The following is a 122,826-nucleotide window of genomic DNA, read 5'->3' as shown; positions in this document are numbered from 1 at the left end:
AATATCTTAATTTGTGTTCCGAAGATGAACAAAGGTCTGAGCATGAGTAATTAATGACAGAAATTTCATTTTTGGGTAAACTAACCCTTTAGCCCAGAACACACCAAGCCAACGGTCGGCTGTCAGGCAGTTTTTGTTCGTCGGCCGACTAAGTTTTCTCAGTGTGTTCTGCACCGTCAGCTGAAGTTGGTCCTCGTCTGCTTTTTTTCAGCCGATTCGACATGTTGAATCGGCGTTGGAGCTCGTCGGTCAGTCGGGTCATCTGATTATTCTGATTGGCTGTTCAGCTACTGCCACCTGCTGGTACGGAAAGGCATTTCTTCTTACACAGGCGCAGAACGGATGTGCTACTTGGCCGTCGGCTGTCAAGCGTCGGTTTGGTGTGTCAGGGCAACTTTGGACCCAGACGCTGCTGACATGAGCCAACCCCGCAGTCTGCTTTTCGTCGCCACTAGTTTGTTGGCTTGGTGTGTTCCGGGCTTTAATAAAACTGGCATTCTGCCATTTTACCCGAAGTCTCAACACAAATTCTACATGTTCATGTTTACGCATCTGTTATGCTCATCTAGTTGTAACGGAGTTTGGAAAATGTCCCTGTCTTCTGGTCCCAAGATCTGGTTTACATCTTCATGCCTCTTGCCTGTCTCAGTATCTTCTATCCCTGCTGAAAGCAAAACAAAACAAAACAGTTAAAACCAGCCTAAGCTGGTTAGCTGGTCTTAGCTGGTCTTCCAGCCTGGCTATAGCTGGTTTAGCAGGCTGGTTTTAGAGGGGTTTTGGCCACTTTTTTAGGTGGTCAGGATGGGAGACCTGCTGACCAACCAGCTTAACACCAGCTTTGTCAGGCTGAGAGACCAGGTTAAACCAGCTAAGACCAGCCAATCAGCTTTGGCTGGTTTTAGCTTTTTTTCCAGCAGGGATGGGGAAAGCAGTTTATTTATTTATTTATTTATTTAGTCATGCATAGGCATCAACTGAAACATGATTGGCTAGTTGGATTTTAACGATTTAACAATATAAACATGGTTTAATTTTTTACCTTTTGCATAGAAATGTTACAGTTTACATGTCATTTACAAACATTTTTACTTCTGTAATCTGTATTCTTGAGTGAAACAAGATTTTCAATGAAAAAATGTATTACAATACTTTTATCCATAGGAAATTGGGATAAATGGGAAATGTATCAAGCAACTGGCAGCTGTGCTAAACTTACTGTTTAAAAATTACAATTACTGTTTTCTGTTGTAATATATTTTAAAATGTAATTTATTCCTGTGATCAAAGCTGAATTTGAGTATTCAGTGTCACATGATCCTTCAGAAATCATTCTAATATGCTGATTTGCTGCTCAAAAAACATTTCTGATTATTTTCAATGTTGAAAACAGTTTTGCTGCTTAATATTTTTGTGGAAACTGTGATACATTTTATTCAGGATTCTTTGAATAGAAAGTTTAAAGAGCAGCATTTATAGGAAATAGAAATCATTTATAACATTATAAATGTTTTTACTGTCACTTTTGATCAATTTAATGAATCCTTACTGAATATTAATTTTTCAAAAAACTTTTGAAGGGTATTATGCATAGTTGATTTGATGTTTTGTGCAATGCCACATATCCAGGCATATACTTTCATATAGTTTCTGATTTTTAGTCCATCATCTTTATGTTTCTGTTCATGCAATATCTCTGCAGCGCACTTGGATTAAAATTGTAGGATTATTAAATATTCTCTTTGCTTTTCTGTCTCTGTAGAATCTTATATCACACTTGAACTTGTACGTATAGGCGTATGTTCTCGCTCCAGGGAGAGGAGAGTATGGGTAATATATGCTGAGTGTGTAGGCATCTCAACACCTCAAAGCAGTAGGAGGGAAGAACAGGAGGGGAAAGAGAGAGAGAGAGAGAGAGAGAGAGAGAACGTGTATGAGTTCGTGGAAAGGCTATTTAAGGGCAGTCCTTGCAATTCACAGTGCTCTGACTGAAGTCTCTCATATTAGAGAGGTGTAGTGCTTTCATCCTCTCTCTCCTTCTCGCTCAGAGGCTCGGTGGGCAGAAGGGTGTGTGGAATACATCACCGACGCTCTCAGATCTTCCAGCACGTGGAGACAGACGGAAGCTGGAGGTCTGGAACGCTGGATTCACGTCTTCTGCACCTGATTTGCTCAGTGGAAGCTTGATTCATCACCACAGGTATCTTTATCTTCTTCATCTGATGTGGTTTAACTTATCTTATGGATGCAGTGCTTTAGTCTTTTTTTGGATGTTGAGCTTTTTTAACTTTCCATTCACTCTGCTACTGACCCAGAGGTTGCTCAGAGGTTTCTCTTTCATTGCTCAAGAGGTTGTTGAGTTCTTAATTATGCTTCTTTTTATGTAAACTTGATGTTTCTCTTTAAAATGCTTGTAAAATGGTTATAAATGAGTACACTGTTAGATTGACGTTCATATTGAAATAAACATACTGACTTTTGATTTGACTTTGGATCTCTGAAACTAAATGGTTGAGCAAAAGGAGACTCCTGCTTCTCTTATAATCTCATTACTGTCTTGGAGAATCAATTGAGACATTAAAGAGTTCTCATTTCTATTTTATTTCCATATGCACTCTAAAATGCTGGGTTAAAAACAATTTATAATTGCTTATAAAGCAATTTAATAAATGATTATTGTTTAATTATTATTCATTAAATGTTAATTTCCAACATACTTTGGGTTCATTTTAAGCAAGCAGTACAGTCATTTTTAAACAATTGTTGAGTTAAATAAAACTACCCAGCAGGTTGGTCAAACATTTAACCCAGTCACTGGGTTTGTCCATTTTCAAGCCAATTTGGGTTGTTTTTAACCCAGCATTTTTTTAAATGTGTGTTTGAACCTAAAGCAAAATTTTAATTCTCAGAGTTCTTTTGAAGTATCAACTTTGTCTCAGATGTTTCTCTTAAAAATTCTCCTAAAAATAGAAACGAATGAGTCATGCAGAGTTCATACTGAGATTGAGATTTTGATTGCAGACTTTCTTGACTTACTGAGCACAGTATGAGACATTAAGATTTTTGAAACTATAGGAGACGCAGGAGACTCGTTTTGCTCTCCAACTAATCTCATTACTGTCATGGAGAAACAACTGAGACATTAAAGAGATCTCATTTTTATTTTCTTTCATGTTGGAACCTAAAGGAAAATTGTATTTCTCAGAAGAGATTCAGTTGAGTTCTTGGTTATTTTGAAGTATCAGCTCAGATGTTTCTCCTAAAATTCCCAGTAAAATTAGATACAAATGAGTCTTTTGTTATCATTCAGAGAAACAAACTGACTTTTGATTGCAGATGTTGATTTCTTGACAAGACTGAGCACAGTATGAGACATTAAGATCTCTTCTGAAGCTAGGAGATACATGAGATTAATGGGTTCTTTTTCTCAGGAGAAGCAGGAGACTCCTTTTGCTCTCCATTTAAACGTATTGCTGTCTAGGAGAAACAACTGAGACATTAAAGAGACTTCCATTTTTATTTTTATTTTTCATGTGTTGGAACTTTTTTTTTTCTAGAGGTTGTTTTTTCACAGCTGTGGAGATTCAGTTGAGTTCTTGGTTATTTGAAGTATCAACATTGTCTCAGATGTTTCTCCTCAATTTTATTTTTATTTTTTTTTATTTTTTTTTTGGAGAAATAAAAATGAGACCCAAATTAGACAAATTTTATATGCAGTAGAATTTTTGTGCTTTAAAATGGTAATTTTGGAGTTCATATTGAGATTATGATATTTTATTTTGACAAATCCGAATATACATTCCTGGCCCTATTGAAAATGTCTCATCAGTGCACATTATTTTAAAAAATCTGTGTGCATGTATGTAAGGTATGAATTATTTTTTTTGTATGTATTTTTTAATAATATGCATTCTCACCCCTCCCTTCATGTCTCTTTATCAAAAATAAAGCGAAGATGACAAATGAACGACAAGGAAGCACAAAAAATGAACATACAGTACACAAGAGTATATATATATGCAAGAGTTTGTTGTTAGTTGCCAGCAGCACAGCAGCTCCAGACATGACACTCAAAACCAATGTTGCTCACGTATGGAGCAGAAAAAACACAACCTCGGCGTCCGTTTTCAGGCCTTCCCGCTTAAGTCTCTCCAGCGCTGTGAAGCTTTTCTAACATTAATGTGAGTCCTAAAACTCGTGCCTGATCTTAGCCTTCATTTTCCAGTGATATTCTTCTCTTTTGTAATGTCTCTCAGCCATCTCTCTTTCTACAGTCTTTCTTCAAATCTCCCTCTAGCTCACTCTCTCTCCTTCCCCCTCATGAGTGGACACGCCCCCTACTGCTGATTGGCTACAAGTGTGTTGTGGTGCTCGGTCTGATCCACTTTCAAAAAATTGCTTACTGCACCTTTATATTTGGCATGAAACTGAAGTTGCAATAGTATTTTCCCTATTGTGATGTATATCTGAGTGAAATAGCTTCTCAACAAGAAAAAAAAAAAATTGTAGGGAGGGACTTGATTTTGTCCATCAGGGATTGATTGGATGGTTGTGGTTTGCTATTGGTCGATCTCATGTGAGTGACAGGTTGCCCCGCCCTTGTGCCAGTAAACACACCATTAGAGAAGAGATGTCGCTGCAAGAGGGAGGGGAAATTATTTTGATTATGAGGGCGCATGAATTGTACATGATGTACATGGCTAAATCATTTATAACAAATACTGTAATATTCCATAAATAACAATAATTGTCTATTTTGATTTCATGGTGACTTTAAGGCATCGTCTTCCTGCAGTGAGCATGAACATGTATGTTTTTATGTAAGGGATTCTGACAGACTGATGAAAGGCTGAAACCAGTGTGCTTGTCTTACTTTGATATCACCTGGCAAAAGGCACATATCCATCTGTCAGTCTGCGCATTTCTATATGACTTGAGTGCTCATCATGAAAATGACGTCCTCCTATGGAAACAGGAGAATGATCTGTGGTGCAGTTGAGAAGCAGCTGGTGTGTGTGTGTGTGTGTGTTTGTAAGGGAAAGACTCCAGACATTGTGGTTTTTGAGGTTTGGGTGCGTAAACAAACCATTACTATTTAATGTGTAGCTCTTACTTTAACAAATGCTTGAAATGCTATTTAAAATTGAAAGTTATTCTTCTGAGACTAAAATTTCTGACTTTAACTCTGCCTAGAGCTTTGACTCTACAACCTCCAAATTTGGGACAGACCTTCAGACTGTTCTAACCTAGTGTTCTCTGTCTTTTCTAACTGATCCGACTTATGGTTTTCCTAAAAATGAAGATTAAAAATCATAAATATCCCATAGACTTACATTAACGGAATGTTAAAAATGAGCCAAGACTGTTCAAACTCCAGCTGACAAAATTCAAGTTTAAACATCCATCCATCCATCCCATTCAAACTTTAACTTAACTCAGCTTTAAACTTCAACTCTGGTCAGGCTTTCTCAGGCCAACTTCAAAGTTTGTCTCGACAAATTTTTTATCTAATTGTTATAGCTCATACTTCCAGATTTTGCAAAGCTAGTGTGTAATTCATCCTGGACCATTTGTGAGTGATTCTTCAAATCATGTGGCTTGTTGATGAGAGGTCTCAGTGATTTTTGCTCAACAGACAATAAAATGAGCAAAAAATGAGTGCTGTTCCAAAAACCTAGTGAGCTGTCTACATTTTAAAGCATAGTGCGCTACCATCATGAAGACCATTTCAAAAGTTATAGCAACATTATGCTCCCTCTAATATACCTTCTTTTATGCAATTTAAAAGGCGGCATTACATTCTCCCCAGATTGCTCTGCAATAACTAAATCCCTTTCATTGCTGAAAAGTATCAACAAATTGTCAAAGTAAAAATCGACTATTTTAACAGTTTTATGCTTATTCAAGTTTTGCTTTGTGTCAAACTCCATTAAATCCAATTGTGAGTCGTTTGTCCCATGCCGAACTCTACTTGAATGACACACAGACTGCCAACAGTATGTAGAGTGGTTAATAATCAGTTATTTATAGGGATTTAGAAAGTAATTGCCTCTGTAGGCAGTGAACCCATTGTAGAAAAAGAAGTGCGCTTGGCTTAATTGTATTGAATGTACACCTGTAGTGTACTTCGAATCTTATATGTGTATTTAAAAAAAACTGTACGTGCAGATAATATAATATTAAGTAAATGAAGGGCCACTTAAGAGAGCACACTTTGATGGCTGTTTCTTAACACACTTAAATACAATTTTAAAAAGTGCACTTTGAAAATAATGGTAAGTTAAAAGTTTTACTTTAAAGTATACATTTTAAATCATGTTTTAATATATTTTTTGTTTACTTTAAAGAGGTACACTTATTTTGATGTGTTGACTAACATGTAAATCATCATTTTAACTGTAGTGTGTTACTCTTTATTATATTTAATATATTTTAAATGTAAGTCCTACTTAAGTGGGTCAAAAAAGCATTCTTAAGTTCAGCTAATTGCATTTAATATAAATTTAAACTATAATACATTTTAATTTAATTGCAAATAACATGCAATTAAGTGTCTGAAAGCATTACATTCAGTTCGCACTTAAGTCTATTCCTTAATAATATTAGTACTCTTAAAAGTATGCTGAAGTTACTTTCACAAGGGACAGCAAGGCAGCTCACTAGGTTTTGAAACAGAGCCTTTATCATTTGTGTGACACAGCACAAGCTTTTATATGAGGAAAATGTACACTATTTTTGGAAAGCAGAATGTAGAGACATTTTTGATGACACTCGGTGGCCCCATAAATGACAGCACGTGGTGTTTTAACTTCTACTGCGCTATTAACAGAAAGTGTGGCCTTTTTGTGGTGTGATCACCTTAGTATGATAATGCAGAGTGAATTGTTGCAATTCATTTGGTTGTTCTAAAGCTCATGCTAAAAACCAGATGGCCTTTTTTCACCCTGTCAGTTTTATCGGCATGTTTATGGAAGCACATCAGGTGAGCGCAGTGGGACGTTTTAGGTGAGCGTTTGAGGTTTAAGACCTGAGGAAAGAGTCAAGCCCCCTTCTCCATCCAGCTGAAATGAAAGGGCATAAATTGTCAGAGGTCAGCGGCAGACGGGGGTTTATGATGCCTCTGCTATGTGCGGTTCCTCCTGTGAAGGTGTGGAAGGAATGATGGGAGCAGAGAGAAAGAGAGAGTGAAAGAGGTCTGGGTCTGTCAGGACAGCTGGAGTGAGACCAACCTATGGCCTCAGGGCTTCACTTAAGTAAGAGAAAAACAACACTGTTTGAGTGAAATTTGAGATTTTTAGGGATGCATGATATATCGGCCACCATATCGGTATCGGCCGATATATGATCGTTTTTAATGTTATCGTTATCGGCCTGATAATATCATATGTAGATATATTAAAGCAATAAATAATGGATTATTTCCTTCAGCTGAGACACTTCAGATGCACACTGTCCACCATTATGGTTTTGAATTGCTTGAAATGTGATTGAAATCACTTCAAAAAGTGCAATATACAGCAAAAGTCTGTCATATAGCTTACATAATATTATAATGAGAACATTATAATTGTGTGCTTGGGACATGGCTTTTAATGGTGAGACTTTTGTTTTTGTAATCAGGCTCTCAAAAATTATATACAAATTCAGATTTAGATTTATCGGCCAATATATCGGTTATCAGCTTTCAAATATAAAGAATTATGGGTTATCGTATCGGCCAAAATTTTCACATCGGTGCATCCCTAGAGATTTTATTTTGGTGGGCCAATCTAGCATAGCACTTACTGCATACTGCCAAAGCGAAGATGTTTTAACTTTTTGCAGTTCGATCAAATAATAAGTCAAGACAGAAGTGTTGAAAATTGTGGTTAATAATCTGGTTGATTTGTCATACATTGCATTGTGTAATACAGTGTTCTGTACAGTGTGCTCATGTTGTATACCACACATTTCGGAAAAGCAGTAGGTCATGTGGTTATTCCATACATATTTTCCACCGGATATATGCTGCACACTGCTAAAACAGTGTTAAGTAAGTGTGCTGTTCTGAACATTGAAGATGTCAACAAGTTTTTCCTTTTGATGTTAGCATGAAAACCAAAGAAATCTAAACCATGTCCAAATTTTAATTTTAGTCAAGTATATCCAGGTGTTCTTGAATAAAATTAACATCAACGGGGATCCGGACTGGACAGCTGCGCTGCAAACCAGTTATGTGGTGTGTTCTAGGGTCTGTGTTCCCATGAGCAGTCTTTGATATAAGCGCCTACTTCCCATAAATCTCAGGGAGTCTAGACAGACAGGTCTGGGTTGCATGTGGACCTGTCGTGCACATGGCCTGGTGCTGATGGATCACTTCCAGGTTCTTTTTTTTAATGAGAACCACTCATTTGATTTGGTAAGCGGCCACTAAAAATGAGTGAATTCATGTCTGGTGTATCCGTTACACCATGAAACTTCTCACTTACTTAAAGGGAAAGTGTCACGTAGGGGCATTTCTCTGATGGTATCCTCATCACAGTCAATGTTCTGGAAGTATTCAGCAGTTCAGTGAAATTGGAGAGTTCTGGAGGTCGCCTTAATGAGGAAAGCATTGATTCGCAGGACAATAAAGTATCTTTCCATCTAAAATTATTCTGATATAACAGAGCTTGTCACATGCCTGTATCACAGTATCAGTTCCATATATATATAATATATATATATATATTGTATATATGCTTCAGTTGTGATTTTCCTTGTTTTGCCTTTCGGAGTATGAAATGCATTATGGCTTTAGACAGCTTTTCTGGTACAAAATGAATTAAAGTGTAACTGTATTTTGTCATGCATTTGGCGTCACATAATTCATTCAGCCCACAAAATTTGTTACGCTTTGCAACCCATACAAAAGAGCTCAGCAGTAACCTCTCACTCCCATGAAGCACTGGAAATGATTTGAGTCTCCCTTTTCTCTCAAACTGTGCAAGTATTTGTCTAAAATATGTTTTTATTCTCTTGATCAGTCACTACAATCAGTAGTTTTATATTGTACTAAAAAAATGGATTACATAATTTACAATGCTTCATGGGATGAGTTGTTCATTCACTCTTAAAGAATTTAATTTTGATTTTAGGTCTCTCCTGTGCAATTGTTTTGTGCATTTGTTTATTATTTATTTGTTTGTTTGTTTGTTTATTTATAGTTTATTCACGCTTAAAAGAATTTAAGAACACTTCTACATTTGTCTCTTTTTTTATTTTCAATTTTTTTTTTAATTTCTTTCTTTTGCTTCAAATCAACATTAGTAGTCATTAATTATGGTGTGGTTCATGGCTATTTTGTTGTGTGTTTCTTTTTTTTAAAAAAAACAGTTTTTTAAAATTTTAATTGACAACTATTTCGAGAACTAAGGTTAATAAAAAAGTAAATAGATAAATAAAAATTGACAGTCATTCTTGCATTCTATTTAAAAGCTGATGATTATCTCATGAATTAAAGGTGACCTTTTACAAGATCTAATATAAATTGGCCTTTTAAAGATGAAAGTCTCTGGTGTCCCCAGAATGTGTCTGTGTAGTTTCAGCTCAAAATACCCCACAGATCATTTATTGTAGCTTGTCAAATTTGCCCCTATTTGGGTGTGAGCAAAAACACACCATTTTTGTGTGTGTCCCTTTAAATGCAAATGAGCTGCTGCTCCCGGCCCCCTTTCCAGAAGAGGGCGGAGCTTTAACAGCTCGCGCTTCGGTTGCTCAACAACAACAAAGCTGGAGAATCTCACGCAGCCAAAATAAGGATTGTCAGTAACGGTGTTCAGCCTTACATTGTTAAAACCGGAGTCGACACTGATGGAGAGACTCAGGAAGAAGTTACAACTTTTAGAATGAAACTGGACGTTTCTGAATGGTTAGTGGATAAATTTATGTAGTTGCTGTGGAGTTGATTCAACTCATTGACTAGCATGTGCCGTCATGTTACTCTTTTGTGCAAATCCAGCATTGAATTGACCCTCGTTTGTGAAGCAGTCCGGCGTAAAATGACGGCATGTCAACAACACTCTACTACAACAACTCTTCCTCTTCTCTAAAGCAGCCCAACATGGCCTCACCCCCTTTGTTTTGTGTTCTTGGGGATGGGGTATATGTAAATTTTAGGGTTAGTGATGTCACTAACCCAAGAAAAAGCCATTTGTTGTAGTCCTTAAACAGCAAATTCTTTAAAAGAAAATACCTCCCTTTGCATTGAACTTTGAGCGTCGGAACTTTGCAGATGTTGTTTATGCTCAAACAGCAACACACTAACTAAAATTAAAAAAGTGAAATCATAATTAACCACCCCTTTAAAAAGCCTCTAGATGTGGTTGCACAATCCCCTATCCTAATGATTTAAATGACTTTTGGATTGTAAGATGTTTTATTGCAGCATGATGTCAATCACAACAATACTTTGATGCTTTACTTTCTAGAAAGTAATTAGTACACAGAAAGATTCTAAATCTGTTTCCCTCAGCAAGCAAAACAGCATGTGGCATTGTGCTCGGCGTAGACATCAGTCAAAGTCTTGTAATCGCCCACTGGCAGTGGACTAAACATGTTAGAGTGTTCACATATACAGCATGCAGTCTGCTCTGTACTTCTCCTGAAGTGTAGATTGATACGTCCTGCTATAGGGTTACAGTGGATGGTTTATCTTTAAGCTCTAGACTTCCACCAAATTGTATATTTGTTAGGGGTGGAATCTACTGAACGCCGAAAAACCTTTGACGTCCGGAGCTCTTCCAGTCTAAACTCGTATGACACACACAGGCACAGAGTCTTCGCTGTGGACCAGGCAAAACAGATGGCTGAATACACAGGCCAACATTCCTAGTCCCTGTTTTCCAGGTGGGAAAGTTCCCTTTCTGTTGCCAGTACAGGGAAAACTAATAAAGATACAGTAATTCTGGATTATAACTTAAAGAAAGCACTAATTTGTGTTCCAGAAGGAGGATTTCCCTTTATAGTATTCTTAAATACATATTTATTTCTTAGTGTACAGCTTAGTTTGTGTGTATGTATGTATGTATGTATGTGTATGTGTGTGTGTATATATATATATATATATATATATATATATTAGGCCTACATATAAGCAGAGTAGTACATACCTATAAATCAAAATTATGGAGATACTAAGTCATAATTATGAATAAAAAATTGAAAAAAATGTCCACTTTTTCTTATATTTGTTTATAATTTATCCTCTTTTATATGTTTGATAAAAGCATATCATAATTATGATATAGAAATAATAAGATACTAGGTCATAATTATAAAAAAGGCATAAAAAGTTTATGAGAATTCATAATTATGACAGAAAGTTGAAATCGACAAACAGTCAACTTTTTGTCAATTTCAACTTTATTATTTCATAATTATATTAAAGTTAAAATTATGAGATACTACATACTATAAATCAAAATTATGAGATACTAAGTCATAATTATGAATAAAATATATAATATATAATTGACTCATTTATGCCTAATGTTTTATGAGCTAGTAAATCAAATACTTTTTAAATGGAAAATAATTCTTTTGAACTTTTTGGAAAAACAGATTACATAACATGCTGTAGTTTTCTGCTTGCTGTCAAGTTTTTTTTTAATTGCACTTTGGATATACTGCAGTATAAATGGTACTGCAGAATCTCAACAGATTTCCGTGGCATGGTACATACATCATACCGCCCAGCCGTAGTTGCAAGTAACAAAGCAAATGTTTAGTGAGTTGTAGCCAGATTAGCATTAGCCACACAAGGTGTTTTCCAGAAACTCCCACCAGATGTAGGAGAAAAGCCTGTGAAATTCAAGCTCAGGTTTGTATGTTTACATCCTGGTGTTTTAAAGACCATAGGAGAACACTTAATAGATCTACACTGAATTCAAACCTTTGTTCCTGAACCTACCGTAGCGACCCAATCGCTGGCCTTTATTTTAACTTTATTGTGTGCATGCCGTGTATACGATCTCATAAACTCGTGTGCTGATTTGTAGATCCTTTGCATTAGTCTTAAGTGTCGTTTTGAACTGACCTTTAAGTGCTGTGGGGTCACGAGGTCAGCCCTTGTTAGGGTTTGGAAAAATGTAAAAAACCTGGGAGTGTAGAGTGGACACTTCAAAGAGTGAAGATGAGATGATGTTGTGGTTAAGGGTCTTGGCTGGGATCCCAAAGGTCACAGGTTGGAAGACGCATAAACTGGACGGTTTCCATGTCACCTCTGTAACCTGAAGGAAAAGCACTTAAGAGCTAGCAGGCTGCTCACAGCGGACTAACCATGCAGTTGGTTGATTGTAATTTAACATATTTAAATCCATCCTAAATACCAAGAAACTTAGGATACATACTCAGCTTGAATTCACTCACTGGTGATTAATCTCATTCACATAACATTTATTACATAACATAACACGTTATGTGTTTTTGTGTTTTCTTTTAATAGCGTGCATTTCACGGAGGAATCTTTACTTAATTTTATTTATAAAATTTATAATCATGAATAATAACATGCAAATAACATGAAATCTTCAATATTATTAACTAAAGGCTTATCAGGCATAACATTATGACCACCTTCCTAATATTGTGTTGGTCCCCCTTTTGCTGCCAAAACAGCCCTGACCCGTCGAGGCATGGACTCCACTAGACCCCTGAAGGTGTGCTGTGGTATCTGACACCAAGATGTTAGCAGCAGATCCTTTAATGGTGGAGCCTCCATGGATCGGACTTGTTTGTTCAGCACATCCCACAGATGCTCGATTCGATTGAGATCTGGGGAATTTGGAGGCCAAGTCAACACCTCAAACTCGTTGTTGTGCTCCTCAAACCATTCCTGAACCATTTTTGCTTTGTGGTAGGGCGCATTATCCTGCTGAAAGAGGCCACAGCCACCAGGGAATACCGTTTCCATGAAAGGGTGTACATGGTCTGCAACAATACTTAGGTAGGTGGTACGAGTCACATCCACATGGATGGCAGGACCCAAGGTTTCCCAGCAGAACATTGCCCAAAGCATCACACTGCCTCCGCCGGCTTGCCTTCTTCCCATTTTGCATCCTGGTGCCATGTGTCCCCCAGGTAAGCGACACACACGCACCCGGCCATCCACGTGATGTAAAAGAAAACGTGATTGATCAGACCAGGCCACCTTCTTCCATTGCTCCGTGGTCCAGTTCTGATGCTCACGTGTCCACTATTGGTGCTTTCGGCGGTGGACAGGGGTCAGCATGGGCACCCTGACTGGTCTGCGGTTATGCAGCCCCATACGCAACAAACTGTGATGCACTGTGTATTCTGACACCTTTCTATCAGAACCAGCATTAACTTATTGAGCAATTTGAGCTACAGCAGCTCGTCTGTTGAATCGGACCACACGGTCCAGCCTTCGCTCCCCATGTGCATCAGTGAGCCTTGGCCGCCCATGACCCTGTCGCCGGTTCACCACCGTTCCTTCCTTGGACCACTTTTGATAGATACTGACCACTGCAGACCGGGAACACCCGACAAGAGCTGCAGTTTTGGAGATGCTCTGACCCAGTCGTCTAGCCATCACAATTTGGTCCTTGTCAAACTCGCTCAAATCCTTACGCTTGCCCATTTTTCCTGCTTCTAACACATCAACTTTGAGGATAAAATGTTCACTTGCTGCCTAATATATCCACCCACTAACAGGTGCCGTGATGAAGAGATAATTCTTCTAAAACTTCACCTGTCAGTGGTCATAATGTTATGCCTGATCAGTGTATATATATATTTATAATAGAACACCTAGAAACCATATGTTCTAACAATAATTCTGATCATCTTAACAACCACATATCAATGCCACTGGAACCACCTAGAACACTTCAAGTTTTATTTACACTTTGTTTCTCTCTTAATCTCACATTTTTGTTGCATCAGACTCTAAATGCTCTCTGTGGCATTTTAATATCTGGCTGTACTTTCTGTAATAAACTTTTAATGTGTTTTAAAGGCTGTTAGCTCTCTGAGAATGTGATGACTGTGCTTCTGAAATATTAGATTGTGTTCTTTTTATTTAAGCATTTTTATGAAGTTTGCAAAATCTTTAGAGAAAAACCAGAAAAGCTCAAAATGTCACATGAAAAGGGATTCGTAAAAGGATGGGATGACTATTCTCATGCTATCGACTGAATCTTCTGTATATAATATACGTACATCTTCTATATATAATATACATTTATTTATTTACTTTAACGCCACTGAGTGATGCTGCTAACAAATTAGTGTTTTGAATTGATTATAGTAACGAATTAATATAACTCTAACCAAAATGATTGACAGGCAGAGAGCCTTTCTGATTGGCTTGTTTTCTAACGGTTCCACTGACTCTGTTTACAGAGTGTACTTGTGTCACAGGCACAGGTGTGAGATCACATGACACCTATTTCACTGATATCTGTCAGGTAGTATGTGTGGTATTCCAAAACAAGTCACTTACAGCACCTTTATATCAGAAACGCTAGTAAAACATTTCTGTCTTAATGCCATAGGTGTGGCTAGAACCTGCTCTATTTGATTCAGCCCTACTAGCAACAGTAAGTGTGTCCATCATTGAAATGAGCAGGTCTGGCCAAGTTACTTTTATTAACATAATTACAGGCCTGGACTCAAAGGATCTCATTAAAGGGTTCTCAAATTATGCACATGCAAAAAAATGCATCTCTTTTATGCCTTAACTTGTAGCACAAAGCTTGTCATTGAACTGCTCAGTGGAAATAAATGGCTTTGCAATTAGTTTGGATGTGGCGCTCACACAGTAGAGACAGGAAGTCCCTCTCGCTGCGGTGGTGTATGTGTCTGATATCTCTTTTGAATCACACTGAGGTCCTGCAGTCAAGTTTTCCTCTCTGACATCGCACACGCTCAGACATCTGAGACATGTGGAGGCTGCACGGACATCCAGAACGAGATTCAGATGAGTGTTCCCACGCTGCGGAGGAGACTTAGACTCTGGCTCCATTCCACCATCCACAAATTATACAGCTCCCATGTCCAGATATGAAGTCATCCCAGCTCAAGAGTGCAGACGGGAAAGGCAGATTTTACTAATATGCTCAAAGACAAAAAAAAGACTATATTTTAAGGAATCTGGCAGAAAAAGAAAAAAAAAATGATTCAGCAATAAGGGTATCAATAGTGATGAGCGATGGACCTCATAGTCCTGTAAGATAGTGGCAATAAATTTAGTTCAATAACTGGTGCAGACTTTAAATCGGCTTTGATTCAATACATGCATTGAATATACAGTATTATATCAATATTTTATTACAGACAAGTCACTTTACCCCTCACATAATGCATTTTTATTAGTTTCTTTTTTAGTTTTTGTATTTATTTATTTATTTTCAGTATCAGTTTTAGTTATTTTAGTAGTTAAATGAAATTAATAGAATAGAATGTTTCCCTGGAAACAAAATACTAAAACTTTAAAATGAAAACAAAATAAATGTAAAATATAGTAGTATTTTAATGATACTAAAATAACACTCTACAGAATTGATAGTGTTTTGAAAGGGTTTTCCAGAAACTTTTCTGCCTTTTCTAGTATTGTAATGTCATTTTTCATTTTTTATCATATGTTTTGTGTCTTTGCTTTTTCAGAGACAGCGCCACTTTGTCCAGACTCACCAGGCAGGCTTTCTTGCCAAGACAAGCATCCATTAGTGCAGAAACATGTGGTCAGGACACCTGACTGTCAGCTGTTTGGTTTTGGCCACCCTGATGACTCTAAATCAAGCCGGCCTTGTAAAGAAGATGATCAGGCACCGACGGGAAGCTCTGACAATTCCCGGCATACACAACGTTACCCTTCCAAATTCTTCCCGACCGGTAGTTTTCAACCATGTTTACAACATCAAAGTTCCGGGCAGCTCTCTGTGCTCAGAGGATCTGGAGTCTTCTGGTGGTTCAGTTCTTGAGGAGAAGGCTGCACCATCTGTCTCAAAAATAACAGACCACACATTGGACAGCAGTAATCAGATCGTCTTCACTCATCGCATCAACATTCCCAAGCAGGCCTGTGCCTGTACAGATGGACTGTCGGATCTGAAGGAGCTGCTGAATCGATTGGAGACGTTGGAGAGCGAGTTGTCCACACTCAGACAGCAATGCAGCACAGAATCCACCTGCTGCAGCGCACAGGTCACAGGTACACAGGACAGAGAGATTCACTTCTTTACTGAGGGTCAAACGTTTCACAGTGTTTAAGGATTAGTTCACTTCAGAATGGAAATTTCCTGATCATTTACTCACCCCCATGTCATTCAAGATGTATGTCTTTTTTTCTTCAGTCGAAAAGAAATTAAGGTTTTTGAGGAAAACATTCCAGGATTTTTCTCCATATAGTGGACTTCACTGGGGTTCAACGGGTTGAAGGTCCAAATGTCAGTTTCAGTGCAGCTTCAAAGGGGTCTACACGATCCCAGACGAAGAATAAGAGTCTTATCTAGTGAAACGATCGGTCATTTTCTAAAAAAAAAAATATATATATACTTTTTAACCACAAATACTCACCTGCGTCATGCATGACCTTTCCAATGTGATTGTGTATGTATATGTGTATATATATATATAATTTTTTTTTTTTTTTTTTTTGAAAATGGCTGATTTTTTAGAAAATGGCCGAATTAGACTGTGACAGTGGCAAGGAACCCAAACTCCATCAGGTGACAGAATGGAGAAAAAAACCTTGGGAGAAACCAGGCTCAGTCGGGGGGTCAGTTCTTTTCTGGCCAGTGAACGAACACGGTGTGATTATGATTCAGGCAGCATCAGAAATCAGATTGTGGATCTGTAGCATTTAAGTGTTTTTGCAATTTTATTTAAGCTCAGAGACAGAACTAATATAAATCATAAAGAAAATATTTATTCATTTGTTTGTTTGTTTATTTTCCTCACAGAACATAGAATATAATTTCATTATTAAATTAAAATTAAAAAAATATTTTTAAAAATAGCAATTATTATTATAATATTTATTTACTGATTTATTAAACCTCAAGGACAGAATTAATATAAATCATGAAGAAAATTGTTTTATTTATCTAATTATTTATTTAACTTCAGAGACAAAGTTAATTTAAATCATAAAAAAATATTTTCCTTCCTTCCACCTCAGAGACAGAATATAAAGCATAAAGAAAATGTTTGTTTGTTTATTTGTTTGTTTATTTTCCTCATAGAACATAGAATATAATTTAAATATTAAATTAAAAATTATAATTAAAAAATATTTTTAAATAACAATTATTACTATAATATTTATTTAACCTAAAGTTATTTATTTAACCTTATTTATATAAATCATAAAGAAAAATATTTTATTTATCTAATTATTTAACTTCAGAAAAAATAATCTTTCTTTCTTTCTTTCTTTCTCCCTCCTTTGGACTGTAGTAATCAGATCTATCCTCATAAACAGAATTAATTTAAACCTTAAAATAATTGTTTGTGTGTGTGTTTATTTTTTTTATTGCTCAGAGAGACAGAATATAATTTAATTATTAAATTAAAAATAACCAAATTAAAAAAGACAATAAAGCATAAAGAAAAATGTTTATTCATTCTCAGAAACAGAATTAATTTATATCATAAATAAAAATAATCAGTGCTGTAATCTATAAAGCGCTGCCGAATGTTAATGTCTTCATGTGACAATCATGTAACACTTAAACTGTTTGCACTGTACTTTGGCAAACCTGTACAACTTGTAAATAGGAAGTCATGATGCTTTTAAAGTCTATTAATGTTTTCATGCCTCTTCCTTAGCAAATGCTATTTGATTAGCTTGGCAAATGTGATATTTCCATAATGGAAAATTGCATGTATTCCTGTAGCTCAACCAGTACAGCATGGCGCCAGCAACGCTAAGGTCATGGGTTCTATTCACAGGGAATGCATGAACTTATAAAATGTATAACTTGCAATGTAAGTTGTTTTGGATACAAGCACAAATGTAAATACACATATCTCCTGATTGTTTAGGTGTTGTAGGAACGAAGCCGTACTGCAGCGGCCATGGAAACTACAGCACGGAAACCTGCGGCTGTATTTGTGACCCCGGATGGAAGGGCCCCAACTGTACCCTTCCCGACTGTCCCGGGGACTGCAGCGACCAGGGCCGCTGCGTTAACGGAAAGTGCGAGTGTTTTGAAGGCTTCACGGGTGAGGACTGCAGCTTGAAAACCTGTCTGGTTGACTGCGGTGAGAACGGCCGTTGCGTTGATGGAGTGTGTGTTTGCAATGAAGGCTTCTCTGGGGAAGATTGCATGGAGTCGGATTGCCCTAACAATTGTTTGGGACGCGGCCGCTGCGTTGATAGTGAGTGCGTCTGCGTCGAACCCTGGACTGGCTTCGACTGCTCCGAGCTAATCTGCCCGAATGATTGCTACGACCGCGGACGATGCGACAATGGGACCTGTTACTGTGACATAGGCTTCACCGGAGAGGACTGCGGGGCGCTCGTTTGTCTGAACGACTGCTCAGGACGAGGTTTCTGCATTGATGGCCGCTGCGTATGCAACGCCGGCTACTCTGGCGAGGACTGTTCCAGCTTGACCTGTCCGAACGACTGCAACGAAAGGGGACGCTGCTTTAATGGAGTGTGCATTTGCGACATGGGCTTCCACGGAGAGGACTGCGGGAAGCTCTCGTGCCCGAACAACTGTAACGACCGAGGTCGCTGCATTGACGGCCGTTGCGAATGCGACGTCGGCTTCCAAGGCCACGATTGCTCAGAGCTCAGATGCCCCAATAATTGCAATAATCGGGGGCGTTGTGTTAACGGGCAGTGCGTTTGCGAAGAGGGTTTCAGCGGCGAGGACTGCAGCATCAAAACCTGCCCATCGGACTGTTACGGCCGAGGTCAGTGCGTGGACGGGAAGTGCATTTGTTTTGCAGACTTCACCGGCGAAGACTGCAGTGAATTGAGCTGCCCGAACAACTGCCTGAACCGCGGACGCTGCGTCGCAGGGCAGTGCGTTTGCGACGAAGGCTTCACCGGAGAGGACTGCAGTCAGAAGAAGTGTCCCAATGACTGTCTCGGCCGAGGACGCTGCGTGGAGGGCCAGTGTGTTTGCCAGGAGGGTTTTGAAGGCCAGGACTGCTCCGTTCCCACCTGCCCAGGAAACTGCAACAACCACGGGCGCTGCATCAACGGAAAATGTGTGTGCGATGAGGGATTCGTTGGAGATGCCTGTAGAGAAAGAAGCTGTCCGAACGAATGCAATGGAGCAGGCCAGTGTGTGGACGGCGGCTGCGTTTGTGATGAAGGCTACATTGGCGAGGATTGCTCAGAAGGTAATTGTTATAGTAGCAGGTATTAGGGATGCACCAATATGAAAATTTTGGACGATAACGATAACCAATAATGTTTTATTTTTGAAAGCTGATAACCGATATATTGGCTGATAAATCTAAGTCAAAATTTTTATATATTTTTTGAGATCCTGATTACTATTAATCCATTATTTATCAGCTTTAATATATCGGACAAATTTTCTTATCAGGCCGATAACGATAACATTAAAACTGAGCACATATTGGCCGATACCGATATGGTGGCCGATATATCGTGCATCCCTAGCAGATATTCTATTATAGTTTTTATTTTGCATTCTTTTTAATTTTTATATTTTTTCATTTTAAAGTTTAATTACATTATCAGCAGCTGGAGCGAACTTTTCTTGAGAGTTCGCTTTGGCGAGCCGTTTCGAACCAGTGTTGCCAAGTCCGTGGTTTTCCAGCAGAATTGGGCTACTTTAGCACAGTTGCCGCGGGTTGTTTTTCATGTCCGCATTTTAAAGTGACCCCAAATAACATGATATTTAGCTCCTGGGATGCGAATTTTACCAGGGGAACCCCTCCAAAAATGTGACTGGGCTAGTTTTGAGTAGCAGTTGGTGGGTTTTGTTGTGAAAACCTGGCAACCCTGTTTCAAACTCCCTAAACGAACTTTGGCCAAACATTTTGGCCTGATTTTATTTGAAATTGTCACATCAGTTCATTCTTCGATTTCATTTGAAGTATATTAGGGTCTTTAGTCATTATCAGGGTTATTATAGTTAACTAAAACTAAAACATTAAAAAAACGTTTCTTGAAATAAAATAAATTTTAACTGGAATAAAATAAAATATAAAATAACATTTTTTTATTTAAACTAGTTGCTAAAGCAACGATTCCCATTTTTCACAGTTTTTTTTTCACAATATTACTGATTTACTGTATTTTTGATCAAATAAATCCTGCCTTGGTGAGCATAGAAGACTTCTTTCAAAAACATTAAGAAATCTTACTTGCTTCAAACTTTTGAACATTAGTGTATAGTGAAAAATAGCTCTTCTGAACCTATACAAAACATTTGTGACAAACAGGCCATAATGTGAAACAATATTTGCTGGAAAATTGAATTAAAAAAGTGTTGAATCCTATTAGGCTTGAAGGTGATGGTCGCATGAGACCCACTTGTGTTTTAGGCCATGTTAGATTTGAGTAGTGTGGTATGATTTACATGCAATATTTGAATGTACAGAAACAAGTGTCAAGAACTAGGGTGGAGGGAAGATTTTCTGCAAACAACGATTTAAATTAAATATACATACCTCTTCCTAACATCTCTGTAGTCATGTGTGTTTGGAACAATATGTGGGCAGGAATAAATAACAAAATGAAGGTCAAACTGTATACATAACACACGATTTTTAGATCCAACTTATTGCACAGAAGAGTGCTGAACATGTTAGATTTTTATACTTTGAAAGCAAACTCGTTTCTTGACTAATACCATATGTGTGCCTGTGAAATCCATTAGATTTATATAGAGGAACATTTTGTGGAGGTCAAAAAAACTGCCATTAATAAGAAACAAAAGTAATTTACTCAGTGTAGCTTAATTGAAACCTCTCCATAGTTTGATTGGATGTTTCCCAGTCACCACAGTGGAGCCATGGACAATTTTCCTACCACTTGGCACTAAAGGTCATTCAGTCTCTCAACATCTGTGACATAAATGAGCCTTAATATCTTTCCCAGTCTCACCACCGGAAGACCTGACCGTCACAGATGTGACCACGGAGAAGGTGAACCTCACATGGAAGAATGAGATGCTGGTGACGGAGTTTTTAGTCACGTACATCCCGACGTCACCAGGCGGCCTGCAGTTAGACTTCCGAGTGCCTGGAGATCGGACGTCTGCTACCGTCTCTGAGCTGGAGCCTGGAATCGAGTACCTGATCAATGTTTATGCCGTCCTCAACAACAAGAGGAGCGTTCCAGTCAGTGCCAGAGTGGCCACATGTACGTCCACACACCCTGGTCAACATTACACACACATGCAATCACTATACAAACCTGGACACTTTGTGCTGAAACATATATTTATTTACATATATTTGGAATGTGCCTAGATAGGTAATACGCTGACTCCACAGAAGAAATTAATGCCTACTTCATCATTGCAACATTAGCCCCGCCCACTGGCGTGTTAGTAAGATGACGAGGAGAGAAGAGCAATACAGGACTAAAAATAACATTACCTTTCAAAGGATCCTAATGCTAAGAATATGGTTATTTATTTTCAACAATGTGAATGTCTCAGTTGAGCTTTATTTATTTGTATTCGGTACATTTCACTGTGGATTCTTTGGTAAATCAATCGCATTTCGGCGCAGGCTTTGCAAACAGACTTTTATGATATGGACTCGACAGCAATGCAACAACATGTAAGTAATGTGTTAAAGGGTTAGTTCACCCAAAAATGAAAATTCTGTCATTAATTACTCACCCTCATGTTGTTCCACACCCGTAAGACCTTCGTTCATCTTCGGAACACAAATTAAGATATTTTTGATAAAATCTGATGACTCAGTGAGGCTTCCATTGACAGCAAGATAAGTAACACTTTCAGTGCCCAGAAAGCTACTAAAGACGCATTTAAAACAGTTCATGTGACTACAGTGGTTCAACCTTAATGACAAGAATACTTTTGTGCGGCAAAAAAACAAAATAATGACTTTATTCAACAATATCTAGTGATGGACGATTTCAAAACACTGCTTCATGAAGCTTCGAAGCTTTACGAATCTTTTGTTTCGAATCAGTGGTTCGTACCACGTATCAAACTGCCAAAGTCACGTGATTTCAGTAAACGAGGCTTCATTACGTCATAAATGTTTCGAAATGTCAATGGTTCACCACTGGGGGGTATGACTTTGGCAGTTTGATACACGCTCCGAACCACTGATTCGAAACAAAAGATTCGTAAAGCTTCAAAGTTTCAAGAAGCAGTGTTTTGAAATCGCCCATCACTAGATATTGTTAAATAAAGTTGCTATTTTGTTTTTTGGTGCACAAAAAGTATTCTTGTTGCTTCATAACATTAAGGTTGAACCACTGTAGTCACATGGACTGTTTTAAATATGTTTTTAGTAGCTTTCTGGGCATCTGAAAGTGTTAATTATCTTGCTGGCAATGGAGGCCTCACTGAGCCATCGGATTTTATCAAAAATATCTTATTTTGTGTTCCGAAGATGAACGAAGGTCTTACGGGTGTGGAACGACATGAGGGTGAGTAATTAATGACAGAATTTTCTTTTTTTGGGTGAACTAACCCTTTAATTCTAATGCCTGATCTGATATGTAATGAATCATGTACAGTCAGATGTTCTTTGTCTGTGTCAGTAAATCAAACCAGTGACTAAACGATCAACTTCACATTGTTTCTCTTAGTAGGATGAAAATAGTTTGTTATTTAAATGGTGATTATATTATATATAGAAAGCGATCAAAGAACGCTCCCTTTATAATCGCTGGAACTGTCAATCAAACAGCGCGAGTTTATCAGTGACTGAGCTCTGGACTCATGTCAAAACTCCAGTTTTATTCAACGAATCACTTAGTTACATTGCTTTTGCACTATTAGTTATGATGAAAGCATTCGTTAGTGTGCAGAAATTTAGTTGCAGTGACGAGATCACTGCTTTCATGCGCTCAACAACATGTCTGTGATCAGCTACAATTTTCATCACTGCAGCCTTTCATGCCACCATCTAAATATAATGCCATAGATCTAAATGTAATGCTATAATCAACACTTTTCACGGTTAGTTATTACTATACATTTGCACAGGTGAACCTCTTAAATCCAGGCACTGAACATTGCTAATAAACTTTAATAAATGTCATAATGATCTGCTAAGAAACCTGTGCTCTTTCCCTACAGATCTACCACAGCCTGAGGGCCTGAAGTTTAAATCCATCACTGATACGTCTGTGGAGGTTTTGTGGGACCAGCTGAACTTTTCATTCGACGGCTGGGAGCTCATCTTTCGTAACACGGTAAGTGTCAATTGGAAACTATGTTGAAGGCTATTTTCTAGGCAAAAACGTGAAAACGTGAAACATGTTAATCATTTTAATAACCTACAGTTAAACTAATAGTAAAATTTTATCTCTTTACCAGCTGGAAGAACATAACATGTCAACCTTTAGGTCAACAGATTTACTGCAGTAAGGTGTTCACACAGCAGCTTATTCCTAGGTGCCAGGGTTATATGGTCATGTGGCTTGTTTCAGAGTCTCTCTCTCTTGTATTTAAAACAGAGTAATGGCCAAGTTAATCACTGTTCATTAGTAATGATGTGAAGGGGCATTTTCTCCATTTGAGTCAGAGCTACAGGCGGTCATGAGCTCATACACTCATTTAAGGAACCATTAAAAAGGACCATCCTTGAACCATAAAGTCTCCATTAAGACTCACTTTAATGGTGCTCCAGAAATACCAGATGTTTGAACTTGGTCCTCACTTTCAGTTCTGTTGTTTCATGCCACCAGCATTTAGGAAACTAACAGCTTTTAAATGCATGACACATTTATCATGACTGCCAATAATTGGGGTACAAATATAGACAGAAATTACTTTAGTACATGTCTAGCTTTGAGGTCATCAAGTTCAGTGGTTTTCAACATATTTGAATCCAAGGCCCTACAATGCCAACAACAATTTTTTTTTTTACTCACAATATCTTCTACAATATCTACCTGAGAGGCGAAATTGCATGACACAAAATTCAGATTTAAGAGAAAATGTATCTCATACTTTGTCATATTGCCAGAATTGTTTCATGTGCTTCAAAAAAGATTAAAGAAATAGAAATAATGAAACTATTATTAAATGTGAGAAAAGAAAGCTTTTTTTTTTTTTTTTTTGGCCTGAAAGATTTTTCTTCATTATTATTTTTTTAGTATTATTATTATTTATTTATTTATTTATTTATTTCACCCTTCAAAATTATACTACCTAATATATCCAGGTTGTTGAGGGGTTGAATTAAAACAAGAAACCATTTTTAGTTCCTGTTTTTTCTTATTTTCAATCATTTTAAGTTTTCTTTTAGCCCCTTAGAAGATTTCTGAGGCCCCCACTGATCTGGATTGTAGCATTTCCTAAATATATTACAGACCAAATGAAGCTAAATGCATGTTCTTCTGTCTTCTCCATAACAGAAGGAAGAAAACGGGAAGATCGTGAACAATCTGACACCTTCCGAGACCATCTTTGAGCAACCAGGACTCGGGCCGGGACAGGAATATGAAGTCACTTTGTCCGTCATAAAGAACAACACCAGAGGACCCGAAACAAGCTCGACTGTAGTTACAAGTAACGCACATTCTCACCTTCAAACCTCTTGTTTATTGTCTGTGTCATGATCCCATTTCAATATCACAGTAAATGTTGGAGGCGTCGCTTTTGATCCATGCTGTAATTGACTGGAGAGCTTGGCTTAATCTACATCTGGGAAACGGCTCTAAAGTGTCGGAGGTCAAAGGTGAAACTAGCTCAGCAGTAAAGAATTTGAAGGCCTGCTGTTTGGAAAGGCCAAGAAGAATAGGGGCCATCATTTAACCTCTTGAAACATCCGCGTGGGCTGGCCAGCAGAGCTTTAACAGCCCAATTCAGTGCTCGACCGTGAGAAATTTGGAAGATCCATGTGCCTGCCTTGACATTTACAGCCTTTGCACACATGCGATCCACAATAATAGCCAATAAGGCCTCTGATTTCTGACAGTAGTTAGGGTATTTTCCAGTTTTACTGCCTGTAAAAGTGCTCAAATTATCTAAATCTGAAGATATCTATCATATCCATTTAGGGTGAAATGTGCTTCTCACTGCACATTTAATTCATGAAAGTATTTTGTAGGCATTGACAAGTTTATAGTTTAGTTTATTAATTTGAATAAACCCTTAACACAACATATTAAACTGCAGTGTGCAGGTTGTCCTGCAGCATTTGAAATCCAGATATAAATGATTCCTCAAATCGTGTGTCTTGTTGTGGAGAGATGTATATTCAAAAGTGGATATATAGGGTGAATTCAGGTTAATTGGGAAGCTTTTTCCAAGTCATCTCAATGGCAAAAAGTGTATATGATGTAACGCTAGCCAAATTATGACAGAAAAAGTGGATGCTGCGTTAATCACGTCAAATATTTTTTGACAGCCCTAGTAAAAATAGACTTGTTGATGGTATTGTTATAATTACTGAATAAATATTATTTTAAGTGAATATAATTGTAAGTATAACCACATATCCATCCTTTTGCTGTAGGAATCGATTCTCCAGGACAGATTGATGTTAGCGATGTGACAGACAGGTCAGCAGTGATCTCCTGGTCCAGGCCCGTGGCTCAGGTGGATGGGTTCAGGGTGTCATATGGGCCAAGCACAGACCCGTTAGTCCATCGTGATGTCGACCTCTCGGCCAAAGACACGCAGTACAGCCTGGAAGACCTGAAACCTGACACTGAATACAGAGTGTCTCTCAGTTCTAGAAGGGGAGATGTGACCAGCGAGCCCATCTTTAAAAGCTTCACCACAGGTATGAGCACTCTACCAACTAAATATGTATCTTATCAGGAGTTTGTCACAAAGATGGACACCTAACTCAGCTAAACCAGTGTTTTAATGATGCTGTGTGTCCCAGGCCTGGATGCCCCCAGTGACCTTAAAGTTGTTGATCAGACTGACAACAGCATCACAGTGGAATGGAAAAACAGCCGCTCATCCATCGACGAATACCGTATCAAATACGGCCCAATCGCAGGAGGTGCTCATGGTGAAGACATGTTCCCTAGAAGAGCAGGAGACAAGACATGGGCCACAATTACAGGGTAAAAACAATACTGCTGTTACTGAAAACTGCATTTTATTTACTTGCATTGCAAAAAGAAATGTTGGTCATTTTCCAGTGCAAATATCTAAACATTCATAAATCAAGATACATTTACTTGAGAAGCAAAATAACTGAAGATATTAACTCTTGTTTTCTAAAAAATAATAATAATAATAATAATAATTAGTGAGTTTATACTTAATCCACCTGTGAATGGAGTAAGAAAAATAAACTTGGACCTTATTGCATATGCATTTGTAGGAGTTTCCCTTTCAGACCCAAAATTAATGGGAGGAGAGTATCTAAATCAAGGTGATTTACTAAGGTTTGCACTAGTCAATTTACTGGTATTTACCTCCCCCCCCCCAAAAAAAAAAAACGTCTTAAACCAGACGCTAATTTGCACTGCTCTTGGTAGATTGTGTTGGTCATTATGGAAATGATCCGGCTGAGTCTGTGTTTTTTTAATTTGAGCTTCGTCAGTAGATCACGAGCAGAACTTTCCACTCCCATCTGTGCTTTTTTGGAATTGCGCTCTCACTCTAATTTGCCCTGTTTAGTAAATCTGGCCCATAATATCTTAAGCCATTTTCCTTCTGTTTATTTAAGAGTTTTTAGATATTTGCAATGGAAAACAAGATAAAAATACTAAGCAAGCAAATCATTTTTAGCAGTGTGTTGAAAACTTGTGGTTACAGAAAATTGTGGTTACAGAAATGCATAAATGGGGCAACACAAACATTAAAATACATGATTTGAAAGTAATGCCACAAGACTTAAAGGGATAGTTCACCCAAAAATGAAAATTATCCCATGATTTACTCACCCTCAAGCCACCCTAGGTGTATATGACTATCTTCTTTCAGACGAACACAATCGGAATTAAATTAAAAAAATGTCCAGTTGTATCCAATATTTCAACTTCTGCCGTGATTTTTGCACAATATGCTCAAAGATAAATGAGAAAGATCATCCCAAAAAAGAATAAATTAAAACTTTTTATTAATCTAAAAACAATTAAAATTGTTTCATTTCTGCTTTTAAACCCTTCAGAAAGCCCTGTAGATGTGCATTTTAAGTCCATTACTGTAAACAAGATTTTGGTTTGCCACAGATGCAATTTGTATCGAACCTGGAACGCTCCTTGAAGTGCACTTTGTTCACTGATGTGCATACTACTAAGTGCTTAAACATAGCGCATTGTATAAAATCAAAAGGATTATTTAAAGAAACTCACATACAGAAGTGAAAATGGTCACATAGAGGTGTCATAACACAGAATTTTCCCTTCGTTCCCTGCTTGAAAATGCATCAGTTTAGTGTTTCATCTTCTGGATTAATGGATTTTGTGTTCCGTAGGCCTGAAGCCTGGAACGGAGTACGGCATTGGAGTCACAGCCGTTCAGAATGAAAGAGAGAGTGAGCCGGCCACCACCAATGCACTGACAGGTGAGATCATTTCACTTTATATGAGCTACAAACACTACCGTGCAAAGGTTTGGGATCAATATTAATTGTTTTCATTTATTTGAAAGAGATTGATACTTTTATTGGATGCATATAGGATGTTATAAGGATGCATTAAATTGATCAAAAGTGACAGTAAAGACAAACATGTATAATGTTACAAAAGATTTATATTTCAAATAAATGCTGTTCTTTTGAACTTTTAAAATCCTGATTTAAAAAAAAAAAAAAAAGTATTACAATTTCCACAGAAATATAAAGCAGCACAACTGTTTTCTTGAGCAGCAAATCAGCATATTAGAATGATTTCTGAAGGATCATGTGACACTGAAGACTGGAGTAATGACACTGAAAATTCAGCTTTGATCACAGGAATAAATTACATTTTACAATATATTCAAACCGAAAACAGTTACTTTAAATATTAATAATATTTCACAATTATTGACTGTATTCCAAATAAATGCAGCCTTGCTGAACATAAGAATCTTCTTTCAAAAAGGGTAATGTACATTACACTTTGTTTAAATATATGCTCTTTATAAAGATGCCTACCAAGAGTTATACCAAAAACAATAACTTGAATATAATTGTACCCAGAAATTTAAATATTGTCCTCATCTACTCATCCTCATGTCTTTCCAAACCAGTATGACTTTCATCCACGGATCATGTTTACACTACTCTGTTTTTGTATAAAATATTTTACGACCGCCTGACTCTCTGCCATCAGATATGTATTCTATCACACTGTGTGACATTTTTATGACTTTTTTGGAGCCTAAGATTAAAAATATTCACCAACAATTACTTGCAAGTAACTCAGGTTATGATTTCTGTTATCCAGTCTTCCCCTGTTTTCTCTACTTTTTCTTTACCAACTGCTGTGGAGATACTGTGTCTTATCCGGGAATCTAGATCTACTACCTGTTGGCTTGACCCTTTACCAATGCACTTAGTTAAAGCCTGTTTACCATCTTTATCTTCATTAATTACTAAAATTATTCACTCTTCACTAATTTCTGGTTCTGTACCCTCCTCTCTTAAATCTGCTATTATTACTCCTATTCTTAAGAAACCAGGGGCTGATCCATCTAATCCAGATAATTACCGTCCGATTTCTAATTTGCCATTCATCTCTAAAATCCTGGAAAAGTGTGTTGCAACACAGGTCCATGATCATCTCTCTGATAATACTTGTCCTTCTTGACCCGAGTGCGGCCTTTGATACCATCTCGCACAAGATACTCCTTGACAGGTTAGTTTCTATTGGGATCACTGGCACCCCCCTGTCCTGGTTTATATCATATCTCTCTGGTCGCACTCAGTTTGTCCAACTTAAAACATTTTCAATCAAAATCGTCTACAGTTACTACTGGTGTTCCTCAGGGTTCTGTTTTGGGCCCTGCTTCTATTTATTATCTACTTACTCCCTCTTGGTCACATTTTCAGGAAATATGGTATTCAGTTTCACTGCTATGCAGATGACACCCAGCTCTACCTGTCTTCCAAACCCCTGGCTCTTTTCCTCCACCTTCTTTGTCCAGCTGTTTAGCTGAAATTAAAGACTGGCTTTCAGCTAACTTCATTATTATTATTATTATTATGAATGTAGTGACCAAAAACATCATCAAAGTCAACTACTTTTATGGTGTTTTTTCCTGGCTCACATTCATTTTATGGAATATAAACAAAGATTCTTCTAAAAAACCTCCTAAAACAAAAATACACACAGGTTTGGAATGACATGAGAGTGAGTAGATGATGATCTCTTCAATCTTCTTGAATCCATTCTCTTTAATGACGACAGCAGCACAGTTTCCTGGCATGGACCAGTCTTTTGTGCTGTAATTTTGAACCTTCCACCCACATAGATCTGGATCCACCACGAGACCTGGAAGTGCGAGACTCCACTGAAACCACGCTGGAACTGGTCTGGAAGAGGCCCAGGGCCAAGATCTCCACCTACAGGCTAGAGTTTGTCTCTGCCGATGGCCGACGGGAGGAAATCGAGCTGCCTGCTACTGCAACCACCTACACTCTGAACGGCTTGACTCCTGGCATGCTCTACACCGTCACCCTCGTGGTAGAACGTGGACGGAGGAGAAGTGCTCCAGCCACTGTAACTGCATCCACAGGTGAGGGCTTCCTTACTTTTTGTTTGCTTTTGCAACATGATAATGTCATTGTTCTGTTTGCAGGTGTTTGATGAGATTGCTGTGAAAATTATCATGACTAACTTTTATATGCATGTTTTTTTCCCTAAATATTTGTTTAAAATCATCATTTTTAGGCATGAAACATACTGTACCTTCTTGCTACATTAAATTTGTGCAGCGTTCGAAAATGCAATTCATACCGCAGTGCAAATATCTTGTATTCTCAACATTGCAAGGGTTGCTTTAGCATGCATTAATGTTTTTCTTTGCTGTCAGTTGTCTGTACTTTGTAGGCGAGTTATCTAAAGTTGGCATGTTTATCCACCTTATTTTTAATGTAAGAGTGGGTGCCAGCTACTTCCAGTTATTTTGGCTGTACAAAACATCCTGCTTGATATTGCAAACTGATATTATTTAAATTGTTAATGTAGCAGACGCTTTTATCCAAAGCAACTTACAAATGAGGAATACAAGCAATTTATCTTATTTAACTGTAACCCATAATGAATCAAAACACACATTCAAGTCAAGTCACCTTTATTTCTATAGTGCTCACACAATTAGGGCCCTATGAAATCCGTTTTATTTTTTCCCAAATTCTGTTTAATTTTTTCCAAATTCAGTTTTTTCTGTTTTAATTTTTCTCCACTCGTTGACGATCACACTCTGACGTGATTGGTTACAAGGTAGCTTGTGACGTCAGAGAAAATACTCAGCAATGGTGTTGACTTATGCTTTAAGACAAACCATGTGCAAATTCATATTAAAAACACCACATAGACATATAAACAACATTAAAAACTTGATTTTCACCACAGGGGGACTTTAAGTTAAACCGAACTTTTATTTTGACAGGTTGCCGTGAAGACTTTCTGTGTGTTTATGATATGACGATAGTTTTTCTCAAATGAAACGGTAAAATGCTCATGAAGTGACTCTGGAGAGGCTGAAAACACCGCGGGCATCACGCATGCTTCAGTGTGTGTGGTAAATGAAACCGTGCGTCTGCGCCATTCATTCACACAAAGACATGCAAAAAATGCAGGATTCATTTTTAAATCAGCTTTTTGTGGTTTAATATTAACAGACACTAGTCTATATCACGATTTGATTTAAATGTACTGACCTACTTTTTATTTATTCATCAAAAATTTGATAAATTCTGTGACGCGTTATACAGTAAATTCTGTTTTTATGACTGGATTCCATCCGCGTTTTCTGAATCGCAGAAATCATAGGGCCCTACAGATTGTTTCAAAGCAGCCTCACAATGATAAACTGAAAAATAATGATTCAGGGATGCAAACAGAATTTAGTTCTGCTGTAAAGCAGCGCAAAAAAGATAATCGTGTCATTATTCAGCTCAAGTCAGTTCATTGTTGATTCAGTTCAGTTCAATAACTAAGTTCATCAATTATGAAATTTCAATTCACCTATAAGCAGCTCTACTGAAGACAATAGTGTTGTAATTCACTTTGAGCCAATTCAATGTGGATTCAATTCACAGAAAATAGTGTACTTCTGCATTGAAAAATAAGGTGGATAGAATCATAACACACATGACGGAAACTTTATCATCATCACCAGTGCAGAGCAGCAGATCTGCATACTTGTAGTGCATTGTTCAAGTATTCACGTCTGCGCTTGTGCACTTGCGTGAAGAATGTTTCTGGTCTTAACTAGTGACACTGTGTCCAAACCAGCTGCGACACCATAAAGCAACAAGTTACAGAATCATGTAAATCTCAGTGTTTGAATATGCTCAAACTGAAATTTCATTGGTCAAAAATCTCTCTCCACACAGCTGTATATTAAACATAAAATATGGTCCGATTATTTGCGGATGTGTGGCATCATGCAGCATTTTCACTTTCAGGAAACGTACTGTGTTGCACCTGGTAAGGGAACAGTGTGAGGGCTTTTTGCTGAAAAACAAGTTGACATTAATTTGATGCATCTGTCTAGATGATATTCTATCATATTTGGTCTTGAATGAAGGGATTTGCACGTGTTATCATGCTGTTCTCATGAGGTTTCATCCGTTGTTGCCCAGTTTCAAATGTTTTTGTCTTTTTCTTGTAGCATCTTTCACTTTTTATCTAGCAAACACATTTCCCGAGCTCGGTTCAGCCAAAGGCACCGACGACAATGTCATTAGCTTTGTGCCTCTCGACAACTCAGAGAGCCCGTTCTCTGGGAGCGGATACGAGGATTCGACCGGCACCTTGACCGTGTCTAATGTCACATCCGATGGATTTGATCTTACGTGGGAGTCAAATATACACATTGGCTATGATAGTTACACTGTAGAACTTAAAGATTTCTCAGGGAAATGGAACAAAGAGGTTCATCTCCATGGGGAGGTGAATGGCACTAAAATCCGTGGTCTAAGGGCTTCCACTGAATACCAAGTAAGGCTTTATGGAATATCCGATAACCAAAGATCTTCACTACTAGAAGCAGTTGCAGTTACAGGTATAAACTATGGTTTTCTTTGGGTTTCAAGTCATCTGTTTGATTTCGTGCCACTGCAACTTTAAGAAATGTTTGGTTTCATAGGTTTAAGGATGGAATGACGCATTTTGCATGACATACAATATGCAACTGCTCCCATACGCCAAATGGTAGAGCAAAAAAACATGCATGATGATGATGCATCAGGATATGGATGCTTATTTGGGCTGGGTGATACAGAAAACAAAAAACAAAAAGTGTACTTTTTATATTTTTCAGACTTGTACGCTATTCAGTATTTAACTCGATATTTAATTTTAAACATTTTGGGTTTTTTTTTTTAAATAAGAGGAGGCGTCATTTTAACAATCATTGAAGCCAATTCAATTTGTTTAATGCAATAAATATTTTTAATTAATTTATTTTTGCTAAATGTTCACAAGGAAAAATGCCACATTTATTTATTATTTATTTGATATTTATTTTAAATAATATTTATTTATTCACATTTTTAAATGAACAAAACATTTACATAAAAATATCATGTAGAGACTTCCATGAGCAAATATTGATTCAGGCATAAAACTATCTTATTTTTTGTTTTTCATATATATATATATATATATATATATATATATATATATATATATATATATATATATATATATATATATATATATATTGCAAATATTCAGTGTATCACCTAGCCCTAGTTTGTATATGACAAGAATATCTACAAAAGTTCTTTCAGTGCAGAAAATAGTTAATGCTCATAACAAACTAAACAGTGTGGTGAAAATGCATGACAAGACCGATTAGTACAGAATATTGTTTGTGATTGTTGTGCTCACCGAATTGACTTCATGCATGCCGTTTCTTCAAAACATCTTGAGGTCTGCATGGATTGTCCATCAGTCTGAAGTGTCCCATGTACTTCCACTCTGGTGGACTACTTGGAAACTTCAGCGATTAATGGCTCATCATAGCCATTAATGCCAGATGTTTTCAGATATACGCATGCACATTTCAATAACTCAAGACTGGTAACATCATTTGCATGTGAATTTGCAAGTTTTATTGCATGCAGTGTCTCAAATCATCAAATCATCTCACATCGAGAAAGTGAGGGGGGAATTCCCTAAGAAGTCATCTGTAGGTTTATTTCTTAAATAGTGCTATTGCTGTACATTATGTATCTGCCTATGTATATATAGATTGTGTGTGTGTGTATATAATATATATATATATATATATATAAATTTATTTATTTATTTATTTATTTTTTTTTTTTTAATTTTTAAGAACCACTTGAGGATAAACAGGATATTAATGGTAGTTTACAGTGAATATAGTCGTATTTCAATTGTGCACTTAGTCAATGACTTGTTAACCTCTTGTTTTCACAGGTAAAACACTTCTAATTCTGTCTCGTCTTTAATCTCTGACTTTAAATGCACTGAATGTACTTTCCTCTAGCACCAAAGTCTACCTCTCCTGATGTTGTTGCTTTGACCGTCAAAACTGTTTCGACAATGCTACCAAGCCTCTATAAGGAGGTTCAGCCATCAGTCTCTACCTCCACTTTTTTAACAGAAGATTTTAAAGCTGAAGCCTCAGGTGATGAATTTGAGCGCCCAAGTCAAGGGCCTCCAAGTGAACTAAAAGTCACAAATGTAAGCAGAAATAGTTTGAGGCTATCATGGTCAGCTCCAGATGGAGCCTTCGATAGCTTCATCGTTAAGCTGAACTCATCGTCGAATAAGTCTAAAGACCACATTATTGACGTATCTGGAGAAGCCAGGCAGGTCCATGTAGATGGGCTGACCGCTGACATGCATTATGAGATTACTTTGTATGGAATGAAGGAGAGCAAAAAATCTCAACCAGTCAATGTTCACGTCAAGACAGGTACATAGACAGCAGCTTCAGAAACTACAGTCATCTGTCATCCGCCATAATGCCAACATTCACAATATTACAAATGTCATTCATTTATCTTGGGAGCATTTCTGCAGGCGTAATAAAGAATTGTGTTTTTGCACTAGTGTTTAGTTCAAACCCAAGTCCTTTTGACATCACAGTTAGGTTTATTTGGTTGATTTAAAAGATTTCCGGTCCACACCCAGGAACCACAGCCAAGTTTCGATTAAAAAAAAAAAATGGCTCTGGGATTTGGTTTATGTGGACTCAACTTTTTATATATATTTTGTTCATGATATAATAACCCTGCATTAAATTGATCAAAAGTGACAGTAACAACATTTATAATTTTACAAACTATTTCTATTTCAAATAAATGCTGTTCTTTTTGAACTTTCTCAGAGAATCTTGGGGGGAAAAGTACCACTCTTTCCACAAAAATTTTAAGTAGCACAGCTGTTTTTAACATTGATAATAATAAGAAATGTTTCTTGAGCAGCGTATTAGAATGATTTCTGAAGGATCATGTGACACTGAAGACTGGAGCAATGATGCTGAAAATTCAGCTTTGATCACAGAAATAAATTACATTTTAAAATATATTCACAAACAAACCATTATTTTAAATTGTAATAATATTTCACAATTTATTACTGTTTTTACTGTATTTTTGATTAAATAAATGCAGCCTTGATGTGTAAGAGACTCAAAAACATTTTAAAAAATCTTACCGACCCAAACGTTTATTGATAAACATTTCAGATAATACCCAAGATGTGATCCTATTACCTCTAGTGCCACAAAACACTTGCAGAATTGTTCCTGTGCTTTTCATGAGAAACATCCCCTTGGGATTAAGGCATGAACCAATTCTAAACGTTTTTATGTTTTATCTGATCACTCTGACCATTATTTCTCAACGTGAATGAACACCATCTCTGTGCCTCATGTCTTTATTCATATCATTTCATTCCATCTATTAACTGTTTTATCTGTATCTGTCATTGTGTCTATGCCAGTGGCACTGGCAAGTTGAGCTCATTTCATTATGCAAATGTAATTAATTTCAGTGACAATAACTCAATGTCTGATTTCTTTGTCTGTCAGAGGAGCAGAAGCCGCAGATTGGCAGTCTGAGTGTGTCTGATGTATCTTGGGATAGTTTCAATGTGTCCTGGACCGTTGAGGATGGCCCTGCCTTTGACAGTTTTGTGATTGAAGTTGCAAATTCAGCAGGTGGTCCTGAAAGACAGAACCTTTCGGTATCTGGTGATGCACGTAGTTTATGGATGTCTGGGCTGAGCCCTGACACGTCCTATACAATTACACTATACGGAGTGCATCAGGGCTCGATCCTGGGGTCGATCTACATTGAAGAAGCTACAGGTACCCATGCTTACCTGGATATCCCTTGTGAAAAAGAAGTACACTTTAGCATATGTTTTTTTTTTAAAAGAGTGCTTATCACGGAAATAATACTTAAAAATAACATACTTAAGTGTGAACTGAATATAATGTTTTCAGACTCTTAATTGCATGGTATTTATGATTAAATGAAAATGTATTATAGTTTAAATTTACATTAAATGCTAATTTTTGACTCGCTTAAGTACATTTATAATTACATTATTATTAATTATTTCTATTGTCTTTGAAATACGCAAAATGTACTAACAAGCATTTATGGTAAACTAAAATCTATATTTGTATAAATCTATATCTATATTTGTATATAAATAAATGTAAAAATAAATAAAATAATATATTGAACTAATATATATATATATATATATATATATATATATATATATATATATATATATATATATATATATTAATTTAGTAATTTTATTACATATATTAACTTTTAACTGTAATATCAAATAAGTAAAACTTTTCATCTGACTTACAAAGTGCACTTTTTAAGTGTACTTAATTATGTTAAGAAACTGAAAAGTGAATATGTACTCTCTTTAAGTACACTTATTTCATTAATATTATATTAATTATAATAAATATTATTAAATTGATATTTCATTAATATATTTCGTAAATATATTATCTGCAAGTTTTTTTTTTTTTGGTTTTTTTTTTTTAAAATATAGGCTACTTTTAAGATTCGAAACACTACAAGTGCACATTCAATACAATTAAGTGCACTTCTTTTTCACAAGGGATGGAAAATAGACTATCTATTATGCCTTTTTTTTCTTAATCTTTTCTCTCTTTCTGACCTTTTTAATTCTAGTTGGGAGCTGTGGTGTCAAGCAGGTTGCTTCTATGCTTTAACATTTCCTTTTAATTTTTCATGAAACCTAAGAATCTTTGTTGCATGTGGCCGACGAGAATGATGACCGAACACATAACGGCGTCTCTCAAATGTCCACAATAATGTGTTGATTGTGAAAATACTTCATTTAACAAAGCTAACTAATTGTCGCCTCTACTGTTGCAGCCACTGTGTCGGTCTTGCAAAGTTGATTGTGTGGGGGCGAAGGATATGTCATGTTGTCATATGTCATCCATACATTTCCTTCCACTGAAATCAAATCTTTGTGTTCAGCAGTAATCATTATATATCATCCATTTCATCCATCTACCCCAAATGCATGGCACCACCCATCTCATATATTTACTGCATTGTGGTGAGTTTTGATGTGCTGCAGTGATTGCAACATATTTAATGTTCTTACATATTATATAATTTCATTCACTTTATTGTGATCCCATCACACCTGCATCATTTCGCACACCGTTTGATTTTATATAGAAGCAGTGTACATTTGAATAAGTGAGTAAGGTCCATTTTAATTTTATGTTTATTTTGAGGTCTATGTCAGCTCCACGGTTCCCGATCTTTTTTATCATCTGAACCCCTGTGATGTAAAGTTTTTACTTAAAATACCCCCTGAGATTTTAAGTTAATCTTTCAATAATTTAACAACAAATTCACATTTTTTCTGATAAAACAAATAAAATATTTCTCATTTTTTAGTATGTTTTATTTTGATTTTTAAATAATTTCTTTTTACATTTTATGATTTAATTAATTAGTAGCTTTCAATTAAAACACCCTGTCCTATGTTAATGGCTATCTATTCATCATAGTATGATTTAACAAACAATATTTTTAATAAATTATAATAATATATTTTTTATTGAATATACTCCTTTAAATAATTACAGTAGCCTTACATAAACCAAAAGAGCTACTAGCCATCACCGTTATATAATTCGAAATAATTTAGATGCTGCTCATCCATCTTTTTACATGCTGTTTCTTCTAACATGTTTACTAATTTTTTTTTTTTTTTTTTTTTAACTCCGTTATTTATATGTTTTTACCCGTTCACAGGAAATACTGCTGTGATATTCAAACATACTGCTTTCTAGACACCATCTGAACATTAACTTTTGGAGCATTGTTTGGATTGGGAATAATCAATGATTGGCATGGGAATAATTTAGAATAGAAACCAATCTTTATACATCCTTTGTGTTGATTGCTTCATATGCACTAACACAATATTCTTGTATATAACAATAACCTGTTTTGACACTACAGTGAACAAATACAAAAAAAAAAAAAAAAAAAAAAAAGCCCCAGTTTTATTCATATCTAAACGTACATTCTTGGACATTCTTTTCATTTTCATTTTTATTTTTTATTTTAATATTCTGCTTTTATTTTCTGCTCAGTTTTTCTGTTTTCATAGTGAGGCCTGTTTGACATCATGCATCTGCAGTGTGTAAGCGAAGTGTGTGTATTTACAGAAAATTATGTGATTTCCATGATACTATACTGAGTATTTGGCTTAATATTTATATTTTAATTATATTTATTATGAAAACCATAACCTGTATGCATGCAAAAATAAATATGCGCTATTTGCATGCTGCAGACACAGGATGTGTAAAACAGTTCTAATCTGGCAAGCACAAATAACACTAGTCAGTATTCATAACAGTTCATATCAGTTCTTACAGTAAATAGCAAATAATGTCCACAATTAATCTGTCAGAAGTTCCTCAGCTAAATAAATTATACATGCAAATTATGCGTATTGTACAGCAAGGACGTAACCCATAGACAAGAACACAGCAAGATCACAGAAGACAAGTGCGACGCGTTAGTTTTAATGGTGAAAGAGTGCATGGTAAGGTGTAAGTACCTAAACATTTAATATTTGAAAACTGTTTAATGATAGAAATGTTCAATGACTGACAGAAATATCATGTAAACTATTCAACCATTTTGAATTGAAAATATGCTATCATTTACATGATTCATGTAATTCATAACTGAATGTGACGAAGTAAAAAAAAGTTTGCGACATATTAGCTACGGTGTATGCACCAAAAGCGAAGCGAATATTCGCATCGCGTTACTCGATCTAGATTATTCACGAGATTACTTGTTTTTCGCGTCACTTGCGCGATGAGGAGTGTCTTCACGCACAACATTTATTTCTGCCATTTTTTCCTTCATCAACCCTGATGGAGATAACTGCCAGTGCTAACCAGTTCATAGTAATGTAAAACTCTTCGCTCATTAGCTTGCGTGACAACGTGTCATGCGAATTTCCCGCTCTAGTTTAAAGTTTTTCAACTAGCGCGGAAGACGCGTTCACGGCAATCGCGTCACCCAATTCGCGTCATTCGCGTCACCCGCCGCAAATTCACATCTACTTTGTATGCAACACTCGCGCAAATAATTCAGTTTGCTTTTGGTGTGCACACACACCATAAGAGTGAATGTGTGCATATTTTAAAATAAATTATTTGCGAATAGTTTAAATTGAGTAGGCTAATTCACAACTAACAGGTCACTAACTTCTTTTACCATTTAATGAAGTATATAAATAAAAAGACAAGTAAATAAAAAGGCAAAAAGACCCCTACCCAAATACTCAAAACATGGTTACGGCCTTGTTGTACAGTAAGTGCAACTATACATTACCTCTGTTCCAATAACCGTTTCTCCCTTTAGATAGCGCTCCAGTGGTTGGCAATCTGTATGTGTCTAATATTACATCAGAGAGCTTCTCCATTTCATGGAATGACACGAGAGGAGATATTGAGGGGTTTATCCTGGAGATTATAGACTCTAGCTGGCAGCGGGAGCCAGTTGAATATAACCTATCACACAGTACACAGTCATATGAAATCACTGGGCTACGGCCGACTACTGACTATATAGCTTACCTCACTGGAGTAATAAAGGGAAGGAGAACAGACTCCGTCAGTGCTGTCGCCTCCACAGGTAACTGGAATTCTCTCTTTTCCTTGCTGTTTTCCCCCGTTTGTTCATATTGGAAATGATAAATCAGGAGTAGTTCAGCCAAAAGTTCACATTTATGTACTCATGTCATTCCAAACCTGTTTTTTTCTTCTTCTTCTTCTTCTTCATATGTTGTAGATCTCTCTAAATTTGATGCATCTAACTCTTCTGAAGTCATGTTATAGCTTTTTGTGAGGAACATGCCAATTGAAGATGTAAATCAATGAAAGTTTTAGCATCTGCCTATGCACATGGAAATCTGAATCTGGTGCCTCAAGATGATTTGCATCAGGTTCGACTTGCATTAAATACTGTACGCAAGCACGCATGTGACTACATTAAAGGCCCGTTCACAATAAGAATGATAACTATAAAGATAACAATAAAGATATAGTATTAAAAAATAAGTCTAAATATAAAAGAATATCACTATCCACACCACAGCTATAATGATAACGATATAGAGAAATGATATAGTTGGGATCACTTTCAGAATGATTTTTTTTTTTCAGCTGTTGAACGATAAAACACTGACAGCCAATCAAAATCCATTCTAATTTAAAGGTCTCACGCATTTAAAATGGCAGACGACATTGCTGAGAAGTAAATCACCAAGGTCCAGAAAAAGCCACTACTGTTTGACAAGTCAAACCCCCTTTTCAAGGATACTTTAAAGAAAATGGATATGGGAAACAATCGGTCATACCCTCGGAATAAATGGTGAGAAGTATTAATGGAGATATCATTATGCCAGGCTAGCAAACAGTGTAACATAAAATTATCTCAGGTATCCAGCACTAGTTTTGACAACATTGTCTTGCTTCCTTTGAAGTTGCAGTGAAAAAGACTAAGCGTTGTCTTTATTCCACCATATTGACTTTGTCAGCTAAATTCACTGTTAGATTAGATCGATTACACTAGCTATTCACTCAAAACATAGCATGCTGAGGACATCTGCTGGTTAAAGCCATGTAAATGCAACAAGAACAGCAAAAACATGTTGTAAACACTTTGAAACCTGCAGCGCGTGAGCTTAGAATAAACAGACCGTTACCATTTGTTGGTGTGGGCGCAAATATAGTTATCATTATAGTTATCTTTATAATTATTGTTCTTGGTGTGAACGGACTTCAAGGGTACGTTTACGCGACGACAATGTATTAACAATGGAAAAGTTTTTTCTTTGTGTTTTTCGCATACAGGCGACAACGTTGTCAAAACAATCCCTGTACACACGGATCTGCGAAAAAGACTAAAAACGCTGTATTCTGCTGCCAGGCCAGTAGATGGCGATGTCACTTTGTAAAGAAAAACTACACGCCTATAGACTGAACACGTAATACGTATGCGCATGATGTCACTGTTTTCACAAATTCGTGTTTTTGACGATAACGGCATCGTATTCAAAAACTTGCTCTTTGAAACCTGTTTTCAAAAGTTTGCATTTTCAGGCCCCCAAAACACTGATGTTGTGTAAATGAAAGACTAAAACACATAAGTTTTCCGTTTTTAGTTGAAAATGGTGTTGCGTAAACGGCCCCCTTTTTTAGTCTGTTACTCACATAAACCTGCTGTTTGACTTCTAAAGACATGGAATATAGTGCACAAGTTGTACTTTCCCAGCTAACAAAAATATGTTATAAGAACGTTTTGCCAACATTCATGTTAAGTTATGAAAACATAATTTCTGAATGTTCTCAACGGTCCAAAATTTATTTATTTATTTTTTTAAATGTTTTAAAATCTTTTTTCTTGGTTATGGGAACATTAAGGAAACATTCCATTTTATCATTTTGCAGACATTATGGGAACGTTACTTTTGAATGTTTTCTAAACATTCTGAAACAAGTAGTAACATTTAAAAAACGTTAGACAAATGTCCAATTAAAACATTCCATGACCGGAATACTGTGATTGGGCTAAAGTTTTAAGAACATTAGGCTATTAAAGACGAGATTACATTCTAGTAATATTACTAGAAGAATGTTTGTTCATAAATTTGAGAGAACCTTGTTAGAACATTAGCCAAAGTGCTGAGACTGTTCCCTGTTAGCTGGGTTCACAGTCATTTTCGGCAAGTTAGCACTATGCACAACGACCGACTTTGTTCAAAATATCTCCTTTTGTCTTCCATGGAAGAAAGCAAGCATACAGATTTGAAGCAAAATGAGGATGAGTAAATAATTTTTGGCTGAACTATCCTTTTAACCAAGGCTGTTTTGTCAGTTAGGTGCAAAGTTAGCATGGACAGATCTCTAAAACTATTGGCAGCAGAGGAAGAGAAACTAAACAAAACGCCATGGCTGGCTTTTTCCCCCTGTAGCGGCCGAGCCTGACTTGTCTGGGCTAGTTGTTTCAAACATTACCTCAGACACAGTGTCGCTCTCCTGGCGGACGGGAGAGAAGGCGTTTGATAATTTTATAGTCGAGGTGAGAGAGTCTGCTTTGCCCACGCAGGCGACGGGGCGCACCTTGCCCGCAGGTGCCCGCTCCACGGTGCTGACCGGCCTCAGAGGAGACACGCGATATCAAATCAAGCTGTATGCCACCTTCGGTGGCGCCAACACAGCTGCCCTGACAACTGTAGTAACCACAGGTACAGCAGCGCATGCTTTGGAGCTCTCAGAATACATGATTTAAACATTTATAATGAGTTCTGATAAATTGGTTTGTTATGGAAGCCCATTTCTGCCATGGAATAAAACAATAAAAGGTAATTGCACATTTTTATTTATTTATCTATACAATTCTAACTATTTCTCCCAATTCTGAGTTTATATCGTGCAATTCTGACTTTTTTTCACAGAATTGCGAGATTATATATTTTCAATTTACAGCACCTTCATAAATTGAATAAAAACACATCTGATGCTCCTTATTTATTCATCATTTTGCAGATTTTTTTTTTTTTTTTTGTAGAAAAGCAAAGCACCATCTTGCTCCAACTTGAACGCACAATAATATCCATCGGGAAATGCCACCAAGGTCATCTGCATTCCACTGCGTCATCGTGGAGGGATTTCGAGATGCAAACTCAGAATTATGAGAAAAGTCTGAATTGCGAGACGGTAACTCAAAATTGCAAGATATGAACTTAAAATATAAACGCGCAATTCTGAGAAAGGTAGTCAGAATTGCTAGATAAACACTCACTGTTTTGAGAAATATTCTCAAATTTGCTCAGAATTATAAACTCAGAATTGTGAGAAATAATTGTGCATATAAAAAGTCGCAATTACCTTTATTTATTTGTGTGTTTAATTTATTCTTTGGCAGAAATTAGCTACCATAATATGGCAAAAAGTACATGACTTAAAGTAGTATTCCTGGTTGTTTGCAAGGTAATGTCTATGGCATGTTGTTGATTAGCAGGACTATTGTAAATAGGACTGGAAAGATTTACTTCCCAACTTTGTGTTTGCACAAGTTATGTCTAATTTGTCCACTCACTCCATAGTCTTTTGAATTGAGGCATACATCTGGTCCACATCGCATCTTATTGTGGCCAAAATGCCTAGTTTACTTACTACTAAGCTTTTAAAATGAAACACTTGAGTTGCTATCAGTGTTTTGATGCCATTGGTCTAGCAAACCTTGGCAAACCTAATAATTAGTTCGTCCTCAAAGTGGAAAAATTAGCTAGTCCCACTTAAAAGAATGATTTAGACAACTTTACATCCCAAAAAAGTTTATGCATTTTCTTTGACATGTTTCAAACTGAGAATTACTGTCTGTGGCAGTTGACTGCAGACCACAGATTCTTTTCATAGACATTAAGGCAAACAACCCAGAATATTCCTACTGTTTTAAACCTCCAGTTATCGCTTGTTTCAGCTGCTATTAAGTTTCATAACAGTACACAATACTTTCTTTCATTCAGAGCCTAAGCCTAAATTGGGCCCCATTGTGGTGTCTGAAACACTGCCGAGTAGCTTGACGCTGTCCTGGAGCACATTGTCAGGCCACTTTGATGGCTTTGCTGCTCGTATCACTGACCGTGAGCAGCTGTATGATGTTGTAGAGCTCAGGCTATCAGGCACAGAGAGGAATGTTACCGTGATGGGTCTTATGGACTCTACGGTCTATGACATAGTGTTTTATGGTCTGTCTCGTGGCCGTCAAACTCCATCAGTTTACTTCAATACCAGTACAGGTACTGTGCAAGTTTTTCATGCTTCTATCACAACAAACCAGGACTTAACAGACAGAACTAACAAACTTGCATCCTGTTAGACCTATTTGCAAGCAAATTTCTGAAACTGCCTATGACCTTTTGCAGTGTGGAAACTAATTTTTGCATCGGTTTGACCCCATGTTGTTAAGTTATATTAGCACGGATGATTAGATTCATTCCAGTTTTTGTCATTGCGTATGCATGCAGTTGTATTGCACCCACTGAATACTCAATTATTTTACGATGGAGAAACCAGAAAGCTCATGCAATAATAACTTTATATTGACAAATTAATAAGAAACATTTGACAAATAACAAGCTATTTTGACCTTGCAATCACTGCAGAATCAATTATACATCCTCACCCTGTATTGTCCCCTCCTATAACACTGCAACTACGGGACCCAAATGAATCCTGTACCACGTAACCCAGCGTCATTACCTAAAGTGGAAAACCTCACCATTTCGGATATTACCCCATACGGATTTCGGGTGTCCTGGGAAGCAGATTCCTCTGAGGGCTTCAGCCATTTTCAGGTAAAGGTGTCGGACTCTGGCCAGCTGCTGGAGCCACAAGAGTTCGTAGTGCCAGGAAACCAGACCTTACTGGATGTTTTGGGCCTGATTACTGGCATTGGCTATGAGGTCAGTGTGACCGGGGTGTCAGGGAATGGGTTACAGTCTCGTCCAATCACCACAGTGGCTGTTACAGGTACCGCTTTCTGCTTTTCAACTGCACGTCACTCCTTCACTTCAGAGCTTTCACTGCCCAAGCTTAGTAGTTTTTACTTTGTTGCCAATCAAAATGTTTTTAATATTTAACAGAAAATATTTTACTGCTGTTGCAATTTTCAGAGGTTGTATGCACAGGACATGTTTAAGATTAAGGACATGCATCATCTGACTATTTAAAGTGCACTTTTTCTTTGTGGAATTTTCTGTGTGAACGCACTACTCGCACTATTCATACTTAAAAACATCATAGAATAGTGCATAAGTGCGCTAGTATGTGTATTGTACACTCAATATGCTTTTCTCGTCCCCCGCTGTTGTTGCATCTGATTGGTCAGTCGTTTTAAAATTAGCACTGATTTGCTGCAATTTAAATCTTTCAAATGCTGTAGTTCAAACTGTACTGATGAAAACAATGTTATTACTAGTAAGAGCAGTCTTTATCCTCCTTGTTAGCGTGCCCGCCTCCCATGCCGGAGACCTGGGTTCGAAGCCCGCACAGAGCGGGGCAAGTAGGACCAAGTAGGTTACACTGGTGTCATGACTTGGATGGGAGTGAGGTTTTGATTGCTGATTCAATTAGTTTGATGCTATAGTTCAAACTGTACTGACGAAACAATGTTATTGCTAGTGAGAGCAGTGTTTAGCCTCCTTGTTAGCGAACCTACCTCCCACGCCAGAGCTCAGAGTTCAAGGCCTGCACAGAGCGGGGCAAGTAGGACCTGAGGGGTTACACAACTACATACTAACTCTCATTAGAGTATTAGTAGTCTGCTTAATATCTGCTAACACTTTATTTTGATACTCCCCAACAGACATTCTACTGACTATAAGTGAATTTGCAACTACATGTCAACTTATTCTACTAACCCTAACACCTAACCCTAACCTAACAGTCTACTACAGTCTACTAATATTTTAATGAGAGGTAGTTGACGTAGTTGCAAAGTTATTTATAGTTAGTAGAATGTCTAAAGTAGACCATCGAAATAAAGTGTAACCGTGTTAAAGTGGCGAGGCTACATAAGGGCCTAGAAAGAGTGCAAAAAGCACTCCCTTTATCGCTAAACAGTTGTCACTCATCTTAGTTCATTGGGATGACGTGATCTCACGAAGGTCCATTATAATCAATAAATCTGTCTACACTGCACAATTAATCTCTTATTTACATAATGTCTACACTTTGCGAGCGTTCAGAACTCAGCACTAGACAAAAACTCTGGCTTTGAGAGGATTCTTAAACGCCTCTGATTGGCCATTGTTCAAGAAATCAACAATCATGTCTGCAATTGGCTACATTGCTCAACACTGCCAAAATTCTGTTGTAAATAGAAACCTTTGATGCTCCACCTATGATTTTTACCTTCTTTTATTGTTCTTCATCTGTTATTGTTACATTGGTTATTTTATTAATTAATGGATTTTGTTGTTTTCATTAAACAGCTGCCTGACAATATATCAAATTTAACTAATCGTAATTGTCAAATTATTTTTAGCCCATGTAGGCCTATTGTAAAATATAATTTGAGAGTTGCCATTGAGGTCCACCCTATTTCACCAGGGTCATTAAAAATAATGCAAATGGAACGCAAGAACATGTCCTGTGTTTACACGTCCTCTTAGATGTCACAGTCCATATTCTAGAAGATGACATGATGTTTGATCTAAGCTTTGGTTGGGAAACTCAACTACCTCCTCAACACTGTCCCTTGTTTATTTGCCAGGTCTCCTCCATCGATAAAGTCTGTTGCTTTGTTTCTAGTGCACAATACATTGCTCACTTGTCCCACATGTCTGATGCCATATTTAAACTGTGTTTTCTACTTAAATGGCTGGCAAAAACTATATCCATCAATATTTAAGTCTCATATCATCAGGTTTCATCAAGGTTTTTCACCAGTATGAGGCCTGAGGTCTTGTATGATGCAGCTCAGAAGGAAATACAGTCTTGCATAAAATCACTGTACAGTAGAAATATGTCTTATGTAGGGTTGCAAATGGGCAGAAACATTCTGGTATATTTCCAGAAACTTTCCATGGAAAGTTAAGCTGGGGAATTTTGGAAACATTCCAAATTGGAAACTTATGGGAGTTAAAGAGAATTAATTGGAAATTTGGGGTAACTTATACAAACTGTATCATATACAAGCATACAGTAAATATAAACATTTTGTTTGGTCATAAGCAGTCATGCATGCAAACTGATAAATTTTTTTAAAAGGACATTTTTGACTGTGATTGAGTAATGTGCAGGGTAGAAATTCAACTGAGTTTGCATTATATCTGGTTGTTTTTACCAAGATTACGCTGCAAGAAGTTCCCTGTTAATTCCCATTAATTCCCATATGTTGCCGTTAATTCCCATGGAAAGTTTCCAACTTTGAAAATTCCCAGAATTTTGCAACCCTGGGCTTGTAAGTGGTGTGCGTGATTTGCAATGCCGTACTATGGTGTCAAAAGTCATAAAGGGACGTGTGTACATCATTGTTATATGTCCAGGGTGTAACTAACACAAGAAGTAGTCATACTACTTGATGCATGTCCAATGGTTGGAGACCGGCAGGTAGTTGGAAATGAACTCAAACTCTTTTCCTTGTTAAAACAAGAAAAAGACACATTTCCCCCTGTTAATCAGAGGCAGAACCAGAGATTGAGCACCTTTTCGTGTCGGATGTCACCCCTGAGAGTTTCCGGCTGGCCTGGACTGCAGAAGACGACGTTTTTGATCGATTTGTGGTCAAAGTAAGAGATTCGAGAAAGCTCTCCCACCCTCGAGAGTTTGTTGTGCCAGGTGATGAAAGAACCAAAGTGTTAACACAGCTTTTGGGGGGAACTGAATATGAAATTGAGCTTTACGGTGTCACGTTGGAACATCGCTCCCAACCCGTTACTGCTGTTGCGAGAACAGGTATTGTGTTCAGTGTAATAGGATTGCTTGTCAAATGGTCTGCTTCATTTCTGGATTTGAGAGGGCTTTCTTGGCTGCAATGTGGTGGAATTATGATCTTTAACAGCTAAATAACACTCTTCATCCTAAACAGGTACTGATGTGTTAATCTTTGGTGCACCGTGATTTGAAATGTATCTATCATGATATGTTTCAATCCAGGGTTAAAGTCAACAGCAGATATGCACCAAATTAAACAGAATATTCAACAAGAAAAAAATATTGGTTGGGGCTTGACAAGTGGATGCTTTAAGAAGCTGAGAAAAGACATTTTGACAAATGTTCATGAAGTAAGACCTCATGTTGACTTTAACCTTGCATGCTTCCTTTCCTCTCACAAAGGAACGTTGTGTATGTTCATGCATCCAGAGGAAAGTCTCCTGATGTTCATTTCACTACTAAACCATCAAGTTACATTTTTCTGCACATCATTGTTGGGAAAAGTGATGTTATTTTGTCCGCATGCCCTGAGAACTAATGATTCTGTGTTGGTTTATGTAAATGGTCTGATCTAAATAACATGCCTTCTTTTTGTCATTGTCTCGCTCCAGGTTAAATTTGTGGAATGCAGTTTAATGATTTTGGCATGATTGATCATGTTACAAATGGGAGCATTTGTGGATGTTTCTTGGAATGGAAACTTGCACTACTATGACTAACGAATCTTTCTTTTAGGCCTTTTTCATTGCACCGGGGAAAGGCCCACTTCTCCTGCAGTTCAGTGTTTGATGTTGGTCTTTCTTTGTCCATTTTTAAGTGGCTGTATTAATTAGCTTCATATCTTAATGGCCATAAGGACCCTGGGTGGAAAATTTTCCCAATTTTCAACATTTTCTTCTTGACATTGTTAAATATATATATCTGCATTGCTGTCTGGCAGGCCTTGGAGCTCCACGCGAACTTCGTTTCTCTGACATCACGGATACATCAGCTGTGGTTTACTGGAGTGTACCGCGTGCCCAACCGGACTCCTACAGAATCACATACTTCCCAGTCCAAGGAGGCAAGTGCTGGTCCTCTTAAAACCCTGAGGAAGGCTTGAAAACATTACTATTGATACACCAATCAGGCATAATATTATGACCACTGACAGGTGAAGTGAATAACACTGATTATCTCTTCATCACGGCACCTGTTAGTGGGTGGGATATATTAGGCAGCAAGTGAACATTTTGTCCTCAAAGTTGATGTGTTAGAAGCAGGAAAAATGGGCAAGTGTAAGGATTTGAGCGAGTTTGACAAGGGCCAAATTGCGATGGCTAGACGACTGGGTCAGATCTAGTGTTGAAAATGAAGACCACTAAAAATCGCCAGTTATTATATATATTCTACTAACTAGAAGTAACTAGTTGACTACATGTCAACTAACTTTCATTAGAGTATTGGTAGTTAGGTGTTAGTGTTTAGGTTCGAGTTAGTAGAATAAGTTGACATGTAGTTGCAAAGACAAAGAAAAAATCGAACTTTACAGATTCATTCCTATCTATATTCTGAAGGGTTTTAGAGGGGGTTGTTCATATACCATTCACCTGCTTTATATAACATTTTATTCCTAATATTTTAAATAAAAATAATGTATTTTTCTGACAGTGTTTTCTATGGAAGCTTGTTTCCGCCACTGAATAAAAAATAAAAAAGGTATTGCGACTTTTTATCTTACAATTCTGACTTTTTTCTCAGATTTGCGTGATATAAAGTGGCAATTGCGAGTTATATTGTCAGAACTGTGAGATCACAATTCTGAGAAAAGAAGTCAGAATTGCAAGATATAAATTCGCAATTGCGAGGAAAAAAAATCAGAATTGTGAGATAAAAAGTCGCAATTACCTTTTTTTTTTTTACTTTTTTATTCAGTGGCGGAAACAAGCTTCTATAGTTTTCTGATTTCTGGAGTGATAAAAGTGATATCCAAAATGAAATCCCCTTTGCAAAAACCTTTATCTTTAATGGCCCGGTTTCACAGACAGGGTTTAGATTAAGCCAGGATTAGGCCTTAGTTCAATTAGGGTATTTAAGTAGCTTTTATAAACATACCCTAGAAAAAAACATCACTAGTGTGCATCTTGAGACAAAACAATGTCAGTGACATATTTTAAAATATGTCAGTACAAGTTACTTTTAGTTAAAAAAGCTTAAGCATGCATTTTAATCTAGGACTAGCTTAAACCTGGTCTGTGAAACCAGGGGAATATGTTAACAAAACCTGGCATGCAGTGTTCAGATTTCTGTTCTCGGAATGTATGCAAATTTGTGCATATTTAAACATAACATTTTAGAAAACTTGTAATACAAAACAATTGTCATACCCCCGGTTTCACAGACAATGAATGTTTGAGCTGTTTTAACTGAAAGTAACTTGTACTGACATACACTATATTTCCAAAAGTATTGATAAACCCCTCCAAATGATTGAGTTCAGGTGTTCCAATCACTTCCATGGCCACAGGTGTATAAAATCAAGCACCTAGGCATGCAGACTGCTTCTACAAACATTTGTGAAAGAATGGGTCGCTCTCAGGAGCTCAGTGAATTCAGGCGTGGTACCGTGATAGGTTGCCACCTGTGCAATTTCCTCACTACTAAATATTCTACGGTCAACTGTTAGTGGTATCATAACAAAGCTGAAGCAACTGGGAACAACAGCAACTCAGCCACGAAGTGGTAGGCCACGTAAAATCACAGAGCGGGGTCAGCGCATGATGAGGCGCAGAGTGAACAGAAGTCGCCAACTTTCTGCAGAGTCAATAGCTACAGACCTCCCAACTTCGTGTGGCCTTCAGATTAGCTCAAGAACAGTGTGTAGAGAGCTTCATGGAATGGGTTTCCATGGCCGAGCAGCTGCATCCAAGCCTTACATCAGCATTAGCATAAAGCACACCGCCACTGGACTCTAGAGCAGTGGAGACGTGTTCTCTGGAGTGACGAATCACGCTTCTCTGTCTGGCAATCCGATGGACGAGTCTGGGTTTGGCAGTTGCCAGGAGAACGGTACTTGCCTGACTGCATTGTGCCAAGTGTAAAGTTTGGTGGAGGGGGATTATGGTGTGGGGTTGTTTTTCAGGGGTTGGGCTTGGCCCCTTAGTTCCAGTGAAAGGAACTCTTAATGCTTCAGCATACCAAGACATTTTGGACAATTTCATGCTCCCAACTTTGTGGGAAACCTTGTGGAAAGCCATCCCAGAAGAGTTGAAGCTGTTATAGCTGCAAAGGGTGGGCCAACTCCATATTAAACGGGCAGGCGTCCCAAAACTTTTGGCAATATAGTGTATCTTAAAATGTGTCAGTGCCATTTTTTTGTCTCAAGATGCACACCAGTAATGTTTTTTTTCTAGTGAACATTTATAAAAACTACTTAAATGCCTTAATTGAACTAAGGCCTAATCCTGGCTTAGGCTAAGACCTGTCTGTGAAACCAGGCCTTAATGTATTAAATAAACTGTGGAAAGTATGGTGATCTATTTTTTAGTATCTATTTTTTAACCCTTTTAACCCTAGTTTCTTGCCTTAAATGACACTGAGCAAATTTTGAGCACAGTTACAAACACTCACTTTGATGAAATTCATACGTTATTGCTTCTCTTCTGTGTATTTCCAGGTACTCCCATGATCGTGACGGTGGACGGGTCACAATCTCAGGTTTCGCTAACAAATCTGATTCCTGGAGAGATGTATCAGGTGTCAGTTATTGCATTGAAAGGTCTGGAGGAGAGCGAACCAGTGTCCGACACACTTACTACAGGTCGGTTAAGTCACTTAACTGGTTAGTTAGTGGTGTTTTCAAGATAAGCATCAGTATTGCTCAAACTTAACAATATAATATAATATAACAAATCAGTAATTCATGCACATTCAGATGTAAAGGCATGAAAATATATACAATTAATTTATACAATTATAATATAAATGATCTAAATATACTTTATATAAATATATATGACATTTATTTTGTATATAACAAAATATACCTTAACAAAATACTTTTTTTTTATTTGACTTTTTTATATATATATATTTTTTTTTTACATATAACAAAATAAGTGACATTTATTTCTATTGCACTTTATACAATACAGATCGTTTCAAAGCAGTTTCACAATAATTAACAGTGTTAATGTTATAAAATTCATCAATTATGAAAACAAATTCAGTTTCACCTGTAAAGAAGATAATAGTGTCAAGTCAGTTCCATAACTAATACCATGACTATATTGATTTTATATAGGCTATATTTTATATATTATATATATTTATTTTATATATAGCAATAATATCATAGCAAAATATAGTTTTTTTTCTTCTTTTATTTTTATTTTTTTAATAATTTATTTTTTTTATTTTTTTTTTTATATACCTCCAGCCCTGGATACGCCACGCAGCCTGACTGCTGTCAATGTCACTGACACGAAGGCGCTGTTGCTGTGGCAACCTGCAGTTGCGACTGTGGATGGATATGTCATCACATACAGCGCAGACACTGGTGGGAACCTCCTGCTCTCTGTTGCTCTATTTTGGGCTTTCTTTATTCATGTTTGACTTGTATGTATTGTCTCTTGTGCTATTCGCACTGAGTAGAGCAAAAATAGTTTTAGATATCTCAGTATCGCACGTCACGCTGCAGGACACTGCTGTCACTGCTTCCCCAAAATATACCTTGTTGTCACCGAAAAAAAGAAATCCCACACCTGTTATTCAGTTTACTGTATTATCTTTTTTTCTCTCATATGTTTTAAGCTCTATCTTTTTAAGTTTATGGATTATTAACTTCTGATTCTTGTATTTTTCTCCAAAGTGCCACCGATATCAGAGCAGGTTTCTGGCAACACTGTAGAGTATGAGATGAGTTCACTGGCTCCAGCAACTCAATACACAGTCAATGTTTATGCCATAAGAAACCGACAGAAAAGTGTTCCAGCGACCACAGACTTCACAACAGGTGAGCTGCAGTCACCATTCAACCATTACTAGTGCTCCAGCGCCCCCTATAGGCCACATTAGATACAGCTTCACAGCATTATTGAAGAGTTGAGATGGCTTATTCCCATAAAACAGTGAGGATTTATATATAAAATCATAGTGAAATTCTGTTATGCATGTGCTGTGTTTTTTATGCAAAACACATAAATATTAATATTAAATATTTAAGATTAAAATATAAAAATAATGTTTTATGTTTGTTTTATTTTTTTAAGATTCATTTTTCATGTGTCCTGACTGAAGAAAAAAAAACATTTAATGCATTAAAAAAATTCTTAAAATAGTAATAATAATAATAATAATAATAGTAACAATAAAAAAAAATAATGCTATTAAAAGCAGCTTTAACACAACTTTTAATGTTTTATTTATTTATTTATTTTTTAGGACATGTCATATTAATTGAAAACCATTTAATGTATCACAAAAAAGTTATTTATGAAACAATAATAATAATATTATTAAAAGCAGCTTTAACACAACTTTTAATGTTTTGTTTTGTTTTATTTGTTTAGGAAATGTCCTATTAATTTCTCATATGTGTCCTGATCGAGAATGAAAACCATTTAATGTATCACAAAAAAATTATGAAATAATAATAATAATAATAATAATAATAATAAATATTAAAAGCAGCTTTAACAAATGTTTCAATGTTGTTTTATTTTTTTAAAGAAATTTCCTATTAATTTCTTACATATATCTTGATTGAAAATGTACAAAAAATAATTATAATAATAATTTTAAAAATGTTAATAATAAAATAAAAAATATATATTTTACATATTGTATGTTTTGCCTAGCATTTGATAATCAATACAAAAAATTTTAGTTCCAAATACCTGGATAATATCATGAAAAATATATTTTTTTCTGTTTTGTCAAAACAACAATTCTGTAAATAAAAATGTATTCTCCCATAATCCATCAGTAATAGAACTTTAGAGTTTTGGATTTGTCTTCACTAAAAATGCTGTCATTTTATTTCTCTTTCATTTTATTGCCTGAATAAGCATGAATGTATTCTGATTGTTATGTAGATGCGGATGCTCCGCGTGATCTGGTTGCCAGTAATATTCAGACAGAAAGCGCTGTTCTCACCTGGAAGCCGCCCCGGGCAGCCATCACCGGCTATATACTGACCTTTGAAGCATCTGACGGGGATGTCAGGGTCAGGCATTTCTCACATACTAGTAACTTTCAAATGCCATATCCACAAAGTAAGCTGCATTCTGTGAATGTGTGACTCTTCTGGTTCATTAGCTGCTGTCGGTAAATAACTAAATGAAAAAAAAGTGTAGTAAATGCTAAAACTGTTTGCACTACAAACCACTGTGTTTATAATTATGATGATAAATTAAAATAATATACCAATTTGCAATATAAAGCAGCATAACGGACTGTTTTTGTACAGGTCAAATAACCAGAAGTAAATGACACCGTAAGCCTCACACATTCAAGTTACAAATAGCCTTGTCCGCTCTTACATTAAATATAAGGTGGATAATGGGGATAGTTTAAACCAAAGACGAAAGTTGTGCAAATTATAGAATAATATTTCTGGATACGATTAGTCATCAATACTAATGAATACTTTTTATTTGTAATGCGCTTTTCTTATACTAAAAGCGCTACAACACATTACAAAAAAATATATGATACATACTAGCAATAAATATTAAATATTAAAAATATTTGCTAAAAAGATGTGTTTTTTTTACTGAAATTCAGAGCATAACTGATGTATGTTAACACAGGAATTGAATCTAGACCCATCTGTCACCTCACACACTCTATCTGATCTGAGAAGCACCACAGAATACACTGTCAGACTGCAGGCCGTCTCTGAGGACAAGAGGAGCAAGAGTATCAGCACCGTCTTCACCACTGGTCAGTCACTTTAATACACACGCCGCTGTTTCTTATGTAGCACAAATAATATTAACTATATTACTAGTGCTCAAACCTGCCTCTTTTGGAGTGTTTGTTTTAGAACCTGGCACGTTTTCTCCCTTAGTTCAGTTACATCTGTCCGAGGTCGAGATCAGAATTGAAAAAGAACTCTGGACCCAACAAATCAAGCTGTATCATAATTAGGGGTGCGATGAGACACTTAGCTCACGAGATGAGACGAGAAATTCATGACTGGTAAAATAGTCTGCAGGTGCATTTTGAAATGTTATAACTAATCATATTGTAATGAATGTCATTTCAGTTCTACTTTCTGAGTGTGAATTATCATATGCATTGAAAGACAACAATATAACAAATAACACAACACACCAGAGCTAAGAGGTGGTTACAACTACACAGCCCAGCCTAAGATAGGTTTGATATTTTATGTAGCCTAATTTGCACGTATTAGGGAGCTCGCGTTTTACTTTCGCTTTCGAATTTGCGATTGCACATGCTCTGTGTATAGGGAGCGGTGGTGCTGATTGCACATTCTACAAGATAAGACATTCAGATGCTTAGGCTCTGTTGCGCAATGAATCCTCCGCCATGGTCTTGTCAGTCATCTCGCCTTTCTCCCGTCATGTGATCAGTGAACTGTGATTCCTGCTGCACTGTGTGCGACTCTGCAGCTTGTGCTGGATGAGCAGAGCAGACATTTACAATAGTTTACAAATGAAGAGACCGTTATCCAACTGAATAAAATGTTTTTTATTTCTATCAAAAAAAGCAAAACAACAGTGGAGGCAGTGCCGGGGTGGGCACCGTAATGTAATGTAAACGTAGCGGTGGCATATTCTATGCAAATTTCACCCTCACGCTCCATCATGGTGATATTGTGAGACAGCTTTTCACTCGACGAGAAATCTCCTCAGATTTTAATATCGCGAGATCTCGTAGCTCGAACAAAACAAACGTTCTACAGCTTTGAAAATGTGCATAGAATTATGGGTTTTTCAAATCACCCTTAAAGTCACCATGCAATCAAAATGGAAAATTCTTATTTTTATGGAATATTTCAGTATTAATTATGAATGATTTATCTTTGCACATCGTTAGTTTTTTGCTCTCGTAATCTTAATCAAAAACATTAACGCCCTACAATGGACCCTTTTCACATTTCCATGATTCTCAGAAGCAGAAGTCATCATAGTGGGGTAAACTAGAACTTGGAATGCAAAATACAACAAATATATATATTTTTTGCATTCTCATTTGCTCCATCAGCAAAAGAAAAATCCACAAAAGCATTTCTATGACAAAAAAACAACATTGAGAGATTGATTATGGTGGTCAGAAGAGAGAAAATATAAAATTCACAGTCACTCCCTCAGCCGTTGTCTTAGGGTACGTTTACACGACAACGATGTACTAAAAACGGAAAAGCTGTCCTTTGCATTTTTTGCGCACAGACGACAACGTGAACGACAAATGATCTCCGTTCACACGGATCCGTGAAAACGACTAAAAACGCTGTATTCTGCTGCCAGGCCAGTAGATGGCGATGTCACTTTGTAAAGAAACACTACACATCTATAGACTGAACACATAATACGCATGCGCATGACATTACCGTTGTCACCAAGTTTTTTAGTTTAGATGGAGACGATAATGGTATTGTTTTCAAATACTTGCATTTTGAAACCTGATTTCAAAAAGTTTGCTTTTTCATGCACCCAAAACACGTCCAAAAAGCTGTTTTAAGGGTTTTGACACACAGAATTCTGCAGTTCTTGTGATCTACGTTCATTATCAGTGTCTGATTCTTGAATCAAACCTTGTTTTGTGTGTGCAGTTGGCATGGCCTACAGCAACGCCAAGGACTGCTCAGAAGCTCTGCTGAACGGAGAGACGTCATCCGGTCCGTACACCATTTACATAGCCGGAGATCCGAAACAGCCGGTCCAGGTCTACTGCGACATGACCACTGACGGTGGAGGCTGGATGGTGAGTAGAGATAAGTTGTGTGTACGATACAACTTAGCCTAGTTTTGACGTAAAGGGGCTCTAAGTTACAACTTGCGTACAATGAATTTAACTATGCATTTACGGAAGCCTCAGACCAGGAGCAACATTTGAATAAAACAGCAGATTGATCGATTGCATCAATAAGCTCTTGTTTTCAGACTTCAATCCTTTAGACATATATGGAAATGTTGACATTTACGCTTTTAAAAGCTCTTGAACACAAACCAGACCTAAAAAGCATGTCTCTGTTTGCATCGGTCTGTGTTGTACATTTATTAATAAATAAATGTAACTTATTATGTTTTTTTGTATCAGTTTTTATTTATTGATCCTTATTAACTTCAAATACGGTTATTATTTACGTGTACAAATACCTATTATTATTGTCTTGTTATCCAAATAAAGTACTTACAAGTTGTCTTAGCATGAAAAACATAATCTGAACCTAATCGGAGCCTTTTGTGCAATGGAAAGATTCTTAATGGATCCATAGATGCCAATAAAGAAGAATGGTGCAAAAAATGACACACTTCACCTGTAAACGAATGATCTTGTTGTGTGTGTGTTTGTTAGCTACTCTTAACATCTCCATTTTCCACAGGTGTTCCTACGGCGTCAGAGCGGCAAGGTCGATTTCAACAGGAACTGGAAGAACTACACTCTAGGATTCGGTGACATGAACGATGAGTTTTGGCTCGGTGGGACTCGATTTGACAGGCTAATGTCATTATAACATTAAAATCTACTCCGTCCATTTCACTGACAAAGATTGTGCATCGTTGTCTTTCAGGACTGATGAATCTTCACAAAATCACAGCAGCTGGTCAGTATGAGATACGTGTGGACCTGCGTGATGGACAAGAGAGTGTGTTTGCTGTGTATGATAAATTTTCCATCGGAGACCCTCGTTCTCGCTACAAAATCCAGATTGGTACATACAGTGGTACTGCAGGTGAATTAGATGAACATTTACACTTACATTTATGCATTTGGTAAACACTTTTATCCAAAGCGACATAGAAAGCATTTTTGCATTCCACTGCACAGTTTTCCATTGATTTTCAATGTAAACACACACTAGATGGATGTCTTTGACCACTGTGTCTTGCATCTTTTGCAGCATCTCATGCACGACACGCCATTCTACAGTAAAAACGCAGCACTAAAGTTAAAATAAATGCAATTTTTAAAATATGCATCTTTAGACCCATTGCACTGCATGTGTTCTGTGTGCAAAGCCCTTTTTTAAGGTATTACTTGTACATATTATCATGCAAATATGAAGATCATAATAAAGATCATTTCACCCTAGAATACGTGCATACTTAATGTTACTTCTTTCTTAGGTGATTTCTAATATTTCATACCGAATAATTGCAAAGGTTTTGTAATATTTAGCTTGTAATGCAATGTTGTGTTTTTGTCTCTCTTAAGGCGATTCCTTGTCGTATCACCAGAACAGACCTTTCTCCACTTATGACGGTGACAATGACATTGCCGTCACCAACTGTGCCCTCTCCTACAAGGGAGCGTTCTGGTATAAAAACTGCCATCGAGTGAATCTGATGGGGAAATATGGAGACAGCAGTCACAGCAAAGTAAAAAAACACATTGAAATATTGAAAGCAATTAAGTACTTCACAACCCTACATATGCAACATTGAAATGTTTTGTTACATAAATTAAATTCGACTCTTTTAATTCACAGGGCATCAATTGGTTCCACTGGAAAGGCCACGAGCATTCGATTCCATTTGCGGAGATGAAGATCCGGCCAGTAAATTTCAGAAACTTGGAAAGCAGACGGAAAAGATCATAGACTTCAAATGTCCCTCTTTCTCTTTTCTCCAAAAACCCACATGGTCAAAAGCATGACACAACTAAAACTCCTAAGTGAAAATCTTCTAGTGATACAAACTTTGTCTTTCACCTCAACGTTATTGGATGCCACAGAATACTGTTTCGTCAATCCTTTTTATATGTTATAAAAGGCTGCATGATTAGCAGAGAGTTTTACATAAACTTGACAGATGAAATGTGATATTTGAAAGTGACACCCATCTTCCTATAACAAATCTAAAACAGATCTATGAGAATACCACTATAAGAATGAGTCTCAACTATTACAATTATTAACGGAGTTAGATTAGCTTTATTAGCTCAGTTTTCGAGACTGAATCATTACCACACTCAGGTCTGACAGCCAGGATGGTGCAAATAAGTGTTTTCAAAACTAAAAAAAGTAAGCAAATTTCAGTGTGATTATTTTCTGAAAAGTTTGTATGACAAGCCAGTTTACCTATTGATTTATTATTGATCATTTGTTTTGTTTTAAATTTATTTGTATTGTTTTTTTTCCCCCATAGAGTCCTAAATGTCTATAATCCCTCAATGCAGAAGTGTCGATTAAACTGTATCTCTTCTCCTTGAATGTCTAAAATTGGTCTTCAACAAAATAGGAAATAAAAATATAATTTGTAATGTTGGAATTGATATGTTTGTCATTTTCCGTATTTAACTATCCCAAAGATTCATTACCCCAAAAAATATTTTTCAAAGAGTAAAAATACCACTGATTTAAAGTGTGCTGCCAAAAACAGCGCTGACCCGCCGAAGCATGGACTCTACAAGAGCCCAGAAGGTGTCCTGTGGTTTCTGGCACCAAGATGCAAATCAGCTCAGCAGCAGATCATTCAAGGCTTGTAGGTTGCAATGTGGAGCCGTCGTGGATCAAACTTGTTGGTCCAGCACATCCCACAGATGCTCAATTGGATTGAGATCTGGGGAATTTGGAGGCCAGGGCAACACCTTGAACTCTTCATCATGTTCCTCAAACCATTCCTGATCAATGTGTGCAGTGTGGCAGCTGTATTATCCTGCTGAAATAGCCACTGCCATCAGAAAACACCATTGTCCTGGTCTGCAACAATGTTTAGGTAGGTGGTATGTGTCAAATTTATGTGCACATGAATGGCCGGACCCAGGGTTTCCCAGAAGAACATTGCCCAGGGCATCACACTCCCTCCACCGGCTTGTCGTCATCCCACAGTGATCCTGGTGCATCACCTCTCCAGGTAAACAGAGCACACGTACACAGCCATCCATGTGATGTAAAAGACAACGGGACTTCCACTGCTCCAAGGTCCAGTTCCGACGCTCATGTGCCCGTTGTAGGCGCTTTCGATGGTGGACAAGGGTCATCATAGGCACTCTGATTGGTCTTTAGCTACACAGCCCCATATATATACGTGTTGTGGGGCAGTTGTGGGGCAGTTGTGGGGCAGTTGTGGCCTAATGGTTAGAGAGTCAGACTTGTAACCAGAAGGTCGTGGGTTCGAGTCTCAGTATCGGCAGCAAATGTAGGTGGGGGAGTGAATAAACAGCGCTCTCTTTCACTCTCATTATCCACAATTGAGGTGCCCTTGAGCAAGGCACTCCTGAGTATGGGACACCATACTTGGCTACACGTCACATCACTTTCACTTTCATATCCATCATTAAAATTGTTTTGTGTGAAGTGTGTAAGCTTGTTGCTGGGCAGAGGGCTGGCGCCGAAGTGCTACAGTAGACCTTCTGTTGGCCTGAACCAGACGGGATAGCCTTCATTGCCCTCGTGCATCAATAAGCCTTGGGTGCCCAACACCCTGTCCTCCGGTTTGTGGTTTATCCCTCCAAGGAAAACTGTTGGTAAATTCTCACCACTGCTGACCAGGAGGAACACACAAGCCTTGTCGTTTCAGAGATTCTCTGATCCAGTCGCTTGCCATAACAATTTGGCCCTTGTTAAAGTCGCTCAGATCTTTACTCCTTTATTCCTGTTTGCTGACCATCTAATCTACCCAAACCTTAATATGTGACCTTGTTAGGAGTAGGAGATGATCAACAATAAGCACCTCACCTGTGACTGACCATAATGTTTTGGCACAACAGTGTATATATAGCCTCAATATACATTTTTCAATTGTAGTCTTTTAAAAGGGCATCTGGAATAATAAACGAAGAGCAATGTTGTCAAAAATACGATTTTTCGATACATATTGATACTGAATTATCTTTAACGCTTCTAATACTAATTTTCCACAGATCAGACACTTTATACCAGCTGCGCTTTCTCTCTCTCTCATCTCTCCGACAGCGAGTCGACACACAAACCCGCCTCCCCTCACTCACTAGTTTCATTTGGGCTTGAATTTTGGCATGGGATTACGTGCACTGCACAAAATTTTACTCATTCCCACAGATTTTGTGCTCACACCCAAAGTGCGTACACATAAAGCCGCCTCTTAGTACTAAATTGAGTTGTTTTTTACTCCTTATAGTGCTTAAGCAGTCAAATACACATAATGTGGAAATGCCTGTCTTGGCAAGTATTAACGTAAACACAGTCAGTTATGTTTTAACGTATGTGTAACAATATAATGGATCCATGTGTTAAGTCTTAAAGTGACAGCAGCCTAATATACCTGCTGCCAAATTATGAGATAAGAATATCTATGTGGCAGTTTTTCCCCATGGTATCGATGTCAAAATTGTGTATATAAGACAGCCAGCAATGGTAATAATGCATAATGACCACATGTACGCATTTGTGACAATGTAAATGTAGTTTTCTTGACGAGCGTAATGCCAAGCGTCTAAGCAGACCATGAAGTTTGAGACCGTAAAATATCAACAATAGCCACGATCAAGGTTAGTGAAATGTAATTTTTTATGTTTTATGACAATTTTTGCATCTTACATAGAAACATACTAGGATAAAATGAAAAGAAATAGGTACAGGAAAAACATCTTTCTAAACAATGAAAATATTGTGAGCTGTCAGGATCAACTTTAAATGAAAGTGTGGCATTAATTATTGTGGTTCAATTTTTGGTATTTACTAAACTTTTTACCTGTAAATCTGGGGGTATATAATTTGCAGTGTGATAAAGTTGAAAAATTAGTCACAAATTTCAATTTAAGAGGAAAAGAAAACGAATACAGTATACATTAAGTTTTTGTTTTTATAAAATTGCACATTTTGAGTGTGACATACATTCAATCAGTTTTCATTAAAGGACAGATCATTATCTATTAACTCTAACAGCACTTCACTATGGATATTTGGCACAAATAATGTCACAGAAACACAGTATAACATATCTTTTTAATGTCTGGTACCATTTATTTTGTCCCTTTTAAGAAAAGTTGAGCTTCCTCAGTATTGCAGTTTATATCCTCAGCTTTCAGATGAGCTATATATCTGTTTGAAGATCGTATAAAGTGATCGGATTCAAGTTATCACAAGGCATCGCATGTACAAATTAATTTGTATTTCTGACAATTTACTAAGAAGAAGGTAAAATTAGTTTTAAACCACCATGACTGCACATGTACAGCTATATAAATAATATGCATTAAATATAATAAAATAGATGTAAACTGTATATACATTTCCTGTATAAAGATCCCTCACTTTGAGAGTTTATGGTTGTTATATATAAAGATACATATCGATTGCTTATAGAGTATGAATATATAGATATCTGCTTGTATTTTTAAGAATAGAAGCAGTGTATCGTATAAAATAATCATCGTTTAATATTTATTTCATTTATCTCTAAAGTATGTCTGCAGTGGTGTCGTCACTCACTGGATGAGTAAACTGTTTGTGATAAATATCATGTGCATTTGCAGATTGAGGCCTCCCATGCACAGAGAAGTTTCAATAGTTGTCATAACTGGTTTAAAATCAGTGGATTCTGGTTTACTAGCTGTCACACCCCCAATGCCAAATATAAAAGACAATTGTATAGCAAAAGCTTGGTCCTGTGTAAACATCTCAAGAGCTTAAACGTAGCCTAGAAAATACAGAAACTGCCTCGAACATCATTTGGCAGTGAGAACAATTTAAAAGGAATAAAATACAAACTCGCACTCCATGAAGCCGGCAAACACTATAAACTCAAGCTCCGATGTATCAACTGTATAAATATTGCTATTTACAAAAGTAATACCAAGACTCATCATAGTTTCTTAAAAATATACAAAATGCAACGTAATAACTTCAATCTTCATGTGCACAGGACTCCTGCTCAGGACCATTTCACAGACACCTACGGTTTTACGATTTTTACCTTTAAACTTCAAACTATCTTCCACAGATGTATCCAAACACAGATTAAATGAAATCCACGATCATGACCCTCACTATACTTAATGTATGACAATTAAAACCCCCTTGACCCTCAAAAACAGTTTAGCACTACAGGAGTACAATTTGTCCACTTAGCAATGACTTTCCAAAAAAAAGAAGGGGGCAAAAAAGGTGTTCATCATGCAAATTGCAATTTGTAAAACGCTAATCAGCCTGTTCGTTTATTAAATATATTGTCTAATTTGATGATGCATTCAACTACCAATTATAGTATAGTACTCTCTGCTCTGTGTAATGCATTTTACCGTGATTAAATCCACCCAATCAGTGAAAAAAAGAGTCTGTGCTGTGCTGAAGAACTTAAGTTTTGAATTGTGATCTACACTATGTAACTGGACCGGACTTCACGTTCAATTCCAGTGTTTCACAACCCTTTTTTCCTGTTCTGAAGCTCTACTGACCCTTTCTGGAACTATGCAGCAGTGCAACATTTGTGGCAGCTTAACACATGCAGGGAAACGTGTCAAAACAGACGTCATGGAATAAATCTCCCGCTGTGGTAAAGCAGCTCGTGCGTCAGAGGCAGCGTCTAACCGTGATAGAGTAGAAAACCTAAAGGCCAGTGAGGTCCACGATGGCTTTGATGAAGATGGTGTCGTCACGTATGTACGAGTTCTTGCCCTCCAGCTTGGACAGCGGACAGAAAAGTGGGCAGCCGCTGGCGATGTTCATCTCGCTTACAGGCCTCTGGAATGAGGAGGAAGTGATGTCGGGACGGAAAGCATCAATGATGTGCTCTCTGTTACTCTGGTCCAGCAGCATCAGTGTGACCTGGAGGAATGTAACCACATTCAGCTCACAAACACACAGCAATGCTTTCATTTTGGGCTATGTACTGGAGGTTAGGCTGTGAAAAAATTGGTTAATTTTATTTTCCACACCTGTACAGTTACATCACAGAATAGAATGACTTTAATACTATTTTTAAATATAGATAGATAAATAGATTTAAATAGATATCAAGTAATATATAATACAGAAGAAAATATATAATAATATATAATAATAATAATAATAATAATACATAACATAGAAGCCTTTTTAAATAACAATCACATATTGCATTTACTATGAGAATACAGAAATTTACTTTTCTGAATAAATACATACACACACACGTGTATATATATATATATAAAAAATAGTATGCAGTATTAATATATATTTTAATATATATTTACAAAAATACATTTCTATGACCACCTCAATTTGTAATATAAGCTGTATATTTACTGTGTGTGTGTGTATGTATATATATATATATATATATTTTATTAGGGATGCACCGATATGAACATCATGGGCGATAACCGATAATTCTTTATATTTGAAAGCCGATAACCGATATATTGGCCGATAAATCTAATACAAAGTTTATATATAATTATATTTATATAAATTATATATATTTTTGAGAGCCTGATTACAAAAGCAAAAGTCTCACCTTTAAAAGCCATGTCCCAAGCACACAATTATAATATTCTCACTATAATATTATGTAGCCTATATGACAGATTTGCGCTGTACGTTGTACTTAACTGTACTTTCCTTTTTGAAGTGATTTCAATCATATTTCAAGAAATTCAAAACCATAATGGTGGACAGTGCGCATCTGAAGTGTCTCAGCTGAAGGAAATAATCCATTGGCTTTAATATATCGGACAAATTGTCTTATTGGGCCGATAACGATAACATTAAAAATAAACATCTATTGGCAGTTACCGATATATTGTGCATCCCTAATAAATATATATATATATATATATATATATATGTTGCAGTTTATTTTTATATATATAACAAGTAAAAAAATCCAATATTAACATATTTTAATCCTAATTCCCCCTGTTCAGCTGGCAATATGTGATCGTATTTTAAAAAGTCTTCTCTGTTATGTATTATTCTTATTATTATGTATTATCTTCTGTATATAAATCATAAATAAAAAATTCAGTCCAATATTAATATACATTTCAATCCTAATTTATTCACAAGAATACATTTCTATGATCACTTCAAATTCCCCTATTTAAATGACCTTTCATGAGAAGTAACAATATCATGTATTTGTATCAGCAGTAGTGCAATAGAATTAGTCTGAAGACATGCAATGAACAGAGCGGTGACGTACCTTCTGGTTGAAAGGCCATTTGAGCAGCGCGTCGCTCATTCCTCTCATGACCACGAAAAACAGCGAGAGGTGAGTTCCACGACCCGTCCCGTCCCCGTTCAGGTAAATACGCAGGCACATCTTATAGCCGTACTTGCTTGTGTAAAATGCTAAAACAGAACCGAGGAGCATGTTAGTCAAAATATATATTTATACAAATTTAAAAAAAAACACTAATTTCTGATGAAATTACTGTATCTATTCTGATTATTGTGTTCTTTTACCAGGTGAAAACATGGCAGGCGCCCGTCCAGCAATGGCATCTTGTCTCTTTTTAGTGAAATCTGATATCCGCCAGATAAAGACGCCATCAAATGTGGTTGCGGACATCTCCCGTAGTCTGCCCTCCATTTCAGCAACAGTCAGGTCTTTAACGCCCACCTGCCGCTCCAGCTGACGAACCTACAAGAGACATAATGAGGAATAGAGGTGAGGCCATTTGATTAGATCTGGAGCATAAATTGTGATCATAACTGATTCTCACATTGGCAAAGAAAGATGCGTTTAAAGATTTATACTGACAATATTAACCCTGCTGTATCATATTTGAATTTAATTACTTGAGCCTCTAAATTATCAACATGATCAAACATTTGCTGAAAATCCTGCTGCACACACACGCCTTCTGTCATCTGATTGATAGGTTATACGTTTTTAACAAGGCCTTTTAGTATAATTGTAAAAATGTCCACCTTCAGCTTGTGGTTCATGTGTCTTTCTGCTGTGAAATCTTTACAGATTTAACCCTCTATAGGACATCATCATTTATAAATGACGCGAAGAAAATTGCATTTAAAATACAATAATAATGTTCAACCAAAAATTTTCACTACCTTTCAAATAGTGAAAATGCATTTGAATGTGTGTAAAGTTTCAGACAATTTGCCAAAAATAATTTACCCTAATAGGACAAAATCAGTTATAAATGACGGCAGATTAATATAAAGTAATTTGTTTTTTTCTAGCTGTGATTTCATAATTAGTCCCATAGAGGGTTAAATAAACGAAAGAACGTAAGATTATCTTTTATGTTGTTAGTAATATTTCAAAATGAACAATTACTCAATCAACATTGGTTTACTTGATTATTTACCCATCATTTATTAGAAAAAAAGGAAGGTTTATTTGTTCATCTCTCAATCATCATTGTATTCAATGCATAATAGGTTTTAAAACTACAGAGCTTTGATTATAAAACTAACCATTTAAATATCATCTTATAAGACATTATTGAGAGATATAGAGTGACAACTGATATTTATATGTATTTTATGTAAGTATCTGCTATACTGTAATAAAGATCTCATTGATTTACATTACAAGCATCAGAATTTCATCTTACTTTTTTGCCATATAAATATCCGCAACTGAACCAAATTGCATATTTTGGGCTTCTGAATAAAATGATGTTTTTTTCCCTACATGGGTCAATGACGTGACGGGGCATTTTCCTGTCCAAAGGCATTAATAATAATAAAAAACAAAGATATGACACCCAAATCATGTAAGGTAGTACAACTAGATCTCTTTTATTGAATCCAAAAGGTTTTAATTATATTTTGCTACATATAAAGGTATTTTAAAGATTTTGAAGTGTCAAAAGGTCAGTCGGTTTATCCGTACAAAGGCCAATACAGCCATTTCATTTGTGATTAAAATATCTTAAAATATATGTATATATTTTTTATTCTGGCATGATTTTCTAACATATATCAACATAGTGCAAAATGGTATTAAAATTATGTGTAGAAGTCGTTGCTTTGTTATGAGAAAGAATGTCTGGAAACATGAAATTCATTGATGAAATTCGGAGTAACCAATATAAAGGGACCATTTTGGATCAAGTCATGCGGTCAGTATCATGTGACAGGATGTGACATCATTCAGACACCTGCAAAGGACCACATGGTCGTGAAGCAAAGTAACTAACTCTCTTTTAACTATTTGAAAAATTCATGTTTTCACTCGCTCATACGCATGTCCCGAAACATCAGGTCATTCAGTGCAACTGCTATAAAACATGGAAAATGTTGTAATATTTTAAAAACTTGTACTAAATATAAAATGTTTGATTGTCCTTTTGCCAGCTAGTGAGCAAGCTAAATAGCTAGCTAGCTAGATATCAGCCTGTTAGCATTGTTTGAAAATATCATCACTTGGTATAACCAAAAGTGTAATTTGGTAAAAATTAAATTTTGGTTAAACTGAATGATTTTTTGGTGACAAATTTTGTCCATCTTGTAATAAATGTCAAAGCAGTATTAATTGATTATAAAAACCACATAATCTAATTGTTAACACCTAATAAAACTTAAAATGTTTAAAATGTTTTTTTTACACTTTTAAAAACCTTATTCATCAATGACTCACATATTCTCACTATATCATACTATATGAGCCATAAAAGCCTGATGTATCAAGTATGATACTCAACATAAAAGACATGTAAACTTTTTTTTTTTTTTTTTTTAGATATTTAAAAATATTTTGTCTAAAGGTTCCATTTCAGATTATTATTTCATATGTCAGGCTTTACAGGGTTAAACAGCACACCTTGTTGCTAAGAGCCTCGATTTTGTCCTGATCGAGTCTGTGCTGGCGGTTGCTGGCCTCCATGGTGGTTGCGAAGCGCTCTACTTCTCGATTTAGCACGCACACCACGTCTTCGAACGTCCCCGCCTTCACCTCCAGGTCCTGGCAGCGGCGGCCCAGATCTGCCACCTTGGTCTTCTCGCTGTGGAGTTGTAGTTCCAGGGCGGCGCCGACCGAGCTGGGCAGAGGCGTGAAGGACGTGGGCAGAGTGGCGGCGGCCGGTGGAAGAGGCGGCGGCGCGACGGCGGATGCGGAGGAGGACGAGGCGGAGGATGAAGCGGAGGGGACCCCCTGCACGGGAGGTCCGGTCGGGCCGGGGATGGTGCTCAGCTGACTGACTCTGGCTTCCAGGTCTCGGAGCGCCTGGTGAAGCTCATGCGCTTTGTGACCGGCCAGCTCCAGACTTTGTGGCTGTAGGCCCTCCAGACTGACCTTCATGCCCATGATGTAATGCAACAGCAGGTTCAGATGTTCGTGAGCACAGGCACGCTCGTGATCGTGGATCTTCTCCTTCTCCACCTCAAAGGGAAATCAACTGGATTAAACTTCAGCGTCTAACTCGTCCCATCCCGTTTATGCTACAGACATGAATTATTCCTCAAATCACGCATTTTGTGTTGTGTGACTGCATTGTGCGGTGAGACCTGCACAGGAAAGCTCAGCCTATAAAGGTTTTAGTACTTCAACTTTTTTAGTACTGTTTAAGCTTTTCATGTAATATTTTACTTTATTTGAGTTTTGTTTCAATTAATGAACATTGTTAATAGTTTTAATTATATTATTTTAATCAATAATTGTCTATATGCATTGTGCGGCTGCACTGTGCGGTGAGTTCTGCCCAGGAAAGTACAGCTCAAAATTTCATCAGAAAATATACACATTTTGTTTTATAGTCGTATCTCTGAGAAATAGTGATATTTGATCAATTTAAATTATATGAACTCCTTCAGCGTTATTTTTAGTATTTATTAATTATTTAAATTACTTTTTATTTTTTTATTTTTAGTTTTCATTTTAATTTTTAGCATTTTTTATGTGCTTGTGTCTTTTTAATATTATTTGTTTAAATATTTCTATTTAGTTTTCATTTATTTACATTTCAGTTTTAGTTATAGTAATTTTAGTACTTCAACTTATTTTATTTCAGTTAGCTGTCAAGTCATTTAAGTTTAATTAGAATTTTTTTATCTAATTTTTTTTTTCAATTAACAAATATTTATAATAGTTTTAATTTTATTTATTTTAATTAATAATAGTCTATTCCCACACATACCAGATTTATTTATTACTATTCCATTGCTATTTTCTGAACTTTGTATATTTTCTGTATATTTTTAAATAAATTCTGGGTAACACTTTAGTTTAGGTTTCAATACTCGCTATTAACTAGTTGCTTATTAGTATTCATATTACTAGGCCATCTGCCAGAAGCTAGTTATTATAGTTAATAAAGTTTTAAATATGTATATTTTTCTTACAAAAACCCATCGCTTCACTTCAGAAGGCCTTTATTAACCCCCTGGAGCAGTATGGATTATTTTTATGATGGATGGATGCAGTTTTTTGGGCTTCAAAATCTCGCCCCCCATTCACTGCCATTATAAAGCTTGGAAGAGCCAAGATATTTTTAAATATATCTCCGATTGTGTTCGTCTGAAAGAAGATAGTCGTATACACCTAGAATGGCTTGAGCGTGAGTAAATCATGGGATCATTTTTATTTTTGGATGAACTATCCCTTTAAATTAACTCAGATCTTAGTCTATTTGAATATGTGTATGTGTTAAATTATAGCATGCCAGATATAAAAACTGTACTTACTAACATGTCACAGCCAACCACATGATATCTGCACGGAGTCCTGAATTTGCTGCAGAACTTGATGTGGTCAACATACTAAAGAGACCAAAAGAGAATTGCAAAGAAATGATGTACCATCCATACGTATAGCTTGTTCTGTTTTCAATAATGAGTGTTACTAAATAACCATTTTCATGCTCAATGTGATTTGGATCAGTGTTTTTGATCACCACACCTTTTCCCTGGGGATTTTCTTCTTCGCGCATCCTTCACAAATCATAGGATATTTGGGACAGATCTCATCATGGGCCTGTGAAAACAATATTTTGTAACATAAAAAGCTTTTTTCCCCCCTCAAACACGTCACATCTTTTCTTAGACCACTCACTTACCTTGATGTTTTTGAAGTGAAATGGTTCTTTACAGTATTTGCAGTTGAGCGTTCTCTCAGGACACTCGCGTTCATTATGACGTTCCTGTTCGTTAAATCTAATGAGCTCTTTGCACAAGGGACAGGACAGAATCATGAACTCACATTTCCCCTCATGGCTCAACTACAAAAAAACAGAGTTATGACACAAGTTACCAAATGAGAAACTGTGTGTATTTATGTATATAAAGTGTGGCGTAAAGTGTCCCGATGCTTTGTTAGGGGCTCTGTATTTAAATAAAGCTAATGTTAATGAACACACAACCTCATAATCTTTAATGCTGCCTTTCCAGGCGCAGCCCTCGTTGATGCACACAGCTGGAAGATTTTCAACTTCTCTTCTGGCAGCATTGTCGGGAAACGCCTGCAGGAAAACACAAGGAATGTGCGTGCTCTACAGTAAAGGTCTGGCATTAAAGGGATAGCTCACCAAAAATGAAAATTCTGTCATCATTTATTCACCCTCAAGTTGTTTCAAACCTGTATGAGTTTCTTTCTTCTGCTGAAGAAATATTGAAGAATATTGTTAATCAAACAGTTGATGGACTCATTGACTTCCATAGCTTAGAAAAAAAATACTATGGAAGTCAGTGGGGCCCATCAACTGTTTGGTTCTTCAAAATATCTTCTTTTGTGTTCAGCAGAAGAAAGAAATTCATACAGGTTTGGAACAACTTCAGGGTGAGAAAATGATGACAGAATTTTCATTTTTGGGTGTACTATCCCTTTAAGTCATTTTAAAAATGTTCATAACTCTTGATATTTCACAATAAGCAAAGAATTGTGCTTACGCAGCCTTGTTTGAGAATTGACGTGGGCTCTTCGAAGATGTCCTCCTTGATACAGGCGTTACATTTCTGTGGTCCAGATCTAAAATGGAAACGCAACACACATTTTGCTATTTTGACATCAGTATTTTTGACATAGTCAATGTCCAATTTCTATTTTGAAATACTGATTGTGAATTCTGAGTAAAAATTCTGTTAAAATGTTCATACAATATAAAATTAAAAAATTAAACATTGTGTACTCAATTACTAATCTCAATTACTATAATTAATTTCTATCAGCTTATTAGCTTGTAGTTGCTGCTATTAGTATCGGCCAGTTAACAGCTAATTTAACTAACAAATTAAAATTAAAAAACAAAACTTTAGACATCAGAAGAAGAAAAAATACTGAACAGAAAAAATCACTTTTATACCTCAAAATTACACTATTGTTCAAAAGTTTGTGGTCAGTAAAAATTTTTTTTTTAAAGGAAGTAATACTTTTACTCAGCAAGGACTCAATTGCCCCCATGATGTTAGATAGATTTATGAGAACTGAATTTAACAGCCAAATACAGCATCTGTTTTAGATCAGAAGGCAGGATTACCCAACAGTCCGGTTGAAGCAGTAAGAACAAAAGCGATGACCGCACTGAGCTTGGAACGGTCTTCTCAAAATGTTCTGACAGCAGTTGCATAAATGTTTGTCTTCAAGTTTGTTGGCCAGAATCTTCTTTGGGAACCCTGGCTTGTTGTTCTCCATGGAGGACGGGGGAGAGGGTTCTTGAGCAGCCATGTCCCCCTCTAAACGTTCCTGGTCTAAACAAAAGAGAATCCATAATGGCTGAAAACTAACATCAGATAAATAGATGGCCAGCAGATATATAAACAGTGACTTTCCATTCCATTTCCAAAAAAAAAAAAAAAAAAAGATTACGCAGATGTCTGGAATGCTTGATACTGATTGGTCAATCGTGGCATTCTCTGTTCAAATATACCATGCTAAACTGTGTTTTTATTATATAATTTTTGATACCACAGAAATTTCATAATTTTTGTCACCATATTTAAAAAACTAATACTAGCCTAAAATATCTATCAAGCTGAAGACAAATAAACAGTGATAAAGAAAGAGCAAAGGAAAAACTTCAATAGAGCAAAGACACAAATAAAATAGACCTACCTGAAAAAACTTCAAGCACTAGAAATACTACATAAAATGTATAAATTAATCAAATGTATAAAAAAAAAAACAGTGCATACTAAAGTGATTGTCAAGACTAAGAGCAGTGTGAGATTTTCTCTCTTTTTTGTTGTTGTTTGATTAACATTAATAATTAAAGCAGGTAAATTTGGATACTGTCACTTTAAGATCTGCTACACAAATCCATTATAATTGTGCGTTGTTCTTTCTCAACTTCTTAGTTCTTTCTCAACTGTTAACGTTCACTTAAGACACAAATGACTCTATTTACTTGCAAACACATGTCACTTTGACTTGTAGGGATGTGTATTTAACCGTTCAAGCCCAATTAGGTGGCAAAAAGCACTCAGTTCAGTTCTCACGCGCTCTATGAGCAGCATATCATGTGCGTGCATCTCTTAGACAGTGCGCGTATATACTGAAATGAGCTCTCTTTCGCTGCTAATTGCGTTTCAATAGTTTAAAATCAAGTGTTTTTAAACCGCAGTGCTTAAAAACGCACGCAAACGATAAGCTTTCTTGACCATGTCGCACAGCAAGGTCACACGAGCGTAACCGCGATAGAGACAATAGTAAATTTGTATACCATCACTTTAAGACTTGCTGCACAAATCCATTATACTCGTGCATTGTTCTTTCTCAACTTCTCAGTTCTTTCTCAACTGTTAACGTTCACTTAAGACATAAATGACTCTGATTACATGTCACTTTGACTCGTAGATATATGTATTTAACCGTTCAAGCCCAATTAGGCGGCAAAAAGCACTCAGTTCAGTTCTCACGCGCTCTATGAGCAGCATATCGTGCGCGCATCTCTCGGACAGTGCGTGCATATACTGAAATGAGTTCTCTTTCGCTGCTAATTGCGTTTCAACAGTTTAAAATCAAGTGTTTTTTAGAACACAGTGCTTAAAAACGCATGCAAACGGTAAGCTTTCTTGACCACACCGCACAGCAACGTCACGTGAGTGTAACCGTGATAGAGACGATAGTAAATTTGGATGCTCAGCTCAGTTCTTACACGCTCTATGAGCAGCATATCATGTGCGCGCTTCTCTGAGACAGCGGGCGCATACTGAAATGAGTTCTCTTTTGCTGCCAATTGCTAATTCGCTGCTAATGGTTTAAAATAAACTGTTTTTAAACCGCAGTGCTTGAAAACGCACGCAAACGACAAGCTTTTGTGACCGCGCCGCACAGCAACGTCACGTGAGCGTAACCGCGATAGAGACGATAGTAAATTTGGATACTGTCACTTTAAGACCTGCTGCACAAATCCATTATACTCGTGCACTGTTCTTTCTCAATCTCTCATTTGTTTCTCAACTGTTAACGTTCACTTAAGACATAAATGACTCTGTTTACATGTTACTTTGACTCGTAGGTAAGTTCTCACGCGCTGTATGAGCAGCATATCGTGCGCGCGTCTCTCAGACAGCATGCGCATATACTGAAATAAGCTCTCTTTCGCTGCTAATTGCGTTTCAACAGTTTAAAACCAAGTGTTTTTAAAACACAGTGCTTAAAAACGCACGCAAACGATAGCAGCTTTCTTGACCGCGCCGCAAAGCAACGTCACGTGATCAAGTCTCTACTGGTTGACAAATTTCTAATGGTTAATCGTGTCTAATATCGCCCACCCCTACATGTAATCAGTGAGATAATAAAGTCAGACAGTCATTATCATGAAATAAACGATATCAGGTTAATGCAAATCCCCTCAGCTTCACATCAAGGTCCTGATGATCTGATTGGGGTTTATTTTGCAATGTTGTGCATTACCATAATCCAATTATCAAGTAATCTTACTTTAAAGAATAATAACAAAAAATAAGCACTGACATGCAAAATGTAAAACATATTGTGCTGACGATTTTAGTAACATATTTAGAGCCGCCTTGCTGTTTGTAAGCATATTATGAACAATAAATAATTATTTGTGCATTAATACCATTTATTGTTGCGTTTGATAAGATTGTTATGCTTTTGGAAAGGCTCTATCTAAAGTAATTAGATAAACATTAATAAACCTAAGCGTGCACAGCAGGTCTCTCGATATGAATCACAATCTCTTTGTTTCTGTTTCAGTTTTGCTTGTATACGTGTGTGTTTCCATACAGACATCCACACAAATGATGTAAAATAATGTACAGTGGTGTAAACATTCCCATGAAACACACACTAGAACCTTTCATGCATATCTGAAAGCACTTTTGTCAGATATCGACTATGCAGCCCGTCGATATACATCATACAGTCAGCTGACATTTGCACATCTCATCTTTTCCTCTGTTGCTAAGCAAATGCAACATCTTTCGAACGGTTGTTGCGTCCGTTCTGTACCGCCACGCCTCTTTTACATGTAGGGATATGTTGAGCCTGACAATAAACATGCATGCAATAAAATAAGAATCAAAACAATTCATTGTGAGACAGACGCACTGATGCGCTCGACTTACCGCACAGCGATGAGATTTCGCTTTCATTTACTCGGTTCTGCTCGGGTTGTGATGGATGGAGGCGCGCGGCGCGGCTGCTGTGTTTTGGTGGTCGACATTGTTGAGAAGAGCGCGTGCTCTTTCACAGGATTACGTCATAATGTGAGCGTGCACTGGGCTTTTGGATCTCTGATCCTGTTTTTTTTTTTTTTTTTTTTCTATCCTGGTAAAAAATATATTTGGTGCATAATGTAAATACATTGTATCTATTTAAATGTATACTATTCATATTTTTATCTTTATTATTGTTATTGTTATTTTGTTTTGGCATAATATAATGTAATTGTAATTTATTCATAGTGATTGTTATTATAATAATAAATATAAATATTCTATCTATATATTTAATTTAACTTAAACGTTTGTTTCATTTTGATTTATTTTGATTTATTTAATTTTGGTGGGTGTATATTATAAATACCTAATATTAATAAAAATGTATAAAATTAATATTGATTACTATTATACATATACTGAACAGCATCATATTTAAAACCAAGATTTTATTTTATTTTATTTTAAATCATATAAACTCATTTTGGGAGGAGTACATTATTGATTACTGTCTATGTGAGAGGTGTTAATAGCAGTATACTGTAGTCTGCCAGTTATATACAGTATTTGGATTATTTTTGGACACATACTGTATATACATAATAGATCCCATCCTACCACTAGAGGCGCTAAAGTGCTGTTGTTTCATAATACTACCACTAGAGGCGTTCAGCGCCACAGTGCGGCTATTCATCATCCTACCGCTAGAGGAGCTGCAGTACAAGCGCGCACCCGACGCGCGCCCCTCTCGCTCTCCTCACGGCATTCCACAGCTGATAGACTCTTGAGGGATGAGAGAGGGATGCTAAGGAAATGTTTTCCTTTAACACAGAAAATGGGCAACCGTAAACTCCAGCCGACAGCAGAATGCGACTGAAATATCGTAGGCGAAGACCGTGAACCAGGTAATGAGTTTGTTAGAAATAAAACGTTTTTAAATGAAACGTTGCTGTTTGTTTGTGTTGTAATTGACACGTCGCTTTAGCTGTGCAGCTGATGGCCGTCAAACAGACGAGCGCAAATAATTCACCTCACTAAATACACACAAGGAATCAATGAGAGCCTTCATAGGGACAGTATTCACACTTCCCCGTCAGAGGTTCAGCGATTTTTAGCAGCTTACAAAGTGAATATTTACTGGAGCTGCAAAAGAACAACAGCTGGTCTATTCTGATATTATGGTAAAACTGACAGCTTTCTTACAGCTCTTAGAGGTTTTATCAACTGACAGGTGAGAGATACTAGTTTTGTGTGCTTAGGTCAGTATGACTGAATGCTGCTTATCTGGTTTAGACTTTAGAGTATAATGTTATTGAATGTTTTTATAATGTGATCTATATTGTTATAATGTTCACTATAAATGAATATTGTTTTTGCTGTTGATATATAAATAATAGAATATATAGCTATATTTACATGTACACTTTTTGTTTCAATCGGAATGAAATCATGTGTCTGCCTTAATCTGAGGTTGTGATGATGTTTATGGTGCTTTTGAGGTTATAATATGATGTAAATATAAAATATGATGCCATAATACATTGTTTTTGCTGAGTTTGTAATGTTTCTTTCTACTTGTAGTACTTGTTTTTTTGGATTAGTCATAATTTTGGAACCCAAGGTTAAAAAAATATAGTTCAATTTTATAATATAATGCATATATTAGTTTTGTTGCTTGTGTGTGTAGTAGTAATAATCATTATGACCAATATTTTCACCTGTATTCACACTTTTCATCTTAATTGGTAATTGTTACTCTCTGGTCAACAAAACAACTTTACATAAAATAAAATTATAGTTATTATAATGTTAGAATAAATATTTTAGCAATACTAATTCTTAAGTTTGATCAATAATTTTAATTAGAATAATAAGACACTATAGGGATGATATTAATCAAATTAAATCATTCACACTGAAAAGTTATAACTGCATTAAATAATGTTATGAGATAGTTTTAAATATTTTTTGAATATACAAATAAGAAATGTTGGAAAGAATGGTAGTAGGTGGCACAGGAGACGGTCTTTATGAGTGAGTCATTGAGTCATTCATTCAAACGATTCATTCAAACGGCTGATTCATTCAAGAATCAGGCATTTGTTTATGAATGCGTCATTGAATCTTTGACTCAACTGATTCGTTTATGGTTCTGCTGTGATCTTTGTTTGGAACTATTTTCGCTAGGTACATATCGGTCACCATATCGGTATCGGCCGATATATGTTCATTTTTAATGTTATTGTTATCTGCCCGGTAAGAAAAATTGGCTGATACATTAAAGCCGATAAATAATGGATTATTTCCTTCAGCTGAGACACTTCAGATGCACACTGTCCGCCATTATGGTTTTGAATTGCTTGAAATATGATTGAAATTACTTCAAAAAGGAAAATACAACTAAGTACCACATACAGTGCAAGTCTGTCATATAGGCTACATAATATTATAATGAGAACAATATAATTGTGTGAGACTTTTGTTTTTGTAATCTCTGTCAAAAATGATATAATAATTTTGGCCAATATAACGTTTATCGGCTTTCAAACATCAAGAATTATCGGTTATTGGTATCGGCCAAAATTTACATATCAGTGCATCCCTAATTTCCGCTGCTGAAACAGAACAAAAACAGTAAATATTACATCTAAAATTTAAGTGACTTAATTTTAACTACTTGTTTATTGAACTTTTGAATGAAATCAGTGTCACATTTTCAATCGTGATAGTATTCAGGAAAACAGCACTCTTGGTCATGTGATGCTGCTTAACTGTATCATATACAAAAACTCCACATTTTGAATTTTTACCGCAGTATGTTAACTGAGTTTATTTGTGTGTACTGCACTCATTTGTTTGTATTTCTCCTCCTATTAAATGCATTTTAATAAAAAGCAGAAGTGAAACCATAATTAATAATTATGCTTATGAGTTATCAGAAACCTAAAATATTATTATATATTGTCGTTTCTGCTGATAAAAGCTATTTCTAATTCTTTCAATAGGCTAGTCTGGCTCGAGTTTGTCTGTTATCATTTACTCTGTATAACTTATCTGAACTCAAAAGGAGATGTTTTAAATTTCACGCTGCTCTTTCCCATTCAAATAACTTTTCAACTTAAATTTTCACACAAACTTATTTTATGGCTATGGAAGACTTGAAACATGGAGTATGAATCTGGACTATTTTTATGGTGCCTTTTTGGTCACTGTGCTTTCATTATGTTGTGGAAATGAACAATGCGAACATACTGCTAAACATCTCCTTTTGTGCTCCATGAAAGAAAGAAATGTAAATGACATTAATGTGATTAAATGATGACAGAATTTATTTCACTTTTGTAAGCTGAAGGCTTTTGCTGATCTTGACTGTATCTGATTTTTTTCCACAGGGGTTGCCACTAGACCAGGATGGACAGATATCGTCACAACGGTTACAGTAGCTAAAATGGCACATTTTAGGATTGTAAACTGTTGAAATAGAAAGCTAACTGGATCTGGCACCATAATAACCTTCTTCCGGAGCTCAATTTATTGAAGACGGACTACACTTTTGACCTTTAGACCACGTCATTCCTGCTGTCAATATGTTTGCTTAAGAAAATTTGAAGTCTTCGATCTTTGACGCTGCAGCGAGTGCTTCCTGAATCCTTGAAGATCAGTTTTTAGTACTCTTGGACTGTTGAAGAGTCAAGATGTTTACCGCTCTGAAGAAGCTGGTGGGCTCTGAAGCAGGGCAGCTCAGGGATCGACATATTCCTGCAGGCCTGCAATCCATGAACCAGAGTCTACAGAGACGCTTCGCCAAGGGTGTACAATATAACAGTAAGAGCTTCATGTTTAATCTAATTTTTTTGTGAGTAGAGCCTCTCACAAATTTTTTTAAAGACATCCATTGTTTTCTTTTGGGCTTGTAGAGGGAGTTTTTCTTTGTGGTTTGTCTAAAGTATTAGACTGTTGAATAGAGCACGGCAGTACTTGTTTTGCTATGTTAAACTTGCTAAGACAGCTTAAAAACAAATTGATATTTGCAAGATCAAAACATCATTTTTATGCTAATATTAGATAAAAAAAAAACTTCTGAAAAACTTCTCTGTCACATTTCACCCCAAATCATTAAAAAAAATATATGTTTTAAATTAAATATAAAAATATTCATATTTTAAAAAATGTTTTAAAAACACTTAAAAAAAAGAGAGAGAGAGCCTTTTTTAGGACTCATTGTGACATTTTCATAACAATGAAACACATCTATTGCATTATACCAGAAAAAAATATAATGGGAACAAATGTGTATTATTTAAAGGGCACCTATTATGCTCTTTTTCACAAGATGTAATATAAGTCTCTGGTGTCCCCAGAATGTGTCTGTGAAGTTTTAGCTCAAAATACCCCACAGATCATTTATTATAGCTTGTCAAATTTGCCCCTATTTGGGTGTGAGCAAAAACACACTGTTTTTGTGTGCGTCCCTTTAAATGCAAATGAGCTGCTGCTCCCGGCCCCCTTTCCAGAAGAGGGCGGAGCTTTAACAGCTCGCTCTTCGGTTGCTCAACAACAACAAAGCTGGAGAATCTCACGCAGCCAAAATGAGGATTGTCAGTAACGGTGTTCAGCCTTACATTGTTCAAACCGGAGTCGACACTGATGGAGAGACTCAGGAAGAAGATACAACTTTTAGAATGAAACTGGATGTTTCTGAATGGTTACTGAATAAATTTATGTAGTTGCTCTAGAGTTGATTCAATTCATCAACTAGCATGTGCCGTCATGTTAATCTTTTGTGCAAATCCAGAGTTGAATTGACCCTCGTTTGTGAAGCAGTCCGGCGTAAAATGACGGCATGGAAACAACACTCTACTACAACAACTCTTCCTCTTCTCTAAAGCAGCCCAACATGGCCTCACCCCCTGTGTTTCATGTTCTTGGGGGCAGGGTTTATGTAAATTTTGGGGTTAATGATGTCACTAACCCGAGAAGAAGCTTGTTGTAGTCCCTACCAGCCGTTTGTTGTAGTCCTTAAAAAGTGATTTCTATAAAAGAAAATATCTCCCTTTGCATTGAACTTTGAGCGTCGTAACTTTGCAGATGTTGTTTATGCTCAAACAGCAACATTACAGACTAGCTAAAGTTAAAAAATGCTTTCAATTTATGCTAATTTAAGTAACGGGGGGGGAAAAAATATTATAGTAATGGAAATCCAATGAGAATCAAAGGTAAAACATTGTTCTTTTAGAGTTTTTTTTATTTTTTATTACAATAATGTGAATTTGAAATGAAAATGTGTTTTATTGTCATTAAATAGTGTTAGTGAAAACTTAAATAGGCTTTATTTTATTTATAAATTCTTTGTAAATGTATTCCTTATTATAAATTGTCTTTATATTCTGTCATACAACAATTATGAAACACTAAGTTAAAGATTTGTCCATGGGAAAATTTGAGACCTCATAACAATTGTCATTGTTGACGACCAAGCACAAGACGTAACTGAATCCTTGCTGGTGTGATGGAGTTGTGTAGACGTTGTGTTTTGACATGTGATGCTGCAGCAGTGAGCAAGTCGGCGGTTCTTCATTGATCTCGCTTTGAATACTCGTTGTGCTGTTTCCGCAGCTCTGTGTTAATAAAAATTGCATGAGTGATACACGATCACCCACCTACTGCCCTATTTTTCCAGTCACTTCTCTTGGTAGAGGTATCTTTTTTTAGACACGCAGATATCCCAAGATATTTCAGCTGTGAAAAGGGCATTTTGGTTGAAATGTGCTGTATCAGTACAATTGTATTGATGCAAATCTAGCACATAATAAGTGTGAAACATTTGTCTTGGTTCAGATCTTTCCATTTCCAATCAGTACCCTCCGGTAGTTAATTTAAATATTGGACTGTTTAATTTAGGGGTTTTTGTATCATATCAATGATCTCCTATCTGCTTGTTTCTCTCAGTGAAAATAGTCATCCGTGGGGACAGGAACACCGGTAAAAGTGCACTTTGGCACCGACTTCAAGGGAAAAAGTTTATGGAAGAGTACATCCCAACTCAGGAGATCCAGGTCACCAGCATTCACTGGAACTACAAAAGTGAGTATCAATGGCTATGTTCACACAGTCAGATTTTGGGATTGACAACCGCAAAGTCTCGAAATGCCCCGTTCACACAGCAACTTACAGTAGTGTCTCAAATACTGTGTGTATGAATGTGCGATGGGAGTAAAGCCCGTATTCTCTTACCAGTAGTAACCATTGCGACAGTGACCAAAGTAATATCAAAGATGGTGACGTCCATAAAACTGAAAAGACTTATCACTTTTCACACGACAAGTCAAATCGAGCCGCAAGTTCATCCGTTAAATCGTCATTAACCGACAGCAGCATATATATATGGGCGGAGAGTGGAGCATTTGAGTTTGAAAAATGATGGGAACAGCTCCGGTGGAGAACAGTGACTGTTACCTAAAACCTTCAGATGACACACAGCTCATATCTCCGTCACTGTAAGTTACCGAAACCACACATGAAAACCCGCAACACACGGTAGATGCGCGTTTGTGCAGCGCAGAGCAGCTCTCTCGCACCGTATGATGTTACAGACAACTAGTTGTCCAGTCCGGTTTCGTTTACACAGCGCGGGTTTTCCGAGAATGCGGTTGTGAGTCCTGAAAATGTACGGGTGTGAGTTCGGTTATAGAGTGCGATTGTCACTCCCGTAAATGACTGAACTGCAGTTATTATATACTTAAAAACAAAATATTGGGATATTTTATTAATATTATTAATATTATCATGAAACTCATTGATCAAACAAAATTTAAAATTGTTAACAGGACAAAATTTTAATTTTGTAAATGCATAAATGATAACTGACATGTGATTTACCAGCCAAGCTCATCTCTGAGCTTGAGCGCGCGAGCCTTTCAAAGTAGCCGATACTCCTTTGGCCTTGAGCGTGGAAAGAGTTTGTGCACACTATCTAGTGGACTGCTGTTTTTCAAACACCCCACCCCCCTGCTCACACATATATGATTCGACTAACAGTCGAATATAGGCAGCCTGATTTGAATCTGATTCAACTATGTAAATCCGTAGTCGGGGACACCCCTACAAAATAGACCTGTGACTAATTTTTGGGTCAATGCACAAGAGCCACTGATCATGTGGTCTTTGATGAAGGAGAGTGGTTTATTTTCAAAGAATAATTTATTTTTTCCTAAAATTTCCTAATATTTTTTCCTTAATTATTTCCTAAAATAATTTATTTAACGGGTTAGTTCACCCAAAAAAGAAAATGAACCCATGATTTACTCACCCTCAAGCCATCCTAGGTGTATATGACTACCATTATAAAGCTTGGAAGAGCCAGGATATTTTTAAATATAACTCCAATTGTGTTCGTCTGAAAGAAGATAGTCATATACACCTAGAATGGCTTGAGGGTGAGTAAATCATGGGATAATTTTCATTTTTGGGTGAACTATCCCTTTAAATAGACCCTATCAGAAAGGTCAGAGAGTATCAGAACCTGTTTACGATATTCCTTGACTTTATATTTCTGACTGTATTTTGTTTTCGGTTTTATTCACAGCGACAGATGATGTAGTGAAAGTTGAAGTCTGGGATGTGGTAGATAAAGGTGAGTCTTTAGAAAACACACTTGAACTAGTGACACTTTTTTTCTTACACTGTAGATATTTGCACTCATGAGTGCGAACCTAATGAAATTGCTACTTTAGTATGTTTTCAGCTATCTTTGAAGGAAAAGGGTGTAATGTTGCATTTTACTTCTTTTTTGTGGTCTGCAAATACTTTAAAGGGCAAAAGCTTCCTCTTCCAGAAGGTGTAGGTGAGAACTAGTAATCAAATAGTTAAACATTAAACAGTCTGTGTGTGTGTGTTTGCTGTGGTCTTCACCTCTCTTCTTTATAAAACTGTGCTCAGAATAGACATTACCTTTAGTAGTCTGTGCTGTTTTTAGACTCTAGATTTTAATGTACTTGCCACTTTTTCTCACAGTATGTTTATTTAATAGCATTTGATGTTTTTTTTAAATAATAGATTGCATTTTGTATTCATATATGTATTAAGTTTACAACTTTTTTAAATTATTTTTAGAATGATCTTCTACAATGTCAAGTCACCTTTATTTCTATAACACTTTATACAATACAGATCAAAACAGGAAAATAAGGATCAATGATGCAAACAGAGTTCAGTTCTATTGTAAAGCAGCTCTAAAAAGACAATAGTGTCATTATTCTGCTGAAGTCAGTTCAGTGTTGATTCAGTTCTGTTCAATAACTGTAAAGTTCATCAAACATGGAATGAGTTCATTTCAGCTATAAGCAGCTCTGCAGAAAACAGTGATCATCCAGCTCAGTTCAGTTCTCATCCAATAGTGTCAGTGCAGTCAAGTCAATAATATTGCTGAATATTAAGTGTAAATATTAATATCATTATTTCAAACAGCCTTCTTTTAAAAGTTCGTAAATGATGCATGAAGTGGAAATTGTGGTTTAAATTGTGATTGAACAGCAATATTATAGATATACACAGAAATTCTATTTACACTCTTTGTGAAGTAGTACAAACTTTTACCATGGTAACCATAGTTTTAATAAAAATACCGTATTATAAGTATTGTTGGGGAAAAGATTGGACATTTTACACTGCTGGAAAGAGAACCCATCTAAATTTATGAGGGTTTATAGTCGTAACGATATCTATATTATCTACGGGAGTTAACTCTGGTTACCATGAAAATATTTGCACAAGGACCTGCTGCTGTTTATTCAGGTTTGTTCTAATTGTTTTCTATCTGCTTTTGTCTTTTTCAGTTTATATATATGTAAATATTGAAATAAAATATTTAATAATGGAACACTGGGGTTAATGTGAATAAAGTGGGAAGGAGGAGTGAGACATATGAGACATATTTCTACTAAATCATCAGATAAAGAATGTGGTCACTCCAATATCATAATATAAAAATGTATTTTATATGTTTTCGAAAGTAATGCGTCAAACTGCAATGTATTTATTGAAGTTTATGTATACAGTACACACTGTACATGTTCTGTTAAAAAATACATGATTGGTAGGAAACCAGTTACAATTTGAAAGGCATCTTAAGAAGGATATCAAGTTCTCATTGAGAGTGTGACCATCTTGTTGGATGGGTGAGCTACAAGTAACATGAGTTATATGTAATCAGATTACTTTTGTCAAGTAACTAGTAAAGTAATGCATTACTTTTAAATTTACAACAAAATATGAATTACTTTATTAAATAAGTAATGCAAATTTCTTTGTTTTCCCATTTATTGACTGACACGTCTCCTGTCCCCATGTTGAGAGAAATCGGGAGTAAGTTCCAGAGGCGTTGTGTGCGCTGTGTAAACATGATAGACATTTACTCATTTACTACTTCTCCTGCGTCATTTTCTTCTGTATTCCAGAATGGCAGAGCTGAAAGGCTTGTTTGTTTGTACTGCGCCCTCTACTGTACAGGCGTGATTTTGCATTTCCTTCAGCCTGAGGCTTATTCATTTCACTTTTAGTGTGAAAGGGCCTTAACATTTGCCAAAAATAAAACTTTTTTGTTGTTATAAAAAACAAACAGCCCAGCCCAGATGAGAAAAGTAACGCAAAAGTAATGTAACACATTACTGTCCATAAAAAAAATGTTTAGGGAGTAACGCAATATTGTAATGTATTACTTTTAAAAGTAACTTTCCCCAACACTGGTTAAAAAACCTTTGAAAAACCATTGTTTTTTTTAGTGTATTTCAGTAATGTCAAATCAGTAGAACCTGACCCCATAGTGACCCCAAGGTCATGGGTTTAATTCCAACCCAGGGAATGCATGAACTGATAAAATGTATACCTTGAATGCAATGCAAGTCACTTTGGATAAAAGCATCTGCCAAATGCATAAATGAAAATGTAAATAATATCCCATTGTATTTCTGAGTAGCATTTTACTTTTGGATTGCTGTGACTGACTAGTTAACAAAGTCAAGGTTCCAGCAGTCTTGTTAAAACATGTAAAGCATCAGGGCAACTTGCGTAAGAGGACAACAAAATTTTAGTTGATCTGCTTTGGTGAGTTCTGGATGGATAAGCATATGAATATTACTCTTCTAGTATCTCAGACTCACAGTTGCTGAAGTACAGCCACACTAATTGTAATAACTGTGTTTCTCCAACTACTGCAGGGAAAGGGAAAAGACGCGGAGAGAATCTGAAATTGGAAAACGAACCTCAGGAGGTATTCACTGCTGTTTTATTAAACAAGGAATATTTGTAGATAGTTAGACTACCGTTGAAAAGTTTGAGGTTGGTAAGATTTATTTATTTTTATAATGTTTTTAAAATGAGTACTTTCTGCTCACCAAGGCTGCATTTATTTTATCAAAAATACAATAAAAACCGTAATATTATAATTATTACAATTTTAATCGACTCTTTTCTAAATCAAATTTCTAAACGTTAAAATGTAATTTATTTTTGTGATCAAAGCTGAATTTTCAGCATCATTACTCCAGTCTTCAGTGTCACATGATCCTTCAGAAATCATGCTGATTTACTGCTCAAGAAACATTTCTTATTATCAATATTGAAAACAGTTCAAATGAACTGCATTTGTTTGAAACAGATAGTTTGTAACGTAACTTTTGATCAGTTTAATGTGTTCTTGCTGAATAAAAGTATTAACGTCTTAAAAAAATATGCAAACTTTTAAATTGTATTGTAAGTCTGCTTTACAATTACCATGTGATTAATACTTCAAAGTTTTATGTAATACATTTCATTTATTAATGAATCATTTGACATCTTCCAGTATCTCATGATGTAATCAGTAAGCTATATGCAAGATGATTTTAATGTTCAAAACGCTGGAAACACTTTTGTAAGCTTAGAGATGTTTTGTTCTCTGTGCAGTCGGAAACCGAGATGGCTCTCGATGCCGAGTTCCTGGATGTTTATAAGAACTGTAATGGCGTGATCATGATGTTCGACATCACCAAACAGTGGTAAGGCATCTGCCATTCCATCTGTTTTTCCCCACATTCCACATTCACTCTCTCCAAACCCCACATTCATTCTCAATCACCCTCTCCTGTCCCTCCATCACTCCGTTCCCACCCCTGCCGCCCCTCTTTTTGGTCTGACAGCTATCGGTGGTCAGGATCAGGTGGAGGAACTGGGCGTTGGGTTGCAGCGGGTCATTGAGCGTCTCTTTCTCAGTAGAGTCGAGGCCACTGTCAGGAACAAAGAACGCAATGAAAGCAATACCTGCAGCTCAGTGTCTCTTAAAGGTTCTGACTCTGTTTATCTCTCTGCTCATTGGATCTGCCTTGCATTCTGCTAACGGGTCTTTACTTTTTGACCCAAGCACGCCATCTCAGGTGCCCATTGTTTGCAAACCTGGGTTCTGCTTTATTGATAGAGCTGAATTTTAAACCGTTGGGAATGTTGTGTCCTGCAGGTACTTTTTTGGTGTTTAGACCAACATTTAATCAGTGCCCCATTCTTTGTTCATTGTATAACGAGATTTTAATGATCTTCTAGTCGTGATGATTCCTCGCTGTCTGATTCGGCTCTTCAAATATGCTTGCAATGCATATACAATTCTTCAAATATGTGTGATTTGAATATCTAGATTGAGTTGTTGAGATAATTGTTCATTCCTCATTTATACTACAAATATTGTCTTAAGTAGGCCTAAATAAAAGTCTTACTATCCAAGTTGTAATTTGTGGCCCTTTGCATTTTATGTGGTTTAAATGCAGCCCTCTTGGCCTCTGAACTTGAGTACCCCTGCTCTAAAACATCAACACAATACCAGAGGGTTAATCTGAATTGCTTACCAGGTAACGGTAGAATCAAGTAGTCCTTGATTATTTTTCAGCTTGGTATTTATGCTCCTGTCAGGCCGGTAAAGACGAACGCACAAGATGATGTATTTATTGCTTTGCTCTTTCATGCTGTTTGCTAATAAGATCCTGGCATTACACTGTTTCTTTCCAACATATATGTGGGTGGTATGAAGTCTGGCAGTGGTGGCCAATAATGCAAATAAGATGATTTGATAAATCAGTTCAAAAATATCTCATACTGTACAGAATGTTAAAATTCACATTTTTAGATTATGATGTATAAAATTGTGCAGTACACAAGGAAATCACATGTTTTGTATGAATCACAGTCTCTGTCTTTACTGCAGGACATTCAACTACATCCTTAGGGAGTTACCAAAAGTGCCAACACACATCCCAGTGTGTGTCCTGGGTAACCAGCGGGACATGGGCGAGCACAGGGTCATCTTACCCGATGACATCAGAGACTTTATCAACAGTCTGAACAGGTGAGCAGTTCAATATTAAAGGGGACCTATTATGACCCTGTTTACAGGAAGTAAAATAAGTCTCTGATGTCCCCAGTGTGTGTTTAAGTTTTAGCTCAAAATACCCCACAGATCATTTTTTTATAGCATGTTTAAATTGCCACTTTTTGGGGGTGAGCAAAAATGCACCGTTTTTGTATGTCCCTTTAAATGCAAATGAGCTAGTGCTCCCTGCCCCCTTTCAAGAACAGGGCAGAGCTTCGAGTGCTCATGCTTCGGCATACTGGAAACAACAAAACAGGACAATCTCACACACTAAAAATCTCAAACTGCCAGTAATGGTAGCAACTGTCATCTGACTGTACTGTGCATAATAAATGTGCGTTTATTAATTACGCAGACGGTGAGCATGGCGGGATAAAAATAACGTCATAGCTCTGGTCTCCTGGTACCTCCACGTGCTATCAGAAATTTCATAATTTCCACTTCTGAAGTCGTGATTACGAGTTCATCGCATTCAAGTGGGCGACTTCTTCAAAGGGTGTTCATGTGCAACTTATGTGCTTTTAGAATTATCGTAAATACGAGTGTAGCATCAGTGAAAATGGGCAGAGACAATGTTAGCTTTAGCAACAGTGGACTCACAACATATGACTTGTGGTACTTAAGTTGTCTGGATCTCAAGTTTGCACACAAAGCGTTGGTATTTCATTTAAAAAAAAAAAAAAAAAAAGAATTGTCAAATTTGATTTCATGGTGACTTTAACCCTCAAAACCAGGGATTTACAGACCCTCTTAGTCCAACTCTATGCTTAAAGTAGGGCCCTATGAAATTCATTTTTTCTTGAAATCATGAAACAACAGTTTATAAAAAATGTAACAAATATTACATTTTTATGGGCCTATGGAAACCATTTTTTTTTTTTCTCCCAAGTTCTGTTTTATTTTTACCAAATTCTATGATTTCCGGTTTCATTTTTCTGGATTCCGTTTTAATTTTTAATTCCTAGGTCTTCAACCCTGTTCCTAGAGACCCACTGTACTTCAGAATTTAGATACACACCTGAAGCAGCTAATCTAGGTGTCCAGGATCACTAGAAAAATCACAGGCTAGGTGAGCTGAAGCAGATTGGAAATAGGACAGTGGGTCCCCTGGAGCTGGATTTAATTAAATTAAATGTCAAATTAATTAAATTCATAAAACTTTAACAATTTATTAATAATTTATCAAAAACAGTGGTAATCAAATAAAAGCATAAAACATGAACTATTCAATTAATCTTTTAAAATGTAATCAAATGAAAATGTAACAATTTCTTTTATTTTTAAGTTCTGCATTAAAACTGTGAAGCCTTTTTACCTACATAAAAAAACTGTTACTGACAAGTTAAAAACGTCTCCAAATATACAATGCAAAGCTCTTATGAATAATGTTTGTCTGTCACTTATCAGCCAACTTTTCCCTAATCTCATAATCCTTTTTCATTTCAGACCTCCGGGCTCCTCCTACATCCACTATGCCGAGTCCTCCATGAAAAACGGGTTTGGTCTCAAATACCTCCATCGCTTCTTCAACATCCCATTCCTGCAGCTGCAGGTCAGAGGAAACTCTCAAAGTCACTTCAGATATGAATGTTTGCTCTTTGTCAACGTTTAGCTAGTTATAGCATCATTTCAAGTGGAATCTTCACATATCTTACATGGGGATTTGAGTTCATCCATATTTTTCAGTGATGTAAGAGTTTGTGGGTTATGGCAGGGGCTCTTGATCCTGATCCTGGAGATCTGCCTTCCCACTCTAACAGATTTTCTGTAGTTTTCAGGGCTGAAAATCAGTGTGTGCCAAATCATAGTGCATTTAAAATAGTATGCTAAAGGTGCTGTTTTGTATACATGCAAGGATGTACAGTATCCAGGCATGTTTTTTGGGCTAAAAGATTTACTTTTTGCAGTAGTGCTAAACTGTGTCTGTCTTTGTCAGGAAGTGAAAATGGGAGAAATATGAAATTGCTCAATTTATGTATTTCATTCTGAGCAGAATCACTTGAATGCATATCATCATATTTATGATTCATGGGAAACCTGGAAAAATCAGGCAATTCTATAGTGGAAATTTCCATTTAAAATATTTTTTTTTTTAGAAATGCATGACTCTAAAGTATTTGAGTAGCTAGAAATTGATTTTATATTATTTATATGAATTAGCTTTTATATTTTCATTTTAATTTAAGTTTATTTTGTTGTGATTTTTTTTTTTTTTTTTTTTTTTCCCAGTTTTAGTACTTCAGTACTTTCATTTCAATGCTTTAACTGACTAATTTTATTTCAGTTAGTTGCCAAGACATTTCTAAATTTAGTTTTAGTTTTTATTTTAAGTTTTTCATCTAAAATATAATTTTATTTTATTTCAGCGCTATTTCAATTACTGAAACTTTTTTTTTTTATATATATATATATATAATTATAGTTTTAGTTAATAGTAACAACACTGATATTAATCACAAATGTGTGGAAAAATCATGTAAATTAATTGGTTGAAAGTTGTGGGAACCCTACAGTTGTGGGAATCCTTTGGATTTTAGCACCCCTGCTTTATGTTGCTTAACAGATTTAGTCTTAAAATCAAGTTAGGACTAACATTAGCAGTAGCATTAAAGGGGTCCCATTATGCTTTTTTTATATTTTTGACTTTCTTTAGTGTGTAATGTTGCTGTTTAAGCATGAAAAGGGTCTCTAATGTTACAAAGCACAAAGTCCCTTCAGCGGGAGTTACTCCCTTTATCAGTGTCACTGTTTCTGAACTCCCTGAAATGCCTCCATTGAGTTTTCTTCCGGGAACGAACACGTCACAATATTCCTCTTTTAAATAATTCCCGCCCACTGCAAAATAAAGGGGTGGGGCCTGGTTGAGTTAGTTAGTAGTGTGTTAAAATTCACGGTTATGGTAAAGAGCGGGACATTTCCCAATCATGCTTAAAGCAGTTGACCAATCACAACACAGTGGTCCAGCCGACCAATCAGAGCACATTGTGCTTTTCAGGAGGAGGTGCTTCATTGAGACAGGAACTAAACAGAGCGTTACTGACAGACTGGGAAGAGAGGAGCTGCAACCATGTCAAATATGAGAAAAATAAGGTGTTTTTTGAACATTCAAGCATAAAAACCTGTTCTAGCCCAAAAACAAAATCAAGACTTTGTAAAAACGCATTATACATCCCCTTTGAAGTTGTTCCTTTATATGTATCCTTGTTATATGTCTCTTGAGACTGTCTGAATGGTATTAATTAATTAGGAATGTTGAAATTATAGCCTGGGGATCAATAGCGACTACTGTGTCTTATGTGTCAGCATCTCTTCCTAAGGTTACTCCACAGTAAGTAGGTTGGCGTACTAGTTTCAGTTTAATGCATTTAATTGATCTTCTTAGAGAAATTAACTTCTCCCGTTCAATTCACCAGCTCAGCAAAGACTGATAATAAAACTCAAGACTAAGAGATAAGCAAAATCATAAATGCAGATGCAACCTCTCTAGATCATAAATGTTGTATCAGATTCTGTATATGGATGGGTTTCATGGGGTTCTGGTTACTTAACAAGTCTGTTTATGATTCTTTTGTCTGTTGGACAGTGTTGATCTTCCCCTGTTATAGACAAGTCTTTATTATCAGCGAATATTGCTGACTTGTTGTTCAGACTCGCTGCTGTAAAAGTGATGCAAACGCCGCTGCTCAGAATCAGTCCGTCGAGCACAGCGTGTCAAACTCATGAAACTTTCAGCACTGTGCCTAGATCTGTTTTCCTCTCCTTGCTATCTTTTTCAGTCATAGTTTAAAGGCCACTTCTAACTTCCATGACTTTGAACAAACTTCTAACCCCAAGTATCAATTCGGTCAGAAACCGGTTATTGGTTAGTGCATGTTTCTCAGTTGAGCTGTGGTGCTCATGCAGGTTTGAAGGTTTGTGCTTCTCTCTACCCATTAATTTCTAGTCCTCCTCCTAATTTAGAAATAATAAAGCAGGAAAGTGCTAATTGGAGTAAAAATGAGGTCGCTGTTGATGTCCTGTGGGTTTACAGTATGTTTGATGTGGTGTGTTTGTGTTTGCAGAGGGAGACTCTGTTACGACAACTGGAGACAAATCAGCTTGACATCGATGCCACGCTAGAAGAGCTCAGTGTCCAGCAGGAGACAGAGGACCAGAACTATGACATGTGAGTGTGAACCTCATGAACACTGTGAACACACATAAGGTATATATATATATATATATATATATATATATATATATATATATATATATATATATATATTAGTTCACATGCATTTGGTAACGCACTGTGTGCTAGGTTAACTTTACACATTCGCATAATTTTGTGAACAGAAATTTTGTGAACAGTATTTCACCAGGATTCCACCAAAATAAAAGCTTGAAAAAGTTAGAGGGATTGAACATTTGAAAGTGAAGAATTTAAGACATTATTATATTTGTATTGTTACGTGTATTCTAAAATAAAATTATCATAATTATTTAAAATATATATATATATATATATATATATAATATTAATATATTTGTCTTTTTAAAATAAAAACAATAATAATTATTATTCTGTTAGATAATAGTAGATAATAGAATCAATAATAATGATTTTGATAATAATAATAATTAATAATTATAATAATTATATTCTATAATATAATAGTAGATAATATAATTAATAATAATAATATAATATAATAATAATGATGATAATAATTATTTTTATTACTATTAATTCTATTATAAAATATGATAAATATTATTAATCAATTGTCAATATTTTTAATAATAGCATTTATAGTATTAATAATGATAATTATTATTTTTATTACTATTAATTCTATTATAAAACATGATAAATAATAATAATCATAGTGACACAAAAACAACAACAATAATAATTTATTTTATTATTATTGTTTCATTATTTTTAATAATAGCAATTATAGTATTATTAATAATGATAATAATATTATTTTATTACTATTAATTCTGCTATAAAACATGATAAAATATTATTAATCATAGTGACAAAAATAATAACAACAATAATAATAATAATAATAATAATTTATTTTTTATTATTATTGTCATTATTTTTAATAATAGTAGTTATGGTATATAGTTATAATAGTAATTATTATTAATGTGTTGATAAAATATTGAAATACTAACTTAAAATATAAGATGATCATCATGAGATGTCACACAGGCTCAGATTTCAGCAAAGCAAAAGTCCCGGTTTTGTCATTCATTCTGACCAAGAGCCACCCACTAAGACAGGAATGCCATCTTCCGAACAAAATTTTTTGAATTTCACTGCTGTTTTTGCAGATTTCTTGAGATGATGGAGGCACGCAAAGCTTATGGATCTCCGGCGCCCTCTAATGGCCAGAGCCCGTCCTCAGGGTCCCAGTCCCCTGTGGTGCTGCCCGGTGCCGCCTCTCCCAGTAACTCTAGCCCCAGTACACCCCAGGCCCCTGTCCCTCTCCAGTCCCAATCCGCTCCGCCACCACCTCCATCTATACCACACCCTCCTGTCCAGATCACAGTTGCCCATGTACCCCAAACACCATCTCAAAGCCTGGAGCCTTCGCCCGCAGCAACGGTACCCACACCTGCCCAACCTGCACCTTTTCCTGCCCAGAAACGAGGCTTCATCTCACGCCTGTTCGGTTCGTCCGCTGCAGAGACTTCACCAGACAGACCAGGTCAGTACAAGTATACTTTAGGTACACCTTAAATTTCTTGCATTTAAAGACCGATATTATACAAAGATCATACAATCCTCCATCCAAAATGTTGAATAATGTTGCTATCTACCATTTGGAACATCCTTCACATCAGGAGTGTGTCTATAATGCCTCTAAATGCTGTCTTTTTGAAAGTTTTTTTTTTTTTTAAATAGATCTTTTGTCTACAGTTAGAATATTTACTCATACAGACTTATAAAATTTAATGTAAGTAGTCTAAATGACCAAAATGCACATCCCCAGTAAGTCGTTTTGTATAAAAGGGTCTCTTTACATACAATATGAACCTCAAAGGCCTTCACAACATTTAACTTACACAGTTTCCCTAGTGTGTTTTCAGATCTGAGTGTGTGTGTGTAGGTTTGCTAATGTGAATGTATGAACTGTACTAAAGAGGGGTGGTCGTCCAGGGACTACATTCATTGCCTTATATACAGAATACCAATGAGACATTATCAGGCATCACTGGACCCGCTGCTGCACAGTCATTATGGAGACCGGTGGACTGACAAACACACGCGCAGCTCTGCACCAGTGCATCTGCTGCTGCATTGCAGATCCTGGGGGATGGGGCCGATCAACACATATGCACAGAAAAAAGTGTGTCAAATGGCTGTATATACAGGTGCTGGTCATATAATTAGAATATCATCAAAAAGTTCATTTTTTTATTATAAATTATTTTTAAAAATGAAACTTTCATATATTCTAGATTCCCTACATGTAAAGTAAAACATTTAAAAAGTTTTTTTTTTACATTTTGATGATTAGAGCGTACAGCTCATGAAAGTCCAAAATCCAGTATTTCAAAATATTAGAATATTTCCTAAGATCAATCAAAAAATGGATTTGCAAAACAGAAAAGTTCAAGTTCTTTAAAGTATGTTCTTTTGTGCACTCAATACTTGATCGGCAGGACATACTACAGCAAATGACTTGCTCCTAGCACAAATTACTGCATCAGTGAAGTGTGGCATGGAAGTGATCAGCCTGTGGCACTGCTGAGGCACTATTGAGCCTTCAGATCATCTGTATATTGTTGGATCGACTGTTTCTCATCTTTCTCTTGAAAATATCCCATAGATTCAGGTCAGGCATATTGGCTGGCCAATAAAGCACAGTAATATCATGGTCAGCAAACCACTTGGAAGTGGTTTTTGCACTGTGGGCAGGTGCTAAAGTCCTGCAGGAAAAGGAAATCAGCATCTCCATAAAGCTTGTCAGCAGATGGAAGCATAAAGTGCTCCAAAATCTCCTGGAAGATGGCTGCATTGACTTTGCACTTGATAAAACACAATGGACCAACACCAGCAGACGTCACGGCCCCCCCAAATCATTATTGACTTCAGAAACTTCACACTAGACTTCAAGCAGCTTGGATTCTGTGCCTCTCCAGTCTTCCTTCAGACTCTGGGACCATGATTTCAACATGAAATGCAAAATTTACTTTTATCTGAAAAGAGGACTTTCGACCACTGTTCACTGTCCAGTTCTTTTTCTCCTTAGCCCAGGTAAGATGCTTCTGACGTTGTCTCTGGTTCAGAAGTGGCTTGGTAGTCCTTTTCCTGAAGATGTCTGAGTGTGGTAACTCTTGATGCGCTGACTCCGGCTTCATTCTACTCATTGTGAAGCTCTCCCAAGTGTTTGAATCGGCTTTACTTGACAGTATTCTCAAGCTTGCGGTCATCCCTGTTGCTTGTGCACCTTTGCCTACCCAATTTCTTCCTTCCAGTCAACTTTGCATTTAATATGCTTTGATACATCACTCTGTAAACAGCCACCCCATTCAGTAATGACCTTCTGTGACTTACTCTCTTTGTGGAGGGTGTAAATGATTGTCTCCTGGACCATTGCCAAGTCAGCAGTCTTCCCCATTAGTGTGGTTTCAAAGAACAAGAGATACCCGGAATTTATACTGTAGGGATGGTCATTTAATGAAACTCAAATGTAAATATTCTAATATTTTGAGATACTGGATTTTGGACTTTCATTAGCTGTACGCTCTAATCAACAAATTAAAAAAAAAAAACTTTTGAAATGTTTTACTTTACATGTAGGGAATCTAGAATATATGAAAGTTTCATTTTTTAAAATAATTTACAATAAAAAAATTAACTTTTTGATGATATTCTAATTATATGACCAGCACCTGTACATATCATTTGCAAATATTTTGCTCTCTTAAGTTTTTGTTATTGTTCTGTGGAATGCTGGATCCAATGTCTAAACTGGTATGAAGGATCCAAGATATCATAAATAATAATTTATCATTAGTTCAACATTCAAGATGGTCCAGAAATCAGGTTTGATCAGTTTTTAGTCATTTCTTATGGACGTTTTCCTTTTTAGGACCTTTAAAATCTCCTTTATTCAACAACATACTGACTTTCTAGTCACAGGATTGTGCAAAGTATTGTTGTAAAGCACAGATCCTTCATCTGTGGCAGTACAAATACTTGTTGTGCCTTCATTGCTGCCATCATATGTCCTTCAAATGTGGCTGAAAATGTGCTGAGTGCATATGAATACATATGCATATATTCAATTCCTGTCTATGTTTCAGTGAATCTTAAACATTTTTATTTATTTATTTTTACTGTGTTTATTAATATTATCATGTACATTTTCCCAAAAAATTCTCATTAATTGTGCAACCTTATGGACATTTTTGTCCATTTCAGTTTAGTTTTTTGTTATAAGTGTGCCTTTGTTAATGCCAACTACATGAATTTTGGCTCAGGTGTTTATTTTTATTGGAATTTTAATATTTTACCCTCATTTCCTTCAAAAAATCAATTTTACCCTTCGTACAAAAAATACTCACACTCAGGACCTTAAGGACAAAAATGTCCACATTGAAACCCATTAAAACGGCAATTTTTTAACCCAGGGCCATTTGACTATAAAATGATACAATATTTGCAAATAGGCATTCATTCTATCGGCAAGGCTTCAAATTTTACATTTTTACCATTATTTACTAGATTGTGCCATATTTTCATATTTGGCATATAAAAGAAATACTCGCTTTATTTGTGTTTTCTGCTTATGCATATTATAGTCCATTATAGAGTCAATTTGAAAAATAATGCAGCTATAATTGTGTGGGTATGTTGGTAAGGATGTCAGAGTGTAGTTTGCATGTGTTTACTGAAAATGTAATGTGTGTAATTAGTTCGAAAGAAATTCTATCGTACTGCCAATCAAAAAAATCACACTCCATGTATGAGTCACACCCTTGGCAGGGTCAATGGGCCATGTGAAAACTATGAAAAAGGTCAAAGAAGGTTTTCTTCTTTTCTTGAGGTTTTTCTTTTTCGACCAAACATGCATCTTAACCTTTGATTGCACTTTTTCACTTGTTATTGTTTTTGTACGGAGATAAAAGGTATGCTTGAATTTGAAGTAGAAGTTCAGAAGCCCCTAAACACATTGTTTTAGTTTTTACCACAAGAAAATGCTGATTTTTTAGTCTGGTAGATTTTATACAAAGTTTGAGTTCACACAGGTGTCCTCACAGCCAAACCTATAAATATGTGGTGCTTGAGGGGTTGATCATTTCATTGTTTGAAGAGACGTTACTCAGCAGAGGAAGCTCTGAAGCTAGTGTTGCCCACTGACAGTGAGCACACAGGTGCATTAGAAACCGAGGATGTAAAGAAACCGATTTGTAAAGCGTTAAAATTCTGAAAATGAATGAATGTTTGGTAATTATGAATAGAAGAGATGCTGATAAAAAAAAAACAGTCAGTGAAAGTGTAAAAAAATATTAATATATAATATTTCTATGACAGTTTTTTGGCATGGACATTTTTGTCCATTATGGACCTAAGTGTTAGTTTTTGTAAAAAATCTGACACTACATAAAAAATATAAATGCCTCAAAATTAATGTTGTTGTTCTTCATTGACCCACCCAAGAATCTAATAAGCAAAGAAAAAAAATTCTGCTTAGCATTTAGTTTATGAAAATAAACTACTATTTTTATTTTTTTCATAAAAAACACCTATGGCATTATGTAAACAAACCAGCATTTAAAGGGTTAAAGTTCTTAAAATTAATGAATGTTTGGTATCTATGGATAGAACAGATGCTGGTTAAAAAATTGACATCAGTGAAAGTGGAAAAAAATATTAATAAATCATATTTCTATGAAAGTTTTTTGGCATGGACATTTTTGTCCATTTTGCACCTAAGTGTAACTTTTTTTTTTGCATGCACAAGGGTTAAGTTTGTATTTAGGGGATCAAGTGCGTAGCACTGAAACCCTATTGTAATTGTAAGGATTTTCGGAATCGGAACCAAACCAGTACAGAAATTTTCTCTGAATATCAATAATTATCAAAAAAAGTGTTGAAATTTCGATTCACAGTCGGTAAGGGGCACCAAAATGTATGAAGTGGGTGGAGCCACTTTTACTAAAATGGCTATAAGTCTTGAACAGAATGAGATATTTTCACCAAACTCGGGACACATGTGTATGGGCTCAATCTTTGGTCACAATAAAAATTGTAGTGATTGGACACTTGGTGGCGCTATAACATGACAAAAAACAGCTATAACTACGCAACCGATAGTCTGATTGACTTAAAAATTGGCATGCAGTGTCTTGGTCCAAGGAGGCATCATTGTCTATGAGGACATTGGCGTATCTCAAAAAACATGGCCCCCATCGGCCAATAAATTTTGAGCACCTATTAGACAAGGTTAACGGAGGCCGATCGGAACGAAACTCTGTGGACATGTTCGACTCATGGCCCTAGAGATCTGTAAGAATTTTGATAGAAATTGGCCACTAGATGGCGCTAACAAGTTTTACGCCTCTAATCACGTGGTTTCACACATGCACACAATATATTCATATAATTTGATATATCTCCTCATGCTGAACAACTGCTGTCAATCTAATCGTTCATTAAATATTCACAATTATGTAAAAAAAAAAAAACTACTTTTGCGAACTAGTCCTAGGTTTTTCGGAACCAAACCAGTGCAGTACTATTCTCTGGACTCTCTAGATCAATAATTAAAAAAAAAAAAAAAAAAAAAAAGTTTAACTTTACCCTTTGGATGGCTATAACAGGGACATTTTAAAAAATGGGTGTGGCCATGTGCACGCACTGCCTTTTTTTTTTTTTTTTTTCAAAGCAGCTTCACATTAATAAACAGGAAAATAACAGTGTAAATGTTGTAAAATTAAAAACAAATTCTATTTCAGCTGAAAGCAGCTTCACAGAAAATAATAGTGTCATTATTCAGCTCAAAAATATACTTTATTTCATTCATTCTTTTTTTTCTGTTGATGCTTGAGGTGTAATGACAGATTTACGTAACAATGCTACAATTATTTTGATCACTATTTATTAATATTAATAATAAGCTGTCAAAAGTACCGACTTCAGTACCAAGTCAGTACTGAAATTTTAAAAATGTGACGATACAAGCATTTCCCCCTAGTATTTTGAGCGCTGTTGATCAGATTCTTAAACACCTCTGATTGGCCATTGTGTTCACACGCTCAACAGATATGTCTGTGATTGGCTACAATGATCAACGCTTGCTTATTTGGGGACACATAATATTAATATAACATGAATATTACAATATTACAACATAAAACATAAAAACGCAGTTGGCTTATTGGATACATTAATTTTCAACCCTCTATGGTCTTTTATTTTCATCAGAAACTACAGGTTCTGAAGGCCCGAAGCCCTCTGGAAAGGTGAAGAGTGTGGATGACTTTGTGCCGGAGGTGGGATTGGACCGGACCTTTCTGGAAGACGGTGGAACAGCAGTTAAATCAAAGAAAAAACCTCCAGCATCAGCTCACATCCTGGACAGTGATAGGTGAGCTGTCATAACACGTCGTTTATTGTTTCTAAAAAAAAAAAAAAAATCATCCCATTTGTTTGAGTATTACTGATGTAATTTCAGCAGCTCATAATCTTTTATTTTCTCATATCATCATGATTTTTCTGTCTCAAACTGATTTGGATATGGTTATGCTGGCAAAAAACAATTGATGTTTCAGAAATAGACTGAGGCATTGATCGCAATAAGAGCAGGGCATTTATTAAGATGGGTTAAATTTCAGTCTTATGTTAAACTCATGTAGAGTTTCCTGTCTTTTCCTCAGTGATGGAGAGGGCCGGGGAAATCCTCTGGTCTCTGGCTTCCAGGATGATTTAGATCCGGATGACAGAGCGCCGTGCCAGCCTGCCCTTAAAGCGGTGGTCCCGAGCGTGGGCGTCACTCTCACAAGTGATGAAGAGGAGGAAGATTCATCTCTACCCTCCGTAGCCCTGCACAAAGGCATCGGCTCAGGGACAAACTCAAAGGGGTAAAAAAAAATGCATTCAGAGATGAATCTTACTTTTAATAGAAAGACTTCAGTGGGATACAGACATGTTGAGACCTGACCAGAATTTCCAGAAGATTTGTTGTACTGTTTAAATTAATTTCCCTCACTGTTGATGAGCTTTCCAAAATAGAAATTATTCCATCAGCAGAGAGACTTCTCTAATTTACTTTAATTAAATCATCGTTAATGAAGGCAAAACCAATCTTCACTTCTTTATTAATATTATTTTTAAATTAATTTTAATTTGGCACATGTGATTTCTATGGATGGATGGATGGATAGATAGATAGATAGATAGATAGATGGATGGATGGATGGATGGATAGATAGATAGGTGATTTCTGTAGAATCTGACATTTATGACATTTTTCTCAGATCTTCAGCGAACTCCATCAAACAGCTGCAAACCATGTCAAAACCCGCCGAGAGACCCCAAAGCCTGAAAACAACAGCAGGACCTGCAGTGCAACGACAAGGTCTAAAGACAGGGGGCGCTGTTGAGGTCAACTCAGATTCAGACCACGAAGCTCCAGTCGCTCAGCAGATGCTTTCATTTGTCATGGATGACCCTGATTTTGAGAGCAAAGCGCTTGGCGTACACAAGATCAAGACGGTAGAGAACGGTTTCTGTATTCTTGATTATTAATGAAATTTTAACCCATGGCCTGTTATTTCACACTGAAATCAGTGTTATTTTAATATCATTGATATACTATTAGTTTTTGTTCATAGCTTTGGTAACACTTTACTTAAAGCCTTTATGTATAGCGCATTATAAAAGTATTTTTAAGGCAGTAATTATGCCTTGTAATGAACCTTATAATGCATTGTATGTTCTCATGAATAATTGTAACCACAATTATAACACATTATAATACATGTCTATTCATTGAATAAACCTTTAGAAAGTATAATGCATTAAAACACACAACAAACAACCAATTTCAAAATCTGCAAGTATTATAATGCATTTTAACTTTGGTTACAATTATTTATGAAAAGATATAATGCATTACAATGTACATTATGAATACCTTCATGATACATAAGGGCTTTAAGTAAAGTGTTACTGTAGTGGTAAATGGATTTTAATTTTATATTGTGTTTTCATTTTAAATTTAGTTTTAGTAATTTTACTCTGTTTTTGTCATTTTTATTATTATTTTTTAAATATGTCTATATAATGTATTAAGTTGAATTTATTTAGTTTTAGTTATCTTAGTACTTAAGTTTAAACTAAACGAAAATGAGAAATGTTGTCTTGGCAACTAGCTGATTTTTTTTTTTTTAGATTTATTTTTATATTAAGTAATATTTTTTTTATTATTATTTATTGTTTTAGTTTTAGTGAACTGTAATAACCCTGACTGGAGTCCATCACAAATGTTGTTCTGTGTTGTTCTCTAAGAAATGTGAATCATCTAGTGCATCTAAAGTCTAATAAATACTCTCAATATAAAAAGTTCACAAAAGATAATTTAGCTATTACATATTTTTGCCACCACATAATTCCCACTCATATTTTATGATTTGTCTGTTTTTCAAAGGGGGCATTTTCTGCACAAGATGACTTTTCTGATCGGTCGGATGATGGTTTTGTGTTAGCTGGACTCCCGGAGGCGCCCAAACCTGCTGCCTCCTCATTCAAGACCCTCAATAGCGACATTGACCTGTTCGGCCTGGGATTTGAAGAGACGACACCTAAGAGTAAAGACAGCAGTGAAGACCAGGAAGGTACCGTTCAGTAAATGACTGATCATAAATAAAGGGAATTCACACCCTCGTCATGCTCATTATTTTCAGCCAAAGAAAATGATCATGTCCTACTTTTTGACTTTTAAAGCAGCCCTATTTATGCTGTTATTGGGCTCCTAATTTTGTTTTGGAATCTCCTACATTAGGTTTACATGCATCCAAGGTCAAATATACATTGCAGCAACATCTCTTTTTTCACAGTGACTGAAACTGTTCAGTAAAGGATTCAGTCTCTCTAAAGCCCTCTTTTCTGAGAGCTACTCTGCTCTGATTGATCAGATAGAGCAGTCTGTTGTGATTGGTCTAACACTTACAGTGCGTGTCAGAAACAAAACGCTATTACCATATCTGAATTTCAGCTCCGGATCTTCCTCAACACTTGTACACAGTGATACGAACAGTAACAATGGTGTCAGTTTTACCGTATCAATTCCAGCTCAAGTCCTCATCCTTTGGAAGCACATGCAGAGTGGATTTGCTTTCACAGCACAGAAAACAGCATCTTCTCGACATGTCAACAGCATGAACCAATCTCTTTAGTGTTTAAGGGCGGGTCAAAGTAGATGTTGTTCATGGGCAGCCAATGAAGAACATAAGCTGGCATTATGCAAACTTGTTACAAAAATTTCAAGCAGGAAGTAAGACTGGAATTACTGACGACTTGTTTCAGGCAGTTCAGAATCGGCTCTTTCTTATATATATAGAGGCACTTTAATGTAAGTGACGATTTAATTTACACTTTATATAAAAACAGATTGCATGTAGTGGATCTTTAAAAACATTAATACCCATTTCCAAGTTATAGTAATATAGGTAAAACTAAGAGTTTATGCTTCAAAGAATGTCACGAATCCATTGATTTCAAAGGGGACGGGCATGGAGGAAAAATAAAAGAGTTTGTGAAAGTGACGTTATGCACGCAAACCTTCACTGTAATACTGACAGTAGGTATCATCAAATATTTACATCTGTATTCTTGCTTTTCAAACTAACCCAGATATTTCCACACCATCAAAAAGGATCTTATGCGTCCCTCAAATGCTCAGTAAGGGCTTTTTTTAGAATGTCTGCAGTCTTAAACAACTGGGTTAAAGGATGACATTGTGTACATTTCCAAGTCTGTTTTATCTTGCAGATAATGTAAGCAGACACTCCTTAAAGGACAAGAAAAAGAAGAAAAAGAAAAGCAAAGAGGTAAGATATTGAAAAACTTGACCATGTTAGTGATAGACTGATATCAGTTAAACTGACAATATTTCACTATTTTGAGATTGTGTCTCACTTCCAAAATCTACCAACAAGCTTGACATTGGATAGTGTACCATTTGTTTTTGAAAGTTTTTTTTTTGGAGAATTTTGAGTAAAGACTGTGTAAAGTGAAGTCATATGCTTTAAACAATACAGATTGTTTCAAAGCAACTTTAATAGGGCCCTATGAAATCTGTTTCCAAATTCCTTTTTTTTTTTTTTTTTTTTTTCCTTTTTAATTTTTCTGAATTAATTTTTTCCCCTCCATTTTAATGGCTAAATTAAATTTTAGTAATCAGAAAGCATGTCTAATTAATTGAAATCATGAAACTTATGCAATTTAACAACAATTTATTAAAAGTTTAACAAAAAAATACATTTTTTAGGGCCCTAAGAAATACGTTTTATTTTCTTTTTCTCAAATTCCATTTTATTTTTACTAAATTCTGTTTCCTGTTTTAAGTTGTCTGGATTCCATTTTAATGGTTTAATTAAATTGTAATAATCAAAAAGCATGTCTAATTAATTAAATTCATAAAAACAACATTTATTTATTTATTTTTAAATCATTTGAAATGACTTTTTTCAGAAATTCTGTTGTGTATTGTGTATTTTTATCTTTTAATCATAAAAAAAATTAAACTTTTTTTGTCAAACAAAGTTCTGTACAACAAAGCTTTATTGTTAAAATTAAAACATGGAAGAAAAATTGTGATTATTCCTTAAAAAAAATAAAGTTTTTATAATAATTTATTATTATTGTTAGTATTATTATTATTACATTGAGACATAGCTAAATTCTACTGTAAAACAGTAATATATTTTTGTCACTATTTCTTCAAGTTAAACCAAACTTTTATTTTAACGGGTTGCCATGACCTTTGAGTTTCTGTGTGTTTATGATATGATGATAGTTTTTCTCAAATTGGTAAAATGCTCATGAAGTGACTCTCAAAGCGGCTCTGGAGATGAAGTTCATGCATTCATGTCCTCATATAGTGAGGCAGCAGAGACAGAAAACTTTGTGAGCGAGAACATGCACGATTCATATTTAAATAGTCTTTTTGTGGTTTAATATTCACAGACACTAGTCTATATCGCAATTTGATTTAAGTGTACTGATCTACTTTTTATTTATTCATCAAAAAAAAAAGACAAATTCTGTGACATTCCGCATTATACAGTAAATTCCGTTTTATGACTGGACTCATAGGGCTTTACTTTAACAGTAATAATCATAAAAACAAACTGCATCAGTGTTACAATATTTTTCAATTAGGAAATTGATGGAAAAATCTTGATTTTGTTCTAGGAGGATGAGAAAAGCAGCAAAAAGCGACACAAACACAAGAAAAAGGAAAAAGATGAAGCAGGAACTGGAGACGAGAAAGAAAAGAAGAAGAAGAAATCATCACGGACCAAGAAAGCAGGAACTGTGGACGATCTTGAGGCCTTCCTGGCGGGTGGAGATGGACCAGGAAACAGTGAGGGCGGAGATTATGAAGAACTCTAGAGCTCCATCTAACTAATCAGGGTTTGACATCAACACCGTGTGACATCGCCAGGTCATTTTCCAACCCATTCCACCTGTTTTTCAGTGCCTAACCTTTTGAATTATCACAGCGTTTTTGTTCTTCCAGCATCGCAGCTTTACGTTGTGCTTTCTCAAAATTGGTACATGGCACCGTTGTTCACCTCATGCCGTTTTCCAAAGTGTATCAGTATTTTCAGACCTAGCATTTTTTGTTAAGAACAAAGGCAGATTTCATCTGCTGCTTCAATCGATCCAGAGTTTATTCCGTTATTAACTGATACAAACTCATTCCAGCTTGGAAGTCCATTGACTTGAGGTCACTTTTAACTGTATTGGTTTTGTTTTCTGTGTGTCTGTCAATGTGTGTATATATATTTGTCCCTGAAAGCTTTTGGCAACTCTGTGTGTGCTTGCGTTTTAATTTAGCAAATTTTATAGAGGGATTTATCAGACTTTCCGTTCAAATCTGCACAGCAGTAGGCCACATATTGGCCCTCAATACACGAGCAACACTAAGTTCTGTGAAAATAACTCGATGATTATTTTCTCAGTCTCAAATCAGATCCCCATGCAGTTCTACCCAACAATTCATGTAAGAATAGTTTTCACAAAACATTTGCACAGAAGTTCGTTCTGCTCATGCATCATGAGACCTGATATCTTGTGGCATTCATTGTCTTCCAGACGCTATGCATCATCATATCAGACCCACAAATAATCAGTTGGTAGCTATTAATTAATAACAAAAGCCGCTTTTGCCATCAGTTTCTTTCCATTACTGCCTTAAATTGTTTTACACTTAACGAAATGAAAGCCTTTATAGAGCAATTCTATAAAGTTAATTAATGGCTGAGGCTGACATACTTCTAACACTGACAGAATTACTGCCAGCTGGAGAGACGCACTCTTTCAGCAATCAAAATCATGTTTGCAGTTAGATATATGATAAAATTACATTAAGTCAGATTGTCTTTTTGATTTTTCTTTATATTTATGCATTTACTAAACCAGTATTATTATTCTAATAATGTGTTCTAAGGTTCATAATCATAGTTTATGGTTCCGGTCAAAATTCTTCCTCTCCTTCCTCTCCTGTCCTGTCTGGTAAATGTATCCATTTCCTTTGCTGTATATCTTTATTTTTGTTATGGCTTATGTGACTTGTTAGAAGTTGTGTGTAGACCTAGTGTTTTAGATTAGTTGGATCGACCCGTACTAGAGTTCCAAAAGTACCAACTTCTGTATCAAGTTGGTACTGAAATTTTAAAAATGTGACGATACCAACATATACCCCTAGCGTTTTGAGCTCTTTTGAGCAGATTGGAACACCTCTGATTGGCCATTGTGTTCACACGCTCAACAGATACATCTGTGATTGGCTACAATGATCAACGCTTCAAAAACATGTTCACTGCGCTCAACATCTGTTGAGCGTGTGAACACAATGGCCAATCAGAGGTGTCTAAGAATCAGCACTCAAAATGCTAGGGGAAATGCTGGTATCGTTACATTTTTAAAATTTGATTACAGACTTGATACCGAAGTCGGTACTTTTGACAACCCTAAATTATCTCTGGTCCTGTGATTTTAACCGTTTAATTTCCTTTTTGTATAGCCTGCTCTTTTAATTGCTGCCCGTGCACAGAAATTTGTACATTTTAACAACAGCCCTGTTTGAATTACTAAATGTAACAAAACAGAACTGATCTAAAAATTATCAAAATATTTTTCTCTCATATTTTTGCTTGACTAGGTGACCTAAAGCAGAAGAAATTGCGTTTTAGTGAAAGATGTAGAAAAACAGGCTCTATATGTAAATTTTTAGACATCTTGAGCATATAATAGTGAAAGTAAAATCATATTTTGAATGCACACATTTATACTTTATAATATCACCCTAAAACTGGAAAATATTTTGGCTTCAAATGATCCAATAATGTTATGGTGAATGAAAGTTATATAGACAAACGATTGTTTACTCATAATGGGCGTCATTCATGAAACCGGATCAGAATTGTTCTTACTTCAATTGTTGCATCAGATTGAATGTAAAATGACCATTTTTGTAAGAATGGTTTTATCAGCGTGTTTCATGAATAATTTCCTAGTGTTTACTTGCAATGCCCCCATTTTGCTTTTATTTTCATCATGTGTTGATAAATGATAACCAAATAATTCAATTGTTGCATCATATTGAATGTAAAATGACCATTTACTTAAGAATGGTTGTACCAACGATTGATTCTGCTTGTGATTCATGAATGAAGCCCAATGTTTACTTGCAATGCCCTCTTTTTGCTTTTGTTTTCATCATGTATTTATTAATGATAACCAAATCATTTCTGGAGTGAATTTTATTCTAATGAACTAGACTGTAGTGGAATCTGATTGGCTCCATCTTAAGTGGGAGAATGACATCATCCCTTTTAGCGCACCTCAGACCCCCATCATTTCAAATGGTTTGAGTGGATTTTCTGTTTTTCAATTATTATTATTATTGTGACAAAATAACAATTTACTTTCCGCCTTCCAAGAGAAGGACTTGTTTTCGGTTTGATGGTACTACGAACATTTACCTTGGCATCAACCTTTGAACCTGGTTGTTTCGGCCCAAGATATTATTCTCTACAGACTGTCCTGCTACGGCTTTCCCTCAGGCACAGCAGTGCCGACAACTGAATGTTGATTCCTGCTCGTAAAGATGTTTTTCCCGAATCCCCCAAGGAATTCTCAAAGAGGGACGGGCGACTAGCCATTAAATGACGGTACGTTTAAAGACCTGCAGATTCCCGTGTGTCTCTTGCGACCATCGTCTGTGTCTCTTAGGTCGTTGCAAATGGAGCACGGCTGCCGGCTCCACATGCACCACCGAGACCATGTGATGCATCACGCTGTCACCATGGAACCGCTCGCCTGGGAAAACTGTCTCTACACGCTCACTGTGATAAATAGTCACACTCTCCTGGATATATGAGTACACTGTTAATACTCTCACCCCAAACCAGCAAAAGGGCAGAAGTGCGCACCTTGAACACATATCAACTTCCTCTTTACTCTGCCTCAAGTATGATTGACTCCGAAGGGCCCTTGATTTATTTATTGATCTCTCCGTTTGGCATGCATATTTTTTCCCACCGTTAAGTAAAAAAGGAGATGGGAAATGAACTCATTGGTGCTGCACTAGCTTTGGACTGCATGCAGTTACCGTCATACTTCCTGCACAGCGTTTCACTACGACTGCTTTTATGGACCGGAAAATGTTTGGGAACACTAGTTTTAAACTGTAGATTGGTTTTATTTTGTTCATCCAGCATATATGCATTCCAAAACCTTTGTTTGGGACCATAAATGGTTGTGATTGCCTATTTATTTTTTTGTTACCCTGTTTCACTACCCACAGTGTTCATATTTGATTTATGTGTTTCAATTGTGTAATAAATGCAAGCGAAATTTGACCAGGTTTGAAGGAGTCGAGCTGCTTTGAACTTGCTGAGTAAGTGATGTGTTTGTGTCATAATGATATACTTAACTTCAACATTGTGGTGTTAACGGTGCAATAGGTGATTCTCTACAGAAACATTTTTTTGTTATACTGGTTGAAAGTCTCCTCATATCATAACAATCCCTATGCTAAATGGTCTAAATGTATTTTTATAAATATATTGTATGTGGAAAGCGTAGGACCATAAAATGTTCATCCAATCTTTATATTTAGTCGAATGAAATAATACAATGTCCTACCTGCCTGTCAATGTATGTTTTTACATACCCTCATGCACCCTGTTCACGTCAGACATTATATGTCCTCAGCGTGTTTATACGGACAGACCTCAGTCACGGTGTCATGAGAAATCGAGTTAATAAAAGACATTAATGGTCATTATAACGCATTATAAACAATATAAATCATAACATGATTTTGTAGGAATTATAATCAGGCGCTAAAAAATACTACCCATTAAACGCCCGTTGAAAAATGGGATCACTCGGGGGTCCTAAAGGAGACTCGATTCCTGGGGGGACTCAATTTCTCACCACAATGGAGCACCGCAAACAATCAGCAGCCACCTTTTACAGTTCCTGCCAAATCAAAACAACGAGCTTATGCTGTGTTCACGCCATAACTACCGCAATTAAAAGATGGCAACCTGTGACATTCTAACCAGAGCTGTTCACGTCCTCACACTCGGAATTAAGAAGCTTGACAAGCTCTCTAAGTTGTTTACGTTCATTATTATTGTGTGTGTGCATGCGTTCATGTGTTTTGGAGGAGGCGTGGCTTTGGACGCCGATTTGCAGGAAGGGTGGGATCGTATGCCTTCAATGCTAGCAGGCTAACGTTAGCATTTCTCAGATCACCTACTGCACCTTAAATCATACAGCTACATTTCGTTTCAGTGCTTTCAATGCAGCATTTAGTGTATTGAATTTCGTGGTGTTTGAAAAACTTTCTTGGTGTTGATATAGTTTTTGTTTGTTTGGTTGGTTTTTTAGCCACTTTGAGTGAATCACATGAAGAAATACCAAGGTTGTTTTTCTCAGTCCCTCAATCATCTTGCTTGTTTCTTCTTTTCTAGATCATTTTAGCATCAACTTCAACACTATTCGTGTGTTGCCTTGGCCAAACTGCTGTTTTTGTTCTGGAAATGTGAGTCTAGATTAGTGTACAGTCCAATCTAAGACTTGCAAGTTTTTGGTTGTGACACTTTATGGCCACTGGAGGGAGCGGTTTTTGGTCAATTTCAATTCATACAGTTAGCAGGTTAAAGTCAGCATGTAAAGTTGCTTGAGCTGGAAGTATGTGTGTTTGGAGCAGCAGCATGCATTCATTGATTGATTGATTGATTTGTTAATTGTTTTTTATTTATTTATTTTTCCTGTCTTGTTTATCAGCAATGAACAGTGCAATTCGTTTTCTAAATTTAATTGAACAATTTTAAGTAGCCTATACAGTGCTGGTAAGGGCAGTCATTGGTGCCAACTTCAGTCATTTCCGTAAGTAGTAACTCTTATTTATGCTACAAAACTCTCCTTCCTTGTCCTTCTCTTCCCCTTTTGTCTTACTGACTACATTAACTATGTGGTCTCAGTCCAGGAGAATGTTCTAGGTTATTTTAACTTGATGATGTCTATGGACCACGTCTGTGGCTTGTGTCGATTTACCATGGACTGTCATTTATATATTTGGCAGATGCAAAATCCGAAGTGCTTACATTGCATTCAACCTATATATTTTATCAGTCCATGCATTCTCTGGGAATCGATCCCCTGACCTTGGTGTTGCTAGCATCAAGGTGAATGGCGTTGTGTTTACATTATTCATATGTCCATCCACCTAGAAAAATGGTCACACTTTGAAAGACTGATTTAAATAAATGTACATTTCATTGATATATAATGTGGTTAATGAATGTGCATTATATTCATATTTAAATTTTAAGTATATTTTAACAGGTTTTCTGTTCAATTTGATCAAATGTAAAATAAAATTTTAGTCAATATGGCCAATATGTGGCCATCAACAACAGGCAATAGACACATTCAATATTCACAGACTTTTTTTTATGTATAAATATTTTTATTTGCAAAAACAAAAGTAATTATTTGTATAGAGTCAGTATTTTCTACATTTTCAATCTATCCCCAAACATATTCACAAACTTGCACTACTGAAGGAAGGAACAGAGTCGTATGTAGAGACCAGAATATCAGAGATTTGAGGATGGACTCTTTTGACTTGGACCTGTAATGTTGCTGTGGTTTAATTGCACACAGTATGTTTTTGTTGCCAGGGCAACAGAAAGAATTTTGACTGACAGCAGAGACAGCCAATCACAGCTTAATGCATACAACTATCACTCAGTGATCAAGCTGGGGTGCCTTGTAAACACTTCTATGCTGCTCTCTCTTGAGATCAATAGAGACTTAAAAACTGTAACATACAGCTATACATTTTCATTATTAACTAATCAGATATGCCTTTTTACCTGTAGCATAATGATATCATGCTATTGTCTTCCAAACTATGGAAAGTAGCAGTATATCCATCTTCATAATGACCTATTATGCCCCTTCATAACATGATTTTCAGGCCTTTACTTACAGCTTTAGCAAAAAGGGACATTTTAAAGTGCTGTTTTAATGAACATATTAATATCTAGTATTATTTAGCAAGTCACAATATGAAAAAGAGCTCAGTTTACTTACATAAAACACAATCGTGCATAATTAACTTTTTGAACTGATTTCACCTATAGGCCATGTGGGCTTTTGGTTAATTTTGATGCAAAAATTGGATGTCTAAATTAAATGTCTTATCTCTATTTTAACATGGAATACTGCTTTAATTGAAAAATAATTAAAAAAATATGTTAAAAAAAAAATTGTGTATTATTTTCAATGGGGGAAAATAGCTAATAAAAATTGCATAAATATTGCATAGTATCATAGAAACATTTTAAGGCTTTGGTCACTTTTGACCATGAAGAAGTCAACGAAGAGGCCCAGAGGGTTAAATGCTTAGTTTTTTGATCAAAGCTGTAGTTTTTTGTGGGGTCAAAACATAAAATTCAATGCAATACAATGATGATTGAGAGATGAACAAATAAAAGTTCCTCAAAAGCCTGATGGCTCAACATTTGATATTCAGCAATGATGCATGGATAATATAAGTTGCTTCAGTCCAGTAAATGTTCATCTTGAAATATTAGTAACAATATAAAATTCAGTTTACAGTTCAAAAAGTCAAATGAACCACGAGCTGAAGGTGGACGTTTTTACAATTATACTAAAAGGCCTTTTACTTACTAAAAAAGTATAAATCAATCAGACGACAGAAGGCATGTAGTAGATTGTGTACAGTTTTTCAGCGAAGTTTTGATCATGTTGATAATTTACTGGCCTTAGAAATGGGCATATCAAATATGACACAGTAGGATTTATAAGGCTTTAATTTCTGCCGTTTAGTTTTTTTAAATGCCAAATTGAAATAATTCATTCTGAAGACTCAGTTGCAGTGATTGTGTTGTCATGTCATGTAGGTTCTGTTCTAAAACCTACTAAGCTGCCTAAGTAGGCTTGCAACTGACTTGAATGTTCCCTAAATGTAGGCAACATAATTATGCTGCCTTCTAAAACACTGTACCTTTTTTGGCCAAATTATAAGGTAACATTGCATGTATCCTTCACAGAGAAGTCAATCCCAGAATACATTTTTTTTATTTATTTTTTTTATGAGAAAGATGGCAAATTAAATAAGAAATGCTGATTATAAATATCTTTTTATTTTATTAAATATTAAATTACTGCTTAACGTGCTAATGTCCAATTCTATTGTAGTTTCTTGTGTGCATGACCTGAGAAGAATTTATTTGAGCTGCTGTTTTAAATCACATATGAGGTTACTAAGTAGGCAGCAGACAGCAAGGCAGCTCACTTGGTTTTGGAACAGAGCCTTAGTCTCAGAGCTCAGTTTAATGAGGACTGTCTAAAAATGTGAGTCACTAGAAGTCTCACACTTTCCCAGAGAACCGCTAATGAGGATTTATACTACAGAAATGTCATGGTTCAATCTCTCGGTTTCTGTTATAGCTGGGAGTTTTCTCTGCAACAATTTTTTAATTATCTCAGGCCGTAGAGAAGAGTCTCTGGAGTGATGCTGATCACATAACTGCTGAACAGCATGCCGTGTGTACACTCCAGAGTTAATGATGCATCACGTCTGCAGGCAACACAGGCTGAAACATTCACAAATGGCTACAGATTAAAGCAATAAGCCAACAGAGGCTGTTATGCTGATTATTTACCACGTTTTTTAAGGGGTGTTAAAATAGTAGCAATGGCAAAATGAATTCAGTTTATTACTATATTTCATATGTTGACGGCGTTTGAATTTTACATTTTGTAATGTGGCTTATTTCACAGTGAAACACGATATTCAGTGAGACAAAAATTAAGGACAGAACTTTTTTTAAGGACAGTACCTGACAGATTTTACATAATTGTCAGGTACACCTGTTCAACTGCTCGTTAATGCAAATATCGAATCAGTTAGTCACATGACAGCAACTTAATGCATTTAAGTAACTTTGAACGTGGCATGGTTGTTGGTGCAAGACAGCAGTCAGACGGCGCGTTTCCTGAGTATTAAACTAAGTTCTCTCACGTTTTATTGTGCTTAAACTGTCAAATACACAAAAGGTTGTCAAAAACGCACAAAGTTCACATAAACAGTAGGTTATGTCTGTGAACGTAAACAGCAGGGAGAGAAATCGCATGTGTATGTGGCGCATTCCCTTCAAAAATAAAACTAATCTACTGTGTCTTCAGCAGCTCAGATGTCAGGAGTGAATGAAGATTGTTTGCTCTTATATCCAACAACAAAACACCTGAATTGCTTACCACTTACCAGACATTGTGTAGGGGGGTTGTGTACACACACTGCTAACACAGATTTATGTTCAAACACCATGTAAAAGTGAATTTTGCATAATTTCTTCATTTAACAATGCTGGAACAGGGCTTATCAACTGGGTGTAATGGGACATACAGTTGTGTCGTCAGCATAGCAGTGGTATGCGATCTCATGTTTTCTGAAAATAGGCCCCAATGGTAACATACAGGGAAAATAGAATTGGACTCAATATAGAGCCTTGTGGGGTCCCGCATAATGGAGGCACTGAAGGAGATGAATGATTACTAATTGTAACTGTTACCAGCCTATTGGAGAGATAAGAAGAAAACCAACGCAAAACAATGCTGCCAAGCCCAACCTCCTGCTGTAGGCGATCTAAAAGACGGACACAACTAGACTCAAATGTCCTCCACAGTCACCAGATCTCAATCCAATAGAGCAGTTTTGGGATGTGGAGGAACGGGAGATTCACATCATGAATGTGCAGCTGACAAATCTGCAGCAACTGTGTTATGCTGTTATGACAGTATGGCCCAAAAATCTCTGAGGAATGTTTCCAGCACCTTGTTGAATCTATGACACAAGGAATTAAGGCAGTTCTGAAGGCAAAAGGCCATCCAACCTGGTACTAGCAAGGTGTACCTAATAAAGTGGCCGGTGAGTGAGTGTATGGAAGCTTGTTTCCGCCATGAAATAAAAAAGGTAATTGCGACTTTTTCTCACAATTCTGACTTTTTTTTTTCTTGCTATTGCGAGTTTATATCTCACAATTCTGACTTTTTTTTTCTCAGAATTGCGAGTTATAAAGTCAGAATTGTGAGATATAAACTCACAAATAATGTTCATTTGTGAGGGGAAAAAGAGTGACTTCTTTTCTCAGAATTGCTAGATATAAACTGACAATTGTGAGTTATAAAATCAGAATTGCGAGACGCAAAAAGACTCAATTGCGAGTTTATATCATGCAATTCTGATTTTATCACTCACAATTGTGAGTTTACACTGTAGCTCGCAATTGTGAGAAAAAAATGACAGAATTGCGACTTTATAACAGACAATTCTGACTTTATGGGCCCTATCATACACCCAACGCAATGCAAGTGTTTTTTGCTAGTTTCAGCCCGACGCAGTTATCATTTTCATGTTCAGCGCCAACGTTGTTTAAATAGCAAATGCACTCGCGCCCTTCTGTTCACCCATGGGCGTGCTGGTCTGAAAACGAGGTGTGTTCAGGCGCATTGTTGGCGTGTTGCTATTTTGAGAAAACTGAAAACAACTCCATTGACCAACTGAAACCTGGTCTATAGTCAATGGTGCAGTATTTTATTTTGTTATTTAAAGGGCGCGTTAGTAATATGTGCCTATAGAGGGGTGCACAACACGCTACACTCTGCTTGTTACACACACAGGGACGCGCAGCAGCACACAAACATTTTTAAATATTAAAAATAAAGGATTCCTCTCTAGAGAAGTGTTCAGTCTTTCCGCTTGCAAATTCCGCCATGTAAATAGCGAATCCTCCATGGTGCAAAAGTGCACCTGGCTTTTAAAGGGAATGGGAGATGAGACTCTGATTGGTTTATTCCATGTTATGCTCAAAACACACCCATTACTCATTAAGAAACTAGGTACAACCCTTTTGGACCATTTTTTCCATTGTTAAACTAGCAAAAGTGGATTCGGACACGCCCTGAGTGCACCTGCGCCATGCGCTTCAGACCATGAGCTTAGATCGTTAAAATAGGTCCCTATAACTTGCAATTGCGAGAAAAAAGTCGCAATTAACCTTTTTTTTTTTTTTTTTTTTAGTGGTGGAAATGAGCTTCCATAGTGTATGTCTACAAAAATTATATATATATATATATATATATATATATATATATATATATATATATATACACACTACCAGTCAAAAGTTTGGAAACATTACTATTTTTAATGTTTTTGAACAAAGTCTCTTATGCTCATTAAGGCTGCATTTATTTCATAATAAATACAGAAAAAACAATAATATTGTGAAATATTATTACAATTTAAAATTGTTTTTTTATTTTAATATACTTTAAAATATAATTTATTTCTGTGATGCAAAGCTGAATTTTCAGCATCATTACTCCAGTCTTCAGTGTCACATGATCCTTCAGAAATCATTCTAATACTCAGTTATTATCAATGTTGAAAACAGTTGTGCTGCTTAATATTTGTTTGGAACCTGTGATACTTTTTTCAGGATTCATTGATGAATAAAACTTTTGAACGGTAGTGTTTATTGTTACAAATGATTTCTATTTTAAATAAATGCTGATATTTTTAAACTTTATTCATCAAAGAATCCTGAAAAAGTATCACAGGTTATAAAATAATATTAAGCAGCACAACGGTTTCCAACATTGATAATAAATCAGCATATTACAATGATTTCTGAAGGATCATGTGACACTGAAGACTGGAGTAAGGATGCTGACAATTCAGCTTTGATCACAGAAATAAATTATATTTTAAAGTATATTAAAATAGAAAACCATAATTTTAAATTGTAATAATATTTCACAATATTATTGTTTTTTCTGTATTTATTCTGAAATAAATGCAGCCTTAATGAGCATAAGAGACTTCGTTCAAAAACATTAAAAATAGTAATGTTTCCAAACTTTTGACTGGCAGTGTACATATTAAAAATATACAAAATTAATATTATTAATATATTCAAAATCATGCAAATGTTGATTTGTTGTCTAGTGTCAATGTAACTGTATGTTTTGACGTTGGAGGATGTCCAACAAACCCAATCTGAAACTGAAAAATTTTATAGTATGGCATTAGGTTTTGTGTGACAGCCGTCGGCACAGATTTGTGTAATGGATGTGTCATGATTTCACAGGTGTTCATGAGAAACAGCAGATGGTTTGAACCACAAATCTGTTTCTTCAGTATGTGAACTCAAGGGACTCGTCAGAGATGAGCCAGTGTGACCAATATGAGACGTTACTGATCTTCCCCAGCTCTTGACGTTCATGTGAGTAGATGACTATGGGTAATCATTCAAGAATGACAACTTGATTTTCTAGGGCGCTTTGTTAAATTGTCAAAATTTGGAAGCAAGCTAATCTTTCAACAAAAGACAGAGCCCACGTTTGCATGCATAACCATATTTCTATATTAATCAGAATTTGATTATATTCATTATAAGCATCATTTGAGTGTGCTAACCTGATTGCTCGATAAAGCTCAAACTTGAGTATATGCTAATGAACATGAATAAAAGAATATTATGAATAGTTTCTGAATGGCTTTCTTCAGAATAAAGGCATAAATAGTGTATTTTGTGCATGTTAACGTGGTCATGAGATGTTAAAAATGTCTAACATCAGCTTTTTCTGCACATTTTGAGAAGCTGTGGTGAGATGCTCTCAAGGCTGACTGCTTTCACGTTCTTTCGACCTCTGGAGACTTTTAGATTGAAGGCTTTTAGAGAGCCGTAGCACTAATTCTTCAGCTCACTGGGCACGATGATGACACATGCAGTGCTCTGAGTCTTAAACAGACTAGAAGACATTCACTTGATCTAGTAGGACTTGCATTTGTAAGAAGTGTAGCATGTATGGACTCAACAACTGTATATAAACTTTATAGTCAACATGAAATGGCATTTGCAACTCAGTTTACTTCTGGAATGTGATGTATTTTGGGTTGATAACAGAATATTCAGCAAGAAAAAAGGCCCTTTAAATGTAAATGTGTGTGAGGCTCCAGGCAGAGGGCGGGTGTAGTGTGGGCTATGGAGTGAAGGCAGATGGCTGTGTCAGTTCTTTGTCTTCGCTCTGTCATGACTGGCTAGAGAAGCCAGAACTGCCATATGCAACACGTACCTACCTGACCACACACACGTCTGATGACTCACTGTGACTCCATGACAACCACACCAGCGCAGCCCATCAATCACCCGCATCACATAGACTGATCTGCAGCACAATACAAGTACCCACAGTTTAACAGAGAGAATGTGCATTATCACTAAATTTCACAGAATATTTTTTTAAAGGCATAATATGTAAGATTTTTGGATTAAAATGTCTGAAAGCCACTAGAACCATGTTATATATTTTGTTGAATCTAATATGATAAAACAGCGTTGTGTTACCCGACATACGCTTAACCGGAAGAAGCGGAAGCGGCAACTGTGGCATAATAAAAGCTCCGCTGCTCTCAAGACGTGTGTCGCGCTCGTCTCTCATTAGCAATCGCTTCAGCGGCCTCGCTCAGCCTCACCCTGCTTCATACTACTGTAATATTAATAAATATTTAATACATTAGCTCATCCATGAATATGATTTCCGCCCGAGTCCCGTCTGATTCTTTTCCACTGGCTGTGGACGTGAAGACAACACCTCCCATGATTCCGCAAAATCTCGGCGTCATCAAGCTACGCCTTTGTTTTGAATAACCGACATCTAGCATCGAAAATTACATATTGTGCCTTTAATAATAATTTGTAAATACACGATTGTTCATTGCTCATTTCTGTTCATAATAAATGGATAACTTGTACTGTAACTTAACTTAAAATATTGAAAATGTATTTTACAATTTTCAAAATACATACACTATATTATGTTATATATTTTGTTGAAGAATGGTCAAAAATTCCCATAAACACACTCCTAAACCTTGTGGAAAGCCATCCCAGAAGAGTTGAGGCTGTTATAGCTGCAAAGGGTGTGCCAACTCCATATTAAACCCTACAGATTAAGACTGGGATGTCATTAAAGTTCATGTGCACATAAAGGCAGGCGTCCCAAAACTTTTGGCAATATAGTGTATGAAAATGTATTTTAATACTTTACAATAAAGTTTCATTAGTTAAAATTAGTTAACAACTTTAGTTGACATGAACTAATGAACAATACTTCTACAGCATTTATTAATCTTAGTTAATGTTCACTTCAACATTTGTTAACCTAGATCAGGCATTTCCAAATATTTTCATCAGTTTACTTGAAGTACCCCCTGACATTTTAATTTTTATTTGTTACATATTTCAATAATTATTTCAATAAAATAAGTATTTTTTATGGTTTATTTAATTATTAGCTTTTTATCAACTCACAAACCCCAGTTGTGCTGTAAAAATTTGTTCAATGTTAGTAAATGATACCTAATGCATTATCTAATGTTAACGAATTAAACATTGATTTATTAACATTGGTTCGTGAAACTGCAGTCTTTTATTGCAGTGACAGATGTGCAACTCTCTCAAATTACAGCAGTGTTGAAAAGATTTGGAATCATATATATTTTTCAGAGATTGTTAAATGCCATCAAGTGTACAGCTGTTTGTAAGAGATCCCTGTAATTTTGCACATTAAAACTTCAGACTGTCACACCGACTGACTGATAATGAGTGTAGTGATAAATAGACGTTTGTGATGCTGAGGCGTTTAAGACAATTGCCTGCCTGATTGTATTGCATTTATGTTGCTGGCAGATGCTCTCTCACTAAAGTGACTTACAGACATATATTGTCGGAAATAACGTCATATTATCTAAATGTGTTTTTAGTGTTTCTAGGCAACCTTCTCTATTACTAAGGCAACCACGGTGCTATAGCAGGCATCACTATATATATATTACTATTACTACTGCTTATTCTTGGGGACTGGGGTTTGATTAAATCACATTAAATATTAAACTTCAGAGTGTTTTTCGTCCAGCTCTGTTTTTGTTGTGGAAATTATTGAAACTTAAGATTTTCAACTAGCAGATGAACTGGCTAAAAAGTCCAATCTTTTGACTTGGACCACACTAAAAAACACTTGTAATACCCTAGCAACTGCAAAGCAATGCATGGCAACCACCAATGGCAGTGAATTTTGCACAATAAAGAACCACTCACATTTTCTTCAGGGAAAAAGTAAATTTTGTTTTTATATTCTCATTTATATTGTAATATTACTGTCTATTTTGTGTATGAATTGTACACTTATATTTTTGTAAAATAATAACTTTGGTAACACTTTCTATGAAGACCATGCTTATAATGAATTATAGCACCATTTATAATTATAAGTAAGTATTACTATTTTATAAACATATTTATAAACACTCATTAAAACCTATAATGCATTATAAGAACAGTTATAGTTACATTTATATTATTTTTATAATTACTTATAAGCCATGCATTTTCTTTTTTTAATGCGCATGCTCATAATCCATTATACATTGATTTATAAGTATTAATTAGTCAGTCGTATGGTTCTATGAATGTATTTATAAAGATGCAACCTGCATTGCTATAATGTTATTATATTACAGTTACAATTACTTTTTATTCAAATAATTGAATATATTGTTATTAATACCCGTGTTGTGTTCTTATAAATACTTTTTATGAGTGATAATACAGTTACTAATCTCTAGAAATGCATCATTGATGGCTTAAGTAAAGTGAAAACACAGGATGCAATTTTCCTAAATCAAATGTTAAGAAATCATGAAGATGTGTTCATTATACATTTTAAGTTGTTTACTTTTAAGTGTAACTAATGAACAATAATTCCTGTAATAAAATAATGTAATAAAAAGAGAATCAATACAATCAGCTGAAAATAAATCTTTTTCAAAACACTGCAACAATATATATATATATATATAATTTAAAAAAATAAATAAATAAATAAAAAATAAAGTATAATTCCAAACTGCTATAATACAATGCATATGGATGAGGAGATATAGCTTTTAACAAATTAAAATGACCGTTTATGACCTCTAATGCAAACATTAGCCATTAAAGACATAACTGATAACTAATTGGTACAGCAAACAAGTGTCTCTGAAATTATTTTATATTTGATCATTTATAAATCAGTGTATAATGGATTATGAGCATGTGCATTGAAAAAGCAAATGCATGGCTTATAATTATGAAAATAATATAAATGTAACTATAACTGTTCTTATAATGCAGTATAGGTCTTAATGAGTCTTTATAAATATATTTATAGAATAGTAATACTTACTTATAAATAAGTATAAATGGGGCTATAATTAATTATAAGCATGGTCTTCATAGAAAGTGTTACCATAACTTTTTTTCCTAGAAATTGATTCACAGTTAATTTTTATTAAGTAAATTTGTCCTGTTTTAAGGATGTACAGATTGTTTATTAGACAAAAAATCTAGATTAATAAGAATGAATTGTAACAGGTCTTGTAACCTTTCCATGTTGACGTCAGTTTATTTTGACTGGCTTCTACTAAGCGTAACGTTAACTTTTTTCCATAGTACCATAGACTTTGATTGGATGCATGAATTTTGACATCCACACCAAAAGATACAGGAACTTATTTCTTTCCCTTTTCAATGTTGATATGCATACCTAATCTATGCACGATTCTGTTCTTAATTGCATTGTATTATTTGCATTAGGATTGTTTTGCATCTCGGCGACCCTGTCAGAACAGACCTGAACAGTTTCAAAGCACTGCTTTAATGTTTATTCACAGTGAGTACAGTGATATAGAGCTGTTTATGTGAAGAGACAGGGGACGTACAGCCTGCTTCTCTCTGGAAGTCTATTTAAAGTCACTTGGCTCTCTGACATGATCTCCAGCACCACTACTGTATAAAAGAGCACTGCACTCATCTCTCGCTCTCCCTCTCTCTCTCTCTTTTACTCTGTTCATTTCTGTTTCCATTTCTCTCCTTCCAAATGCCTGGCTTATCACTCCTAAAACAAAATGTAGGCCTTGCAGGGTGAAGGAAAAGGAAATTAAATTCAGGAGAGATAGCTGGATGAATTAAAACTGGCAGTGAACTGTGCTGAAAACCTGCTGGCATTTAAAGAGAAAACAGAGGGTTGTGGGAAAAAAGATAGATGGTTTTGTACTTTGCAGATGTTTTAGTGTTTTAGTGCAGACTTGGCTTTAACTAAACGGTTTAAAGCCAAATATTTTTTAAAAATACTATAAAAATAAAAAACTGTATAAAAACTATATTATAAAAAAATACATATGAATGTAATGTATATGAATGTAATATATATGTATACACACACACACATACATATATATATATATATATATATATATATATATATTTGGTGCTAAATGGCTTTTTATTAATATTATTTTTAAAAATATTTAAATATAAAAAAAATTATATAAATATAATGAATATAAATAAATATTTAAAGTCAACATGAAACACAACCCAATTTAATTCTGTAAAGTGATATATTTCTACATGAAACAGGATAGTTTTACTTTAAAAAAAAAAAATAAGATGTGACTTCGATGCATTGGGAATTAATCAGATGGAGAAAAACTTGGTTTTAAATACTGTACTAAAAAGGAATCAGTTGGTTGAAGGAGAGAAGTTAAAGATAAGAGGGTGGTTTGTGATTTCAGGCTAAATAAGAATTTTGATGAAAGACTATGTAGACACATATTTTACCCCCCTTTTAATTACAGACGAATCGTGGACAAAAACACTAGTAACATGTATCAGGAAAGTAAAGAGGGTCATTTTTGTTTTCACACTAACTTTAAAAATGAAATAGATTGGACAGTTGAGGTTTTATGATTTATGGTTATTGCTGCCTATGCAGTTATGAGAGTGGCCAGGAAATCTGAGCCGTTTTTCTGGCAGCCCTACGGCTTTTAGTTGACTTAATAAAATAGTCAGTCATTGAAATATTATGTAATTTCTCTACATCACACCCAGTAGTGCCCTTCGTTTGTCATTGGGGAAGATGACATATAGGATCCTCCGTTGCCTACAATTAAATACATTAAAACATAAAAACATTTTTCTAGCTATAGTGCAAGAAAATATGCGGTTGCTAGGGTGTTGCAACAGTGTTTTGAGTGATTATGGGTGTTTTTTCGTGTTTTGTTATGCAGTTGCTAAGGTGATCTTGGTGTTTTCTAGGTGGTTTCTTACTGGCTCAAGTGATTGGTAACACTTTATTTCGATAGTACACTTTATACGTTCTACTACTGGGGTTGGAAAACAAAACAGAAACACCAGGTTTTAGACCACAACAATTTAATAGTATGGTGTAGACCCTCTTTTTGCGGCCAATACATCATCAATTCGTCTTGGGAATGACGGATACAAGTCCATAACAGTGGCCAGAGGGATTTTAAGGGATTTCAGGAAAACGTTTTCTGACTTGCTCCTCCAAAAAACCCTAAAGTGGCACCGCTGTGCTTCACTCTGGGCAGCAACAGTCAGGTGTTAAGCCTCTTTGGGGCTTCTCCACACAGTTGTAGGACTCATCAGAGAACAATACATGTTTTTTTGCACAGTTTGCACCAATAAAACTGACATTTGGCATTGGCACGAGTGATCAAAGGTTTGGTTATAGCAGCCCGACCATGAACACTGACTCTGTGGAGCTCCAGAGGAACAGTTTTGGTGGAAACAGGAGAGTCGAGGTGCGCATTTAATTCTGCGCTGAGTTGGGCAGCTGTGGCTTTGTTTTTTGGATACAATCCGGGTTAGTACCTGGACATTCTTTCAGACAGCTTCCTCTTGAGTTGACAGTTACTCCTGTTGGATGTGGTTCCTCCTACATGGTGGTATGTCGACATTACCCTGGATACCATAGCTCTCAATACACCACAAAGACTTGTTGTCCTGGTCACAGATGAACCAGAGAGACGCGTACTAACAATTTGCCCTCTTTTGAACTCTGATATGTCTTCCATTATGTTGTGTGGATTGCAATATTTCATGTACATCATGTTTCAGTTTTCGTTGTCCAACGCCTGTAAGTAACTTTGCAACTACTGTACATGTCAACTAACTCTCAGTAGAATATAAGTAGACTGTCTAATATCTGCCAACTCTTAATTTTGATGCTCCCCAACAGACATTCTACTGACTAGATGTCAACTTATTTTAGTAACCTGAACACTAACACCTAACCCTAACCTAACAGTCTACTAATACTCTAATGAGAGTTAGCTGACATGTAGGTGCAAAATTACTTATAGTTAGAAGAATGTCTAAAGTGGACTACTGAAATAAAGTGTAACCTTGTGATCTCCTTGTCTAAAGATATGGCTTGTACTCTTGTATTTCTATATTTCCGCATCATATATGTGCACTTACACTGCAAAAAAATGATGTTCTTCCTCAGTATTGTTGTTGTTTTCCTGCACAAGCATCTAAACATTCTTAAAATTTACTTGGAAAGCAAAATACTTAAGACTTGTTTTTTGAAAAATGTACCAAAATTAAGTGACTTTAACTTTAAACTTCAACTTAACTAAAACAAGAAACAAATATCTGCCAATGAGGTCAAAAAATAAACTTCTTTCCCTTTAAATTAAATTTATTTTTCTGACTCCATTGGCAGATTTTTTTTTTTCTTGTTTTAAACATAAATTCACTTAATTTTAGTCAGTTTTTCAGAAAACAAGACTTCATATCTTAAGTAATTTTGATTCTCAAGTAAATGTATCTTCATTTCAGAATGTTTAGATGTTTGTACTGGAAAACCAGACTAATACACATATATAGATGCAGAAATATAAAACTACAGGAGTGCACTTATATTGAATGAGAGACTCAAGCTTCTGTCAATGAACTTCTTTTCCTATTTCTGTAATTGCCTGCTGCTGCTGCAGAGTGTCTGCATTGCAGTACTCCGTCTGTGGCTTTATCAGATCAATGAAGTCCCCACAGCTCAAAACACATTAAACACATAAGAAATCTCCAGGGACGTCTCTAGAGGAAATCTATGTGAACTCTTGTTTCATGTTGCCTGGATCTGAAGTGTTTGATCGTCATGACTGTTGCTCATGCTGTGCCCTGATCTGTTTCACGGACATTCGGTTCTAATGTGTAATTCATTGGTGTCTTTATTCACTATAGTAATTGTAGAGCTGTTTTCCAAACCCTATGTGCTGCCTATTCAGACACCATTTTAAGGCATGCACCTGTTATTAAACACTGCTTCATGAAGCTTCGAAGCTTTTCAAATCTTTTGTTTCGAATCAGTGGTTCGGAGGGTGTATCAAACTGCCAAAGTCACAGGAACCATTGAAATTTCGAAACATTTTGAAGCACTTATAATGTAACAAAGCCTTGTTTACTGAAATCACGTGACTTTGGCAGTTTGATACATGCTCTGAACCACTGATTCGAAACAAAAGATTCGTAAAGCTTCGAAGCTTCATGAAGCGGTGTTTTGAAATCACTAGATATTGTTGAATAGAGTCATTATTTTGTTTTTTTGGCGCACAAAAAGTATTCTCGTCGCTTCATAACATTAAAGTTGAACCACTGTAGTCACATGAACTGTTTTAAATATGTCTTTGGTAGCTTTGTGGGCATCCGAAAGTGTTAATTGTCTTGCTGGCAATAGAGGCCTCACTGAGCCATCGGATTTTATCAAAAATATCTTAATT

At 36.1% G+C, this 122,826-nt stretch overlaps 3 protein-coding genes across 5 annotated transcripts; 2 read left to right on the top strand and 1 right to left on the bottom strand.

Annotated features, from left to right (window-relative positions):
* The first annotated feature begins 1,919 nt into the window (after positions 1-1,919).
* tnca (tenascin Ca) lies at positions 1,920-58,730 on the top strand. The gene is given in 29 exon segments (XM_051892787.1): positions 1,920-2,197; positions 15,643-16,189; positions 18,025-19,338; positions 21,071-21,334; positions 23,259-23,374; positions 24,542-24,695; positions 25,645-25,914; positions 26,020-26,223; positions 27,568-27,657; positions 29,550-29,813; positions 31,917-32,309; positions 33,765-34,196; positions 35,316-35,594; positions 39,199-39,471; positions 41,813-42,085; positions 43,370-43,642; positions 44,097-44,375; positions 47,031-47,303; positions 48,223-48,345; positions 50,938-51,081; positions 51,700-51,819; positions 52,132-52,275; positions 53,357-53,487; positions 54,074-54,206; positions 56,065-56,216; positions 56,839-56,935; positions 57,028-57,189; positions 57,672-57,835; positions 57,946-58,730. Coding segments are annotated over 28 exon segments (7,107 nt in total). The 5' UTR covers positions 1,920-2,197; positions 15,643-15,714; the 3' UTR covers positions 58,057-58,730.
* A 2,191-nt stretch (positions 58,731-60,921) lies between these two features.
* LOC127512151 (TNF receptor-associated factor 2) lies at positions 60,922-74,232 on the bottom strand. The gene is made up of 11 exons (XM_051892786.1): positions 73,858-74,232; positions 70,803-71,013; positions 70,216-70,294; positions 69,690-69,788; positions 69,387-69,548; positions 69,230-69,304; positions 69,016-69,090; positions 67,157-67,714; positions 64,828-65,005; positions 64,565-64,713; positions 60,922-63,204 (listed from the first exon to the last, which is right to left on the bottom strand). Exons 2-11 carry the CDS (start codon positions 70,988-70,990, stop codon positions 62,986-62,988), a joined length of 1,782 nt encoding a protein of 593 aa, XP_051748746.1. The 5' UTR covers positions 70,991-71,013; positions 73,858-74,232; the 3' UTR covers positions 60,922-62,985.
* A 403-nt stretch (positions 74,233-74,635) lies between these two features.
* rabl6a (RAB, member RAS oncogene family-like 6a) lies at positions 74,636-106,444 on the top strand. Of its 3 annotated transcripts, none has more exons than XM_051892783.1 (16): positions 74,636-74,855; positions 77,343-77,775; positions 79,900-80,034; positions 81,536-81,583; positions 84,162-84,217; positions 84,892-84,983; positions 86,177-86,317; positions 87,788-87,893; positions 90,403-90,506; positions 91,670-92,046; positions 97,776-97,938; positions 98,228-98,431; positions 98,828-99,065; positions 100,000-100,186; positions 101,343-101,401; positions 102,768-106,444. In XM_051892783.1, the coding sequence occupies exons 2-16, from the start codon at positions 77,646-77,648 to the stop codon at positions 102,966-102,968; spliced, it is 2,241 nt and encodes a 746-aa protein (XP_051748743.1). In that variant the 5' UTR covers positions 74,636-74,855; positions 77,343-77,645; the 3' UTR covers positions 102,969-106,444. The 3 variants fall into 3 exon arrangements, with proteins under 3 accessions (XP_051748743.1, XP_051748745.1, XP_051748744.1); XM_051892785.1 differs by having other exon boundaries at positions 74,637-74,855; positions 84,165-84,217; XM_051892784.1 differs by lacking the exon at positions 74,636-74,855 and adding an exon at positions 75,031-75,181.
* The last annotated feature ends 16,382 nt before the right edge of the window (positions 106,445-122,826 follow it).

This window comes from Ctenopharyngodon idella, chromosome 5 (assembly GCF_019924925.1).
Source record: "Ctenopharyngodon idella isolate HZGC_01 chromosome 5, HZGC01, whole genome shotgun sequence".
Classification (NCBI taxonomy): Eukaryota; Metazoa; Chordata; class Actinopteri; order Cypriniformes; family Xenocyprididae; genus Ctenopharyngodon; species Ctenopharyngodon idella.
Note: the sequence above shows the minus strand (reverse complement) of the source record. Positions and strands in the feature narration are given on the sequence as shown.

Excerpts from the sequence above, each read along its gene's own strand:
- LOC127512151 (XM_051892786.1), bottom strand. The coding sequence starts at position 70,990 with ATGGCTGCTCAAGAACCCTCTCCCCCGTCCTCCATGGAGAACAACAAG. Across the intron at positions 69,091-69,229 it reads AGAAAATCCCCAGGGAAAAG|TATGTTGACCACATCAAGTT; the intron begins GTGTGGTGATCA and ends TGGTCTCTTTAG. Across the intron at positions 64,714-64,827 it reads GCCTGCCATGTTTTCACCTG|CATTTTACACAAGCAAGTAC; the intron begins GTAAAAGAACAC and ends GTTCTGTTTTAG.
- rabl6a (XM_051892783.1), top strand. The coding sequence starts at position 77,646 with ATGTTTACCGCTCTGAAGAAGCTGGTGGGCTCTGAAGCAGGGCAGCTC. Across the intron at positions 87,894-90,402 it reads TCCCATTCCTGCAGCTGCAG|AGGGAGACTCTGTTACGACA; the intron begins GTCAGAGGAAAC and ends TTGTGTTTGCAG. Across the intron at positions 97,939-98,227 it reads CACATCCTGGACAGTGATAG|TGATGGAGAGGGCCGGGGAA; the intron begins GTGAGCTGTCAT and ends TCTTTTCCTCAG.